This window comes from Capricornis sumatraensis, chromosome 2, assembly GCF_032405125.1.
Source record: "Capricornis sumatraensis isolate serow.1 chromosome 2, serow.2, whole genome shotgun sequence".
Lineage (NCBI taxonomy): Eukaryota > Metazoa > Chordata > Mammalia > Artiodactyla > Bovidae > Capricornis > Capricornis sumatraensis.
Window position 1 is genome coordinate 133,232,646 of NC_091070.1, and position 144,179 is coordinate 133,376,824.

Genomic DNA, 144,179 nt, shown 5'->3' on the forward strand with positions numbered 1-144,179 from the left:
ATTGGACATGGGGTTGCTCCTCCCGGCTGCCGCCCCTGGCTCGGACATAGGGCAGCTCCTCTCAGCTGCTCCTGTTTTGTCCTAGCCTGGCACTTCTTGGCCGCCGCCCTTGACCTTCGATGCAGGGTAGCTCCTCTCGGCCGTTGCCCCTGACCTCAGACAGGGGTAGCTCCTCTTGGCCGTTCCCGTACTGTTGCAGCTTGGCACTCTCAGCGGCTGCCCCTGATCTTGGACGTGGGGTAACTCCTCTTGGCTGCTGCCACTCGAGCATGGGGTCCTCCCGGCTTCTGCCCCTAACATCAGATGTGGGGTAGCTCCTCTCCGCCATGCTAAGTGAGCCAGTCATAGCCGCCGGTGCTAAGCTCTATACAATGAGCAAAAACAAGACTGGGAGCTGACAGTGATTCAGATCATGGACTCATTATTAAATTCAGACTTAAATAGAAGAAAGCAGGGAAAACCATTAGACCATTCAGGTATGATCTAAATCAAATTCCCTACAATTATATGGTGAAACTGACAAATAGATTCAAGGGATTAGATCTGATAGAGTGCCTGAAGAACTATGGACAGAGGTTCATGACATTGTTCAGGAGGCAATGATCAAGACCACTCCCAAGAAAAAGAAATGAAAAAAGCAAAATGGTTTTCTGAGGAGGCCTTGCAAATAACTGAGAAAAGAAGAGAAGCTAAAGGCAAAGGAGAAAAGGAAAGGTATACCCATTTGAATGCAGAATTCCAAAGAATAACAGGGAAAGATAAGAAAGCCTTTCTAAGTGGTCAATGCAAAGAAATAGAGGAAAACAATAGAATGGGAAAGACTAGAGATCTCTTCAAGAAAACTAGAGATATCAAAGGAACATCTCATGCAAAGATGGGCACAATAAAGGACAGAAATGGTATGGACCTAAGAGAAGCAGAAGATATTAAGAAGAGGTGGCAAGAATACACAGAACTATACAAAAAAAGATCTTCATGACCCAGATAACCACAATGGTGTGATCACTCTCCTAGAGCCAGACATCCTGGAAAGCAAAGTCAAGTGGGCCTTAGGAAGCATCACTACGAACAAAGCTTAGTGGAGGTGATGGAATTCCAGTTGAGCTATTTCAGATCCTAAAAGATGAGGCTGTGAAAGTGCTGCACTCAATATGCCAGCAAATTTGGAAAACTCAACAGTGGCCCCAGGACTGGAAAAGGTCAGTTTTCATTCCAATCCCAAAGAAAGGCAATGCCAAAGAATGTTCAAACTATCACACAATTTCACTCATCTCACACACTAGCAAAGTAAGACTCAAAATTCTCCAAGCAAGTCTTCAACAGTACATGAACTGAGAAATCCAGATGGTCAAGCTGGATTTAGAAAAGGCAGAAGAACCAGAGATCAAATTGCCAACATCCACTAGATCATCAAAAAGGCAAGAGTGTTCCAGAAAAACATCTACTTTTGCTTTATTGACTATGCCAAAGCCTTTGAATGTGTAGATTACAACAAATTGTGAAAAATTCTGAAAGAGATGGGAATACCAGACCACCTGAATTGCCTCCAGAGAAATCTGTATGCAAGTCAAGAAGTAACAATAAGAACTGGACATGGAACAACAGACTCGTTCCAAATTGGGAAATGAGTACCTCAGGCTCTATATTGTCACCCTGATTATTTAACTTATATGCAGAGAACATCATGTGAAATGCCAGGCTGATAAGCACAAGCTGGAATCAAGATTGCTGTGAGAAATATCAATACCTCTGATATGCAAATAATACCACCCTTATGACAGAAAGTGAAGAAGAACTAAAGAGCCTCTTGATGAAAATGAAAAAGGAGAGTGAGCAGGCCAGCTTAAAATTCAACATTCAAAAACTAAGATCATGGCATCCGGTCCCATTACTTCATGGCAATAGATGAGGAAGCAATGGAAACAGTGAGAGACTTTATTTTTGGGGGCTCCAAAATCACGGCAGATGGTGACTGCAGCCATGAAATTAAAAGATGGTTGCTCCTAGGAAGAAAATCTATGACCAACCTAGATAGCATATTAAAAAGCAGAGACATTACTTTGTCAACAAAGGTCCATCTAGTCAAAGCTATGACTTTTCCAGTAGCCATGTATGGATGTGAGAGTTGGACTATAAAGAAAGCTGAGCACCAAAGAATTGATCCTTTTGAACTGTAGTGTTGGAGAAGACTCTTGAGAGTCCCTTGGACTGCAAGGAGATCCAACCAGTCAATCCTAAAGGAAATCAGTCCTGTATATTCATTGGAAGGACTGATGTTGAAGCTGAAACTCCAATACTTTGACCACCTGATGCGAAGAACTGAGTCATTGGAAAAGACCCTGATGCTGGGAAAGATTGAAGGCAGGAGGAGAAGGGGACAAGAGAATGAGATGGTTGTATGGCATCACCCACTCTATGGACATGAGTTTGAGCAAGCTTCAGGAGTTGGTGATGGACAGGGAAGCCTGGCATGCTGCAGTCCATGGGGTTGCAGAGTTGGATACAATTGAGAGACTGAACTGAGCTAAGTTTAAAAAATTGAGATTACTGATATAAAAGTCCTAAAGCTAAAACTGACTAGTTAGTGGCCTTAAAAATAAATGTTAATATGTACATATTACTATATATATAATAGATAAATAACAAGGATCTACTGTATAGCATAGGGAACTATAGGGAACTATGTTCAGTATCTTGTAATACACGTAATGGAAAAGAATCTGAAAAAGAACATGTGTAAATATAAAAGTTTATATATATAAAACTGAATCAGTTTGCTGTCCATATGAAACTAATTCAACTGTGTAAACCAATTATACTTCAATTAAAAATGATTAAATATAAAAATAAAATTGCAAAAAATATAAAAAACAATAAAAAGTAAGATGGCAGGGCTCTTACATGGTGTCTTCTGCCTTGTTAAGCATTTTAAAATCTGTCATCTTACTGAGTCTTTAAAACAACTTTTCTCTGAGAGGTGAACAGGAAAGGTATTACCACACCATCTCACAGATCACTTAACTAAGACAGAGATGTGTCTGGTAACTTGACCCTGGAAATACAGGGACTTCATGAAGATCATGGCAAAATCTAAACCTGAAGCCAGGATTCTTGACTCCTCCTGGATGGTTCATTTCCCCTTGGGTGAAATTACTAATCAGGGAAACAACTCCAAGTGTTTAGCACTCTTTAATAGTCATATAATAGTATGTTAAATAGACATATACTACTATCTTTTCTGTTTCAGTCTCCAAATGAGTAAAATGGTAGTAATGATAGTACTGAATACATAGGGTTATAGTGAGAGATAATGAGTGAACTTAACTGTTTAAGAATCACTCAGAGCAGTGCTTGGAACACGACAAGTGCTGAGTAAGCATTGTGTGCATGCCTGCTAATTCTCTTCAGTTGTGTCTGGCTCTTTGTGACCCTATGAACTTATAGTCCATCAGGCTACTCTGTTCATGGAATTCTCCAGGTAAGCATATTGGTTGGGTTGCCATTCCCTTCTCCGGGTGATCTTCCCTACCCAGGAATCGAACCCACGTCTCTTATGTCTCCTACATTCCAGGCAGATTCTAGGCAAGATTCTATAGCCTAGGCAACAGGGAAGTGTTCATTTATATCAGAGTTTTCCAGCTTTAAGTTTTCATTTTAGCAAAAAGCACAGAAATGGAACACCAGACTGCTTCCAAGTAGGAAAAGGAGTATCTCAAGCCTGTATATTGTCACCCTGCTTATTTAACTTATATCTAGAGTACATCATGAGAAATGCTGAGCTGGAGGAAGCACAAGCTGGAATCAAGATTGCTGTGAGAAATATCAATAACCTCAGATACGCAGATGACACCACTCTTACGGCAGAAAGTGAAGAAGAACTAAAGAGCCTCATGATGAAAGTGAAAGAGGAGAGTGAAAAAGTTGGCTTAAAGCTCAACATTCAGAAAACTAAGATCATGGCAACCAGTCCCATCACTTCATGGCAAATAGATGGGGAAACAGTGGGAACAGTGGCTGACTTTATTTTCCGAGGCTCCAAAACCACTGCAGATGGTAACTGTAGCTATGAAATTAAAAGATGCTTACTCCTTGGAAGGAAAACTATGACCAACCTAGGCAGCATATTAAAAAGCAGAGACATTACTTTGTCAACAAAGGTCCATCTAGTCAAGGCTATGGTTTTTCCAGTAGTCATGTATGGATGTGAGAGTTGAACTATAAAGAAAGCTGAGCACTGAAGAATTGATGCTTTTGAACTGTGGTGTTGGAGAAGACTCTTGAGAGTCCCTTGGACTGCAAAGAGATCCAACCAGTCCATCATAAAGGACATCAGTCCTGGGTGTTCATTGGAAGGACTGATGTTGAAGCTGAAACTCCAATACTTTGGCCACCTGACGTGAAGAGCTGACTCATTTGAAAAGACCCTGATACTGGGAAAGATTGAGGGCAGGAGGAGAAGGGGACGACAGAGGATGAGATGGTTAGATGGCATCACTGACTTAATGGATATGGGTTTGGGTAGACTCTGGCAGTTGGTGATAGACAGGGAGGCCTGGTGTGCTGTGGTTCATGGGGTCACAAAGAGTCGGACACAACTAAGAGACTGAACTGAACTGAACTAATTTATAAGGCTTTTAATTATCTCTTGGAAGAACAGAGGTACCTCTAAGAGATACCATCAGCCCTGAATTGCCTGTAAATTAGAGGTTTGCTGTAATACATAAGGATCTCATGCAGATCCTCCCCTTCCCTCTTCAGATTTAAACAGAAAAGTTATTTGGAAATCTGTGGTTTCTTAAGCAATATGAAACTCCCCAGGGAGCTTTCTCTGTGAGAGTTTCTCACACTCTTCCTCTGGGTAATAGGTTCTGCCCACTACCTGACCTACTACTTCATGAATTAGGCCAAGTACCAGCCAGGTCTGGGGCACTTCAAGCCTGGCCTCACCTCTGCCTTCATACTCATCTGATATATGCCTTTGCTGGAACGTGGGAAGTGAGATCACACCATCGAAAGAAAAGATGAGACTCTCTACCAAGCTCTCATTGGCCTGAAAGACACGTAAATGATGAAAGGACTGTGAATCAAAATCTTTTTACCTTCAAGAACAGGTTGAACAAAACCTTCCACAGCAGCCTGCAAGCAGAAATTCCAAACAGGCCAACAAGAAAGAAGCACACAAATTTTTAATAATTCCAGTACTGTGATGACTCTAACATAAGGGAAATTGCTGCCTCACAGGAAGAGGTTGTCAATTGAAACACAGCTCCATAACCAAGGGAAATTCGGGAAAGTCCATGTTCCTGTGGACTCAGAAGGAAACAATCTTCCACTCAGAATCCATCCAAAGCTGGCATTGATGAAGCACTCAGTGTCTTCACTCAAGAACTTCACTCCAAGTGGAGTAATTTGAACAGTAGAGACATTGAAACACAGCGAGTTGAGGTCACCTACTCCAACCACTCTCATAATTTAGGAAATAAGGATGAGAATAAAGAAAATCAGCATGAGAGGCTGTGTGAGACTCCTGGTTTCCCAGTCCCTCCAACAGATGGTGTTGAAATGATCAGTCAATCTTTCTTTCCATTTGTTCTGATGCAACTCTTTGCTTCTTTTCCATCAGAAATAGACAAATGGAAACTCTCCTGGCTCTTGGCAACTGGGACTTTGGAGCTGCTCCATTAATTTTTCAAGGTTAATGTCATCTTTTCAAGATGACTTTCTACATTGGTTTTACTACAGGTATTGAGATCACTAGAGTCTTACCATGCCTTCTTTGGGTCTCTCTTAATTTTTCTGCCATGGGCCCACTCCTGAGAATCACCTGACTTTTCTATTGCCTTGGTCACCAGATTCCTGTGCCAGTATGGGTCTGATGGGCTGGACTTTGGAAGCACCTGGCTCTTGTGGGAGTGCTCCTTAGAATAATCATCTCTTCACTATCCTGATGCAGGCAAACTATATTCCATATTATTTTAACTGGAAAGCACACAATCAGTTACCTGTGAAAGATCTCTGAGACCATATAGAAAGCCTAAATCCCTGCAATCTCAATTGGAGATGAAGGATCTGGAGACTCCATCCCAGTGGGGATGAAGAATGAAGGATAGTAATGCAAGTAAGCTTAGAGTTAACATTTGTAGAATTTCTTCTACTCATGTATAGGGAATGTATGAAACTTTTGAACAGAAGGCCAAGCAGATCAACAAGCCCTAGGTGATGGTAGTTGCTGACATCCCCAACATCCAGTCTGGCTATGAGATTCCCTGACCTGTCCCAGTGAGTGATAACATGTGCTGTAATTCCTTTGTGTGCCACTTGTGTAAGAGACATTCATCCTGATACAAAGAGCTGACTCACTGGAAAATACCCTGGTGCTGGAAATGATTGAGGGTGGGAGGAGAAGGGGGCAACAGAGGATGACATGGTTGGATGGCATCACCAACTCGATGGCCATGTGTTTAAGCAAACTTGGGGAGATAGTGAAGGACAGGGAAACCTGGGGTGCTGCAGTCCATGGGGTTGCAAAGAGTAGAACATGACTTAATGACTGGACAACAACAGGCATGGGAAATGACAATCAGAAATGTTTTAAATCCTTTACCCCTCTTCAGGTACCTTCAGGACTATATCCATGTCATGACTTATGACCTTTAGGATTTTGGAAGGGCTACATTAGAGAGATCAGCTCTTTTCAAATACCAACAGCAATACCAACAGCAATGCCAACCTCAGTGGGTGAGTCCCTGCATAGACCAAACTGTAGACCAGAGATGTTGTAAATTACATGGAGATTCAGGGACAAAAGAGATCATAAATTTAATAATTTTCTTAAAGGAAAATTAAATTATTATAATTAATTAACTAGTTCCTATTTACTAAAAATTCACCAAGTAATTAATATTGTACTAACAATTTTATCAGATAGGCGACAAGATTAACAACCAGTGCTTTTTTTTAAATAGAAGAAAATGAAGTACCATTACTCATTAAATCATAAATTATAAAATGTTTCTCCCACCTTTCCCCTTTCTGTTCCCTTTCTTCATTGCCTATTTTCTACTATTCTAATTCTTATACATGTATGCCATACAGAATTTCAGCCATTCACCAGTGAATCATACAAGAAAAATCATGAAAAAAAGCCTTAGTTCTTATGTTGGAGAAGAGTCTTGAGAGTCCCTTGGACTGCAAGGAGATCCAATCAGTCCATTCTGAAGGAAATCAACCCTGGGATTTCTTTGGAAGGAATGATGCTAAAGCTGAAGCTCCAGTACTTTGGCCACCTCATGCGAAGAGTTGACTCATTGTAAAAGACTCTGATGCTGGGAGGGATTGAGGGCAGGAGGAGAAGGGGACCACTGAGGATGAGATGGCTGGATGGCATCACGGACTTCATGGACATGAGTCTGAGTGAACTCCGGGAGATGGTGATGGATAGGGAGGCCTGGTGTGCTGTGATTCATGGGGTTGCAAAGAGTCGGACATGACTGAGTGACTGAACTGAACTGAACTGAACTGAATATATTTTTGATGGGAAGGGTATATCTAAAGCCTATATATTGGTATGCTATTAAAATAAGCTTGTTGAGATAGAGACATACTATTTCAAATAAGGGTGTATCAGTGATGCTGTAAAATACATTGCAATTACTTTGTACCACAGGAACAACCATATGATAAAGTTTACTTAATATCTAATTACTGGGCCATCAACTGAGTGGAGCCTCTAGCTAAACTGCCTGCCTTTGTAGGATTATGCCAAGAACCTCTAGAAGGACAACGAGGCCACAGCTAAGAAGCTCATAGTTGGATTCCCAGCCCATCATCCTGAGGAACACTTGCAACCATGAAATTCATGCTCCTCTGGCCCTGGCTCTCCTGGGACCTACACCAGGTAGTCTGGATTCATACAATGAGGTATGCCCCTGGAGACTCTAGAGAGAAAGGGGTAGGTGGCTTTTCCTTAGTCCACAGATTTAACAATATAAACAACATTCAACACTTCTTGGTTCATTTAGCTAGTGGTTGAAGCTACTAATGGATACTTATGGTTATTTTGAAGGGAGGCTAGATAAGCACTCATATTGGCTACTTTAGTTGGACCTCTGCTCTTTTAGGCTGGATTCCAAACACAGAGAAAGCAGGGGGGAAAAGATATCATCAGTAAGAATATATCAGTTTATAGATATTTCTAAGTGACTGCCAAGGTTTTCTTTGATTGAGAGCTTTTCCTCAAAGAGGAAAAAAAAAGTAACCCAAATGTGAGAAAGAATCAAAATCCTGAATTAACTTTACTATTTTTTCCTATTTCCTCAAAAAGAAAAAACACCATTGAGATTTTGATAGTAATTGCATCGAATATATAGGTTGCTTTAGGTAGTGTAGACGTTTTAATACTACTAATTCTTTCAGTTCATGGACACAGATGTCTGTTTATGTCTTCTTTAATTTCCTTCAGCCATGTTTTGTAATTTGCCAAGTATGAGTCTTTAGTCTTCTTAAGTTTATTCTAAAAAATTTTATTCTTTTTGGTGCTATTGTAATTGAGATATGTTTCTTAATTTACTTTTCATGTTTATAGTTCATGTATAGAAATGTAGCTGATTTTTTGTATATTGATTTTATATCCTGCTACATTGCTGAATTGGTTTATTAGTGCTCTTTGTGTGTGTGTGTGTGTGTGTGTGTGTGTGTGTGTGTGTGTGTAATATATTGGGTTCCCTTGTATAAACTGTCATCTGCAAGCAAATACTTTAAATTCCTTCTTTCTAATTTGAATGCCTTTTATTCATTTTTCTTTTTTTTAATTGAGAGATCATCAACACGTAACACTGTGTAAGTTTAGGGACCAAAGAAGGAGAGACGTGTGCAGTAGTGCCCTAAGAGAGTCAGGTGTCTGGAAAACCAAGGAAGCAACGGTTTCTGGAGGAGAAGGTGATCAACTGTGTTAAATACTACTGATAAGTCAAGTAAGATGAGGTCTGAGAACTGACCATTAGGTTTACCAATATGTAACTCGTCAACAAGAGTCAGTTTATTATATGGCTTTGTGGCAAAAGCCTGACTAGGTTTAAGAGAGAATGAAAGGAAAAGATTAGAAAACAGAAAACACAAGCCTATCTAAGTGTGCCTTAAAGAGAAGAAGTTAGGAGGAAAAGATTATGCAGACTAGAAGCTGGACTTATGATTTACCTCAACTTTAGACATATGAAGTACAAAAACATAACATTCTTTCAATATCTCTCACCTCCTGATTTTTATATTATTTTCATTCTGTCAAAATTTTTATATTATGTTTTTATAGTAGAGCTAAAGTCATATTTGTTAATGTGATCTTCATCACCAGTACTTATACTACAGCTTCTCTGATACTGAATTCTTTCTTTGGTTTGTTAGACAAGAAGGGCTTATGTTTTTATGGCCTTTTTCTTGCATGTATGAAAAAGTCTGACTTTTGGTCATTAGCCTGACATTTGTCATTAGCTTGCTGAACATAAAAGTCATGGCTCACTTTTATTCCAGTTCTTTTCCACAGATTTTGTATTTCTTGGTTTTTCCCCCACTGGTATTACATATTGAACAATCTCTTTGCCCATGGTTTTTTTCATTTACTTTTTGTTATTGTTGGCTGGTTTTGCAGTTGAATAGTTTTTTTTAAGTAGTGCTGTGGCTACTACAGTCCTTGAATTCTTTCATATTTGAGAACATCTGTTTGTTCCCTTTATATTTAAAAACTTTCTGGCATCCAATAGGACAGAATAATACTTTCTTTTCCTCAGAATTATTCTCTCTGCTTTACCCTTTAACTTCAGCAACTGGGGCAACAACCAGTTCTTCATAAGCTCAGTTACCTTCATGAAGTTGTAGACCCATGTGTTGCACTTCTTTCTTCCCATCCTGGGGCTTCTCAGATACAGACTTATACTGAAACATGGACAACCTAGACTTCAGAGGAGTTAGTGTCATCCCTGGGGATCAGAGGACCATGTTGTCTCCACCTTTCTTCCCTGGATAGTCTAAAAACACATTCCATAGGACTTTTAAGAGAGTCCCAAGGGATTTAACATCCAGCTGTCCCTATTAGTGGCCAACTTGAACATATATTTTTGTACTGACTCTCTTTCTTCCTGTAACATTCCTCTATCTTTTCCTCCTGCTCATTAAATGCCACTTCAAAATAATTTATTCTCATATGAGCTGCTTCCAGATAAGCTTAGTTTTAGACAGTACATATTGCTCCATTGTGTTCTGGCACTGAATATAGTTGTGAGGATGTTTGAGGCCAATGGGTACTCACTATGCCTTTATTAATCCATATCTTTTAAATTATTTAATACCCTTTTCCTTTTGGTGCCTGAGGAGTTAATTATTATTCCTCGAAGTTCCATAACTTAACTAGAATACGCTCTGATTATGATGGTTGTCAATTCCTCCTAGAAGACAGTTGAAAGGAAAGGGTTAATTTAACCAATACCCTGCAGGCTGGCTTCCTGGAAAGAAATTTGGCCTCCTGCCTCTGAAAACCAGATGTAGCCTAGGGTTTGACACTATCTGTCCTGGCAAAGAAGTGACATGGTAGAGAAGGAATTCAGCCAAGTTTCCACCAAGTAACAATGCTGTAATCCTAACAGTTGTATCACACCAAGGGAAGTCCAAGCATTCTCGCAATCAATCAATGCTGAGATAGCGGGTAGAGCTGAAAGCCCAGGTTTTGCAACACCAGTGTGCTATTAGGTCCTATACCCTAATCTCGCTAGGAAGATTTTGGTTTTTAAAAACTAAGTTTAAAAACCCCAGCATCCAAGATCCAGGGTCTCCCTCTTAGACCTAGATTTGCTCTCTACTAGATTGTTTTGTGCTGCCTGAGAACAAGATGGTCACAGGAGGATCAGTCACCTGCTATTGCTTTAATATCTGGGTTTTCTGCCAAAAAAAACTGCTGCTTGATCAATCACCCTTAATTGCTTGACAGCTGGTGCAGAGATCTGGGTTTCTGCCTTGTGGCATCTGGCATGGCCTTCTAGAAGTGAACCAAGGGACTTGGGACTGAAAACATCTGCCTGGAGTATTGTGACCCATCACAGTCAAAGTTGTGGCAGTCATGAATGAAGTCTAGTGTCCCAAAATCCTGAGAATCCAGAAAAATGAAAAGAGACTGGGTGGTTAAGATCACTCAGCCTAATATCTGATGGCTGTTATTAGTGATCTTGGAGGAAGTTGCTCAAAAGAGGACTGAGGGAACCTTAAATTAGCATCTCTGATGAAACCACAACTTGAAAACTCTGATTGGTTAAATATGAAGTGATTTCTTATATGGCCATATGCCATATAAGGTAGGTGCAAACATATAGGCGACTCCTCTGACTCTTTTCCTGTGACTAGTAAGGTCAATTCAAAATGGCATGGATAACTAGCATACCAGGGTGCTACACACCCCAGTTAAGTTGGGGCGAAAGAGGGGACAGAACTGCAGTATGTGACGTAATTAGTTTCTCACAGCAATTTAAGAAAATAATCACAAGTAGACTGACTGAAACAACAGAACTTCTGGGTAGATTCCTGCTGATGTCACATCTCAGAAGTCTTTGTGACTATAGCTGTTAAATAAAGGGCTCAAACATGACAAAATTGATAATGGTACTTATCTTTGTTTATGGGAAAAAATAGCAACATGTTGCCAAAGGGATGAGTGCAACTGGACTAATCACTTAGTGAGTAAAGTGGAAGTCACTCAGTCATGTCCAACTCTTTGCAATGCCATGGATTGTAGCCGGCAGGCTCCTCTGACTGTGGAATTCTCCAGGCAAGAATACTGGAATGGGTAGCCATTCCCTTATCTAAGGGATCTTCCCAACCCAGGGATTGAACCTGGGTCTCCTGCATTGCAGGCAGATTCTTTACCATCTAAACCACCAAGAAAGCCCCTTAGGGAGTTAGGTGGAGAGAAAATAAGGGACAGCAAATCCAGAATACAGTAGTCCCTGCTTGTCTGTGTTTCTCTTTCCATTTCCATGATGGTCAAGCTTGGTCTAAAGTAATTAAGTGGGAAATTCCGGAAATAAACAATTCATATGTTGTAAATTATGCACCATTCCTCTTTGAGGAATGAACTCTCATGTCATACCTCTTTGTCCTACTCAGGATCCCCAATATCGACACTGTCTTCTGCTGACATCCAAACATGGACATTGTCACAGCTTTGGACTTAGGATCACCCCAAGTGCATGATCCTCCCTCTGACCTACCATCGGAAGGTCAAGAGTGGTCTAATGTTATTTCATTCACCACAGATTACCTCATCATGTAGACATTTTGTCATCTCACACCATCACAAGAAGCATGAATACAATATGATGTTTTTAGAAAGAGACACTATTTGCATAACTTTATTTTTTTTATTTTTTAATTTTTACTTTACAATATTGTATTGGTTTTGCCATACATCAACATGAATCTGCCATGGGTGTACATGTGTTCCCAATCCTGAACCCCCCTCCCACGTTCCTCCCCATACCATCCCTCTGGGTCATCCCAGTGCACCAGGCCCAAGCATCCTGTATCCTTCATCAAACCTGGACTGGTGATTCATATCTTATATGATATTATACGTGACTTTCTAATGCTAGTGACTAATAAAGTACTCATTTATATTTTTCTTTTTGCATCATTGTAAATCTTATGTATGGTTGTATGCCCTACTTTGTGTATATGAAGATAAGATTACTTGTGATGTGTTACTTTAGTAGATGTTTTTATTGTTGTTAAAGTTACATAACTTTTATTACAGTATATTGCTATAATTTTATCTATTTTCTTATTGTTAGTGTTGTAAATCTCTTATTGTGCCTAATATAAATTAAACTTTATCACAGGTATGTAAGCATAGGAAAAAACATATTATATATAGGATTATACTCATTTCACATGCTAGCAAGGGTATGCTCAAAATCCTTCAATCTAGGCTGCAGCAGTACAAAAACTGAGAACTTCCAGATGTACAAGTTGGGTTTTAAAGAGGCAAAGGATTTGTCATATATAGCTTTTATTATGTTGAGGTATGTTCCTTCTATTCCTGCTTTCTGGAGAGTTTTTATCATAAATGGATGTTGAATTTTGTCAAAGGCCTTCTCTGCATCTATTGAGATAATCATATGGTTTTTATTTTTCAATGTGTTAATGTGGTGAATTACATTGATTGATTTGCGGATATTGAAGAATCCTTGCATCCCTGGGATAAAGCCCACTTGGTCATGGTGTATGATCTTTTTAATGTGTTGTTGGATTCTGATTGCTAGAATTTTGTTGAGGATTTTTGCATCTATGTCCATCAGTGATATTGGCCTGTAGTTTTCTTTTTTTGTGACATCTTTGTCAGGTTTTGGTATTAGGGTGACGGTGGCCTCATAGAATGAGTTTGGAAGTTTACCTTCCTCTGCAATTTTCTGGAAGAGTTTGTGTAGGGTAGGTGTTAGCTCTTCTCGAAATTTTTGGTAGAATTCAGCTGTGAAGCTGTCTGGATCTGGGCTTTTGTTTCCTGGAAGATTTCTGATTACAGTTTCAATTTCCATGCTTGTGATGGGTCTGTTAAGATTTTCTATTTCTTCCTGGTTCAGTTTTGGAAAATTGTACTTTTCTAAGAATTTGTCCATTTCTTCCACGTTGTCCATTTTATTGGCATACAACTGCTGATAGTAGTCTCTTATGATCCTTTGTATTTCTGTGTTGTCTGTTGTGATCTCAATGATGAAAAATTGAAAGCATTTCCCCTAAAGTCAGGAACAAGACAAGGGTGCCTACTTTCACTGCTACTATTCAACATATTTCTGGAAGTTTTGGACACAGCAATCAGAGCAGAAAAAGAAATAAAAGGAATCCAAATTGGAAAAGAAGAAGTAAAACTCTCACTGTTTGCAGATGACATGATCCTCTACATGGAAAACCCTAAAGACTCCACCAGAAAATTACTAGAGCTCATCAATGAATACAGTAAAGGTGCAGGATATAAAATCAACACACAGAAATCCCTTGCATTCCTATACACTAATAATGAGAAAGTCGAAAAAGAAATTAAGGAAACAATTCCATTCACCATTGCAATGAAAAGAATAAAATACTTAGGAATGTATCTACCTAAAGAAACTAAAGACCTATATATAGAAAACTATAAAACACTGATGAAAGAAATCAAAGAGGACACTAATAAATGGAGAAATATACCATGTTCATGGATCGGAAGAGTCAATATAGTGAAAATGAGTATACTACCCAAAGCAATTTACAAATTCAATGCAATCCCTATCAAGCTACCAGCCATATTTTTCACAGAACTAGAACAAATAATTTCAAGATTTGTATGGAAATACAAAAAACCTCGAATTGCCAAAGCAATCTTGAGAAAGAAGAATGGAACTGGAGGAATCAACTTGCCTGACTTCAGGCTCTACTACAAAGCCACAGTCATCAAAACAGTATGGTACTGGCACAAAGACAGACATATAGATCAATGGAACAAAATAGAAAGCCCAGAGGTAAATCCACACACCTATGGACACCTTATCTTTGACAAAGGAGGCAAGAATATACAATGGGGTAAAGACAATCTCTTTAACAAGTGGTGCTGGGAAAACTGGTCAACCACTTGTAAAAGAATGAAACTAGATCACTTTCTAACACCACACACAAAAATAAACTCAAAATGGATTAAAGATCTAAATGTAAGACCAGAAACTATAAAACTCCTAGAGGAGAACACAGGCAAAACACTCTCAGACATAAATCACAGCAGGATCCTCTATGATCCACCTCCCAGAATCCTGGAAATAAAAGCAAAAATAAACAAATGGGATCTAATCAAAATTAAAAGCTTTTGCACAACAAAGGAAACTATAAGCAAGGTGAAAAGACAGCCTTCTGAATGGGAGAAAATAATAGCAAATGAAGCAACTGACAAACAACTAATCTCAAAAATATACAAGCAACTTATGCAGCTCAATTCCAGAAAAATAAACGACCCAATCAAAAAATGGGCCAAAGAACTAAATAGACATTTATCCAAAGAAGACATGCGGATGGCTAACAAACACATGAAAAGATGCTCTACATCACTCATTATTAGAGAAATGCAAATCAAAACCACAATGAGGTACCACTTCACACCAGTCAGAATGGCTGCGATCCAAAAATCTGCAAGCAATAAATGCTGGAGAGGGTGTGGAGAAAAGGGAACCCTCCTACACTGTTGGTGGGAATGCAAACTAGTACAGCCACTATGGAGAACAGTGTGGAGATTCCTTTAAAAATTGCAAATAGAACTGCCTTATGACCCAGCAATCCCACTGCTGGGCATACACACCGAGGAAACCAGAATTGCAAGAGACACATGTACCCCAATGTTCATCGCAGCACTGTTTATAATAGCCAGGACATGGAAACAACCTAGATGTCCATCAGCAGATGAATGGATAAGAAAGCTTTGGTACATATACACAATGGAGTATTACTCAGCCGTTAAAAAGAATTAATTTGAATCAGTTCTGATGAGATGGATGAAACTGGAGCCAATTCTACAGAGTGAAGTAAGCCAGAAAGAAAAACACCAATACAGTATACTAACACATATATATGGAATTTAGAAAGATGGCAATGACGACCCTGTATACAAGACAGCAAAAAAGACACAGCTGTGTATAACGGACTTTTGGACTCAGAGGGAGAGGGAGAGGGTGGGATGATTTGGGAGAACGGCATTCTAACATGTATACTATCATGTAAGAATAGAATTGCCAATCTATGTCTGACCCAGGATACAGCATGCTTGGGGCTGGTGCATGGGGATGACCCAGAGAGATGTTATGGGGAGGGAGGTGGGAGGGGGGTTTAAGTTTGGGAACGCATGTACGCATTAAAGATTTTAAAATTAAAAAAAATTAAAAAAAATAAATAAAATAAAATTTAAAAAAATAAAAAAAATAAAGAGGCAAAGGAGCCAGAGATCAAATTTTGTTTGACGTTGGAGTAAGAAAGGGGGTTCCAGAAAAACATCTATGTCTGCTTCATTGACTATGCTAAAGCCTTTGACCATGTGGATCACAAAACTGTTGAAAATTCTTCAAGAGATAAGAGTATCAAACTACCTTACCTGTCTCCTGAGAAAACTGTATGCAGATCAAGAATCCACAGTTACAACCAGACATGGAACAATGGACGAATTTAAAGCTGGGAAAAGAGTACATCAATGCTATATACTGTTACCCTGTTTATTTAATATATATGTAGAGTACATCATGCAAAATGCCAGTCTGGATGAATTGTAAGTTGCAATCAAGATTGCTGGGAGAAATAACAAAACCCTCTGATATGCAGATGATACCACACTTGGCAAAAAGTAAAGAAAATCTAAAGAGGCGCTTGATGAGGGTGAAAGGGGAGAGTGAAAAGGCTGGCTTGAAACTCAGTATTAAAAAAACTAAGATCAAGGCATCCAGTCCCATCACTTCATGGCAAATAGAGGGGGAAAAGTGGAAGCAGTAACAGATTTACTTTCTTGGGCTTCAAAATCACTGTGGATTGTGACTGTAGCCATGAAATTAAAAGACACTCCTTAGAAGGAAAACTATGACAAATCTAGACAGAGTATTACAAAGCAAAGACATCCCTTTGCTGGACCAAGGTCCATATAGTCAAAGCCATGTTTTTTCCAGTAGTCATGTATGGACATAAGAGTTGGACCATAAAAAGGCTGAGCACTGGAGAATTGATGCTTTCTAATTGTGGTGCTGGAGAAGACTCTTGAGAGTCCTTTGGACTGCATGGAGATCAAACCAGGCCATCCTAAAGGAAGTCAACCCTGAATATTCTTAGGAAGGACTGTTGCTGAACTCAAAACTCCAGTATTTTGGCCACCTAATGCCAAGAGCTAACTGACTGGAAAAGATCCAGATATTGAGAAAGTTTGAAGACAAAAGCAGAATGGGTGGGATAGGATGACATTGTTAGAGATTATCACTGACTCAATGAACATGACTTTGATCAAATTCTGGGAGATAGTGGAGGACAGAGGAGACTGGTATACTACAGTTCATGGGGTCATAAAGAGTCAGACATGACTTAGCTACTGAACAACAACAATGCTTAGGATTTGGTGCTATCTGAAGTTTCAGACATCCACTGGGGGTCTTGGATCATATCCCCTGTGGACAAGGGGGTTTACTAGACAGAATGGTGAAGTATTCAAAATAATGCCACATTTCTATAAGTGTGGCTGTAAAATGTTTGATCCAATGAGATAGCATGGGAGAGCTCTCACAGTCAACAATTCCCTGGTACCTCCTGACTTGATGAGTTGGAGGCATTTTGCTTTCTGAGCAGAATTAGTATCCACATGTATCAACATTAAAGGGGTAATTCTATTATTGCAATCTCTACTATAAGCACAATTGTGTCCCCCAAAGTTTATATGTTGAAATTCTAAGCCTCTGTGATTGTATAGGAGCTAGGGCCTTTAAGAAGATAATTAATGTTAAATGAGGTCACAAGGGTGGAACCCTGATTCAATAGAACTCGAAGAAGAAGAGACACCAGAGAGTTCTCATTCTCTTCACCACTGAAAGAAGCAACCAGAGGTGGCTATCTGCAAGCCAAGAAGAGACCTCTAACCAGAATGGGTGGGATAGAATGGGATATCCCACCCATTTTGCTGCTGCTGCTAAGTCGCTTCCGTCGTGTCCGACTCTGTGTGACCCCATAGATGGCAGCCCACCAGGCTACACCATCCCTGGGATTCCCCAGGCAAGAACACTGGAGTGGGTTACCATTTCCTTCTCCAGTGCATGAAAGTGAAGAGGAAAAGTGAAGTCGCTCAGTCGTGTCCGACTCTTCACGACCCCTACGGCTGCAGTCCTGGAGTGGGATGCCATTGCCTTCTCCGAATCAGAACCTGAGGCTTCTCAGAAACTTGAATTTTCCAGCTTCAGGAATTGTGAGAAAATAAATTTCTGCTGTTTTAAGCTTCCCAGTCTATGGTATTTTGTTATGGCGACCCAATCAGACTAAGACAACGTCCAAACATTATCTGATGGCTATTTCATGTCTTATTACCCACAGAAGATGGGATCAGGGAATGTGAAAAAGTCAGCCTGAAGACAAAGAGCTTAAGCCTGCTGTTTACTTACAAGTGGTGGGGTAGCTGAATTTCTTGCTCATTGCTATAAATGTCCTGAATAGAGCCATCCCAGAAACAGTCCATCTGTTCTCAGCCATCTGTTAGAAACCTAGGGATCTGAGGAGAGAAAGCTTTCTGGAGTTGAATAATTGAAATTTGGGGACCAAATGCAGGTCTCCCTTCCCACACATTCTCTTTTTATTTCCCCAAATCTGACTATAGGCAACTGTAAAATCAGGACTGCACTCAGTGCTAAAGGGTGGGTGGAGACCTACCTAGGTTACTGCTATCTCTACCTGGACATTGAGGGTCTACCCAACTGCAGCTGTGTCCATTACCTTTACCCTGCTCTGGGTCCAAAAATTCACTGTGAGGTACTGAGTAGCCATTCTTACCTGGCGCTGGCACAAATGAAACCCTTCAACTATCCCATGACCCATGGGAATGGGCAAGTGCTGATGCAGGATTCCCACCTTGGTGATAGCTCCAGTTCAGTTCAGTTGCTCAGTCCTGTCCGACTCCTTGCAACCCCATGAACTGCAGCACATCAGGCCTCTCTGTCCATCACCAACTGCCAGATTCTATCCAAACCCATGTCCATTGAGTCAGTGATGCCATCTAACCATCTCATCCTCGGTCGTCCCCTTCTCCTCCTGCCCTCAATCTTTCCCAGCATCAGGGTCTTTTCAAATGAGTCAGCTCTTCGCATCAGGTGGCCAAAGTATTGGAGTTTCAGCTTCAACATCAGTCCTTCCAATGAACACCCAGAACTGATCTCCTTTAGAATGGACTGGTTGGATCTCCTTGCAGTCCAAGGGATTCTCAAGAGTCTTCTCCAACACCAAAGTTCAAAAGCATCAGTTCTTCAGCAGTCAGCTTTCTTTATAGTTCAACTCTCACATCCATATGTGACTACTGGAAAAACCATAGCCTTGACTAGACAGACTTTTGTTGACAAAGTACTATCTCTGCTTTTGAATATGCTGTCTAGGTTGGTCATAACTTTCCTTCCAAAGAGTAAACGTCTTTTAATTTCATGGCTGCAGTAACCATCTGCAGTGATTTTCGAACCTCCCAAAATAAATTCTGACACTGTTTCCATTGTTTCCCCATGTATTTGCCATGAAGTGATGGGACCAGATGCCATGATCTTAATTTTCTGAATGTTGAGCTTTCACTCTCCTCTTTCACTTTCATCAAGAGGGTCTTTATTTCTTCTTCAGTTTCTGCCATAAGGGTGGTGTCATCTGCATATCTGAGGTTATTGATATTTCTCCCAGCAATCTTGATTGCAGCTTGCGCTTTCTCCAGCCCAGCATTTCTCATGATGTACTCTTCTTATTTGGAAGCAGTCTGTTGTTCCATGTCCAGTTCTAACTGTTGCTTCCTGACCTGCATACAGGTTTCTCAAGAAGTAGGTCAGGTGGTCTGGTAGGTATGGGTAAAATGACATAAATATTTATAGAAGAAGAAAACCCCTTGCTAGTTGGAAGGAAGCATCTGAAACTAGAGCAGCTGGATGAGATGCATTTTCACTTTCACTGCATCCTCTCAGGACAATTATCACTTAGGTTGTCATCAGTTCTTTGATGCAACTCTTATAGGTTGTGGACTCCTCTGCTAATCTTTATGATACTACATCTACCATCTAGAATAAATGCAATCAGGGAGAGCCAGTGGCCATTCTAGTCTCCAAATGTCACTGCTGCTGCTACTGCTGCTGCTGCTGCTAAGTCGCTTCAGTCGTGTCCGACTCTGTGTGACCCCAGAGATGGCAGCCCACCAGGCTCCCCCGTCCCAGGGATTCTCCAGGCAGGAACACTGGAGTGGGTTGCTATTTCCTTCTCCAATGCATGAAAGTGAAAAGCAAAAGTGAAGTCACTCAATCGTGTCCAACTCTTAGCGACCCCATGGACTGCAGCCTACCAGGGTCCTCCTAGTCTTGTAAAATATTCTACTGAGTTACACCACCTACACCCTTACAGTTTAACTGAGTGTCACTTAAGGATCCTGGGTCCTAAGGCCTAATAGTCCATGGAGGAGAAATGTTCTTCCTTCTGGGATAGTACTGGCCACCTGGTCATTGGAACTGACATGGGACCAATGTTATAGTCATTAGTGAGTTATTTCCTGAGCTTTGTACTGCATCCCCTGATGATGGCTTTATTCAGCTCCCTATAATTCATTTATGCCATCAGTAAGGAAAATAGTCATTGATGGGTTGATTCTGGATATACATGACAATTTCTGCTCTAGGTAATGAGCCCACCAGGGGTTCTTCCTTGTGAATGAACATCTTCCTCTATTGGCCTCAGGCAAATGAGACTTGCACCCTGCAGAAGATTCACCCAATCATCCTTAGGTATCCAGGACTCTGTGGCCATTATTTGTCCTGATTCAGAAAAGTCACCTTTCTGTGGAGTCGGCATCATAACGCTCCTCACCTTTATGTGTAGTCTCGTCTTTGGATGATAAAATGCAGAAGAGTTAACTTAATGTGATGTATGGCGGTAGTATCTTCTAGTAGAAGTAATATCTTCTAGTAGTTATCTAGAAGATATTAATAAGATGGAACAATGGTCCAAGAGATGAGACAAAATTAAATAGATAATCATCCGCTCCTGTATTTCACTTACATTAAATTGAAGTCACTATACATTAGTTGATTAATACCTTGAAAGACCAAGGACTGTGCTAGAGATATAGAGATGGATAAAATAGTATCTGCCTCCAAGGGACTTACCTATTAGCAGGAGATATGGACTATAAGCAAATGACACAAAACACAGTGCTGTATCTAATAAAATTTTGCATAGGGTTACAAAAAATCAATTTTCCAGGTACACAGGAGAAAGTTGTTACTTGAGTCCATTTCATATGTAGGCTCAATATGAAGCAAAACTGTGGTAAATTTGCTGCAAGAGATAATAGTCTTAGGCTGCATTAGTAAAAATATTGAATTCAGCAAAGTGATAAACGAACAAGTAAATAAAAACACAGAACTAGGAGTCAGAAGCTCCGAGCTTGAGTTCTGGCTATGTATTTTACTGTGTGACTTCAGTAAATTCTCATTCTCAGTTTCCCCTTCTGTTTATAGGAACAATAAAGAAACAATGAAGTCTGACTCGCCTCCCTAATTGCTGTTGATAGAGCAAACTGATACAACTGCTTTGGAAAAGAAGTGCTTCAGTTCAGTTCAGTTGAGTCACTCAGTTGTGTCTGACTCTTTGCGACCCCATGAATCGCAGCACGCCAGGCCTCCCTGTCCATCACCAACTCCAGGAGTTCACTCAGACTCACGTCCATCGAGTCGGTGATGCCATCCGGCCATCTCATCCTCGGTTGTCCCCTTCTCCTCCTGCCCCCAATCCCTCCCAGCATCAGAGTCTTTTCCAATGAGTCAACTCTTCACATGAGGTGGCCAAAGTACCGGAGTTTCAGCTTTAGCATCATTCCTTCCAAAGAACACCCAGGGCTGATCTCCTTCAGAATGGACTGGTTGGATCTCCTTGCAGTCCAAGGGACTCTCAAGAGTCTTCTCCAATACCGCAGTTCAAAAGTGCTTAGCTAAGCAGTAAAGTTTAAGATGTGTGTGCTGTTTCACTCAGCAATCCCACTCCCAGGCGGACACACAAGAAATCTGAAAATGCACCCAGAGTTGGGTAGAGGAATGCTTACAGCAACATGTAAGGAGGGAACCTGGAAAAAAAAAAAACACACATGTTTTTCTAGACAGAAAGGATAAAAAAATCACAGCATATTCATATAATGAAATAGCATACAGCTGTGAAAAGTAAATAGTTTCTACTTGTAATGACTTGAATGAATCTCAAAAACATGAATGAATCTCTTAATACTGAGCTAAAAACAAGAAAAAGAAGAATATATATTGTATTATTTCACTTATACAAAAATGAATGAATATATTATAACTAAATAAGAAACACATTTTAATAATTTATTATAAACTATTTAATGTATTGTTTATGGATACATATGCATATGTGATAAAATTATAAGTAAAGCAAAGAAATGGTTGGCACAAACTTCAGGATAGTTGCTTACTCCAGGGAAGTGAGAAGCATCTAATTGGGGAAGGACATTATAAGATAATTTTCAAAGATAATATTATCTCCTTCAAACTGGGTTTTGGCAGAGTTCCCTCATGGTCCAGTGGTAAAGAATTTGCCTTCCAATGGAGGGGATGCAGGTTCGATCCCTGGTCAGGGAACTGAGATTCCACATGCCATGAGGCAACTAAGCCCCCTTGCACCACAACTACAAACTCGCACTCCACAGGAAAGACCCAGCACAACCAAAAAGAAACAAAAAAAAAAATCCCTGAAAAAAAAGCCTGGGTGCTGGGACAGGGGTTTCACTTAATTATTTTTCTTTGAAATGTATACCTAAACTCAGGTATTATAAAATTGAGATAGACTAAAAATAGTATGGGTTTATTGAAAAAAGTTGGACAGTATGAGAAAATAGACAATGCCAACATTCTCAATATTTATTATTCTCAAATCTTATGATGATAGTAATTCATTTTAGCATGGAAGTGCTCAGATGGAAGGCAAGTTTGACAGGGACTCAGTGGATATCCTAGGTAGTTATTAAGAAGGGATGTTTTATGCGCAGGTCTTTATACAGGGCCAGGAGAACCAAATTCAGCAGAAAATATCTCACTAAGTTAGGTCCAAATATTAATAGGATAAATCTGGGACTAGTGGTCTTACTGCTTGTTTTTGCATATCTTTGACTTAACTTTGATTTGGCACAGTTTTGGCTCTTTGTCCCAACAGTATTCTCCTGGGCATTGCATAGAAATGCCTTTCCCAGTTCAACCTGGGACCACTTAATATGAGGAAGCAATGCAGTGTAAATATTAGGATATTTCTGTTGTGGACACCTCTAACCTTGGCACTGAATCCCGGATCTGGTGCTTAAGATTTGTTTGATCAACTTCCTCGTCTACAAAGTTGAAGTGACAGTAATAATCCCTTTTATAGGCTAAAAAATAATGAAGTAGAGCCCTCTGATTGTTTTTCAGTCATTCAGTATTTACCCTCCATTCTTTAAGAATTTCATTTTGTGGCCAATCTGGATGGAAATTTAAATCCAAGTGCCCTGTCCTTTCCCTAAGTGAGGGACTGGTTCAGACTCAGAGCTTCACAATCAGACTATTTCTTCCAGGACTTGGATTCTTGTGTGGACTGATGCATGAATGAAAAGTAAAACTGGAGCTTATTGGTCCTCAGTTCTCCTCATACATTGCTTCCCTAAGAAATGTGATTTCTGTCACATCAGGGGCAGGTTCTACGTTCTTATCTTTGATTCTGTGAGCTTCTTCATATTCTCCCAATATACTCTTTTGTGCTTGTTAGAGTTGTATTTTTGTTTTTGTTGTTTATTTGTTTTAGTAGCTAAGTCACATCTTACTCTTTTGCGACCCCATGGACTGTAGCCCTTCAGGCTCCTATGTCCATGGGAATTCCAAGGCAAATACACTGGATTTCCTTCTCCAGGGGATCTTCACAACCCAGGGATCAAACCTGCATCTCCTGCACTGGCAGGTGGATTCTTTATCACTGGGCCACCTGGGAAGGTCAGAGCTGGTTTTAGTCATTTGTAAAAAATACATTCTTTAATTATATAAACACCAGAATGATCTCTGGTGTATAGTAGGTGCTTATAGTGTTTGCTGATATTACTATTTTTACAAATGAAATCCTCCCTGGCAGCACTTCTACCAGACTTTCTCTGGCCCTATTAGTCAGAACCAGATATCCAGGACCTAATCATCACTGGGAGGATGGATACAATTATTTAGTTTCTAAATGTGATAAAAATAAAAATCAGTCTATATCTACAGTAAGTCTGCTAAGGTGCCGACATCCCATGACGGGCACTCATATGTCCACCAACTGCTTTCCAGGTACTGTCACAAGACAGCATCTTGGAAGCAAGTACAGTATGTACTTGAGGACATACTTGAGGCAGTATGTACTTGAGGACATAAGTGTTTCAGAGGAAGGAGAGGTCATTGAGCTTCCAAGAGAGGATCCGAGCTGGGCCTTGAAGAACTGTAATACTGGGGTAGGCGGTGAGGAGAAGGAGAAGACATTACAGGCAAAGTATGGAGAGACAGTGTGAGCAAAGGCATGCAAAACATGTTGGGGACAATGAACAGGCCATTTTGGCTGAGGCAGAGATTTTTAATAGGATAATAGTAGTGCATAATGTTTAGGAAGCTGAACTGGAATAAATTTTAAACAAAAAGTCCCATCAATGGTCAAGTTGCCAATATTTCTATTAAAAGAGACCTCAGTAGCATCACCATCGTCTCTATCTGTCTGCAGCACAAAATATTTTTAAACTTTTTCTAGATATAATTTGGAACTGTGGATTAGAGAGTTCTTACCGACCTTCAGAGGGTACATTTTGGGAACCATATGTTTTTAGATAAAATTACTGTATAATCATGACTAAGATTGTCTCACATTGAGTGGCTCAGTGGTAAAGAATCTGCCTGCTAGTGCAGGAGACACGGAGATGTGGGTTCATTCCTTGGGTTTCCTCCCTGAAGGAGGAAATGGCAATCCACTCCAGTACTCCAGCGTTCTCGCCAGGGAAATCCCACAGACAGAGGGCTACAGTCCATGGGGTCACAAAGAGTAGGACATGACTGAGCAACTGCGCACATACATTCCAAAGAACAGGTGTAGAAGGTTCATCAAGTAGCACCTAAAGATGGACTTTTCTTAGGCACTGATTGCGTAAGTTACATAAGACTAATTCTACAAAGAATAAAGGTCTAAGAACAGCTAATACCTTCCAAGGATTTTTAGTGTTTACTTTTCAATAAATACATGCTTTGATGCCAGGCACTAAATGTCCACAGCATAAGAATCTAATCATAATGTTTAAATGGATGCCTATCAGCCCTGAGAACGGCCAAAAAAAAAAAAAAAAAAAAAACCAACCCTATTAAGCTGGTACTTTTCATGGTGATGGTCTCTGCTACCTCGTTAGGAGATGTTTTGTCCTTATTAAGCAGAGGAGGTGGTAGAGTGCGGGTTGGAGGTCCATAAGTGGTGCTTTAGGGGAGGTGATCTGTTGACTTACTGATTAGCTATATACACATCTGGGTTAGATGCTCTCCGCTGGGAAGATATCCTTTATGATGACCTGGTAGTCAGATGGCATAAAAGGCAAATCCAAGCTCTGCAAGACCAATACTGACAGCAACCATGGCAAAGCTTATTCTCCTCACAGGTGAGTCTGTAATTGGTGTGTGTGTGTTAGTTGCTCAGTCGTGTCCAACTCTTTGCAACCCCATGGACTGTAGCCCACCAGGCTCCCCTGTCCATGGAATTCTCCAGGCAAGAATAATGAAGTGGGTTGCCATTTCCTTCTCCAGGGAATCTTCCCTACCCAGGGATCAAACCTGGATCTCCTACATTATAGGTGGATGCTTTACCATCTTAGCTACTAGGGAAGCACGAAGTGAAGGTCACTCAGTCATGTCGGACTCTCTGTGACCCCATGGACTATACAGCTCATGGAATTCTCTAGGCCAGAATACTGGAGTGGGTAGCTGTTCCCTTCTCCAGGGGATCTTCCCAAACCAGGGATCAAACCCAGGTCTCCCACACTGCAGGTGAATTCTTTACCAGTTGAGCCACAAGGGGAGCCCAAGAATATTGGAGTGGGTAGCCTATTCCTTCTCCAGCGGATCTTCCCAACCCAGGAATCGAACTGGGGTCCCCTGCATTGCAGGTGGATTCTTTTTCAACTGAGCTATCAGAGATGTCCCTCTATAACTGGAGATGGAGCCTTATTCTTACCTGATTTCTTTTCTCTCTGGATCTGATAGGCATGAAGTAGTCTTTACACAGAGCTCTACGCTTTTCTATTCCTCTTTCATCATTTCAAATTTCCAAGGGAATCCTGACATGCACGCATATGTCTTCTTCTAATTCTCTTATCTCAATTGACTATGGCAGCACTTCTATCTTCACTGATGCTAGAAGCATGGTCCTGAAAGAAAGGCTAGTTTTCTTCCAGTGCTTGTCTTACTCTCCCATCTCTTGTTGGGTTCTCTTTTCTCTGTTCATCTTCCTGCACCACCTCTTTTTAATTGGCATTATTTTTATTTACATGCTTGTGTTTTTGGTTTTTTTCAGAGATGAAAATCGCTAGGAACTGAGATAAAGTTATGCTAGCTACATTTGTTCTACTCTTTTCAGGATTATTCCATTTTTTATCCCTTACTGTCCTACTATGCTTTTGATATATTATAAAAATATCAGTTAGAAAGTCAATCATTTAAATGGGTTGATTCAGTACATTGTTTAGACACCAGTTGTATCCACGGCTTTTTAGTTGTTCTAGAGTTGAGATTTACAAACTTTTTATAGCTTCGGCTATAAATTTATAAAGCAATCAGATCAAAAATGTTCCTTACACCCTGATGCCACCATCCCGCCCAGAATGAGGACAAGGGGGCAGAGATACAAGATTCATGTTTATCTGACAGCTGATGCCCTCTCCCCATCCCAGTATGGGAGGAAAGCTGGCACCTGCAGCATCCTCTGTCTGCCTCTATCCTTCCCCCCAGAACTGTGGCTGTAAAATCCCCCGGAGACAAGGGGGAGAAGATGAGGCTGATCCTGCCCCTTCCCTTCAGGTTCATTCCAGGATCCTGGCCATTGGCCTTAAGATAAGGGCTGGTCCTGTAGGAGGAAAATTACATTCTTTAAGTGAAAGCTGCTCAATATCACAACTAACCCCCATGGTTTTTTCTGGCTTGGGACCCTGACTTCAGAACCGTGCCCTTCATTCCTTCCCTGGGTTTTCATAGATTTGGCTTCAGTGCTGAGCTAAGTCCTCCAACTGTAAGCAGTTCTGTCAGAATAGCCAGGCCTGGGCTGGCGAGGGAATAGTCCTGGGACTCTCTCCCCCTTACATTTCTATGAATCTGAGATGGGTGGAGGTATGAATGTGACAACCTTGGGCACCTGTGCCAGGAGGTGGCAGCTGTGCTTTTCCTGCAGTGATAAAAGTCTTATATAAGACCGAGCCCAGAGGCTGCCCAGATGGCCAGTGTGTAGGCACGATGGGGAGGATGCTGCTCTGGGCCTGTGAGTCTCCCACTCTTTCTGCTCTTCTTCCTTCCCACATGTCATGGGGTGTCCCTGGGAATGCAGAGAAGGGTGGGCTTCTGTTTTAGTCAAGCTTCTACATGAGTTATTCCCCCATGCCTTGGCCTCTGTGTAGAGGAACTTGGGATCCAGGCCTGAGAATGATGAAATGGGGTCCTGGAAAATACCAGTGATAAATCCAAAAACTCAGAATGACTTTCAGAGATTCTGAAAGTCTCCTGGGTAGCACCAGGTCCTAACTGGGAAGCCCATCTAAGGATGCCTTGTTTCTGAGTTTTGTTTCTTTGTTTGTTTCAGGCTTGGCTGTTCTGCTGCAGGTACAACTAGGTGAGGAGTAACACAACCTCCTAGCCACACTCCAATTTTCCTGATAGTTACTCTTCTTTCCTTCCTTGCTTCTGACTCTGAATTTCCTCCTCCTTTCATGATGTCAGGGCTAGGACCTGTTTCGTGACGTTGGGACTTGAGCTAGCTCCCAGCCTGTTTTGGTTGATCTCAGAAAGCCAGCAATGGGAGGGGGCCTATAGCTCACCTAATCCAGAATAATTCACTTTATAGATGGGAAAACTAAAGCAGAGAGGGCAGAAGTGATTTGTTCTTGATTGTTCAGAATCAGGACTTAAACCTATATTCTGATGCCAAGACTGGTAAGTATTTGTTACCTTTGTAGTTTACACTCTTCTTTGTTTTGTCTTTTTTCCTCTCAAATATCTTCACATTATTTCTAATAACTAGGCACTGGCTGTGGATGTGAACATGACTAAAATCCAGATATGCGGACTCAGGAGACTGGGAAGAGCATGAGCTTTGGAGCAAGACTGCCTGGAAGTAGTGTAGGCACAATCAGTATTTGTGGAATAAATGGATGAATGAATTGGAATTCATCTTAAACTTTCAGCCTTGAGTAGTCCTGAGTCTCACCTGAAAACGAGAATGTTTCCCCCATTAGGCTGTATTGGAATTAAAATTTAAGCAAACCAATTTGCATAAAGCCTCTCAATAAAATATCAGTCACATCATATGCCATCTACAAAAGATATTTGTTTTATTGGTAATGAACTTGAGTAATCTTTGAAATTATGAATTATGCAAGGATCATCATTAACCTTACCACTTGCTGCTATGATCGCAAATTTATTTTATTTTATGTGTAGACTTGAAATGATTTCAAACTTTCTGGGTCAAGAAATAAGCTTAGACCTGTTGACAAAAGTGTCATGACTGCTTAGCTAGGTCTTCCATAAGCAAGGGAAAAGGGTACTGCAGTATCTACCAGGTATCTGCCATGTGACCTCTTAGGGACCCCTTCCCCTTGAGGAGCTCATCAGCAAGTGACACAGACAGTGGAGCCCTGCACCACAATGACCGCCGCTTTCTCTTGCAGGTTCAGCCTACAAGCTAGTGTGCTACTTTACCAACTGGTCTCAGTATCGACCAGAACCAGCCAAGTTCTTCCCCAAGGATGTGGACCCATGTCTGTGCACACATCTGATATACGCTTTTGCCACTATGAATGACAACAAGATTGCTCCCTATGAATGGAATGACATTGATGTCCTGTATCCTGAGTTCCAAGCCCTGAAAGAACAGTCAGTAGGAATTGAATCCAAAGTGAATGGGAATCAGTGAGGGAGAGTGGAGAGCCCAAGTTCTGTCCCTAGTTCATCCCCAAATTTCATAAGATTCTGAAAGGCAATCCTTTGCAGATTTCTGATGGATATGTGATAACCTATGATGTAAAGACTTATGTGGGCAGATGGGAGGAGCACTTGCCATGGGAACTTTAGAGCTTGTACTTGGCTGTTGCCCATTTCTCAGAGACTCAAGAATGGGGATAGAAGAGTTGTTTTCTGTAATATATGTATCCTAAAGCTCACAGAGCTTTCACTTAAATATGTCTCTTGGTTTCTTTCTGCAGCAACAAAGACCTGGTCACTTTACTGGCAGTTGGTGGCTGGAACTTTGGCACTCAGAAGTAAGTCTTTCCATGGCCAGAAAATGAGAGTGGAGGCAAAAGAAAGAAACCCTCAAGCTGGAGTGGGAAAATAAGATCCCAGTGGGGAGGTGAAAATGAATGTTCCAGGGGGAAAGAGGCCAGCTCTTAAGAAGAAACTGCCATGGATGGGAAGGGCTGACTGCAGCAGACCTGGAGAAATAGCAGTAGAATGGGGGAAATGATGGGGAAACACTCAAAAGACAGTAGAGAATGGTGAGTGAGACAGACTGGCTTGGTGACAGAGAAGCACCTGGGCTGCCATAAGACCATGAGCCCTGGGCTGAGTCATAGGCTCTTCTCTGGGGAAGTAGCAAGAAAGGATTGGTAACCTCACAGGGTTTTTGACTCTGAGTTAGAAAAAAGAGACGATGAGGTTAGACTTGACTTGTATGTTGAAAGTTGTCCAAGTCAGTGGTAAACAACTTTTTAAATTATGAAGTTGATGTCTTCCCATGTGCTGTGTGTGCTAAGTCAGTTCAGTCATGTCCCACTCTTTGTGACCTTATGAACTGCAGCCTGCCAGGCTCTTCTGTCCATAGGATTCTCCAGGCAAGAATACTGGAGTGGGTTGCCATGCCGTTTTTCAGGGCATCTTCCTGACCCAGGATCAAACACATGCCTCATGTCTCCTGCACTGGTAGGCGGATTCTTTACAACTAGCACCACCTGGGAAGCCCAATGTCTTCCCATAATTATTTTAAAATTAGACAGCACAAAGTTATTCGACATGAAAAGTAACTTACCCCTCTCTTCTTCCCTCCACAATTTTCCCAAGGTAGCCAGTCATGCTTAAAATGTTGGAGCAAAATGTAATGAGTGTTTTTATTCTCACTCTAATAGCCAAGTGAAACTTCTGGCAGTTACCTATGAGGTAACAAGTTAATTCTCGCATATAGCATTTGACCAATATTTCTTTTCTTTTTTTTTTTTTTAACCTCAAGTCCACTCTGCCAGTAGAATTTTTTCTTATCTTCCTCACAAATCACTTAAATAAGAATATCTTTGCAGGTCAATTCCCCCAAACTCCAGACAATATCTCTACCCTTCACTTTTTAGATTACCCAGTTTGTGCTAGTCAATTTATTTTGATTTAAAAAAAGTATAGCCATTGAATACCAGAACTAAAAACAAAAAGAAAAGCAAAAAGGAGATGAATTAAGGAGGTTGTGATCCAGTTTACAAAGGGTTTACCACAGGCTTTTTATAATCAGGAACTAACCAAGAGGGTTTGAATATGTGTTAATAGACTATAAAATTGCTGACTATGGCAGAGGCACTAATTTTTCTAGATATTAAGTCACCTTCAAATGCAAGACTCACAATATATTCATATATTGGGGGTCAGAAGTGCTTCATTAAATGTATTCACATTTTATAAGTCACATCTTAATTTTGGAAACAGTAAATAGAAAAATAAACATCTTAGGATCAAAGAACTGTGGTGGCTAAACCACTGCCCCTGAAAGATCTCACTAATAAGTAAAATGCACATATACCACTGATCCTATAAACAGAAAAATATTATTCATTGGGTATACTGAATAAAATAAAAATTTAATTATAAAATTTTCTACCAATTATCATTAACAATTTGAATTCACTTAGCTGTAAAAATCCAACAGAAGTTATTATAAAATGCATAATAAAATTGATATTCAAGGGTGTAAGGATGATTTAGGGATCAGTGATGTTAATATAGACAAACTCTCTGCCTAGATTCACCACCATGGTCTCCTCAGCTGCCAACCGAAAAATCTTCATCTGTTCTGTCATCGACTTCCTTCGTCAACATGAATTTGACGGCATTGACTTGGATATTGAATATCCGGGGTCCAGGGGAAGCCCAGCTGAGGACAAACAGCGATTTACCCTCCTGATTAAGGTGGGAATGAAGCACTAGTTCCCTGTCTTTTCGTAGAAAGGCTAGTGCCTTCATGGACTGTCTGTGAGAGTTGCATTTCCCAGGGATAGCAAAGGCTGCTGTCCTCAGAAGCACACTTATGAAAGTGTTTGGGAGTTGTAAGCAATAGAAACAGACTCTTTGGGTAGCTTAAGTCAAAAGAGAATTTACTGGGAGGATATAGGTAACTGAAGGAATCCAATGAAGAAATTCTTTTTTTATTATATGTTTCTGGTAACACAGCATTATAGTTCAACATCTGTGTACATTGCCGAGTGATCACAACCACAATCCAGTTATTAGCCATCATCATGAAGCTGATGTCTTTTATCTGTTTGTCCACCCCCCACTCCCTTCCTCTCTGGTAACCACCAATTCACTCTCTGTATCTATGAATTTGCTTTTGTTTTATTTTATTTGTTTGCTGGGTTTTTTTTTCTCCTCAGATTCCACATATGATTAATGTAATATGGTATTTGTTTTTCTCCCTCTCACTCATTCCACTTACCAAAATACCCTTACCTCTATCCATGTGGTTGCAAATGGCAGGATTTCATTGTTTATTAAGGCTGAGTAGAATTCCTATAACATCTTATGGAAAGATCCAAATGAACTTATAGGACAAACATATATGTATATATATATGTGTGTGTGTGTGTGTGTATGCTAAGTCACTTCAGTTGTGTCTGACTCTGAGACCCTATGGACTGCTGCTTGCCAGGCTCTTCTGTCCATGGGATTCTCCAGGCAAGAATACTGGAGTAGGTTACTATTTCCTTCTCCAGGGGATCTTCCTGACCCAGGGGTTGAACTCGTGTCTGTTGTGTCTTCTCCATTGGCAGGCTTTTTTTTTTTTTTTAACACTAGCGCCACCTGGGAAGCCCTGTCATCTCATATATAGGAAGAGAAACTAATACCCTCCTCCCAGAACTTAGTGCTCATCCCTTCTTTCTTTGTAGCCTAAGAATATGTAAGTATACGTTATGCCTCTTCCTACTGGCCTGTAAGGTTTCTGCAGAAAAATCTAATGATAGCCTTAAGGGATTTCACTTTTAAGTAACAAAATTATTTTTCCCTTTCTGCTTTCCTTAAAGCAGCAGATTCTTTCTTTTTTCATTAAATTTTACCATTTGTATTACGATGTGTCTTGGAGCATGTCTCTTTGGGTTCATTTTATTTTGAACTCTTAGCATCTTGGACTTGGATGTCTATTTCCTTCCCCAGATTAGGAAGTCTTCAGTTGCTATTTCTTCAAATAATTTTATGTACCTTTCTCTTCTACTTCTGGGACTGTATAATGGGAATGCTGTTCTACTTGATATTGTACCAAAGGTTCCTTAAAGTATCTTCACTTTTTAAAATTCTTTGTTCAACCTGCTGCTCTGTGTCAGTGAGTTCCATTACTTTGTCTTTTGGCTCACTGATTTTTATACCTATTCCAATCTGTTGTTGAACACATATAGGGTATTTTGCAGTTCAATTATAACTTCTGTTTAGTTTTTGTGTTTTTAAAAAATATTTTCTAGCTATTTGTTGATGATGTCATTGTGTTCTTCCCTTCTCCTCCCAGGTTCAGTATCTTTATGATCATTTTGTTGAACTCTTTCTCAGGTAGATTGGTTATCTCCATTTCATTTCATTCTTTTTCTGAGATTTTGTCTTCTTCTCTTGACTAGAACATGTCTCCTCATTTTTCCCCTAATTTTCTGTGTTTGTTTTGATGCATTAGATAAAGCAGCTACATCTCCCAGTATTGATGAGTGGCTTTATGTGGGAGATATCCTGTGGGGTTCAGGCGCACTATCCTACCTGGCCACCTGAGCAATGAGCACAAGTCATGTGCCCTCTGTGGGCTGTGTATGTTCTCCTGTTTTGGCAGGGTCACAGCTACGATGACAGCACACCGGTATGCAAGGCTGGCCCTGCAGGATGCCTCTGGGGTCTCACCACAGTGGCTGCTGAATGCTGGTGGTCAGCACTAGGTCTTGAAATGCCATGGTGGCTGCCAGTAACTAGTGGGTGAGCTGGCCCCAAAATGGCTGTGAGACTCATCCACGGTGGCTTCTGGGGGCTTGTGGGCAGGGCAGCCCCTCTAATGGCTGCAAGGTCTGTTTTCAGTGGATGCCAGGTGCTGGGAGATAGGGCTGCACCTCAGAACTGCAGGGGGCCCCTACCCACCAGCGCCCAGCAAGGTTATTTCCTGGCTAACTGTGAGGCACTGCTGAGGCACAGGGGTAGGCAGGACTCTTGGCCATGTGCACCCACAGATTAGATGGAGATTTCCAATGTGATGCCACCAGTGCCATTATTAGTAAGGTGGCTTGAGATGGCAAAAATGGCTCCTACCAGGGTCACAGTTCCTAGGGATCATCCCACTGTTCCTTACTCTCTAGCAGCTGCATCAGGATTACTGAGTGGGGCTCTTTCATCTATCTTCCATATACTTTTCAATCTGGTGATTTTATGTAGGTTTTTGATCAAGTGAAACTGGGCCCTTTAAAAATGAGCTTTCTTTCCCCTGTAGTTCTACAGTTTTCCTGAGAGTATTTCATACTGGTTTTCAAACTTCTTTTTTGGGGGGGAGGGGGAAGGGAGATGCTTTTATCTCCTGAGAAGCAGCTTTGGGATGGTTTGCATGATGTGGAACTTGAAACTTTCATTCCTTAGGGAAAATAAGTATCTTTCTTTTTAAATAAAGATTTATTGGAGTATAGTTGATTTACAATGTCATGTTAATTTCAGGTAACTGTACCTTTGTCACACTTTCAACTGTGGATCACTGTGGCTGGAGTGTGGTTTTTCCTTGGAATGACTATGTATCTGTTTCTTCTACCCATCTCAATGCTGTCTTTTTACCCTTTGTTGAGAATACTATTCATCTGGTTTTCAGGTCCTTTTCAGGGGAATTTTTTTTTATATAGTTGTAGATTTGCTGTGTCCATGAAAGGAGTCAGTTCAGAGTCTTCCTATACTTCCATCTTGAATCTTCTTTTCAAATAAAGTTTTGAATCAGGAAGAAGGAATTTCACTATGTCATTCATTCAACAAGTGTTGTGTGCTTTCCGTGATCGAGACACACTGGATACAGAGCAGTGAGCAAGGTAAACCTGATTCCTGCTCTTGGGATTACAGCATAGTGGAGAATATGGAGCTAAATAAATAAATAAATGTCAATCGTGGTAAGAGCAATGTGATAGCAGCAAAATTAGATGCTCAGGGGAGTCTTCCCAGGGAAGTGACATTTGAGCAGCAATATGAAGTAAAAGGAACCAGGAATACAAAGGATGGGAAGAATTTTCTAAGGATGTGGTAACAGCATTTGCAAAGGCCTAGAGGCAGGAAAGACATTAGCCTTGCTATACACAAATGCTGAGAATAGAGCTTTAAGAGGGATGGTGAATTCACAATAGAGAGGACAGCTCCTAGACCCTCTGCTAGGAATTCCTGATCTTTTCCTGTAGAACTGTCATTAAATGAGACTTAGATTCAAGGACTCCATGTTTGCATCAATTTATTCCAAGTTATACCTTACCAGACTCTATCCCTAAATTTCAGGAGCTATTTTCAGAAATAGGAAATTGGTACAGGCTGGAAACCATCTCAAGAGGTATTCACCATAGGGAATAGATAATGAAGACAACCACTAAAATCCACCCTCTTTTCTCTCTCCAGGAAATGATACAGGCTTTTGAAGAAGAGGCTGAAGAAACAGGAAAACCCAGACTGCTGATCACAGCAGCTGTGTCGGCTGGCAAAGAGACCACTGATACAGGATATGAAATTGCAGAGATTGGAAAGTGAGTGTGATGAGCCTCCCAGGGCCTCCACATCCCAGAGCAGAGATTCCTTAAACATTTTAGTAGAAAGCATTCCCAGTAGTTATGTAAACATAATGTTGAGAAGGTTGGTACCATCAATTGCCAAAAATGTTTGAATATTTAGTGGTTCTGGGATAAGGTGCTGACCCCTTTATATTGTCACTATGGTAGGCTTTAGGGGAAAGAGAAATAAGATTTAAGATCTTGGAAAATCTTTATATGTAACAGCAGTTCTCACTGACAGTTTCTTTTGAAAAGCTGTAAAAGCGAGAAAGCTATTACTGACGAAACAATAGGAGAGCTTTCCACCTGCAGTTCCCATAATCCTAGAGACATGTGTTTCTGAGACACATACTTATATTTCCTTATCTTCTGCTCTGGGTTTGCCCTTAATCTTTCAAGGAAGTAAAGGAGACTTTCTGTCTAGCCTCATGGGAGTCGCAGAAGATAACCAGAGACACCTAGGAAGCCACATTAATGGGATCATATGGATATCTACTTGACATCATGAATTTCCACAGCTATCATTTCTTGCTCTTAAATTTTCTATTAAAAAATGCTCGTGTGTCATGATGCTCAAATTCTCTTGTTCTAGGCTTCTTGATTTCATAAGTGTGATGACCTATGACTTCCATGGTGGCTGGGACCCATGTACAGGACACAATAGTCCTCTGCACGTAGGATCCAAGGATCAAGGCAACATGCGTTATTTCAACTGTGTAAGAAAGAAAACCCCCCAGTCATATGCAGAAGAAAGACAGGGACGAGATTAGGAGTGTTGGTTGTTGGAAGGCTTTCTCTTTGTGGGACAATCAGCTAGACGTTTTTCATCATGTGGGACAAACACTGGTGAGGAATAATGTCTGTGTTGCTTCTGCAGGAATATGCCATGAAGTACTGGAGAGACAATGGGGTCCCTTCAGAGAAGCTCATCATGGGGTTCCCCACCTATGGGAGAACCTTCCGGCTCAGCACTTCTGACACCTCAGTCTGTGCCCCAGTATCTGGAGCAGGGTCATCTGGTCCTTACACACTTGAGGCTGGCTTCTGGGCTTACTATGAGGTAACCACCATGGCTAATTCAGGCTAAAATGCCCTGGGGAAAATTCTTCCACTCTCCAGGTCATCTTGCTATCCTTATGTTCTTGAGATCCTATACCCTGGCAGCTCATAGCTCTGAGCATATAGCCTGTGGAAAGGCAGGTTGATGGCTGAAGAACACTTTTTACTTAAAAAAAAAAAAAATCAATGTGAATTTCCTTTTGGGTTTAGAAGTATATAGGACCATCTTTTCTATAGTTCAAAACTATACTGAATTCTATTACATCCATGTAAATAGATGGAGAAGGATTTCAATAATTTAGTTCAGGGATGGCAAATAATTGGATCTTCTTTCAAATCTGATTTGATTGCATTTACTCAAATCTGAAGCTCTAATACTTGGGCCACCTGATGTGAAGAGCCGACTTATTGGAAAAGACCCTGATGATGGGTAAGATTGAAGACAAAATGAGAAGAGGGCTGGAGAGGATGTGATGGTTAGACAGCCTCACTGACTAAATGGATATGAATTTGAGCAGACTCCAGGAGATAGTGGAGGACAGAGGAGGCTCGCATGCTGCAAGCCATGGGGTTGCGAAAAGTCAGACATGACTAAGTGACTAAACAACAACTACTCAAATCTTGTGTTAAAAATTCAGACTAATAGAATAGTTAGCAGTTTTTGCCAGAGACTCAAAGTGTTTTCAGAAGAATGACCTTAGCACTCATGGTCATTCTTACCATTTCTCAACTAAACTGTGGTTATAGAATCGGAATTTCACTTCTTTGAACCTGGTTTCATAGAAATTGTATCTTTGCTTTATGATACAAAGTCACTTTCTAAAGAAACATGTGAAATTAATGTAGGTATTTCACAATGCCACTTTTCCCATCGCTCTTCCATTTCTTACTATTTTTCCCATCCTTCCTCGTGCAATACATGACATAATCTGTGACATGCTCAACATTGCCTTCTTCCTTCGCTTCATAGATCTGCACATTCCTAAGTGAAGCCACAAATGCCTGGATTGAAGACCAAAAAGTTCCATATGCTTATAAAGACACTGAGTGGGTTGGCTATGACAATATTAAGAGCTACAAATATAAGGTATGAGCAGTGTAAAAAAATGCAATTCTAGCTTCAAATCCTAAGTTCATCATGAGCCCATTTTACTAAGATCTGTGGCTTCAAAGTTATAAATATGTACAAAGTGGAATAAATCAACCTCATTGTGATTTACCTTTCCCTCAAGAGAGAGCAAATGATATGATTAAATATAGATTTAATGATCCAGTGTATAGCATATACTACTATACACTAACATATAGTATAATATTCTAATGTGGTTAAAATTTATTTTCCCAATTTTTGTTCAGAATTAATCTATACTAACTTCCATGAGATGATTATATAAGCCAGGCTTAAGACCAACATTTTCATGGACAGTAATGAAAATTTCCTTTACATTTTTACCTAAATGCTTTACAACCATTACTTAACTTGATTCTACACAATCCAATGAAGTAACAAATAGCCTCTCCAGTTTACAAATGTGTACACTGAGGTTCATAGATGCTGCGACTAATCCAAGGTTTCATAGCTGGAAAATGCAAAGGCAGTAACTGAACATGTTGTCTGGCTCAGAGTCTAGGCTCTTTCCATAACACTGCTCTGTGTGTGCCTCTTTATTGAATCCTGGTCAGGAGAAGGTGGTCAAAATGGAGGAGAAAAAGAGCTATATGGTGCAATGGTTAAGAATCTAGACTTTGGTGTCAGATATACCTGGTCCTCAAGCCCCAAAGGACAGGATGAGTTCCCATAAACCTGTGAAAGAAAAAAATCGACCTAGTAGTTCCTGTAAAGATTAAGCAAGTAATGAACACTAAGATGAAATGTAGCTTAGCCTAGAATACTAGTATCAGTTTAACAGTATATTAAATTAGCTATTTTATATATCTATATAGCTAATTTAATATACTATTAATATACTATAATATACAATTATATTAATTAATACTATTAATATACTATATGTGTATATATATACCTAAGAATTTATACAGAGAAGGCAATGACACTCCATTCCAGTACTCTTGCCTGGAAAATCCCATGGACAGAGGAACCTGGTAGGCTGCAGTCCATGGGGTTGCTAAGAGTCAGACATGACTGAGCAACTTCACTTTCACTTTTCACTTTCATGCATTGGAGAAGGAAATGGCAACCCACTCCAGTGTTCTTTCCTGGAGAATCCCAGGGACGGGGGAGCCTGGTGGGCTGCCGTCTGTGGGGTCGTACAGAGTCAGACATGACTGAAGTGACTTAGCAGCAGCAGCAGGAAGAATTTATTAACTGGAGAAAGAAAACAAGAATGGAGCTGAGATAGCCCATCAAACCTTGAATTCAAAAAGTGCATATCACATTCTTTCATAAAAGAAATATCGACAGGGTTCCAACCCACTTGCATTTTTCTCCCTAATAACACCTTGTCGCCCTGTACTCCAGTTTGTTGTGTAAATGCCATTTGATTTTGGTTGCCAAGTGCTCTCTTCATCCACAGGTTGACTTTCTTAAGGAGAACAATTTTGGTGGGGCCATGGTTTGGGCCATCGACCTGGATGACTTCTTAGGCTCCTTCTGCAATGAGGGCAAATATCCACTCATACGCAAGCTGCAGTCACTGCTGGGCCTGTCCTCAGGTGGGTCACTACTGAGTTCGCCACATTGTTCTAAAGATGATGCAGGTCAAGCTGCAACAATGGCAACTGCTGAGGGACAAGAGTGCATGAGGCAGCCACAGAGCATCTAGACCCGCACATGTGAAAAAGGGACAGGTTCATAGGAAGAAGCTTTTTAGAAATGCATTCTTCAGTCAAAGAGGCCAGTCTAAGTTCAGTAGCTATGTGGGTAAGGTTTTGAATATACCTTATACTTCAGAGATGGGCTTTTCTTCTCAGGAAAACTTTGTCTGGGAGGAAGAATCAGATACCTTCAAAGTGAGTCTGATGTATGTGCTAACATTTTATCTAAAGTAAACTGCATCTCTCAGTTCTGTGCACCATTATCCTAACTTAGAAATAGGCAGGCTGGCTTAGCCACTTCCCACCTGCCTTAAAGGCAAATATTGTCTTTGGCTGCTAGTGTTGAGGGTTGGAAGTAGGTCTTGAAAAAGAATAGGGATAAAGGCTCACATTGCTGACTCAGTAGTGTGTGACTTTTATGTTCCTTGGCTAAGCATCTCTGGAGAAGGCCTAAAGGTGGTGGTAGAGATAAAGAAGTGGAAGATATAGGGTTCCCTATGTCTCTGCTTTCAGGAAATTCACAGAATCATTGTTTGTTTGTTTTCACTGTAAAACCTGTTAAAAGATAATTACAAAAAGATGGGTTCAGGACTTCCCTGGTTGTCCAGTGGTTAAGAATCTGCTTGCCAATCCAGGGAACTCAGGTTTAATCCCTGGTCTGGGAAGATCCCACATACTGCAGGGTGACTAAGCCCATGTGCCACAACTACTGAAACGCACGCACTCTACACGCTGTGCCCTGCAACAGGAGAAGCCCGCTGCAATGAGAAGACAGAGCAGCACAACTAGAGAAAACCCACACGCAACAACAAAGACTCATACAGCCTAAAGAAACAGATATATACAATTACTTTTTTTAAAAGATGGGCTCAAACTATAGAGTGAGGGAGTAAGAGGCAGCAAATTGTGGTGGTGGAGTGTGTTCTAGCAATAGAGTAAAATGAAAAATAAAATGTCTGAATTGCCAGAGGGAGGAAAAAAACAGCAAAAGGGCCATGCTGAAAGGAAGCAAGCAAAAACTAAAGCCTAAGAAACAAAACATAACAAGATGACAAAAATCAAAATACAGCACTTAAGGTTAACAAGATGACAAAAATGCAGGTGTATTACTTATGACAGGAAAATGGGCAGATAAGCCTCCCCTGCTAACACAAGTGTTAATTAGCCTCCCACATAAAATCCTTGATCCAGTCACTACAGGGCTGTGTTCATTCCCCCTGAGTGGAGACAGTAGAAGCCAAGGACTGCCTGGATCACTGCGAGGACTCCAGTGGCCCTGTTTTCCGCTCCTCGTTTCTTGGACATCTGTCCGCTTGTAACATTCTTCCCAGCCACAGCTTGGAACTCTCATGGGGCTCAAGTTCTTGGAGAACAAAGCCAAAATAGGAGGAAGTCTAGAGTTGTTGCTTCTAGGCTCAAAGATAGCTTATGCTGATGCTCTGAAGTGATCTTCTTGTTCTTTCAGAATGCGCTCCATCAGCCACCAAGACTTGGTATCATCAACAAGTGATACCCAGAAGTGAAGGTTTCTGTGCCAACATTGGTGGAGACAGCAGCAGTGGTGGAGAAGGTGGCAGTGAAGGAGATGAAGGTTTCTGCACTGGAAAAGCAGATGGCATTTATAGCGATCCTGAGGACAACACCAAGTTCTACCAGTGCGCAGGAGGCCGGACCTTCTACTTCCAGTGTAACCAAGGTCTGGTGTTTGACCAAACCTGCACATGTTGTAACTGGCCTTCAATTTAAAATGTTGGGAAAACTACTTTGTCTCAGGTTTTCTCATGCTGCATGTCAAATTCCATCTTCCAATACTCCATGTTGTGTATGTATTATATCAGTCTATCTGTCAGTTTGGAAGCCCTACCTTACTAAAGCAGCATTGTGATTAGGTTTCACTCCATTATAACCTAAAAAACCTATAAACACCTTGAACCAAATCCATATGTAAAATAAATATGACACTGCATGTTTTATTTTTTATAATCGTCTGTATTTTTTCTTACGTACTTGTATATATAGCTCAGCATTTCAAGTGACTCGGAAGGTTAATAGAAGCTATTTTTATTGAAATCAAAATTTTATTTTTTATCAAATCAGACTACTGTTTTAGAAAAGGGAGTTTCCTTCCCTGGCAAAAGCCTTGAGAGTGTGAACCAAACAACAGTGTGAAAAAATTCTCTCACTCTTGTCAACACCTCCAAAGAAGGGGCCCAAGACCCTGTGTCAGAAAAATAACAAATGCTAAATTACCACCTCTGAAAAAAGCTGCATTTATATAGATCCAAAGGAGAAAAGAAAGGAATGTGTGTGAGAGAGGTGAGAAAGGTTAATCTTGACTAATTTCAAGTCATAAAAATACTTTTAACATGATAATAAAAATCTTTAAATCATCAGATTAAATGGAGTAAAAGTTTTTAGATTGAGGTGTCTAGGATTATCTTAATATTTTAAGTTGATTTCCAGTGAACTTTCACTATTTTCTTCAGAAGATCTTGTCCCCTAAAGAATGAGGCCTCTCAGCATAGTTTAGTAGGTTTCATCTTCCATTGCCTCGTTCACCAGCTAACGCTTACCATGCGATGGCCTTGAAGAGTACAGCAGGCTATAGTTTTTTGAGGCACTAGCAGCATCTCACTATTTGTTATCCAGACACATGAAGTCTTGCCATCAGGCTAAGTAGGGGACTACCTTGGTAGTCTGGTGATGAAGAATCCACCTTGCAATGCAGGGCACATGGGTTCAATCCCTGGTAGGGGAACTAAGATCCATGTGAGTAACTCACGTTATCCTGTGAGTAACATGCTGTGAGTAACTAAGCCTGTGTGCCGCAACCACTGAGCCTGCATACTCTGGAGCCCATGTGCCACAACTAGAGGGGTCAAGTTCCACAACTACTGAATCCTACATTCTCTGGAGCCCACACGCTACAACTACTGGGTCCACATGCCACAATTAGAGCATCCATGCACCACAAAGAAAGATCCTGCATGACACAATGAAGACCCTCTGTGCCACAACCAGGACCCAACACAGCCAAATAAATAAATAAATAAGAAGGCTGAGCAGGCATAGAAGGACCTTCCCAATACAAGAAGCTAGACTACACTTAATGCCCATTCTGAAGAAACCATACTTGAGTTATTAAGGTTTGTGTTGGAAGTAAAAGGCCTGTATTCCAGGCAATGTCTGGGCTTCCCAGGTGGCTCAGTGGTAAAGAATCCACCTGCCAGCATAGGAGATGCAGGTTCGATCCCTGGATGGGGAAGGTCACCTGGAGAAGGAAATGGCAACCCATTCCAGTACTCTTGCCTGGAAAATTCCATGGACAGAGGATCCCAGTGGGCTACAGTCCATGAGACTGCAAAGAGTGGGAGTGCAACTGAGCAAATGAACACACACCAGGCAATGTCTAGATGAGTACTTTGAACATGGCTCTCATGACTTCTGACCTTGGCACACCTAGAGGAACTTGTGAGGCTTTCAGGTATGATTCGAACTGGAAGACAGGGGCAGATCCAATCTACTAGCCTCCCTGGGAAGTCCTTCTCATATTGCAGTCCAGGGCCATGGAGTCAGTGGATGAGTCTATTCTGATTCCTGCTGCATCCCCAGTGCTTGCCACTCTGCCTGAGGCATGTTTGGAATTCAGTATGATGATGACTGACAGACTAAATAGATGATGTAATAGGAAAGGGGGAGGGGGTTATTGGTTCTTTGAGTTTTACACGAACCTGAGAAAGGCAATCAAATCAACAACCCACTCCAGTATTCTTGCCTGGGAAATCCCATGAACAGAGGAGCCTGGCTGGCTACAGTCCACAGAGTCACAAATAGTCAGACTCGACTCAGCACAGCACAGAGAAAGCAAGTCAAATCAGGACCTTCCCACTCCATGCTGGGAAACTCGGACACTTTGAAGCACTCCTAAAACATTTACTCTGCCTTTAAGTGTCCTCTGCATCCAAAAAGCCCCCAAACAAGGCCCAGCAAGCCATTCAAAGCCTTGACATGTATAGAACAATAAACTGTCTCCTATCACCAGGGCTAGTGGTGTGGTGGTTTAGTTGCTGAGTCGTGTCCGACTCTTGCAACCCCATGGACTGTAGCCTGCCAGGCTTCACTTTCCATGGGATTTCCCAGGCAAGAATACTAGAATGGGTTGCCATTTCCTTCTCCAGAGGAGAGGATCTCCCAGCTCAGAGACTGAACCCATAACTACTTCATCACAAGCAGATTCTTCACTGATGAGCCACCCGGGAAGTCCCGGGCTAGTGGTAGAAAACATAAAACTTGTGGCTGGGAATTAGAGGGCAAGGACCCACAAGTATAATATTTCAGTCATGAAGCCACCCCGCTGAACACTCAGGAGGAACCCCTCTAGCCCTTCTACATGAATACACAACAAACCAGCGCAAGGAGAAAGAGCCTTCTAAACTAGTCTTTACACTGTCGTGTAGTACTTATGAGGCCCTTGCCCTCCCTGTGCCCCATGCTGGCAGACAGGAGGGTCAGAGTGATGCAGAAAGGCAAGAGCACCTCTGGGCTCTGCATTGCACTATCCTGGAGGATTGGTGGTCAGGAGGCGCACGTGAAGGGGATCACAGCTTTTCAGTCATAGTACAGGCTTAGGTAGGCCAGACGGTTCTGACGCTTTCTAAAGTCTTTGTCTGTGGGCAGCTGCAATGAAAGAATATTATCTAGGTCAATATTCAAATGAGAACCCACTGCCTCTGGTCTTCCTGGCTCTGTGAAATAGGCATGTATGTTATACCTGTTGTGGCCTAGCTGAACCTCAACCCCATAGTAACCTAGCCTCACTGAGTGTCTCAGGACTGCTCTGGACATCTACTCTTTGTCGTCTTACTCTGGAAATGTCATACTAGGAATTATTTTCTACTTGGGAAGTTGTCAAGTATAGCTGGTAGGACTTCCCTGGTAGTAGAGTGGATAAGAATTCACCATGCCAATGCAGGGGACATGGGTTCCATCCCTAGTCCAGAAAGATTCTACATGACATGAGCATCTAAGCCTGTGCACCACAACTACTGAGCCCACACCCTAGAGCCTGCAAGTCACAACTGCTGAGCCCACACCCTAGAGCCCGCAAGTCACAACTGCTGAGCCCATGTGCTGCAACTATGGCAGCCTGTGTGTCTAGAGCTTGTGCTCTGAAACAAGAGAAGCCATTACATTAAGAAGCCTGAGCACTGCAAGGAAGTAGCCCCTGCTGCCGCAACCAAAGAAAGCCTGCCCATGCGCAGCAATGAAAACCTAGCACAATGAAACATAAATAAATAAATAATTATTTTAAAACTATAGCTGGTAAGCTTCTTGAAAAGAAAAATCATATGTTTAATTCTTGAATGTTACCCATAGGCTCTAGCATAATCATGTTAATACATTTGGCATTTAATACATACTTGCAGAATTAATCCCACGTTCCACTGGAGAATAAAGGGCACCTCAGGAATTATGATAGCTGACATGGACTGAGCATTTATTATGCTCAGTATGGCACTAAATACTTTTCTACAATATCTCAATGTTTACATCTTTATCAGATAGAGTCTATTATTATATGCATTTTAACACTAAGCACACTGAAGCTTAGAAAAGTAAGATTATTAGACAAAATCACACAGCAAGCAAATATGGAACTAGAATTGGGACCCAGGTAGTCTGTTCTAAAAATCCATGTTCTTGGCAGAATGATCCACAGCCCTTGATGATCTAACACTAAGTAGTGTGATGGGAAGAGCACTGGCTTAGAAGTCACCAGATCTAGGCTCTATTTGAGCAACTTCAACAAGCCACTTAATCCATCTGAGCCTCAGTTTCCTCCTCAGTTGCAGAGAATAATTATTTTGGACTAACCACAGAAGACTATTTAAGGACTAAATAAGAAAATGTGACTTCTGTTCCATCACACGCACTTTAAAAATCTAGTGAAATCGAGTAACTCTCCAAAAAAATTCCCATATGTATATACACGAAATTGTGCAAGTAATTTCAGGGGAACAAGGACTTAACTGAAGCTTATTCACAGACTCCCGGTTAAGAATCACTGATACACATAGAAGAATTAGGTAAAGGGCTCCAGAGAAGTCCAATAATATTACCTCAGCTCTCAGGGTTCTTTTCTGTAGACATGGAACCTGAGCCCAGTCTGGAGATCCAAATTTCATTGGCCATCTGACTCTCTTGGGTGACTTTATCTCTGGGTTGTATGTGGTAGGGCTAGAAAACATACAGAACATCATGTGTAATGAGTTAGCGATCATATATAACCTTCCACCCCTAATCTAGAGTCCTAACCCTTTGGGAAAAGGCAGTCAACTGATTCACATAGGAGTCCTTTGCCTGTCAAAGTATCTCTAACTAAGTTTCAGTGTTCAAAGTATCTAGTCTTGACAAAGTAAAAACTCAATTTCAGTTTAAAATATTTCTGGAAGTTCAGTCTCCTTAGCTGAGAGATCAAAAGATCCCAGAAATGGTGGATGATAAAGTTAACACAGTGATGCGTAAGTACTGCTCATGATGTAAAATTGAGGAGGAAAGAAAAGTGCTAATTTAAAGTATCAACGATCTGGGGTCAGTAAAGTAGAACCATGTAAAATTCCTTGACAATGGGATTATTTAATTATAGCCTTTGTTCATAACATTCTTTTGGTGTAGACTCTTTGCTGTGGAAATAACATGTAGAGTGGACATAGGAATCAAGATTCAATATCTCTATTCCTTACTACAACCTTGAAAAAGTTACACTCACTCTCTGATCTTTGAAATTCTCACCAGTGGAAAAAAAAAAAAAGACCTTGACCCCATGCCCTACCATTCCACACATTCTCAATGGCTTCCTAAAGCACAGAGACTGCCGCCCTTGGTCTACTGGCCTATCTATGTGCTATAGCCACCCCCACCCCTACCTTCCCCACCCCATTCTCACTTCCTCTTTGCCCACAATACTGTAGCTACATTAACCTTCTTTCTTTTTTTCTGCACACCAATTTCCTTCCCAATAACAGCCTTTGTACTTGAAGTTCCTTCTGCCTGGAAAACTCCGGGCCTAGATTTTCACAGGGCCAGCTCATTCTTGTCATAATGATTTCAGACCAAGTGTCATTTCCCTAAAAGATCTATCTTGACAATATTTGCCAAAATATATAGATTTTAGTCCACCACTCTGTATCATATCATCATCTTGTTTGGTTTCATTCAGCATAACACCAGGTCACCTTACTTCCTAGTGTGTCTATGACAGCCCCAGCTAATGGCTACTGTCTTGGTATAATTATTAATAAGACCCCATTTCAAGTCTCAGAAGTGTCATGTGCTGACTAATAAATTATATAGTCACTCTCTTTGTTACTATTGATATTTTCTTGTTTGTTTGCTTCTCATCTGTCTGGACTCTAGAATGTAAGCTCCAAGAAATCAGGAATCTTGTATGATGGGTTTAATGCAAAATATTTGGAATCCATAAAACTGCTTGGTCTTTTATAAATATTCATTGAATGAACCACTACACTCTACCACTGTATAATTTCTAGAGATCTAGAAGGCAAGAGGTTGAATCTTTAAAGCTAGATGGTTTCTTATTTAGAGGGCATGGTTGGGATGAAACCCCTTTTTGTACTTCCTTTCCTATTGCTCTTTGTTGAAGTGCAGCAGAAAAAGGGGCACATACCCAGGATAATAAGAGTCCTTTGAGTGTGTTCGAAAGCGAGGCAACAAGGCATTAAATGGAGCAAAATTTGGTTTGTGTGTTTGCTCTTGAACATTCACTGTCTGGTACATGCCTGGGTAAGGTGTCATATCCTATTTCCAAGAAAAAGATCAATATGTTAGAGGGTGATATATACATGTAAAGCCTTTTAATTAGAAAAAACAAAGTTATCCTCTCCCTGTCATGTATCATCTATGGTTTAACTACCTCAATCTATAAAAATGGCCTACCGTAGGTAGAAAACCAAGATAAGTGTATGGTTCAGCTACGTAAAGGTACCTAATGCTTAGGCTGTAGAAACAAATCTATGAGGGTAGAGAACCATGGTAACTTATTACAGTTACTACCACCACCATCCCACCATCCCACTCAGATTCTTCTGGAGCCAGTATCCCTCTTCCTGAGCTTAAGCGTCAAGAAAAAGTCCAACAAGAGATTAACAGAAGATAATTAAGACTTGAAATCCAGTTGCACAAAAGAGTGCAGAAGTTGGAGTTGGTTTTTTAACTGAGAAGATATTATATATTTCATATAATTATATGATGTGTATAAACAAATCTTCCAGTATTTTACAAGCAAGTGTCTCAGGGCTAAAACCTTGCTTTGGTGTTATTTCTTCTTAGAATCATTTTATACTCTCCCAGGACACTCACACACACATTTGCCATGTTAACATCCATGCTTTTAAGATAGGTTTTTTAGTGGCTTTTGCCCAAAAGATTTTTTGTCTTGAATTTTGGGCATATTCTTTAGGTAGCCTCCAGCTATGCTCCCCAATGCAAATACATTCAGCAACATGGATCACAGTGAAATCTAAGCACATTCAGTCATGTCTAACCTTGCTAACTGGCTTAAACCTCATGGCTGTTCTGGCGCCAAGAGTGTATCCTTTTTTACTGGTCGGGATCTTGGAGAGATTGTATGCCAAGCCATACTTCTTCAGGTGTTATGTAGAAAACAAAGGAAAAACACATATAGAGAACACTATAGTTATTAAAACAGTCTGAACTTAAAGTATTCCTGAATATTCTCTGCCAAAGTTGCTCTTTCTTTCCTGATTCTTCTGAATCATGACCATGCAATTACATAAGTAACACAAACAGTTGCATTCCTACAAAGGAATGTGGCTAGATAGGTAGAGAGAATGCCATTTCTATACATTCCAGTGAATGTATAGAAATTTTTTTACACATTTTTCTGGGTCCCACAGAGCTGAATCTGTTCTAATTCAACTATCAGTATGATTATACAATTTCATAAACTACCTATCAGCACAACCACAGTCCAGGTTTGGACTAAGAGGAGATACTGAGTCACTGGTCCTTGTGACTGTGAATAGTGAAGGAACAATACTGGGAACTGCATGAGGCCCAGGCTTGCATTTGGTGGGGAAGGCAAAGGGGAACAGTGGCTCTTTACTCTCTGGTTGTAGAGGACCAGGGCACTTTCTCATGTTGGGACCCTGATGGTCACAAATCCCACAGGGCTTTTATTCGGGAAAACTTGGGTTTCCTTAGATAATGGTCTGGGAACTGAGACCCATCTAAGGGAAGGTGAATACTCACATCTTCTGCTATGTAACACCCAGGCCCTCTGTTGGGGGCTCCCCTAATAGGGGGAAATGTGTTTCCCAACAAGCTTGGGGGATGGATGTGAGGAAAGATCTTCCTATGTTGACGTGTTCCAAAGGAGTAGTTAAGCAGCGGCTCTGCAGATAGAGAAAGAAGAGAAACTTCACATGAGGAAAGGCCCCTTGATTTAAGTGAGAGCTTCAGGGCTAGTGAGGGGTGGGCCGCGGGACAGAGCTCTTAAGGGCAGACCCTTAAGAAAAATCCACGTAAAGGGTAGCTCAAATCTATGTAAAGAGATGAACTGCATTTTCCCTCCCTTTGCCCTTCTTCTTTCCCAGCCTCCCTACTCTTCCTCCTGCCTCTACTGTAGACTCCCCTACTACAGCCCTCCTCACCTGCTTTAACGAAGCACATCTCAGCAGCTCCACCAGGCCCGGGGTTTGTGTACTGCGTTGCCCAAGAAACAGAGGCGGGGCTGGGCAGCCCCAGCTGCCCAGCTCCCACAGAGGAGCGGCTCTGAGCTAGCCTACTCAGCAGTGGGGATTCCTGCAGAGCCCGCTTTGGGGCAGGAACTGCGCCTCCCAGGCCAGGAATCCAGGGGAGTGAGAACTCTGAAGCTGGGCAGGAGGTAGGGGGTTTGCTAGATCCAAGCTGTAGGCTGAAGAGCTTTGAAAGCTGGGCCACTGGAAATGCACTACTGAGGAAGGACGGACTCCTCCACGTGCAGGATACCCTGAAATCCAGGCTGCCAGGATCAGGAATGTAGAAAAACACAGCCTCTGCAGTGATGATCTATGGAGGTGGGCTTCCTGGGCAATGCCCAGAAGAGGGAAGTTGGGAACCTAATGGAGCCTAGATAGTTCCGTATTAGGCCTATTTTAGACCCATTGTTCCTTTTCTTCAAGGCACTCCCATCCGGTTACCCCGTTATACCCTTAAGAGGGGCTCAAGTCTATAAAAGGTCTCTTTAAGCAGAACAGTAAGAGCATAATGGAATAAAAGAAGTGCTTACATTTGGAGGCAGTTACTTAATGTTTAGACTTCCCTGGTGGCTCAGAGAGTAAAGCGTATGTCTACAATGCAGGAGACCTGGGTTCGATCCCTGGGTCGGGAAGATCCCCTGGAGAAGGAAATGGCAACCCACTCCAGTACTCTTGCCTGGAAAGTCCCATGGATGGCAGAGCTTGGTGCAGGCCGCTGTCCATAGGGTTGCAAAGAGTCAGGCACGACTGAGTGACTTCACTTTCACTTTTCACTTTCACTTAATGTTTAAGTCCCAGGTTCCTCATCTCTAAGTTAGGAACAGTAATTCCTTTTTATAGGGTTGTTGAGAGGGTTAAGATAACAGGATTAAAGAGGGCCATTGCCTAGTGCTTGGTAGGTCACAATAGGAGAGGTTTTTATTACTGCAACAGTATCTAGCCAGCCTAGGAGTACTCCCACCCTAACCTAAGAAGAAATATCAGGGTGTATGATGACTTCTTTACCTTTGTCCTAGATATTAACCCTAACTTGTTCTCACTTGATTTTAGGATAACTTTCAGAGTTGGCAAGTGTGGCAGGCAACAGAAAGCACGGTGTGATAGTGTTATTGATATATTCTGTCTTTGGCTTCTAAGAATGATCTTGGGATCCACACATACCCAGGGTTAGCAGTGTCTACAGGCATGATTTTATAGCTCTAATGCAGGTTCCAAGAGAAGTGATCCTGAGTCCTAGAGGATATTTTGGAAACTTAGAGAAGTCTTCTGGGCTTCCCAGGTGATACTAGTGGTAAAGACCCCGCCTGCCAATGCAGGAGACATAAGAGACATGGGTTTGATCCCTGGGTTGAGAAGATCCCCTGGAGGAGGGCATGGCAACTCACTCCAGTATTCTTGCCTAGAGAATCCCACGGACAGAGGAGCCTGGTGGACTACAGTCCATAGAGTTTGCCAAGAGTCAGACATGACTGAAATGACAGCACAGAAGCCTTTTGCTTGTTAAAAATTATTGAGGCGATGCTCCTGGTCAGTGAACCAGGAAGGCTGGATACCTGTAGCTCATTGTGCAATTGCACAGTGAATTGTGTCAAGTCCTATATAACAAACACTCCAATGTCTTCCTGGCCTCTATGAAAAAAAAATTATATTTGACATGTATACAAAAAAGACAGTGTTTTGTTCTTTTTTTTCAAGAAGTAATGCAGAAAGCCCAGTAATATAGGAGAACGTCTTAAGAGAAACAAAACTTAATTGGAATAACAATATGGTCTCAACATTATTGAACAATTTGCTTCAAGTCTCCTTTCTACTCAAAATATAATTGTAGTAACAATGATGGTAAACAAAATGTAAAGAGACATAGTATTAATTTGATTATTTTCACTGTCTTTAGGGATATTAATATTTGTAGTACCCACAGTGTTTTTTGGAAATTAGTGTTTACATTATTAGTAACATGAAACAAGTCTCACAAAGTATTTTGAAATTATGACAACATATTCTTCACTGGTATGTTGGTTTGCTTCAGACTAATTCTCCAGCTGAGAAGAGATAGAAATACCAGATAAAACATACATATTTCAAGATATCAGAGATATAGCAAAGAAAAAAGAATCTGAAGGCCAAAACCCTGGAGAGAGGGTGAGGCCAAAACCCAAAATGGTGAGCCCAACAGTTGGTGCTGTCGTTCCCTTTGAACATTCGCTAATTAAAAATCTCACTGAGAAGCAGAGAATTTGAGCAGAACTTTGATCAAACAGTCTCTAAAAACGGACTTTTAGTTAGGAGGCTAAAGAGATAAAACTCAGCTATAAAAGTAAATAAATAGAGTAGCTCTCAAAAAAAAAAAATCCTGAAGTTTAGTTTTGTATCAACTCTAGTCCCCAGCTCCATTAAGATAATCTATTTCTACCCTTATTGCATACCCAAAACAAAAGTAAATCATCTTGTACAATAGCATGATTTGAGCCCCAAATAAGTTGTATAATTTTTAAGCAAAATGTTCAGCATTCAATATAAATCAACCTCTTATATCAAACAAAACACCTAAGTAGACATAAACCCAAAAGGAATCCAGCGATTGGAGTATCAAGAGTGGACTTTAACTGTACTTGGCTTCAGGTTTTACAAGAAGGCTGAAGACTGCAGCGTGAACATAGGAAGCAAAAGAAAGCAAGGAAATTTGTGATCATGAAGCAGATTCTTGGCTTCTCAGGTACGAGGCTAAAAGAAAAATATAGATTACACTCTAAAAACAAAGTCAATAAAGACCTCAGTGTACTTAGGGAAAGAGAAAATTTCCCCCATCAATCTTTATGTTTATGTTACTAATATAACACACAAGAGTGTCCACATACATCCAGATTGATGCAAATTTATCAACTTTTCATTAAAGTCAATCCAGACATAGTACAAAGATAGACTGTATTTTATGTATATTTCCTGTATTATTAATTGTGTGATGGTAAAATTCAGAAGTTAAACAGAATTTCAGGTAGCTCTAAGGATTGTCAAGAATCACTGAATCTTTAAGTGATGGATTTTTTGAATGATGATCATGTGTAAATGAAACTTTGCAGGTGACTACTTGGAACAGAATAATAAACAAAATTTCATATGTAGCCACTTTTGATGAAGAATTTTTAAAGAATTCAGCAGGTCCTGTCATGTACATTTCTAACTATGATGATAGCATCAAGGGATGTCTGATGCTTATGGAGACTGTTATGGACTTAAGAGTTAGTTATCTGCTTTCCTCATTTGACTGTGTATGAGGCCATTGTATTAATAAGAATTACAATTCTAGGAAACTACTTCCCCTGGTGAAGTGGTCTAATTGAATGGGGATAAGTAATTCAACATTTATATAATGTTTTAAATATATTTTATCTCATTTTAAAACAATGGATTTAATGGTATTATATCAATTCAGCAAATGGTAAAGGTGATAATTATATTTAAGAAACTAAATGAAAAGATGGAGAATTTTAGAAACAGTAAGAAAAAAGCAAATGAAAAATGTGGAAATAAAAAGTGCCATCACCAAAAGTAAGATATGAATTCATGGGGAACAGAAGATTATAAAAGTTGAAAAGAAATTAATGAAATGAGAAATGAATCAGAAGAAAGTATACAGACCAAAGCTTGAGGAGGCAAGGATAGAAAATACAGAGGCAGAGGAGAAACAGTGAAGAGTTCTAACACACATGTATTTGAAGTTCCACAAGGAATGGAGAGAAAGAGAATGTGGCAGATGCTAGAGCTGAAGAGATAATGGCTGAGAATATTTCAGAACTGACGAAAAACATTTAACCAGAATTTAACAACTGCTATAGTCTAAAGCTTACTCCTTGGAAGAAAAGTTATGACCAACCTAGATAGCATATTCAAAAGCAGAGACATTACTTTGCCGACTAAGGTCCGTCTAGTCAAGGCTATGGTTTTTCCTGTGGTCATGTATGGATGTGAGAGTTGGACTGTGAAGAAAGCTGAGTGCCGAAGAATTGATGCTTTTGAACTGTGGTGTTGGAGAAGACTCTTGAGAGTCCCTTGGACTGCAAGGAGATCCAACCAGTCCATTCTGAAGGAGATCAGCCCTGGAATTTCTTTGCAAGGACTGATGCTGAAGCTGATACTCCAGTACTTTGGCCACCTCATGCGAAGAGTTGACTCATTGGAAAAGACTCTGATGCAGGGAGGGATTGGGGGCAGGAGGAGAAGGGGATGACAGAGGATGAGATGGCTGGATGGCATCAAGTACTCAAAAGACGTGAGTCTGAGTGAACTCCCGGAGTTGGTGATGGACAGGGAGGCCTGGCGTGCTGCGATTCAGGGGGTCACAAAGAGTCGGACACGACTGAGCGACTGAACTGAACTGAACCGAAAGCAAGATAAATACAAAGAAATTTTCATTTGGTCATATGATAGTGAAACATATGAAAAATAGAGAAAAATTTGAGATTGGCTAGATAGAAAAGGCAGGTTACTTTTAAGGAAGCAACAATAAGCCTAGAGGATGAACTCTTAAGAGAAACAAGAGAAACTAGAAAGCAATGGAATAGTGTCTTTAAGTGCTAAAGAAATAACAGTAAAAAGGATGGGATACATATTCCATATGAAGACTAACAAAAACAAAGTTAATGTATGTGTACCAAGATATGAGGGACATAGAAAAACTGAGCAATTACTTCAGATTGAGGTATACTGATGAACACAATGTAATACAACATTTAATCCTGGATAGGATCCTGGATGAGATAGGAAAGATATGTTGTTGGGACAACAAATTTGAATAGGGTGTGTGGATTTTCATGTTGATGTGTGGCAAAACCAATACAATATTGTAAAGTAAAATAATAATAATAATAAAAGAGGGAAAAAATAAAATAAAAACAAACAAAAAAAGAATAGTGTATCAATCTGATTTTCAAATTGAAAGAGCTGTTCTGATCATGGTTTTTGAGAATCTCAGGGAGGGTAACAGTAGAGTTTTTAGAAGAGATGGGGAATCATTGCAGAAAAAAAAAGTATATCTATATCTCTCTCTCTCTCTATATATATGGAAAGAAATAGAAGCAAAATTTAACAACTGAGGAATTTGGGTGAATGGAGCTGAGGGAATTCTTTGTACTGTTTTGAAGCTTTTCTTTAGATTTGAAACTTTCAAAATAATAATAAAAAATATGTATGTATAATTATGGGTGAGAAAGGAAGCCAAGATATGAGAGAAAATATAAGCAAGTGAAAGTGTTAGCCGCTCAGTTGTGTCTGACGCTTTGCGACCCCATGGACTCTACCCCACCAGGTTACTGTCTATGGAATTCTTCAGGCAAGAATATCAAAGTGGGTTGCCAATCTGCAATGTACAATAAAATATCCACTACCCATATTTAACTACTGAGCACTTGAAATGTGGTTAGTCCAAACTGAGATGTATGTAAGTATAAAATGCACACTAGATTTTAAAAGCTTAGAATGAAAACAAAGTGTACAAACCATGATTTAAGTGTTATATTGGTTACATGTTGAAATGATAATAGTTAGATTTATTTGGTTAAATAAACATATATTTAAGTTAACTTCAATTCTACTTTTTGCTCTTTTAAATGTAACTGTTAGAAAATTTAAACACATTGTTTGAATTGTATTTCCATTGGATAATGCTGATCTCTAGAAATAAAAGCACTTACAGATCAATAAGGAAAAACAACCTATTTTTTTTAATTGGTAAAATGCTTGAATGCACACTATAGACAAAAAGAATATCCAAATGACTAGTAAATATATTAAAAACTGCTCAATATCAACAGTCAAAAAGGAAATGCAAATTAAAACCACAATGACATACCCACCTGATGGGTAAAATTATAAAGATGGAGAAGAGTGCTAAGGATGTGAAATAGCTAAAAACCTTTAATACACTTTTAGTATAAGTGTAAATTGATACATTCACTTTGAAAAATAGATAGTATTTACTGAAGCTGAACATAGACATCTCTGCGATCTAATAATTTCTACTCCTTATATGTTCTCAGCAGGAATGCATACAGTTGTGTTCCAAAGACATTACAAGAACATTAAAAGCAATATTACTCCCCAATAATACTCCCCAAACTAGAACAACTGAGTGTCCATTAACATTAGAATGGAAAAATATGTTGTGCTATACTCATGTAAATTAACACTATACAGGAATGAAAATGAATAAAATCCTGCACATTTAATAATGTAGATTAATCTCACAGAGTTGAATGAAATAATTCAGACATGAATATTTACACACTGTACGAGCAAATTTACATGATGTTCAAAAATAGGCAAAGCTAATCTATATGTTAGAAGTCGGGATAGCTTTGTAAAAGAGAGTGGAAGGAATAACTAACAGGGAACTTGAGGAACACTTGGAGTGAAAGCAATGTTCCATTTCTTTTTAAATTGAGGTATAGTAGATTTATAATATTATATTGGCTTAATGTGTGCAACATAGATTCAAAGTTTTATTGATTATACACCATTTATAGCTATTATAAAATATTGACTGTATGACATATATTTGTATCTTATTTATTTTATACATAGTAATTTGTATCTCCCAATCCCCTGCCCCTACTTTACCCCACCCTCTTCCCTCTCCCCACTAGTAACCACTAGTTTGTTCTCTGTATCTCAGTCTTTCTTTTTTTGTTATTTCATTATTTTATGTTTTAGATTCCACATCTAAGTGATGTCATACAGTATTTGTCTTTCTCTATCTGACTTATTTCACTTAATATAATACCCCGTCATCTCCATCCATGTTGTTGCAAATAGCAAAATTTTGTTATTTTTCATGGCTGCTTAGTATTTCTTCCATACCTTGGCTATTATAAATAATGCTGCTATGAACATTGGGGTGCATGTATCTTTTCAAATTAGTGTTTTTGTTTTCTTTGACTGTATACCCAGAAGTGGACTTGCTGGATCATATGGCAGCAAGTGACTAACCTAAAATTAGCATTTAATAAATATTAATGTATTTTCAACCTACCACCCCCATGCCAGGGCTATATCTAACTCCAAGGGTACCTTTGTGCAAATTTTTTAATGGTGCCCTTTCATCTGGATGGGTGTCACCCCTAGTCAAGGTTCATAACTTGTAGAGTGGAGCACTGACCCCATCCCCACTGGGATCAAGGTTCCTACCCCATGGCTTTCCAATTAGACTCCAATACTGAAGGAATGAATTTACATATATGTGCTAGAGTTCAAGAATATGATTACCATGATCAAAGTCCCAAAGGAATGGCTGGGTGATCTGTAGCATAATGTTGTTTTCCTTCAAGCTCCTGGATAGGACAGATGGCATGAGCTTTGAAAATCTCCGAGAAGCTCTGGACCATAACTCTTCCTTATAGGGACTTTCAAAAACCCTGGCTCTCTCATGTATTGATTCCATTAGTGACAAATTTTATAAGTGGACTTTAACCAAGACTTTGGACAGTGTAACTCAGACTGGCTGCTAAGCAACAGCCCCACCCTTGAAGTCACCTCTTCAAGTCATTGTGACAGTGCTTTCTACAAGGCAACATTATGGTGTAGAGGAAGCCAGAAAGGCCCAATTTTGAAAATAAACTCTGCCATTTATTATAACTTCATCATCTTGGACAAGTTTTCCCTCAATTTCTTTACCTGTAACACCAGGACAATATTCACCATGCAGGAGATAACCTATATAAAGTACCCAGTCCAGTGCTTGGCTTACTTAACTTGTTTACCATCTCCCTTCCTGCCCTCATTGATTTATTCATTCAACAGGTACTTACTAAACTCTTATAATATGCTCTAGGCATTGGGAATATAGCCATGATCAGAGGCTCACAGAAGTTAATCCTCATTGACCTTAATTCTAGCAGGGCAGGCAATAAAAATGATAAACACATAAAATGCATGTGATATCAGGTATTGATAGGAAAAACAGAGGAAGAAGGAAAAGGGAGTTTCTTGGCCAGGAATGGTGAAAGGTAGCTTTGAGGAAAGGCCTACAGGAAGTGAGGTAGAAAGTCAAATGGAAATCTCAGGAAAGAATATTTCAGCTTGTGCAAAAACCCTGAAGGAGTAACAAGCCTGGACTATTGGAGAAACAGCACAGATGTCAACATAGTTGAAGTAGAGGGAATAAGAAGAATCAAAGGAGGTGAGATTAGAGTGGTCATGGGTGCTGGGTTCTGCCTGTCCTCTTCTTGCACATATTAGGTATACAGTAAACATTAATTTGAATGACTAATAGGTAAATGTAGCACAAAAATAGGGGGCAAACCAATTTTTTAGGTTGCCATGATTTTTGCATTCTAGAAATGGTGACAGGATTAATCTTTGCAGGAAAATAGTGGCGGAAAAAGCATTAGTCTAGGAAACCACTTTGATCTAGCCAGTAGCCATTGTACTGTTCAAAAATGCTTTTCCTCAAATTCAGCAGTATTTTTCATGCTTTTCATGAAAAAGGTCAGTTTTCATTCCAAACCTAAAGAAAGGCAATGCCAAAAAATGTTCAAACTACTACACAATTGCACTCATCTCACACACTGGCAAAGTAATTCTCAAAATTCTCCAAGCGAGGCTTCAATAGTATGTGAACTGTGAACTTCCAGGTGTTCAAGCTGGATTTAGAAAAGGCAGAGGAACCAGAGATCAAATTGCCAGCATTCATTGGATCATCAAAAAAGCGAGAGAATTCCAGAAGAACATCTACTTCTGCTTTATTGATTACCCTAAAGCCTTTGACTGTGTAGATCACAACAAACTGTGGAAAATTCTTAAAAAGATGGGAATACCAGACCACCTTACCTGCCTCCTGAGAAATCCGTATGCAGGCCAAGAGGCAACAGTTAGAACCAGACATGGAACAACAGACGAGTTCCAAATTGGGAAAGGAGTACGTCAAGGATGTATATTGTCACCTTGCTTATTTAACTTATATGCAGGGTGCATCATGCAAAATGCTGGGCTGAATGAAGCACAAGCTGGAATCAAGATTGCTGGGAGAAATAACAACCTCAGATATGCAGATGACACTGCCCTTATGACAGAAAGTGAAGAGGAATGAAAGAGCCTCTTGATGAAAGTGAAAGAGGAGAGTGAAAAAGCTGGCTTAAAACTCAACATTCAAAAAATGAGGATCATGGCTTCCAGTCCCATCACTTCATGGAAAACAGATGGGGAAGTAATGGAAACAGTGACAGGCTTTATTTTCTTGCACTCCAAAATCACTGCAGATGGTGCCTGCAGCCATGAAATTAAAAGATGCTTGCTCCTTGGGAGAAAAGCTATAATCAACCTAGACTGCACATTAAAAAGTAGAGACATTACTTTGCTGACAAAGGTCCATAGAGTCAAAGCTATGGTTTTTCCTGTAGTCATGTATGGATGTGAGAGTTAGACTTTAAAGAAAGCTGAGCACTGACGAATTGATGTTCTAGAACTGTGGTGTTGGAGAAGACTCTTGAGAGTCCCTTGGACTACAAGGAGATCAAACCAGTCAATCCTAAAGGAAATCAGTCCTGAATATTCATTGGAAGGACTGATGCTGAAGCTGAAAGTCCAATACTCTAGCCACCTGATGCGAAGAGCTGACTCATTGGGAAAAACCCTGATGCTGGGAAAGATTGAAGGCAGGAGGAGAAGGGGATGACAGAGGATGAGACAGTGGGATGGCATCACTGACTCAATGGACATGAGCTTGAGCAAGCTTGGGGAGTTGGTGATGGACAGGGAAGCCTAGCGTGCTGCAGTTCATGGGGTCACAAAGAGTCAGACACAACTGAGCAACTAAACTGAACTGAGTTGCATGCTCTTCACCAAGTCTAGTGCTCCACATCTTCACATCCCCTCCTCAGTATTATAGGAAACTCCTTGCAAAAAGACTCCCCCAAATTCCTGTGTTCTCTTTTGCTGTTGTGTTGCTAAGTTGTGTCTGATTCTTTGGAGGCCCATGGAGTGCATGCTCTTCTGTCCTCCGCTATCTCCCAGAGTTTGCTCAATTTCATGTCCATTGAGTGAGTGATGCTATCTAACCATCTCATCCTCTGCTGCCTCTGTCTCCTTTTGCCTTCAGTCTTTAGCATCAGGGTCTTTTCCAACGAGTCAGCTCTTCTCATCAGGTGGAGAATGTATTGGAGACTCAGCTTCAGCATCAATCCTTCCAATGAATATTCAGAGTTGATTTCCTTTAGAATTGATTGGTTTGATTTCCTTGCAGTCCAAGTGGCTCACAAAAGTCTTCTCCAACACACCACACTTTGAAAGCATCTGTTCTTCTGCGCGCAGCCTTCTTTGTGGTCCATCTCTCACATCTGTACATGACTACTGGAAAAACCATAGCTTTGACTATACAGACTATTGTCGACAAAGTGATGTCTCTGCTTTTGAATATGCTGTCTAGGTTTATCATAGCTTTCCTTCCCAGGAGGAAGCATCTTTTAATTTCATGGCTGTAGTCACCATCTAAAGTGATTTTGGAGCCCAAGAAAAGAAAATCCGTGACTATGTCCACTTTTTCCCTTTTTATTTGCCATTACATGATGGGACTGGGTGCCATGGTCTTAGTGTTTTGAATGTTGAGTTTTAAGTCATCTGTTTCACTCTCCTCTGTCAGTATCATCAAGAGGCTCTTCACTTTCTGCCATTAGCATGGTATCATCTGCATATCTGAGGTTGTTGATATTTTTCCTGGCAATCTTGATTTCAGCTTGTGATTCATCCAGTCCAGCATTTTGCATGATGTACTCTGCATATAAGTTAAATAAGTAGAGTGACAATGCCTAGCCTTTTTGTACTCCTCTCAGAATTTTGAACCAGTCTGTTATTCCATATCAGGTTCTATTTTACTCCAGGCTTTATCATTCTTTGGCTGGAAATGTAATTACATTAATAATCCAATTTAACTGGCTCTTGCCTTTACCTGCTCATTGAGGACACTAATCCCTCATATCAATGTCTTTAATCTCCATGGTATGTCATGCAAATATTCCGCTAAGATCATCATGAGTGCTGGTTTTCCATGTTCTACAATCCTATCTCAGCTCCATTTAGATTATGATATAAGCTTCAAATTACTTTACAGTTCACTTACAATAAAATCCAAACTTTTAACCAAGTTTCAACACCTCGCATGATCTGACCCTTCCCTAGTTGTTCCCTGGCAACACTGGTCTCCTTTATTTTTTTTTTTTTTTACTGAAGTGACATTGGTTTATAACATTATGTAAGTTTCATGTGTATGACTTTATTGTTTGACATCTGTGTATACTTCTGCATCCCCCCCACCAAAAGTCTTGTTTCCATTCATCATCTCACACTTGACCCTTTCTACCCATTTTTTCCTCCCTTTCCTGCTCTTCCCTTCTGGTAGCCACCAATTTGCTCTCTGTGTGTATGTGTTTTGATGTTTATATCCGTGATGAGTGAAATCATACAACGTTTGTCTTTCTCCATCTTATTTATTTCACATGGGATAATATCTTTAGGTTTCATTCATATTGTCACAAATGGCAAGATTTCATTTTTGCTTAATGGCTGAGTACAATTTCATTGCATACACATACCATACCTTCTTTATCTATTCATCTGTCAGTGGTCACTCAGATTGTTTCCATATCTTGGCTATTGTAAATAGTGCTGCAGTGAACATATGGGTGCATGTATCTTTTCAAATTATGTTTTCATATTCTTCACATAACTACCCCAAAGTGGAACAGCTGAGTCTCCCAGAAGCAGCATATAATTGGATCTTGTTTTTAATACATCCAGCCACTCTGTGTCTTAATTGGTGAACTTAATTCACTTGTATTTAAGGTGATCACTGCCAAGTGAAGGCTTAGTACTGCCATTTAATCTTTTGTTTACTGGTTGCTCAGTATCTCCATTGTTTCTTTTCCTTGTGTTTCTGTCTGCCATTTTAGTTTGATAGTTTTCTATGATGTTTCTCTGTTTCCTCTTTTGTTACATTTTGTTTTTCTGCTCTAGTTTTATGGTTATCATGAACAAAACATAGTATAGCATAGTTCTATACCAGGTAAAATAGTCCTTTTTCTGCTATTAGCAACTTATTTGCCTGTATGGATTCCGTCCTTTTCCTCTTCCCCTCTTATGCTTTTGTTGTCTCAAATTAACCCTTTTTAAATTGTGAATTCATTACCAAATTAAAATAGGTATAGTAATTTTACTGCTTTTTCCCTTTAAATTAACCCTTTTTAAGTTGCGAGTTCATTACCAAATTAAAGTAGGTATAGTAATTTTACTGCTTTTCCCCTTTAACTTTTACTCTATAACTGTTTAACAATCTGTTCTGAAGTTGAAATTTTCTGATTCCATTTACCACTTTTTGTTTGAGTTAGAAGAGTTGTTTTCAACATCTCTTGTAAGGCAGGTGTAGTGATGATGAACTGGACTGTCTCATATCACCATGATATTGACATCATCCCTGATCCTTTTTCTAACATTCATCTCCATTTACACCTGAAGGACTTTGTACTTGGTGCATCTCTGTCCGAAATGCACTTTTCCCAGATCTCAAAACAATTGGTTCTCCTGTAATATCAAGGCTCATCTCATATGGGATCTCTCCAGAGAGGCCTTCCTGGACTGCTCAGACTAAAGTTGGCTCTTCCCTTGGTCACTTTTTATTACTGTTTCATTTTCCTCTTTTCTATTTTTATTTTTTGACTAATTTATTGCTTAAGATTCCTATCAGCAAAGTGTAATCCCCATAAAGGTGAGCTCTTTATCTTATTTACCACTGTGTCTTTAGTACCTAGAACATTATCTGGTACATAATAATAAAGAATCATTGTAGACTCATAAATGAATACTCATTACCAGAAAGCTGCAGGCACCTCATCATTAACACCAGTACTGCCTTATGCCTTGAGAACACTGAGGTCTGTGTCAAAGGAAGCAGTGAAACATAATAGTTAGGACTGTGACTTCTTTTGAATCTGGCTCTGCAATTAATGAGAACTGAGATGTTGGGTGGGTTATTCAGTTTTGGATTAATGTTACCTTGTCTTCCTCACTAAGTTGTTGGGAGAATTAAATAATAAAATACATGTAAAACACTTAGAACAGAGTTTGACTTTCAGCAAGTATGCCAGAAAATAGGAACCATTATATTCTTATTTTACTAGTTCAGTTCAATTGCTCAGTCGTGTCCGACTCTTTGTGACCCCATGAATCACAGCACGCCAGGCCTCCCTGTCCATCACCAACTCCCGGAGTTCACTCAGACTCACGTCCATCAAGTCAGTGATGCCATCCAGCCATCTTATCTTCTGTCATCCCCTTTTCCTCCTGCCCCCAATCCCTCCCAGCATCAGAGAGTTTTCCAATGAGTCAGCTCGTCGCATGAGGTGGCCAAAGTACTGGAGTTTCAGCTTTAGCACCATTCCTTCCAAAAGACACCCAGGAATGATCTCCTTTAGAATGGACTGATTGGATCTCCTTGCAGTCCAAGGGACTCTCAAGAGTCTTCTCCAACACCACAGTTGAAAAGCATCAATTCTTCAGCGCTCAGCTTTCTTCACAGTCCAACTCTCACATCCATACATGACTACTGGAAAAACCATAGCCTTGATTAGACGGACCTTTGTTGGCAAAGTCAAGTCTCTGCTTTTTAATATGCTGTCTAGGTTGGTCATAACTTTCCTTTCAAGGAGTAAGATTCTTTTAATTTCATCGCTGCAATCATCACCTGAAGTAATTTTGGAGCCCCCCAAAATAAAGTCTGACACTGTTTCTACTGTTTCCCCATCTATTTCCCATGAAGTGATGGGACCAGATGCCATGATCTCAGTTTACTGAATGCTGAGCTTTACGCCAACTTTTTCACTCTCCTCTTTCACTTTCATCAAGAGGCTTTTTAGTTCCTCTTCACTTTCTGCCATAAATTAGGATCCTTTTAGTTGCAAATAAAGAAACAAACAAGTCAGCATGTGTAGCAAAGAGAAATTTATTATATAGTTATAGAGGTGTTTCACAGAACCCAAAGGCAGAAATCTCTGTAGGCCTCAGGAACGTTTAGAATCAAGAGTTGGAAAGCCATCAATAAATGTTCTCTCCCTCTCTCATCGTGGCTTTTCTCCATAACCACCTCCACCCTCCCCCCCTCTCCCCTTAATCTTCTTGGTCTGCATCCACAGCAACTTTCCCTTCTCCTTAGCTTCTCTCTGCAGAGCCTGAACTTACATATCATAGGGCAAAGCCACTCTCAGACCCTGGCAGCCTTGTTCTCTGTTGTAGATTCCAAGGGGTAATAATCTGATTAGCCCTTGTGAGTCTGATGTCTATCCCATCAATCAGCCAAGCCAGGGGAGGATGTGACGCCGTACAATTATAGCCTCAAGTGACCACTATATATGGTTTCAGGGAAGGGACCTCTTCTTTCACTCCTGAGAAAAGCAGACATCCCCAGAGGAGTCCACTGCACAGACCTTCCCAATGCTGACAATTCAGAGGGTTGGACCAGCTCCAGGACTTCAGCAGGCATAGAGAGAATGCCCTGGCCTTCTGCTCCTTGAGCAAGTCAAGAGGCCTGTGCCCCTAAGACTCCCAGAATCACTTTGGCTCCCTACCAAGGACACTCGCCAAACTAGAGACCTATCTTCTTCATGACTTCACCCCCTGCCAACACCAAACATGCATAAATTTCCTTCTGACAGCTTTCAACCTTCATAAAGATCAACCTAAGCAAATAAAAGACTTGTGAGGTTGTTGGTGTGCCATGACTTCCTCACACACACTCTTCTGCCACTCCAAGCCCATGCACAGCCTATATTTTCACATCTAGAAAGGTCTCCAGCCAAATCACTGAAAGCCAAGGACACTCATGTTTTAATTGATGCATTTTATTGCAGAACTTTAGGTAGGAACAAGGTGTGCTAGGCAAAGGAGACTTGTACCCTAGGAAATAGAGACACAGCTCAGTTTTATGCCCAGTTGCAGCAGTGACAGCTGGTGTCAAAGACAAGCCCGGTCGGGCAATTCTGCTCATATGTGATTCCATTTGCGCAGTTCCGGAAGGCATTTCTGTTATCTGCCACTGGGTAGAGGCCATCGGCTTTGCCAGCACAGTACTCTCTACTCTCAGAGCTGCTGCTCTCATTTCCACTCCCACTTCCATTTCCAGGACTGCTGTTGGGCTCACTGGGCTGAGTGGAGGCGTTACAGGCTGAAACAGCACAAAGAGCAGACCTGGCAGAGGCTCCCAGATTCACCTAGAGGTGAAGAACTAGCAGGCCTGAGGTGAGGTCTGGAGATGGGTTGCTGTTCACTCTGGGTCCTGTCACCTGAGAAGCTCACAAGGTAACTCCATACTTAGGAATTAAGAGCAGGTCTAATTTCAAGCCAGCCTGGTTTTAAATTTTAAAAGTTCTCTCTTATAATGCTAAAATTATTTCTAAAAAATTTTACTGAGCATCCAGTATATGCAAAATGCTTTTCTAGGATTTGGGTTTAAGTGACGAGCAGATAATCTCTAAGAGAAAATCTGGACAAAATTTAGAGAATTGGTACTTCCCCTGAATTATAGATTTAGAAATATGTCAATATGAGCTTCCCTCTTAGCTCAGTCATTAAAGAATCTGCCTGCAGTGCAGGAGACCTGGGTTCTATTCCTAGATCAGGATAATCCTCTGGAGAAGGAAATGACAACTCACTCCAATATTCTTGCCTGGAGAATTCCATGGACAGAAGAGCCTGGCAGGCTACACTCAGTCCATGGGGTCACAAGAATTGGACACAACTTAATGTCTAAACCCTAAACCCAACCAGGTACTGCTTAGGGTTTGTTATTCAGTCTCCTCAGGCAGGCTGAAGGAGACTTTTAATAAGGGGTTCACAGAAAAGTAAATGCTAATATTGAAGGTCAGCCTAATTTCTCGAGGTTTTTCCACACCTTTAAATCTTAGCAGACCTGGAAAACCCTCCCAGCAGAAAACTGGGAAAACCCTGGTTTCTCATTAGAGCATACAATTGCTAACGAGGAAAGAATGTAAGTGCCTCTCTCAGCCAGGCAACAGCAATGAGGAGACGCCTGGGGGCAAAGGGTGTGGGAAGATGTTAGGTTGTCTTGAGTTGGAAAAGGAGCATCTATACACCCTGGGCATTCCCCTACTGTCACTTACCTGCACTCTTCAGGCTAAGAGCATCCTTCAAGGTGTTTATCAGGGGGAATTTGCCCTGGTTGCAGAAAGTGCCTGTGAAATCATCCAGGTCAATGGCCCAGACCATGGCACCTCCAAAGTTGTTCTCCTTAAGCCACTGAGCCTATTTAAGGATCGAGGACACCAGGAGTCATTTTATTTCTTGAGACTCTGGGCTGAGCTGAAAGCACATTGGAGGGGCTGACCTTACCTTGATTCTGAAGCTGTTAACATTGTCATAACCAACCCACTCAGTGCCCTTGTAGGCATAGGGCACGTTCTGAGAGTCATCCCATGCCACAGTGGCTCCTTCTTTCAGGAAGGTGCAGATCTTTAAAAAGTCAAGAGATTCAAATCCTTTAAATATGATTCCCATGAAAAATAAAACATACACCTTCCTCTTTGATTTTTTTTTTCTGTCATGTCTCCAATTGGGGTTTTCCACAGGTTTCTAATTATGACCTTTTATCTGCAGTAAATAGCAACAAGTTGTTTTTGAAATACTCAGATGTTAGCCTTATTCTTAGTGCTTGATTTTGGGAACCCACATCAGTATGGGAGATAGTTACTTAATTCCCTTATGTGTTAATATAAATGACCTTAAGTATGCAGTCTGTTGTTTGAATGGACTTCCCTGGTGGTTCAGCAATAAAGAATTCACTTGCAATGCAGGAGATGTGGGTTCAACCCCTGAGTTGAGAAGATCCCCTGGAGAAGGAAATGGCAACCCACTCCACTTTTCTTGCCTGGAGAATCCCATGGACAGAGGAGCCTTGCAGGCTACAGTCCATGGAGGTGCAAAAGAGTCAGACATGACTTAGTGACTAAACAACAAAGAACAACAATTGTAGTTGGAAGGGATATTGCACACTATTAATCTTCATCCTGGATTAGGTAAATGAATAGGTTACTTATACATCTGAAGCATTTGGAGTAATATTTGTGTTAAAATAGGTAAATAGTGGACAGAATGAACATTCAAGCTTCTTGCAGGTTCTAGCCCTAAGACTATTGTGCAGCACAAGACACGGCATTCCTAGAATTCCAATTGTACAGCCCAGCCTACCTACCTCGTAGTAGGCCCAGAACCCAGCCTCCCTGGTGTAGGGCCCAGCAGGACCAGCGCCAGAAGTTGGGGCACCAATGCCATTGTTGGAAGCGTCTCTTAGGATGAAATTGTGTCCGTAGGCAGGGAATCCAACGATGAGCTTCTCTGCCGGGGCCCCATTGCTCTTCCAGTAGTGCATGGCATATTCCTAAAAAGGTAGCACATGAGTTAGAGGCCTACCCAGCTGAAGACCCCACGTTTAGTTATGCTAGTCCACTGACCTAACAGGTAAAATTTAATGATGCTCATGACATAGATTAGTTTGTTACTTTTTCAAAAATATTTTGGTGAGGTTACAGTGAAAGTGAAGTTGCTCAGTCGTGTCCGACTCTTTGCGACCCCATGGACTGTAGCCTATCAGGATTTTCGAGGCAAGAGTGCAGGAGTGGATTGCCATTTCCTTCTCCAGGGGATCTTCCCAACCCAGGAATCGAACCCGGGTCTCCCACATCGTAGGCAGACGCTTTACCTTCTGAGCCTACAGTAAATGAGATAAAATCGGTCACTTAGGAGAGTTATCCAAATGAGACTTTTGCAGAATTTATGTTTGTTTTGTTCCTGAATCTGCATGTAATTTACAACATCTCTGGTCTGCATCTGTGTGGAGACTCACCACATTGAGGTAAGCATTACTTCCAGTGTCAGTTGGGTATTTGTAGAGAGGGCTGTTCTCTCCGGTGTAGCCTTCCCAGGAGCCATGGAAGTCATAGGTCATGACATGGATGAAGTCCAGGTACCTGAGGTAGAATAAAGGGTTGTAAAGCATTTCTCCTGGCTATTTCCCACACTTACATGGGCATTCCTGGTAGCTCAACAGTAAAGAATCAGTGATTAAGAATCCACCTGCCAATGCAGGAGACAAAGGTTCTGAACCTGGGTAGGAAAGATCCCCTAGAGATGGAAATGGAAACTCACTCCAGTATTCTTGCCTGGGAATTCCCATGGACCTAGGAGCCTGGTGGGCTACAGTCCATAGGGTCCCAAGAGAGTTGGACATGACCTAGTGACTAAATAACAACAGTAGTTATGTCCACACTTAAACGAGCAAAAGATACCACTTCCAAAACACCTTGAACAAAGTCCCTGGGTAGCAAGACAAAGCACAAGTCTACCTTGCAAGAGTGATGCCTACAGGTTTGAGGATAAGGTGAGTCACTCACTGGGATAGCTGGGGAATCTCATAGCCAGCCTGGATATTGGAGATGCCAGCAGCTACTGCAGCGGTGACCAGCAGCCTGGGCTTTTTGGTTTGCTTGGCTTCCTGTTCAAAAGCTTCACGTGTTTCCTATAGAATAATCAAGTATAGTAAAGCATCTATGAAACTGATTTCAACTCCTTAACTATTAATAAATTTATATTTATATAATGCTTTACTTTTTCAAAATGCTTTCACATATTTTATCTTACTTTTGTTTCTCAGTCAGTCAGTTCAGTTCAGTTGCTCAGTCATGTCCGATTCTTTGTGACCCCATGAATCACAGCAGGCCAGGCCTCCCTGTCTGTCACCAACTCCCAGAGTTCACTCAGACTCACGTCCATCAAGTCAGTGATGCCATCCAGCCATCTCATCCTCTCTCGTCCCCTTCTCCTCCTGCCCCCAATCCCTCCCAGCATCAGAGTCTTTTCCAATGAGTCAACTCTTCACATAAGGTGGCCAAAGTACTGGAGTTTCAGCTTTAGCATCATTCCTTCCAAAGAACACCCAGGGCTGATCTCCTTCAGAATGGACTGATTGGATCTCCTTGCAGTCCAAGGGACTCTCAAGAGTCTTCTCCAACACCACAGTTCAAAAGCATCAATTCTTCAGCGCTCAGCTTTCTTCACAGTCCAACTCTCACATCCATACATGACTACTGGAAAAACCATAGCCTTGACTAGACGGACCTTTGTTTGCAAAGTAAAGTCTCTGCTTTTTAATATGCTGTCTAGGTTGGTCATAACTTTTCTTCCAAGGAGTAAGCGTCTTTTAATTTCATGGCTGCAATCATCATCTGCAGTGATTTTGGAGCCCTCCAAAATAAAGTCTGACACTGTTTCTACTGTTTCCCCACCTATTTCCCATGAAGTGATGGGACCAGATGCCATGATCTTAGTTTACTGAATGTTGAGCTTTATGCCAACTTTTTCACTCTCCTCTTTCACTTTCATCAAGAGGCTTTTTAGTTCCTCTTCACTTTCTGCCATAAGGGTGGTGTCATCTGCATATCTGAGGTTATTGATATTTCTCCCGGCAATCTTGATTCCAGCTTGTGTTTCTTCCAGTCCAGCGTTTTTTTCTCAATACTCCTATAAAGTAGACAGGATTGATGGTATTAATTGTATAACTAATATGTGTATAAGTTAGATAATTTCACAAAAGTCTCACAGCAAGTTGGTAGCCAGGTCATGACTAAAACCCAGGTCCCAGATGATGATTCAGAGCTCTACTCATATCACTGCACTATGAAGTTATAGTTGCTGTAATAATTTATATCCAGGTTTTAGCAGTACATAAATTTGCTTCCCTTTGTCCAGTAAATGAGCTACTTTATTGGACTGACATCCCAACAAGTGAAATGTTCAATTGGTCAATGAGGAAGCTGTTAACAGCCAGGTGATAGGTTCCCATTCAATGCTAGAGGTTAATCCACCTTTATTTTGTGTGACTCTAATCTCATCCTGAGTGCTGAATTCAGTTTTCATAACTGCATTATTAGGGTGTACCACAGTGTGTTCTAGTGAAGAATGTGTCTAAAAATTGTCATATGTATACTTGTTAAATGAACTAGGTTATTTAACTAGAAGAAGAAAAATTATTAACAAGATATTATAGCTGTCTTCAAATATTGGACCAACCAATATATTGCCAAAGGGAGAAGCTTTATTCTTTGTTAGTTCAGTGAATAGACTAGAATCAATGATTAGAAGTTATTAATTGTGACTGGAAGTATGTCTTGACTAAGAATATAGATCTTCTTTTTGATCACTAGAGCTGCTCAACAAGTAAGTGGATTGATTTTTCAACCAATGAATTACTTAATATTGAAATTTTGGATACTGGCAGAAAATATGGTATAACAGATGGTATAGGAAAAATCTCTATCTTGGGGAAGGGTAAATCTATGAAAGCCTTCCTCAGTGATCAATGCACAGAAATAGAGGAAAACAATAGAATAGGAAAGACTAGAGATCTCTTCAAGAAAATTAGAGATACCAAGGGAACATTTCATGCAAAGATGGGCTCAATAAAAGACAGAAATGGTAGGGACCTAAGAAAAGCGGAAGATATTAAGAAGAGGTGGAAAGAATACCCAGAACTGTACAAAAAAAGATCTTCATGACCCAGATAATCACGATGGTGTGATCACTCACACTCACCTAGAGCCAGACATCCTGGAAAGCAAAGTCAAGTGGGCCTTAGGAAACACCAGTACGAACAAAGTTAGTGGAGGTGATGGAATTCCAGTGGAGCTATTTCAAATCCTGAAAGATGATGCTATGAAAGTGCTACACTCAATATGTCAGCAAGTTTGGAAAACTCAGCAGTGGCCACAGGACTGGAAAAGGTCAGTTTTAATTCCAATCCCAAAGAAAGGCAATGTCAAAGAATGCTCAAACTACCACACAATTGCACTCATCTCACACGCTAGTAAAATAATGCTCAAAATTCTCCAAGCCAGGCTCCAGTAATATGTGAACCGTGAAATTCCAGATGTTCAAGCTGGTTTTAGAAAAGGCAGAGGAACCAGAGATCAAATTGCCAACATCTGCTGGATCATCAAAAAAGCAAGCGAGTTTAAGAGAAACATCTATTTCTGCTTTATTGACTATGCCAAAGCCTTTGACTGTGTGGATCACAATAAACCGAGGAAAATTCTGAAGGAGATGGGAATACCAGAACACTTGACCTGCCTCTTGAGAAACCTGTATGCAGGCCAGGAAGCAACAGTCAGAACTGGACATGGAACAACAGACTGGTTCCAAATAGGAAAAGGAGTATGTCAAGGTTGTATATTGTCACCCTACTTATTTAACTTATATGCAGAGTACATCACGAGAAACGCTGGGCTGGAGGAAGCACAAGCTGGAATCAAGATTGCTGGGAGAAATATCAACAACCTCAGATATGCAGATGACACCACCCTTATGGCAGAAAGTGAAGAAGAACTAAAAAGCCTCTTGATGAAAGTGAAAGAGGAGAGTGAAAAAGTTGGCTTAAAGCTCAACATTCAGAAAACGAAGATCATGGCATCTGGTCCCATCACTTCATGGCAAATAGATGGGGAAACAGTGTCAGACTTTATTTTGGGGGGCTCCAAAATCACTGCAGATGGTGACTGCAGCCATGAAATTAAAAGATGCTTACTCCTTGGAAGGAGAGTTATGACCAACCTAGACAGCATATTAAAAAGCAGAGACATTTCTTTGTCAACAAAGGTCCGTCTAGTCAAGGCTATGGTTTTTCCAGTAGTTATGTATGGATGTGAGAGATAAACTATAAAGAAAGCTGAGCACCAAAGAATTGATGCTTTTGAACTGTGGTGTTGGAGAAGACTCTTGAGAGTCCCTTGGACTGCAAGGAGATCCAACCAGTCCATCCTAAAGGAGATAAGTCCTGAGTTTTTATTGGAAGGACTGATGCTGAAGCTGAAACTCCAATACTTTGGCTGCCTGATGTGAAGAACTGATTCATTGGAAAAGACTCTGATGCTGGGAGGGATTGGGGGCAGGAGGAGAAGGGGACGACAGAGGATGAGATGGTTGGATGGCATCACCGACTCAATGGACATGGGTTTGGGTAGACTCTGGTGGTTGGTGATGGACAGGGAGGCCTGGTGTGCTGTGGTTCATGGGGTCACAAAGAGTCAGACACAACTGAGCTACTGAACTGAACTGAAATCTAAAAGCCATCCTTGCTTTTCTTACTCCATTCATTTTTCCTCGGTGATCTCTTAATTATTTAACTTTGTTGATGATGTCAATACGATATATCAAATCAAGTTCTTGACCTGAACACCAGTTTCTTATTCATCCAATATCTATTCATCCAGTGTCTATTGGACATTCTTATGACGCCCTACAAATTCCTCTCACTCATCATTTTCAAAGACTAATTCATGAGTTTTTCTTCTTGTTTCAGATCTACCTTCTTTCTGTATTTACCATCTTAGTTAAGAGGACCACAGTCAAATCAATTCTTAAGGACAGAAAACTGGAAGTTCTCTCTTTTCCCACTTCCAATTGGTCTCCAAATCCTATTGATTCTACCCTCCTACTATCTCTTATATACTTCTTCTTTCTGTCCTCACTGTTAGGATTTTTGTTCAGATCCTCAGCATTTCTGGCTTGAGTTATTGTAATGGCCTCCTAACTCTCTCTCTCTGCCTCCGTACCTCCTTCTAATTCATTCTCCATGGTTAAAGTCAGAGTTATCCTTCTAAAATATGAGTTTTGCCATATGTCTAGATTCCTTAAAAATCCTTCAAAAAATTAGTACTCATTAGTATCCATGTAGTACCCAGACTACATGGGTAGTTATGATACCTATTAGTTGTTTGATGTTAGGTTACCTAAACTTTTTATATTTTAGCTTTCATTTAGCTTTATATTTTAGCTTTCTCAAGGCTATGATACTTATAGTATCTTTATCATAGGGTACATATGAAGATGAAATGGGTTATGACTTTAAAAACAGCTTATAAAATTGTGCCTGGCACATAACACATGTAATGTTGTTATCAAATGCTGTTGAATATAAGCATGATATCCAAGAATCTTTGTGATGCAAAGATCCAATAAGTTGAAACTTCAGTTTACTTCATTCTGGAACCACCAGATTCTCCTTACAAAGATTTCTCTTTGAATTTTCTTGGGCTCAACGGTGCCACCTTCCTCCTCACCTGCACCAAGACAGTGAAGAGATGCTTGTCCTGAGATGGGCTTCCACGAGAGCCAGGGTACTCCCAATCAAAATCCAGCCCATCAAATCCATACTGGTGCAGGAATTTGATGACTGAAGAAATGAAAGTTTTGCGGTTCTCTGGAGTGGCAACCATAGCAGTGAAACTGAGGGAGATTCAAAGAAGGCAGAGTGAGGCCTTGGTGGCCACAATGTCTTGTTGTAAAGTCAAACTCCTATATTTTTGCCTCAAAGCTTTTCACTAGGCCCCAAAGCCCAGATAAAAGTATATTGCTGGTTTTCTCCTGTACTTCTTTATATAATTACTCTGCCAGCCATGGTACCTCAACGTTCTCTTTACTTTGTTATCCACCCAACTCTGATTTTTCTCCCAAATTGGACCTGTTGCTTTGAACACCTGTTTACCTTGGCTCACTGTGTTGTCTCTCTAAATAGTCTCTGAAGTTCGTATGCCCTTAAAAGAGTCTCTTTATTTATTTTCATGACTTTCTCTTCCTTTCTTCCAGAAGGTAATTGGAGAAAAGTGCTATAACACTCTTCTCAGGCATTGTACTTCTGAAATACTTTAAGAAGAGATTGTTTTGAAGTCTCAGTCACTGAATCTCTGTGAATGGAGTCCTGGAATATCCATCTAAATGTAAACATATACAATAAATTGTGTTCTATTTAGTACTGAGATTCTGGTATAGTAATTTATTTAAGTAGCATATTTGTTTAATGTACATCCTTAATACTCCATCTTAGGTTATGAAATCTGGATAAGGAAATGGCAACCCACTACAATATTCTTGCCTAGAGAATCCTGTGGACAGAGGAGCCTGGTGGGCTGCTGTCCATAGGGTTGCACAGAGTCAGACACGACTGAAGTGACTTAGCCTGCATGCATGGATTGGAGAAGGAAATGGCAACCCACTCCAGTATTCTTGCCTGGAGAATCCCAGGAACAGAGGAGCCTGGTGGGCTGCTGTTTATGGGGTCACACAGAATCGGACACGACTGAAACAACTTAGCAGCAGCAGCAGGTTATGAAATCTGAAGGGACATGGGTCACACTGGGCTAACCTGTTATCCATAGCAAATTAAATGAACATCTAACTCTCTCATAGAGGACTTACGGGGCAGTTCCAAAGTTCCAGCCTCCAATGGCCAGGAGAATTTTCAGCTGGCTGTTCCTGCAAAACAAGGTAGAGAAAAGAAAAACTTCAAAATCCATGAATCCCTCAATTTAAAATAACAATGCTTTGTATCAGGCTTGATTATAAACGTTAATGTTGTCTTGATAAGATATTCTGTAGAACAATTTCCCATCACTATAGAACACTTTCTTTATAAAAATTATTTGTGTTATCATTATGAATGCACAGAGTTCTTTAGTGAAATCTAAATTAGAGAACTGCTTTTTTCCCCTTTAGAATAAAAGAACAGTTCATCCATGAGTTAAAAGGAACATGGGCTTCCCAGGTGGCACTAGTGGTAAAGTATCTTTCTGCCAATTCAGGAGACATAAGAGAAGCAGGTCTGATCCCTGGGTAGAGAAGATCTCCTGGAAAAGAGAATGGCAACCCACTCCTGTATTCTTGCCTGGAGCATCCAATGGACAGAGGAGCCTGGCAGGCTACAGTCCAGATGGTCGCAAAGAGCTGGGCATGACTGAAGCAACTTAGCATATAAAAGAGACATATAAGCATACTATAGTTTAAAATATTATAGTAAAAAACTGAGAAAAAAAAATAGGTTGATACTTATGAAACTACAGAGCTTCCCTGGTGGCTCAGCAGGTAAAGAATCTGCCTGCAATGTGGGGGACCTGGGTTCGATCTCTGAGTTGGGAAGATCCACTAGAGGAGGAAATGGCAACATACTCCAGTATTTTTGCAAGGAGAATCCCATGGACAGAAGAGCCTGGAAGGCTACAGTCCAGGGCGGGTCACAAAGAGTCAGACACGATTGAGTGACTAACACTATTAGGGCAAAGCCTTCATGTGGGATTGAGGGCAGCACTTGATGGGTGAGCAGGGTCCTCCTGGATCTTGTCCTGGAAGTTCTTTTCTGCAGCTATCCCTGCTTCAAACTCTCAAAGTTCCTCTTCCTTCTTTGTTTCTCGGGCCTAAAGTTGGAAGCCCATTTTCATCTGAAGTTGCTTCCAGTACTCCTGGGCTAAACTGCAGCAAGTAAGTGTCTTGTAAAATTCTCCCTCACTTCATGGTTAAGCTCTTTAAGACCTTCATTTGTGAGTTCTTGTTCTACAGGACTAGGTTTTTAAAAAATAGGATTGTACTGGCAATTCTTACATTCTATCCTATCAGCTGAAATGGTAAATGTTGCTTGGACATAATTACTTTCTCAGACTCTGTGATAATGAATATGAATCAGTTGGCTTAGAATCATGAACATTTTCTGGACTAGTGGTTCTTAAGCATCAGCTTAGATAAGAATAGAGTACAAGGGCCAGAGTTGAAGGATAACATTGAAATTTCAGGTGTTTAGCCCCTTTCTCAAAGACTGATTCAGTTGCATAAGGGACTGAGATTTTTATCAACTGCCTCATATGTGATTTTGATGCAAGATCAATAATAAATCACAGTTTAAGAAATACCACTCTGAAAGGTCTTGGGCTTCCCAAGCAGCGCTAGTGGTAAAAAAAATCTGCCTGCCTATGCAGGAGATGTAAGGACTGTGGGTTTAGTCCCTGGGTGGGAAAGATTCCCTGGAGGAGAGCATAGCAGCCCACTCCAGTATTCTTGCCTGGAGAATCCCATGGACAGAGGAGCCTGGTGGGCTATAGTCCATATGGTTTCAAAGAGTGGGACATGACTGAATTGGCTTAGCATGCACACACACATCACAACTCAAATTCTAGTAGATACATTCTAGATACTGCCACTACTGATGTTTGCAATAGCCCATAGCCTTACTTCTCCTAGATGTAACTAACCAAACAAATTAGAAATTTAAAGATACCAAGATTTTCTTGATTGTTTTGTTTCATTTTCCCCCAAAGTAGAACTCTATTAAAATACAGTAAACTCTTCTGATTTCCTGACCTCTGCTATGTCTAATCTTCAGTGTCCTCTGCTTCCTGCTCTCTGATTCAAGTAATTAAGATGGTTTGCAGTTCCCTAGGTCATAAAAAAGATATTGAGAAGATGGCAGAGGAATAGGATGGGGAGACACTTTCTTCCCCACAAATTCATCAAAAGATCATTTGAACACGGAGCAAATACCACAAAACAACTTCTGACGCTGGCAGAGGACTCCAGGCACCCAGAAAGGCAGCCCATTGTCTTCAAAAGGAGGTAGGACAAATATAAAAAATAAAAAGAGAGACAAAAGAGTTAGGGATGGAGAGCCGTCCTGGAAAGGGAGTCTTAAAAGAGGAGAAGTTTCCAAACACCAGGAAACCCTCTCACAGGCAGGTCTGTGGGGAGTTTTGGAATCTCAGAGGGCAACATAACTGGGAGGAAAAAACAAATAAACAAAACCCACAGGTTACATGCCTAACTACAACTCCCAGCAGAGAAGTAGCCCAGATGCTAGCATCCACCACCAGCAAGCAGGGGCTGAGCAGGGAGGTGCAGGCTGCATTGCTTAGGGTAAGGACCAGGCTTGAATGCCCTGAGGGCAATCTGAGGGAGCTAACGTGAGATAGCAATCCAAACTGTGGGCTAGCCAGAAAGAGGGGAAAAAAAAGGAGGAAAGAGAACTTTCTGGTGAAAGGCTCTAACCTAAAGCTCTGCAGGTCCACTCACAGAACAAAGGACTGAACGAATACCAGAGGAGAGCCAGCTGGCAGTGCACCGGCTCATCCCCCGCTGGAGGCAGGGAGGCAGGTGGGTGACAGCCAGAGCTGGAAAGGGGCAATCTCCACCCCAGAGATGGCATCCTCTACCAAACTGAGAGCAGGCTTCCAGTTGTTAACCAAGTCTTCCTGGGATCCTGGATGGTTGACATCCACCAGGAGGGTCACAGCCAGAGATCAGCTCCCCAGAGGAGACACATGACACACCTGGGACAGCGCTCCCGCTGCACACCCAGGAAACTGAGTGACTGGGACAGAGGAGGTGATAAGACGCCTGGCCCCACCTGGGGAGACTGAGCTCGCCAAGCACCTGGTCCCCTGAGCTGCTCGGACCTGGGAAGGGCACAAAACGCAGGCCCAACCAAGTCTGTATCTTTGTGGAGTACCTGAGAACCTGAACCTGAGTGGCTTAGACCTGGGAAGTGCACAGAACCCAGGGCCTGCCTTTGACAGTTCCCTTACAGAGCAACTTGGAGGCTGAGCAGTGTAGACCGGGAAAGCACACACTCACGGTGGGCAGGGAAAAACTCAGTGTAACCCAGACACTGCGAACACTCCCCACACATGCCAATGATATTTGTTTATGGTGCTCCTCCCTCCTGCAGCACAATGAAAAAGTGAGCCTAATAAATGACCACCTTCGCCACCTTGTGTCAGGGCGGAAGTTAGATACTGAAGAGACTTGCAGAGGAAGCCAAAATAAACAAAGAAGGAACCACTTTGGAAGTGACAGGTGCAACAGATTAAAACCCTGTAGTTAGCACTGGCTACATTGGAAGGGACCTATAGACATTGAGGAGAAGTATAAGCTGGATCAAGGAACTATCTGAAACTGAACTGACCCCATACTGCCCTCAACAGCTCCAGAGAAATTCCTAGATATATTTTACTATTCTCATATTTTAATTTAAATTTTTTTAAAAATTTTAATTTCTTTATCACTCCTTTAATTCTTATTTTTAAAACTTACTATTACCTTGCAAAAAAACCCTCTATTTTAAAAGCAAATTTCATATTTTTTAAATAACTTTTGTGATTTTTTTTTGATATTGTATTTTTGAGAGTCTAACCTCTACTCTAGATTTTTAAGCTTTGCCTTTGAGTATTTGTTATCAACTCTGTACCTTTAAGAGTCCAGTTTTCAGTACCCATTTTTACTTAGGAGTGTGATTACTGGCTTGATTGCTCTCTCCCCTTTTGACTCTCCTTTTTCTCCCCCAGGTCACCTCTATCTCCTCCCTCCCTCTTCTAATCTCTACTTAACTCTGTGAATCTCTTTGGGTGATCCAGGCTGTGGAGAACACTTAGGGAACTGATCACAGGCTAGATTGGTCTCTCTCCTTTTGACTCCCTCTCCTCTCCTCCTGGTCACCTCTATCTCCTTCCTCTCTCTTCTCTTCTCTATGGAACTCTGTGAAACTCAGAGTGTTCCAGTTTGTGGAGAGCAAATAGGGAATTGATTACTGGCTAGATTTCTTTCTCCCCTTTTGATTCCCCCTCTTCTCCTTCTGGTCACCTCCTCCCTCTTCTTTTCTCCATGTAACTCTGTGAACCTCGTGGGGTGTCCCTCACTGTGGAGAATCTTTTCACCAAAAACCTAGATGTTTTATCATCAGTGCTGTGTGGATGGAGAAGTCTTGAGACTGCTGTAAGAATAAGCTAGAGGTAAATCCAAAACGTGAGAACACCAGAAAACTCCTGACTCCAGGGAACATTATTCAATAAGAGCTCATCCAAAAACCTCCATACCTACACTGAAATCAAGCACCAACCAAGAGCCAACAAGTTCCAGAGCAAGACATTTAAAGCTAATTCTCCAACAACGCAGGAAGATAAACCTGAGCACAAAAATACGGGTGGCCAAAAGTCACACCAAACCCATAGACAACTCAAAACTAACTACTGGACACTTCATTGCACTCCAGAGAGAAGAGATCCAACTCCACCCACCAGAACACCGACACAAGCTTCCCTAACCAGGAAACCTTGACAAGCCACTCGTCCAACTCCACCCACAGGGAGGACCCTCCACAATAAAGAGGAACCACAAACTCCCAGCATACAGAAATGCTACCCCAAACACAGCAACCTAAACAAGATGAAAAGGCAGAGAAATATTCAGCAGGTAAAGGAACATGATAAAAGCCCACCAAACCAAACAGAAGAGGAGGAGATAGGGAGTCTACCTGAAAAAGAATTCAGAATAGTGGTAGTAAAAATGACCTGAAATCTGGAAAACAAAATGGAGTTACACATAAACAGTCTGGAGACAAGAATTGAGAAGATGCAAGAATAGTTTAACAAGGACCTAGATGAAATAAAAAAAGAGTCAGTCTTAATGAATAATGCAATAACTGAAATCAAAAGCACTCTGGAGGGAACCCAACAGTAGAATAACTGAGGCAGAAGATGGGATAAGTGAGGTGGAAGATAAAATGGTGGAAATAAATGAAGCAGAGAAGAAAAAAGAATTAAAAGAAATGAGGACAACCTCAGAGACTTGTGGGACAATGTTAAAAGCCCCAACATTCGAATCATAGGAGTCCCATAAGAAGACAAAAAGAAAGACCTTGAGAAAATACTTGAGGAGATAATAGTTGAAAACTTCCGTAAGATGGGGAAGGAAATAGCCACCCAAGTCCAAGAAACTCAGAGATTCCCAAAGAGGATAAAACCAAATTGCAACACCCCAAGACACATATTAATCAAATTAACAAAGATCAAACACAAAGAACAAATATTAACAACAGCAAGGGAAAAACAACAAATAACACACAAGGGGATTCCCATAAGGATAACAGCTGATCTTTCAATAGAAACTCTTCAGGCCAGAAGGGAGTGGCAGGACATACTTAGAGTGATGAAAGAAAAAAACCTACAACCCAGATTACTGTACCCAGCAAGGATCTTATTCAAATATGAAGGAGAAATCAAAAGATTTACAGACAAGAAAAAGTTCAGAGAATTCAGCACCACCAAACCAGCTCTTCAACAAATGCTAAAGGATCTTCTCTAGACAGGAAACACAGAAAGGGGGTATAAACTCAAACCCCAAACAACAAAGTAAATGGCAATGGGATCATATTTATCAATAATTACCTAAAATGTAAAAGGGTTGAATGCCCCAACCAAAAGACAAAGACTGGCTGAATGGATACAAAAGCAAGACCACTATATATTCTGTCTGGGGCTTCCCTGGTGGCTCAGATGGTAAAGTGTCTGTCTGCAATGCTGGAGACCCAGGTTTGATACCTGGGTCGGGAAGATCCCTTGAAGAAGGAAATGGCAACCCACTACAGTACTCTTGCCTGGAGAATCCCATGGACAGAGGAACCTGGTAGGCTACAATCCATGGGGTCACAAAGAGTCGGACATGACTGAGAAACTTTACTTATATATGCTGTCTCCAAGAGACCCACCTCAAACCTAGGGATACATATAGACTGAAAGTGAAGGGCTGGAAAAAGATATTTCATGAAAATGGAAACCAAAAGAAAGCAGGAGCAGCAATACTTATACCAGATAAAATAGACTTTGAAATAAAGGCCATGGTAAGAGACAAAGAAGGACACTACATAATGAGCAAAGGATCAAGCCAAGAAGAAGATATAACAATTATAAATATATATGCACCCAACATAGGAGCACTGCAATATGTAAGGCAAATGCTAGTAAGTATGAAAGGGGAAATTAACAGTAACACAATAATAGTGGGAGACTTTAATACCTCACTCACACCTATGGATAAATCAATTAAACAGAAAATTAGCAAGGAAACAAACTTTAAATTATACAATGGACCAGTTAGACCTAATTGATATCTATAGGACATTTCACCCTAAAACAACGAATTTCACCTTTTTCTTAAGTGTACATGGAACCTTCTCCAGGATAGATCACATCCTGGGCCATAGATCCAGCCTTGGTAAATTCAAAAAAAATGAAATCATCTCAAGCATCTTTTCCAATCACAATGCAGTAAGACTAGATGTCAACAGGAAACAAGCTGTTAAAAATACAAACACATGGAAGCTAAACAACACACTTCTGAATAACCAACAAATCACAGAAGAAATAAAAAAAAATATATATGCATAGAAAAGAATGAAAATGAAGACACAACAACCCCAAACCGATGGGATTCAGTAAAAGCAATGCTAAGGGGAAGTTTCATAGCAGTACAAATGTACCTCAAGAAACAGGAGAGAAATCAAATAAACAACCTAACTCTACACCTAAAGCAACTAGAAAAAGAGGAAATGAAGCGCCCCAGGGTTAGTAGAAGGAAAGAAATCATAAAAATAAGGGCAGAAATAAATGCAAAAGAAGCAAAGGAGACTATAGCCAAAATCAACAAAGCTAAAAGCTGGTTATTTGAGAAGATAAATAAAATAGACAGACCATTAGCCAGACTCAACAAGAAACAAAGGGAGAAGAATCAAATCAACAAAATTAGAAATGAAAATGGAGAAATCACAACAGACAACACAGAAATACAAAGGATCATAAGAGACTACTATCAGCAACTATATGTCAATAAAATGGACAACTTGGAAGAAATGGACAAATTCTTAGAAAAGTATAACTTTCCAAAACGGAACTAGGAAGAAATAGAAAATCTTGACAGGCCCATCACAAGCACGGAAATCAAAACTATAATCAGAAACCTTCCAGCAAACAAAACCCCAGGACCAGATGGCTTCACAGCTGAATTCTACCAAAAATTTAGAGAAGAGCTAAATTTCCAGCGGTCATGTAAGGATGTGAGAGTTGGACTGTGAAGAAAGCTGAGTGCCGAAGAATTGATGCTCTTGAACTGTGGTGTTGGAGAAGACTCTTGAGAGTCCCTTGGACTGCAAGGAGATCCAACCAGTCCATTCTGAAGGAGATCAGCCCTGGGATTTCTTTGGAAGGAATGATGCTGAAGCTGAAACTCCAGTACTCTGGCCACCTCATGCAAAGAGTTGACTCATTGGAAAAGACTCTGATGCTGGGAGGGATTGAGGGCAGGAGGAAAAAGGGACGGCCAAGGATGAGATGGCTGGATGGCATCACGGACTCGATGGACATGAGTCTGAGTGAACTCCGGGAGTTGGTGATGGACAGGGAGGCCTGGCGTGCTGTGATTCATGGGGTCGCAAAGAGTCGGACATGACTGAGTGACTGAACTGAACTGAGCACCTATCCTACTCAAACTTTTCCAGAAAATTGCAGAGGAAGGTAAATTTCCAAACTCATTCTATGAGGCCACCATCACCCTAATATCAAAACCAGACAAAGATGCCACAAAACAGAAAACTACAGACCAATATCACTGACGAACATAGATGCAAAAGTCCTTAACAAAATTCTAGCAAACAGAATCCAGCAACATCATAAAAAGATCATCCATCATGACCAAGTGGGCTTTATCCCAGAGATGCAAGGATTCTTCAATATTTGCAAATCAATCAATGTGATACACCATATTAACAAATTGAAAGATAAAATCTCTATGATTATCTCAATGGATGCTAATAAAATGGACAACTTGGAAGAAATGGACAAATTCTTAGAAAAGTATAACTTTATAAAACAGAACTAGAGAAAGTTCCAAAATGGAAATAGAAAAAGCCTTTGACAAAATTTAACATCCATTTATGATAAAAAAAAAAAAAAACCCTCCAGAAAGCAGGCATAGAAGGGACATACCTCAACATAATAAAAGCCATATATGATAAACCTATAGCAAACATTATCCTCAATGGTGAAAAATTGAAAGCATTTCCCCTAAAGTCAGGAACAAAACAAGGATGCCCACTCTCACCACTACTATTCAACATAGTTTTGGAAGTATTAGCCACAGCAATCAGAGACAAAAAAGAAATAAAAGGAATCCATGTTGGAAAAGAAGATATAAAACTCTCGCTGTTTGCAGATGACATCATCCTTTACATAGAAAACCCTGAAGACACCACCAGAAAATTACTAGAGCTAATCAATGAATGTAGTAAAGTTGCAGGATGTAAAACTAACACACAGAAATCCCTTGCATTCCTATACACTAACAATGAGAAAAGAGAAAGAGAAATTAAAGAAACAATTCCATTCACCATTGCAACGAAAAGAATAAAATACTTAGGAATGAATCTACCTAAAGAAACAAAAGACCTATATATAGAAAACTATAAAACACTCATGAAAGAAATCAAAGATGACACTAATAGATGGAGAAATATACCGTGTTCATGGATCAGAAAAATCAATATAGTGAAAATGAGTATACTACCCAAAGCAATCTATAGATTCAATGCAATCCCTATCAAGTTACCAACAGTATTTTTCAGAGAACTAGAACAAATAATTTCACAATTTGTATGGAAACACAAAAAACCTCAAATAATCAAACCAATCTTGACGAAGAATGGAACTGGAGAAATCAACCTACCTGACTTCAGGCTATACTACAAAGCAACCGGTCATCAAAACAGTATGGTACTGGCACAAAGTCAGAAATATAGATCAGTGGAACAAAATAGAAAGCCCAGAGATAAATCCACACACCTATGGACAATTTATCTTTGACAAAGGAGACCAGAATATACAATGGAGAAAAGACAGTCTCTTTAACAAGTGGTGCTGGGAAAACTGCTCAACCACTTGTAAAAGAATGAAACTGGAATGCTTTTAAACACTATACACAAAAATAAACTCAAAATGGATTAAGAATCTAAATGTAAGACCAGAAACTATGAAACTCCTAGAGGAAAACATAGGCAAAACACTCTTTGACATAAATCATAGCAGGATCCTCTATGACCCACCTCCAAAAGTAATGGAAATAAAAGTAAAAATAAACAAATGGGACCTAATTAAACTTAAAAGCTTTTGCACAACGAAGGAAAGTATAAGCAAGGTGAAAAGACAGCCTTCAACGTGGGAAAAAATAATAGCAAATGAAGCAACTGACAATTAATCTCCAAAATATACAAGCAACTCCTGCAGCTCAATTCCAGAAAAATAAGCGACCCAATCAAAAAATGGGCCAAAGAACTAAATAGACATTTCTCCGAAGAAGACACACAGATGGCTAACAAACACATGAAAAGATGCTCGACATCACTCATTATCAGAGAAATGCAAATCAAAACCACAATGAGGTACCATCTCATGCTGGTCAGAATAGCTGCTATAAAAAAGTCTACAAACAATAAATGCTGGAGAGGCTGCAGAGAAAAAGGAACCCTCTTACACGGTGGAAATGCAAATTAGTACAGTCACTATAGAAAACAGTGTGGAGATTCCTTAAAAAACTGGAAATGGAGCTCCCATATGACCCAGCCATCCCACTGCTAGGCATATACACTGAGGAAAACAGAATTGAAAGAGACATGTACCCCAGTGTTCATCACAGCACTGTTTACAATAGCCAGGATATGAAAGCAACATAGATGTTCATCGGCAGATGAACGGATAAGAAAGCTGTGATACATATACACAATGGAATATTACTCAGCTATTAAAAATGCATTTGAATCAGTTCTAATGAGGTGGATGAAACTGGAGCCTGTTATACAGAGTGAAGTAAGTCAGAAAGAAAAACACCAATACAGCATATTAATACATATATATGGAATTTAGAAAGATGGTAATGATGACCCTATATGCAAGACAGCAAAAGAGACACAGATGTAAAGAACAGACTTTTGGACTCTGTGGGAGAAGGTGAGGGTGGGATGATTTGAAAGAATAGCATTGAAACATGTATATTATCATATGTGAAATAGATTGCCAGTCCAGGTTCAATGCATGAGACAGGGTGCTCAGGGCTGATGCACTGGAATGACCCAGAAGGATGGGATGGGGAGAGAGGTGGGAGGGAGGGTAAGGATGGGGAACAAATGTACATCCATGGCTGGTTCATGTGAATGTCAGGCAAAAACCACCACAATATTGTAAAGTAATTATCTTCCAATTAAAAAAGAAAAAAAAACCTGCCTTGAAAGGAACAATTAAAAAAGACATTGATAGAGAAAGGAAGGAAGAAACAGAACTAATTTTTAAATACTAGCTAAAGCAGGCAATGTTTTATGTTATGTATAGCCTCAATACTTGAAGTTCAATTCCTGGACAAGAAGCATCGACATTACTGGGAAGCTTGTTATAAATACAGTGTCCTAGTTTCCACCTGAGACTCACTGAACCTGAACTGCATTTTAAGAATGACTTGTTTGCACATTAATTAATGTCTGGGAAATATTGGCTTGGGAGATAGTAACTCAGATATCTCCCCTTTCTCTTACTTTTTTTTCAGGTCATTGAAAGAACTGTAGAGAGCCACATCATTCCATTCAGTGGTGGTGATCTCACTGTTACTCATCCCAGCGAAGGCATAGATCAGGTGAGTGCAGAGGCAGGGGTCGATGTTGTCAGGCTTGAAGCTTCCCAGGCCTGGACGGTACTGGGCCCAGTTAGAGAAGTAGCATACTAGCTGGTAGGCAGAACCTGAGGATAGTGAGAAGTAAGAACAATGGGCTGAGTTAGGTACTACTGCAATGTGCTAAAAGTGTTAGCTTTGCCTCTGTTTGCCTCCATTTCCCTCAGATGCCTGTTCTCTGTGCAGGGTTGGTTAGGAACGCCTTCACAAATGAGTTCAAAGCTTCTAATGTGGGAACCAGTCACTGACTTGAGGCTGGTTATTTTGAACTTTGACAGATTCACTTTGTGATCTCGGCTAAGCTGGAGAACCACTTAAGAAAAGATGCCCGGGAGTCCTCCTATGAAGCCCAGTGAATACCAATGTATAACTCTCAGGTGATCATGCTGAAGAGGATAGCAGTAGCAGCCAATACATCAAACCCATCTGTTTGTGAAGAAGACAGTAGCTTTCTTTCCCTAGTACAGCTTATCTCTTGGTATATATATTTTTTAAAAGTTAATATTGGGATATGAAAAAATCGCATTTAATACATTAAGCAGACAAAAACCGCATTTTGTATAATTTACAGAGTTTGGAGGTTTATGGTAGAGAAAACATTATGTCAAGGATACAGAGTCCATGACTTACCTAGCTGAGCATTCAGCAGAAAGGCCAGACCTAGAGAGAAAGAAACAACATGAAGTTTCAACCAGTTGTCTATATCTTGCCAAATATAATTCTGAGGCCTTAGGTACCATGCTATGGGTCATAGATGTTTACAACCCAAGTGGCACTCAGGGGTTATGCCAAATAGTAGGCTTTTCAAGGAAGGCAAAGGGATTCCCTGGTGGCTCAATAGTAAAGAATTTGCCTGCCAGTGCATGTGACACAGGTTTGATCCCTGGGTTGGAAAGATCCCCTAGAGGAAAGCATAGCAACCCTCTCCAGTATTTTTGCCTGGGAAATCCCAAGAACCGAGCAGTGTGGTGGGCTACAGTCCATGGAGTTGCAAAAGGGTAGGATAAAACTTAGCAACTAAACAACAATAAACAATAAAGCTTCGCTTCCTTTCTCTTAGTCAAAAATGAGCATGGCTCCCTATTCTTCCATTTCCATGTCAGTAATAAATGTTATTGAATGCGGAGTTGGAAGTCTACTATCTATGGAAGATCTACTTACTGAAACTATCCAAAATTTACTCTACTTAGTGACTACACACCCATCCATGCTTCACTGTCCTTAAGTCGGATGAATACAGCCTTCACACACAAAGCATCCTCTAAATCAGTGAACTCAGTATCTCTGAGAGCCTTGGAATTTATTTAAACCAACTTTAAGAACACTTATAGCAGAAGAGAAGAACTAGAAACTGTGAGGCAAGACTCCAGATGGCACTCCCTGGCTTCTACCAGAGCACTTTTGATCTGATTGTTTTATAAATTGAGTTGGAGATATCATCTGGAAAAGCTGAAGCTATAAAAAGTTTGTAAATCTCAGCTCTAGAGCAACTAATAAGCTGTGGATACTACGTGGCTCTAAACAATGTACTGAATCTACCCATTTAAATGATCGAATTTCTGATATTTTTATAATATATCAGCAGCATAGTAGAACAGTAAGGGATAAAAGAGGAATAATCCTGAAAACAGTAGAAAAAAAGACAACTTGCATAACTGTATCTCAGTCCCTACTGATTTCCTTCTCTGAAAAAGATAGACCGAAAACACAAGCATGTAAATAAAAATAATACCAATTAAAATGAGTTGGCATAGGAAGATGGATAGAGGAAAGGAAACAACCCAACAAGAGATGGGAGAGTAAGACAAGCACTGGAAGAAAACTAGCCTTTCTTTCAGGACTGTACTCATGGCATCAAAGAAGACATAAATGGCTGCCATAGACTACTGAGAAGAGAATTAGAAGCAGATATATTTGTGCATGTCAGGATTCCCTTGGAAATTTGAAATGATGAAAGAAGAATAGAAAAATGTAGAGCTATGTGTGAAGACTACTTCATGCCTTTCAGATCCAGAGAGGGAAAGAAATCAGGGAAGAATAAGGCTCCATCTCCAGTTACGGACTCACCTGTGAGGAGAATAAGTTTTGCCATGGTTGCTGTCAGTACTGGTCTTGCAGAGCCTGGATTTGCCTTTTATACCATCTGACAAGCAGGTCATCACAAAGGATATCTTCCAAGCAGAGAGCATGTAATCCAGATGTGTATATAGCTAATCAGTAAGTCAACAGATCACCTCCCCTACAAACAACCACTCATGAACCTCTAACTTGCACTTCCCCCTCACCACCTCCTCTTGCTTAATAAGGACAAACATCATGTTTCCTAACAGGGTGGTAGAGACCATCACCATGAAAGGTACAAGCTTGATAGGTTTTTAGGCAGTTCTCAGGGCTGATAAGCATCCATTTAAACATTATGATTAGGTTTTTATGCTGTGGACATTTCATGCCTGGCATCAAAGCATGTATTTATTGGAAAGTGAGCTCAACATTCAGAAAATGAAGATCATGGCATCTGGTCCCATCACTTCATGGGAAATAGATGGGGAAGAGTGGAAACAGCGTCAGACTTTATTTTGGGGGGCTCCAAAATCACTGCAGATGGTGACTGCAGCCATGAGATTAAAAGACACTTACTCCTTGGAAGAAAAGTCATGACCAACCTAGATAGCATATTCAGAAGCAGAGACATTACTTTGCCGACTAAGGTCCGTCTAGTCAAGGCTATGGTTTTTCCTGTGGTCATGTATGGATGTGAGAGTTGGACTGTGAAGAAGGCTGAATGCCAAAGAATTGATGCTTTTGAACTGTGGTGTTGGAGAAGACTCTTGAGAGTCCCTTGGACTGCAAGGAGATCCAACCAATCCTTTCTGAAGGAGATCAACCCTGGGATTTCTTTGGAAGGAATGATGCTAAAGCTGAAGCTCCAGTACTTTTGCCACCTCATGTGAAGAGTTGACTCATTGGAAAAGATTCTGATTCTAGGAGGGATTGGGGGCAGGAGGAGAAGGGGACGACCAAGGATGCGATGGTTGGATGGCATCACTGACTCGATGGATGTGAATCTGAGTGAACTCTGGGAGTTGGTGATGGACAGGGAGGCCTGGCATGCTGCGATTCATGGGGTCGCAAAGAGTTGGACATGACTGAGCGACTGAACTGAACTGAACTGAGCTGAAACACTAAAAATCCTTGGAAGGTATTAGTTGTTCTTAAATATTTTTCCTTTGTAGAATTAGTCTTGTGTAATTTGTACAATCAGTCCCTAAGGAACTTTCATCTTATTAGATGCTACTTTATGAACATTCTACCCACACCTGTTCTTTGAAATGATCTTAGTCATGTGTGCTCAATCACTCAGTCATGTTTGACACTTTTTGAGCCCATGGACTGTAGCCCACCACACTCTTTTGTCCATGGGATTTCCCAGGCAAGAATCCTGGAGTGAGTTTCCAGAAGGAAGTAGGTTCCTTCTCCAGGGGATCTTCCCTACCCAGGTTTGGAACCCCTGTCTCTTGTACTGGCAGGCAGATTCTTTACCTCTGAGCCACCCAATGTGAGACAACTTTAGCCATGATTATACAGTAATTTTATCTAAGAACATATGGTTCCCAAAATGTACTCTCTGGAGGTCAGTGAGAACTCCCTAATCCGCAGGTCCAAATTACATCTAGAAAATGTTCAAAAATATTTTGTACTGTGGAGAGATGATAGTGATGATATTGAAGAGTTTTTTTGATAGAAATATTTGCATCGTCACCTTGTATAGAATTTTTTTGATTTAAAATTAATTCCAATCCACCCTCCCAAACATTATGCACTATTATTATCCTATAAAAAAACTTCTGCTTCAGCCAGAATGGCCTATTCTTTGTCCCCAACATGTTTTGCATGCCTTTGCTCACACTGTCTCTCCATACTTTGCAGGTAATATCTTCTTCTCTTCACTGCCTACCGCGCTATTACAGTTCTTCGAAGCCCAGGTCGGATCCTCTCTTTGAAGCTCAATGATCTCGCCTTCCTCTGAAATACTAATGTCCTCTAGTGCATATTGCCTGTGCTTGCTTCCATGATGCTGTCTTATGACAGTACCTGGAAAGCAGTTGGTGGACATATGAGTGCCCATCATGGGATGCCGGCAGCTTAGCAGACTTATTGTAGATATAGACTAATTTTTATTTTTATCACATTTAAAAACTATATTGTATCCATTCACCCAGTGATAATTAGGTCCTGAGTATTTGATTCCCACTCATAGGACCAAAGAAAGTTTGGTAGAAGTGCTGCCAGGGATTTCAGTTATAAAAATGATGTCAACAAACACTACAAGCACCTATGTATGCCAGAGATCATGCTTGATGTTTATATTATTAAGAATTTATTTTTTGCAAGTGAATAAAACCAACTTTGGGCTTCCCAGGTGGCTCAGTGGTAAAGAATCCACCTGCCAATGCAGGAGACATAAGAGATGTGGGTTTGATCCCTGGGTCAAGAAGATCCCTTAGAGAAGAAAATGGCAACCCATTCCGGTGTTCTTGCCTGGGAAATCCCATGGACAAAGAAACTGGAGGGCTACAGTCCATGGAGTCGCAAAAGAGTCAAACAAGACTTAGTGACTAAAATAAACAAACAAACAACAACCAAAAACCCAACTCTAACAAGCACAAAACATTATATTAAAAGAATATAAGGAAGCTCACAAAATCAAAGATAAGAACATGGGATGTACCACTGATAACAACAAAAATCACATTTCTTAGGTTAGCAAAGTAGGAGGTGGGCCTAGGACCAATAAGCTCCAATTTTATTTTTTTATTCATGCGTCAATCCACACAAGAATCAAGTCCTGGCAGAAATAGTCTGATTGTGTAGCTTTGAACTTGAGCCACTCTTTTGCTTAAGGAAAGAACAGGGCACTTGGATTTAAAGTTCCATCTGGATTGGCCACAAAATGAAGTTCTAAAAGAATGGAGAGTGAATACTGCAAGACTAAAAAACAATTAATGTTTGTCAGAGGGCTCCATATCATTATTTTATTTAGCCTATGAAAGGATTATTACTGTCACCTCAATTTTGTAGATGAGAAAATTGATCAAACAAATCTTAAGCACCAGGTCCTGGATTCAGTGCCAAGGCTAGGGGTGTCCTTAATGGAAATCTCTTAATATTTACTCTGCATTGTTTCCTTATATAAAGTGGTCTAGTTGGTGTCCTAGGTTGAACTGGGAGAGGAGATTCTATAAGGTTCAGTTCAGTTTAGCTGCACAGTTGTGTCTGACTCTTTGTGACCCCATGGACTGCAGCACATCAGGATTTCCTGTCCATCATCAACTGCCGGAGCTTGCTCAAACTGATGTCCATCGAGTCGGTGACCCCCATCCAACCATCTCATCCTCTGTCTTCCCCTTCTCCTCCTGCCTTCAATCATTCCCAGCATCAAGGTCTTTTTCCAGTGAGTCAGGTGGCCAAGTATTGGAGTTTCAGCTCCAGTATCAGTCATTTAAAAGAATACTCAAGACTCATTTCTTTTAGGATGGACTGGTTGGATCTCCTTGCAGTCCAAGGGACTCTGAAGAGTCTTCTCCAACACCACAGTTCAAAAGCATCAATTCTTCAATGCTCAGCTTTCTTTAAGTCCAACTTTCACGTCTATACATGACTACTGGAAAAACAATAGCCTTGACTAGATGGACCTTTGTTGGCAAAGTAATGTCTCTGCTTTTTAACATGATGTCTAGGTTGGTCATAGCTTTTCTTCCAAGCAGCAAGTGTCTTTTAATTTCATGGTCCAAATCACCATCTGTAGTGATTTTGGAGCCCCCCAAAATAAAGCCTGTCACTGTTTCCAGTGTTTCTCATTCTATTTCCCATGAAGTGATGGGACCAGATGCCATGATATTAGTTTTCTGAATGTTGAGTTTTAAGCCAAGTTTTTCACTCTCCTCTTTCACTTTCACCTTCACCAAGAGGCTCTTTAGTTCTTCACTTTCTGCCATATGTATGGTGTCATCTGAAAATCTGAGGTTGTTGATATTTCTCCTGGCAATCATGATTCCAGCCTGTGCTTCATCCAGCCAGACATTTCACATGATGCACACTGCAAATAAGTTAAATAAGCAGGGTGCCAATATACATCCTTGACGTACTCCTTTCCCGATTTGGAACAAGTCTGTTGTTCCATGTCTGATTCTGTTGCTTCTTGACCTGCATACAGATTTCTCAGGAGGCATGTCAGGTGGTCTGGTATTCCCATCTCTTTAAGAATTTTCCACAGTTTGTTGTGATCCACACAATCAAAGGTTTTGGTCTAGTTAATAAAGCAGAAATAGATGTTTTCTCTGGAACTCGCTTGTTTTTACAATGATCCAACGAATGTTAGCAGTTTGATCTCTGGTTCCCCTGCCTTTTCTAAAACCAGCTTGAACATATGGAAATTCTTGGTTCACATACTGCTGAAGCCTCGCTTGGAGAATTTTGAGCATTACTTTGCTAGTGTGTGAGATGAGTGCAATTGTGCGGTAGTTTGAGCATTCTTTGGCATTATCTTTCTTTGAGATTGGAATGAAAACTGACCTTTGCCAGTGCTATGGCCACTGCTGAGTTTTCCAAATTTGCTGGCATATTGAGTGCAGCACTTTCACAGAATCATCTTTTAGGATTTGAAATAGCTCAACTGGAATTCCATCACCTCCACTAGCTTTGTTCATAGTGATGCTTCTTAAGGCCCACTTGATTTTGCATTCCAGGATGTCTGCCTCTAGGTGAGTGATCACATCATCGTGATTATCTGGGTCATGAAGATGTTTTTTGTGTAGTTCTTCCGTGTATTCTTGCCATCTCTTCTAAATATCTTCTGCTTCTCTTAGGTCCATACCATTTCTGTCCTTTATTGTGCCCATCTTTGCATGAAATGTTCCTTTGGTATCTCTAATTTTCTTGAAGAGATCTCTAGTCTTTCCCATTCTATTGTTTTCTCTTTCTTTGCACTGATCACTTGAAAGGCTTTTTTTTTATCTCTCCTTGCTATTCTTTGGAACTCTGAATTCAAATGAGAATATCCTTCCTTTTCTCCTTTGCCTTTATTTATTATTTTTTTTAATTTTAAAATCTTTAATTCTTACATGTGTTCCCAAACATAAACCCCCCTCCCACCTCCCTCCCCATAACATCTCTGTGGGTCATCCCCATGCCCCAGCCCCAAGCATGCTGTATCCTGCGTCAGACATAGACTGGCGATTCAATTCTTACATGATAGTATACATGATAGAATGCCATTCTCCCAAATCATCCCACCCTCTCCCTCTCCCTCTGAGTCCAAAAGTCCGTAATACACCGCTGTGTCTTTTTTCCTGTCTTGCATACAGGGTCGTCATTGCTATCTTTCTAAATTCCATATATATGTGTTAGTATACTGTATTGGTGTTTTTCTTTCTGGCTTACTTCACTCTGTATAATCGGCTCCAGTTTCATCCATCTCATCAGAACTGATTCAAATGAATTCTTTTTAACGGCTGAGTAATACTCCATTGTGTACATGTACCAAAGCTTTCTTATCCATTCATCTGCTGATGGACATCTAGGTTGTTTCCATGTCCTGGCTATTATAAACAGTGCTGCGATGAACACTGGGGTACATGTGTCTCTTTCAATTCTGGTTTCCTCAGTGTGTATGCCCAGCAGTGGGATTGCTGGGTCATAAGGTAGTTCTATTTGCAATTTTTAAAGGAATCTCCACACTGTTCTCCATAGTGGCTGTACTAGTTTGCATTCCCACCAACAGTGTAGGAGGGTTCCCTTTTCTCCACACCCTCTCCAGCATTTATTGCTTGCAGATTTTTGGATCGCAGCCATTCTGACTGGTGTGAAGTGGTACCTCATTGTGGTTTTGATTTGCATTTCTCTGATAATGAGTGATGTTGAGCATCTTTTCATGTGTTTGTTAGCCATCCGTATGTCTTTGGAGAAATGTCTATTTAGTTCTTTGGCCCATTTTTTGATTGGGTCGTTTATTTTTCTGGAATTGAGCTGCATAAGTTGCTTGTATATTTTTGAGATTAGTTGTTTGTCAGTTGCTTCATTTGCTATTATTTTCTCCCATTCAGAAGGCTGTCTTTTCACCTTGCTTATATTTTCCTTTGTTGTGCAGAAGCTTTTAATTTTGATTAGATCCCATTTGTTTATTTTTGCTTTTATTTCCAGAATTCTGGGAGGTGGATCATAGAGGATCCTGCTGTGATTTATGTCTGAGAGTGTTTTGCCTATGTTCTCCTCTAGGAGTTTTATAGTTTCTGGTCTTACATTTAGATCTTTAATCCATTTTGAGTTTATTTTTGTGTGTGGTGTTAGAAAGTGATCTAGTTTCATTCTTTTACAAGTGGTTGACCAGTTTTCCCAGCACCACTTGTTAAAGAGATTGTCTTTACCCCATTGTATATTCTTGCCTCCTTTGTCAAAGATAAGGTGTCCATATGTGTGTGGATTTATCTCTGGGCTTTCTATTTTGTTCCATTGATCTATATGTCTGTCTTTGTGCCAGTACCATACTGTTTTGATGACTGTGGCTTTGTAGTAGAGCCTGAAGTCAGGCAAGTTGATTCCTCCAGTTCCATTCTTCTTTCTCAAGATTGCTTTGGCAATTCGAGGTTTTTTGTATTTCCATACAAATCTTGAAATTATTTGTTCTAGTTCTGTGAAAAATATGGCTGGTAGCTTGATAGGGATTGCATTGAATTTGTAAATTGCTTTGGGTAGTATACTCATTTTCACTATATTGATTCTTCCGACCCATGAACATGGTATATTTCTCCATCTATTAGTGTCCTCTTTGATTTCTTTCATCAGTGTTTTATAGTTTTCTATATATAGGTCTTTAGTTTCTTTGGGTAGATATATTCCTAAGTATTTTATTCTTTTCATTGCAATGGTGAATGGAATTGTTTCCTTAATTTCTTTTTCTACTTTCTCATTATTAGTGTATAGGAATGCAAGGGATTTCTGTGTGTTGATTTTATATCCTGCAACTTTACTATATTCATTGATGAGCTCTAGTAATTTTCTGGTGGAGTCTTTAGGGTTTTCCATGTAGAGGATCATGTCATCTGCAAACAGTGAGAGTTTTACTTCTTCTTTTCCAATTTGGATTCCTTTTATTTCTTTTTCTGCTCTGATTGCTGTGGCCAAAACTTCCAGAACTATGTTGAATAGTAGCGGTGAAAGTGGGCACCCTTGTCTTGTTCCTGACTTTAGGGGAAATGCTTTCAATTTTTCACCATTGAGGATAATGTTTGCTGTGGGTTTGTCATATATAGCTTTTATTATGTTGAGGTATGTTCCTTCTATTCCTGCTTTCTGGAGAGTTTTTATCATAAATGGATGTTGAATTTTGTCAAAGGCCTTCTCTGCATCTATTGAGGTAATCATATGGTTTTTATTTTTCAATTTGTTAATGTGGTGAATTACATTGATTGATTTGTGGATATTGAAGAATCCTTGCTTCCCTGGGATAAAGCCCACTTGGTCATGGTGTATGATCTTTTTAATGTGTTGTTGGATTCTGATTGCTAGAATTTTGTTGAGGATTTTTGCATCTATGTCCATCAGTGATATTGGCCTGTAGTTTTCTTTTTTTGTGACATCTTTGTCAGGTTTTGGTATTAGGGTGATGGTGGCCTCATAGAATGAGTTTGGAAGTTTACCTTCCTCTGCAATTTTCTGGAAGAGTTTGAGTAGGATAGGTGTTAGCTCTTCTCGAAATTTTGGTAGAATTCAGCTGTGAAGCCGTCTGGACCTGGGCTTTTGTTTGCTGGAAGATTTCTGATTACAGTTTCAATTTCCGTGCTTGTGATGGGTCTGTTAAGATTTTCTATTTCTTCCTGGTTCAGTTTTGGAAAATTGTACTTTTCTAAGAATTTGTCCATTTCTTCCACGTTGTCCATTTTATTGGCATACAACTGCTGATAGTAGTCTCTTATGATCCTTTGTATTTCTGTGTTGTCTGTTGTGATCTCTCCCTTTTCATTTCTAATTTTATTGATTTGATTTTTCTCTCTTTGCTTCTTGATGAGTCTGGCTAGTGGTTTGTCAATTTTATTTATCCTTTCAAAGAACCAGCTTTTGGCCTTGTTGATTTTTGCTATGGTCTCTTTTGTTTCTTTAGCATTTATTTCTGCCCTAATTTTTAAGATTTCTTTCCTTCTACTAACTCTGGGGTTCTCCAATTCTTCCTTTTCTAGTTGCTTTAGTTGTAGAGTTAGGTTATTTATTTGACTTTTTTCTTGTTTCTTGAGGTATGCCTGTATTGCTATGAACTTTCCTCTTAGCACTGCTTTTATAGTGTCCCACAGGTTTTGGGTTGTTGTGTTTTCATTTTCATTAGTTTCTATGCATATTTTGATTTCTTTTTTGATTTCTTCTGTGATTTGTTGGTTATTCAGAAGTGTGTTGTTCAACCTCCATATGTTGGAATTTTTAGTAGTTTTTCTCCTGTAATTGAGATCTAATCTTAATGCATTATGGTCAGAAAAGATGCTTGGAATGATTTTGATTTTTTTGAATTTATCAAGTTTAGATTTATGGCCCAGGATGTGATCTATCCTGGAGAAGGTTCCATGAGCACTTGAAAAAAAGGTGAAATTCATTGTTTTGGGGTGAAATGTCCTATAGATATTAATTAGGTCTAATTGATCTAATGTATCATTTAAAGTTTGCGTTTCTTTGTTAATTTTCTGTTTAGTTGATCTGTCCATAGGTGTGAGTGGGGTATTAAAGTCTCCCACTATTATTGTGTTATTGTTGATTTCCCCTTTCATACTTGTTAGCATTTGTCTTACATATTGCGGTGCTCCTATATTGGGTGCATATATACTTTTAATTGTTATATCTTCTTCTTGGATTGATCCTTTGATCATTATGTAATGGCCTTCTTTGTCTCTTTTCACAGCCTTTGTTTTAAAGTCTATTTTATCAGATATGAGTATTGCCACCCCTGCTTTCTTTCGGTCTCTATTTGCGTGGTATATCTTTTTCCAGCCCTTCACTTTCAGTCTGTATGTGTCCCTTGTTTTGAGGTGGGTCTCTTGTAAGCAGCATATAGAGGTGTCTTGTTTTTGTATCCATTCGGCCAGTCTTTGCCTTTTGGTTGGGGCGTTCAACCCATTTACGTTTAAGGCAATTATTGATAAGTATGATCCAGTTACCATTTACTTTATTGTTTTGGGTTTGGGTTTATACACCCTTTTCGTGTTTCCTGTCTAGAGAAGATCCTTTAGAATTTGTTGGAGAGCTGGTTTGGTGGTGCTGAATTCTCTCAGCTTTTGCTTGTCTGTAAAGCTTTTGATTTCTCCTTCGTATTTGAATGAGATCCTTGCTGGGTACAGTAGTCTGGGCTGTAGGTTATTGTCTTTCATCACTTTAAGTATGTCTTGCCATTCCCTCCTGGCCTGAAGAGTTTCTATTGAAAGATCAGCTGTTATCCTTATGGGAATCTCCTTGTGTGTTATTTGTTGTTTTTCCCTTGCTGTTGTTAATATTTGTTCTTTGTGTTTGATCTTTGTTAATTTAATTAATATGTGTCTTGGGGTGTTTCGCCTTGGGTTTATCCTATTTGGAACTCTCTGTGTTTCTTGGGCTTGGGTGATTATTTCCTTCCCCATTTTAGGGAAGTTTTCAACTATTATCTCCTCAAGGATTTTCTCATGATCTTTCTTTCTGTCTTCTTCTTCTGGGACTCCTATAATTCGAATGTTGGAGCGTTTCATATTGTCCTGGAGGTCTCTGAGATTGTTCTCATTTCTTTTAATTCATTTTTCTTGTTTCCTCTCTGATTCATTTATTTCTACCATTCTATCTTCTATTTCACTAATCCTATCTTCTGCCTCCATTATTCTACTATTTGTTGCCTCCAGAGTGTTTCTGATCTCATTTATTGCGTTATTCATTATATTTTGACTCTTTTTTATTTCTTCTAGGTCCTTGTTAAACCTTTCCTGCATCTTCTCAATCCTTGTCTCTAGGCTATTTATCTGTGATTCCATTTTGATTTCAAGATTTTGGATCATTTTCACTATCAATATTCGGAATTCCTTCTCAGGTAGATTCCCTACTTCTTCCTCTTTTGTTTGGTTTGGTGGGCATCTCTCCTGTTCCTTTACCTGCTGAGTATTCCTCTGTCTCTTCATCTTGGTTATATTGCTGCGTTTGGGGTGGTCTTTTTATATTCTGGTAATTTGTGGAGTTCTCTTTATTATGGGGCTTCCTCACTGTGGGTGGGGTTCTATCAGTGGCTTGTCAAGGTTTCCTGGTTAGGGAGGCTTGTGTTGGAGTTCTGGTGGGTGGAGCTGGGTTTCTTCTCTCTGGAGTGCAGTGGAGTGACCAGTGATGGGTTATGAGACATCAAAGGTTTTAGAATAATTTTGAGCTGCCTGTATATTGAAGCTCAGGGGAGTGTTCCTGTGTTGCTGGAGAATTTGAGTGATATGTCTTGCTTTGGAACTTGTTGGCCCTTGGGTGGAGCTTGGTTTCAGTGTAGGTATGAAGGCATTTGATGAGCTCCTATTGCTTAATGTTCCCTGAATTCAAGAGTTCTCTAATGTTTTCAGGCTTTGGATTTAAGCCTCCTGCTTCTGGTCTTCAGTTTTGTTTTTACAGTAGCCTCTAGACTTCTCCATCTATACAGCACCGATGATAAAACATCTAGGTTAAAGATGAAAAGTTTCTCCACATTGAGGGACACTCAGAGAGGTTCACTGAGTTACAAGGAGAAGAGAAGATGGAGGGGGTAGTTAGAGGTAACTGGAATGAGATGCGGTGAGATCAAAAGAGGAGAGAGCAAGCTAGCCAGTAGTCACTTCCTTATGTGCGCTCTATAGTCTGGCCCGCTCAGAGGTATTTACGGAGTTATACGGGGAAGAGGAGAGGGAGGAAGTAGACAGAGGTGACCAGGAGGATAAGAGAGAGGAATGAGAAGGAGAGAGACAAATTCTGCCAGTAACCAGTTCCTTAGGTGTTCTCCACCGTCTGGAACACACAGAGATTCAGAGTTGGATAGAGAAGAGATGGGGGAGAAAAGAGACAGAGGCCACCTGGTGGAGAAAAAGGAGAGTCCATAGGAGAAGAGAGTGGTCAAGCCAGTAATCTCGCTCTCAGGTAAACTTGGGTAGTGAAGTTTGGGTTTTTAAATGAACAAAATTGACAACAAAACCTAAGAGCAAAGGTTAAAAATCTAGAGTAGAGGTTGGATTTTCAAAAATACAATATTAAAGAAAAGAAGCAGAAGGAAAAAGGAGGAATGAAAGAAAGAAAAAAAAAACAAGAATTATTAAACAAACAAACAAACAAAAAAAACAAAACAAACAAAAAAAAACCCACCAACAACCATCCAAAGGCTATACATGGTGTTTGCCTTAAAAAAAAAAAGTCTTTTTTTTTAATAGTAATAATAGGTTATAGTAATAAAAATTAGAGGAGAAATAGAAGACTTAACAATTAAAAAAAAAGTTAGAAAAAAAAAGAAAAAAAAAGGAATGATTTTAAAAATAGTAAAAATATATCTAGCCCTTCTTTGATGTTTTGGGCCGTGTGGGATCACTTCCAAGGTGGTTCCCTCTGTTTAACTTCTTCCGTTTGCTGGTTTTTCAGGCTCACTAGTTCAGTCGCGCTGTGGGGAGGGGGGATGCTGCAAACAAATAGCACTGTCGTGTGCACACAGTGTCTCAGCCCCGCTTGACCTGTCCCTTCTCCCGGCGCACAAACCGCTCCGGCTCTACGATGCACAGCCGGGAACCGTCTGGGGCCGGCCCTAGGCTGCGTGCACTTCCTGGTCCAAGCCGCTCAGGTTCGGCGCTCAGGCATCCCTCAGAGGCACAGATTCGGCTGGGACTGCGCTTTGTGCCCTTCCCAGGTCCGAGTAGCTCAGGAGTTTAGCGAGCGTGATCGCCGCGGCTTGTCACCTTTTCTGCCGCTGCTGCTCAGCTTTCTGGGTGGACCACTGGCGTCCCCCGTGAGGCAGATTGTGACTGTCCAGCACCCCCAGAAGTCTTAGCAAAGAAGCCTGCTTGCGGTTAGGTAAGTAAAGTCTCTCCGGGTCTGCAATTGCCCCTTTCCAGTCCTTACGGCTCTGGCTGCCTGTCCCCGGCGGGGGATGGTCTGCAGCCGGCTTTTTCCGTTCCGTCCTTTGTTCTGTGCTTGGTCCTGGCGGTGTCTTATGTTCGAGCTTTTCGTGCGGTAGCTATCACACAGTCTGGTTTGCTAGCGCAAGTTAGATCGTTCTGGTTGCGCGTGGGGCGTTCCTGCCCGATTCTTACAAAGCACTGCAGCCCGCGCCTCCCGCAAGTCCCTGCCCTGCCCCCACTTCCCAATGGCGGATGCAGGCGTCTGTGCTGCTTCCGCTGGGGGAGTTACTGTTGGGCTTGTAATCTCTTGGTTTTAATTATTTCTTTATTTTTCCTTCCTGTTATGTTGCCCTCTGTGTTTCCAAGACTCGCCACAGACTCGGCAGGAAGAGTGTTTCCTGGTGTTTGGAAACCTCTCTTCTTAAAATTCCCTTCCCGGGACGGGCTTCCCTTCCTGGGACGGAGCTCCCTCCCCACCTCCTTTGTCTCCTTTTTCGTCTTTTATATTTTTTCCTACCTGTTTTTGAAGACAATGGTCTGCTTTTCTGGTTGCCTGATGTCCTCTGCCAGCCTACAGAAGTTGTTTTGTGGAGTTTGCTCAGCGTTGAAATGCTCTTTTGAGGAATTTGTGAGGGAGAAAGTGGTCTTCCCGTCCTATTCCTCCGCCATCTTTATGCTCCTCCCCCTCTCCTTTGCCTTAGCTTCTATTCTTTTCTCAGCTATTTTTAAAGCCTCCTCAGACAACCATTTTGCCTTTTTGCATTTTTCTTCTTGCTCATTCCCTCTGTACAATGTCATGAATCTCCGTCCATAGTTCTTCAGGCACTCTATCAAATCTAATCCCTTGAATCTATTTGTCACTTCCACTGTATAATCATAAGGGATTTGATTTAGGTCATACCTGAATGGTCTAGAGGTTTTCCATACTTTCTTCAATTTCAGTCTGAATTTTGCAATAAGGAGTTCATGATCTGAGCCACAGTCAGCTCCCAGTTTCGTTTTTGATGACTGCATAGAGCTTCTTTGGCTTCAAAGAATATAATCAATCTGATTTCGGTATTGACCATCTGGTGATGTCCATGTGTGGAGTTGTCTCTTGTGTTGTTGGAAGAAGGTGTTTGCTCTGACCAGTGCATTATCTTGGCAAAACTCTGTTAACCTTTGCCCTACTTCATTTTGTACTCCAAGGCCAAACTTGCCTATTACTCCAGGTATCTCTTGACTTCCTAGTTTTGCATTCCAGTCCCCTATGAGGTAATGGACATATTTTTTGAGTATTAATTTTAGAAGGTCTTGTAGGTCTTCATGCTGCTGCTGCTGCTGCTGCTAAGTCGCTTCAGTCGTGTATTACTCTGCGCGACCCCATAAACGGCAGCCCATCAGGCTCCCCTGTCCCTGGGATTCTTCAGGTAAGAACACTGGAGTGGGTTGCCATTTCCTTCTCCAATGCATGAAAGTGAAAAGTGACAGTGAAGTCGCACAGTCTTGTCCGACTCTTAGCGACCCCATGGACTGCAGCCTTCCAGGCTCATCCGTCCATGGGATTTTCCAGGCAAGAGTACTGGAGTGGGGTGCCATTGCCTTCTCCGAGGTCTTCATAGAACCGTTCAATTTCAGCTTCTTCAGTGTTACTGCTTTGGGCATAGTCTTGGATTGCTGTGGTATTGAATGGTTTGCCTTGGAAACGAACAGAGATCATTCTGTCGTTTTTGAGACTGCATCCAAGTACTGCATTTCAGACTCTTCTGTTGACTATGAGGGCTACTCCATTTCTTCTAAGGGATTCTTGCCCACAGTAGTAAATGTAACAGTCATCTGAGTTAAATTTGCCCTTTCCAGTCCTTTTTAGTTCACTGATTCCTCACTCTTGCCATCTCCTATTTGACCACTTCCAATTTATCTTGATTCATGGACCTAACATTCCAGGTTCCTATGCAATATTGTTCTTTACAGTATTGAACTTTACTTCCAGCTACAACTGGGTGTTGTTTTCACTTTGGCTCTGTCTCTTCATTTTTCCTCAAGTTGTTTCTCCACTGTTCTCCAGTAGCATATTGGGCACCTACTGACCTGGACAGTTAATTTTTCAGTGTCGTATCTTTTTGCCTTTTCATACTGTTCATGGGGTTTTCAAGGCAAGAATACTGAAGTGGTTTTCCATTCCCCTCTCCGGTGGACCACATTTTGTCAGAACTCTCCACCATGACCCATCTGTCTTTGGGGGCCTTACATGGCATAGCTCATAGTTTCATTGAGTTAGACAAAGCTGTGGTCCACTTTATCAGTTTGGTTAGTTCCCTGTGATTGTGGTTTTCTTTCTGTCTGCCCTCTGATAGATAAGGATAAGAGGCTTATGGACGAGGTACCCAGGAGAATATGGTTGGGATGAAGAGCAGGAATTGTATCAAATTAAGGTTATGTCAAAGATATGCAAAACAAAACAAAAAACCAGCAAAACCACTCAGTTCAGTTCAGTCACTCAGTCGTGTCCAACTCATTGCAACCCCATGAATCGCAGCATGCCAGGCCTCCCTGTCCATCACCAACTCCTGGAGTTCACTCAGAGTCATGTCCATCGAGTCAGTGATGCCATCCAGCCATCTCATCCTCTCTCGTCCCCTTCTCCTCCTGCCCCCAATCCCTCCCAGGATCAAAGTCTTCTCCAATGAGTCAACTCTTCGCATAAAGTGGCCAAAGTACTGGAGTTTCAGCTTTAGCATCATTCCTTCCAAAGAATTCCACGGGTTGATCTCCTTCAGAAAGGATTGGTTGGATCTCCTTGCAGTCCAAGGGACTCTCAAGAGTCTTCTCCAACACCACAGTTCAAAAGCATCAATTCTTCGGCATTCAGCCTTCTTCACAATCCAACTCTCACATCCATACATGATCACAGGAAAAACCATAGCCTTGACTAGACGGACCTTAGTCGGCAAAGTAATGTCTCTGCTTTTGAATATGCTATCTAGGTTGCTCATAACTTTTCTTCCAAAAAGTAAGCATCTTTTAATTTTGTGGCTGCAATTACCATCTGCAGTGATTTTGGAGCCCCAAAAAATAAAGTCTGACACTGTTTCCAATGTTTCCCCATCTGTTTCCCATGAAGTGATGGGACCGGATGCCATGATCTTTATTTTCTGAATGTTGAGCTTTAAGCCAACTTTTTCACTCTCATCTTTGACTTTCATCAAGAAGCTTTTTAGTTCCTCTTCACTTTCTGCCATAAGGGTGGTGTCATCTGCATATCTGAGATTATTGATATTTCTCCCAGCAATCTTGATTCCAGCTTGTGTTTCTTCCAGTCCAGCGTTTCTCATAATGTACTCTGTATAGAAGTTAAATAAGCAGGGGACAATATACAGCCTTGACGTACTCCTTTTCCTATTTGGAACCAGTCTATTGTTCCATGTCCAGTTCTAACTATTGCTTCCTGACCTGCATATAGGTTTCTCAAGAGGCAGGGCAGATGGTCTGGTTTTCCCATCTCTTTCAGAATTTTCCACAGTTTATTGTGGTCCACACAGTCAAAAGCTTTGGCATAGTCAATAAAGCAGAAGTAGATGTTTTTCTGGAACTCTCTTGCTTTTTCTATGATCCACCGGATGTTGGCAATTTGATCTCTGGTTCCTCTGCCTTTTCTAAAACCAGCTTGAACATCAGGAAGTTCATGGTTCACGTATTGCTGAAGACTAGCTTGGAGAATTTTGAGCATTACTTTACTAGCGTGTGAGATGAGTGCAATTGTGTGGTAGTTTGAGGCTTCCTTGGCATTGCCTTTCTTTGGGATTGGAATGAAAACTGACCTTTTCCAGTCCTGTGGCCACTGCTGAGTTTTCCAGATTTGCTGGCATATTGAGTGCAGCACTTTCATAGCATCAGCTTTCAGGCTTTGAAAGAGCTCCACTAGAATTCCATCACCTCTAGTAGCTTTGTTCATAGTGATGCTTTCTAAGGCCCACTTGACTTCACATTCCAGGATGTCTGGCTGTAGGTGAGTGATCATACCATCGTGATTATCTTGGTCATGAAACTCTTTTTTTGTACAGTTCTTCTGTATATTCTTGCTACCTCTTCTAAATATCTTCTGTTTCTTTTAGGTCCATACCATTTCTGTCCTTTATCGAGCCCATCTTTTTATGAAATATTCCCTTGGTATCTCCAATTTTCTTGAAGAGATCTCTAGTCTTTCCTATTCTGGTGTTTTCCTCTATTTCTTTTGCACTGATCGCTGAGGAAGGCTTTCTTATCTCTTCTTGCTCTTCTTTGGAACTCTGCATTCAGATGCTTATATCTTTCCTTTTCTCCTTTGCTTTTTGCTTCTCTTCTTTTCACAGCCATTTGTAAGGCTTCCTCAGCCAGCCATTTTGCTTTTTCATATTTCTTTTCCATGGGGATGGTCTTGATTCCTGTCTCCTGTACAATGTCACGAACCTCCGTCCATAGTTCATCAGGCTCTCTGTCTATCAGATATAGTCCCTTAAATCTATTTCTTACTTCCACTGTATAATCATAAGGGATTTGATTTAGGTCATACCTGAATAGTCTAGTGGTTTTCCCTACTTTCTTCAATTTCAGTCTGAATTTGGCAATAAAGAGTTCATGATCTGAGCCACAGTCAGCTCCCGGTCTTGTTTTTGCTGACTGTATAGAGCTTCTCCATCTTCGGCTGCAGAGAATAAAATCAATCTGATTTCGGCGTTGACCATCTGGTGATGTCCATGTGTAGAGTCTTCTCTTCTGTTGTTGGAAGAGGGTGGTGTTTGCTATGACCAGTGCATTCTCTTGCAAAACTCTATTAGTCTTTGCCCTGCTTCATTCTATATTCTAAGGCCACATTTGCCTGTTACTCCAGGTGTTTCTTGACTTTCTACTTTTGCATTCCAGTCCCCTATAACTAAAAGGATATCTTTTTGGGGTGTTAGTTCCAAAAGGTCTTGTTGGTTTTCATAGAACGGTTCAACTTCAGCTTATTCAGCGTTACTGGTTGGGGCATAAACTTGGATTACCGTGATTTTGAATGGTTTGCCTTGGAAACAAAAAGAGATCATTCTGTCATTTTTGAGATTGCATCCAAGTACTGCATTTCAGACTCTTTTGTTGACCAGATGGCTACTCCGTTTCTTCTAAGGGATTCCTGCCCACAGTAGTAGATATAATGGTCATCTGAGTTAAAGTCACCCATTCCAGTCCATTTTAGTTCAGTGATTCCTAGAATGTCGACATTCACTCTTGCCATCTCCTGTTTGAACACTTCCAATTTGCCTTGATTCATGGACCTAACATTCCAGGTTCTTATGCAATATTGCTCTTACAGCATTGGACCTTGCTTCTATCACCAGTCACATCCACAACTGGGTATTGTTTTTGCTTTGGCTCCATCCCTTCATTCTTTCTGGAGTTATTTCTCTCTCTGATCTCCTGTAGCATATTGGGCACCTACCGACCTGGGGAGTTCCTCTTTCAGTATCCTATCATTTTGCCTTTTCATACTGTTCATGGGGTTCTCAAGGCAAGAATACTGAAGTGGTTTGTCTTTCCCTTCTCCAGTGGACCACATTCTGTCAGACCTCTCCACCATGACCCTCCCGTCTTGGGTGGCCCCACATAGCATGGCTTAGTTTCATCGAGTTAGATAAGGCTGTGGTCCGTGTGATCAGATTGGCTAGTTTTCTATGATTATGGTTTCAGTGTGTCTGCCCTCTGATGCCCTCTCGCAACACCTACCTTCTTACTTGGGTTTTCTTACCTTGGACGTGGGGTATCTCTTCACGGCTGCTCTAGCAAAGCACAGCAGCTGCTCCTTACCTTGGACAAGGGGTATCTCCTCATGGCTGCCCCTCCTGACCTTGGACATGGAGTAGCTCCTCTCAGCCTTCCTACTTCCTTAGGATTATATAACAATGACATATCCTGCTTGAAGACAGTTTCTGGAAAAAACCTTCTGGCTAATCCTGTAATCTTAAAATGTAAATTATGGGAGTGGCTCTAGTAAGGTCTTTACAACCTCCAGACATTCTTTTGATTTACTGTAATAACTAATTAAAAGTGTATAACTCCATTGCTAATGCTAGTGAGGGGGCACTCTGTCTGCCGCCTTCTGATGTCTATGTCAGAAGCTTTCTCTATCTCTTTTATATTCTAATAAAACTCTATTACACAAAAGCTCTGAGCAATCAAGCCTTGTCTCTGGTCCCAGATTGAATTCTTCTCCTCCGGAGGGCAAGAATCCTGGCGTCTTTCATGGTTCAGCAGCAGCATTTCAGTACCATCGTAATAGTCACCATGTTTGAGCCCTTCACTTAAAAGCCATAATAGCACAGGCTTCTAAGATGTAACATATCAGGAAATTACCCAGAAGTTCTATTGGTTCAGTCTCCCCTACATGCGATTATTCTTCAATTGCTGTGGGAAACTAATGATATAGGTCACATACTGTAATTCTGTCCCCTCCTTTGTCCCCATTTAACTGGGGTGTGTAGCACCCTGGTATGCAAACTACCTAAGCCATTTTAAATTGACCTTACTAGTCACAAGAAAAGAGTCAGAGGAGTGGCCTATTTGTTTGATCCTATGTGCATATGGCCATATAAGAAATCATTTCACATTTAACTAATCAGAGCCTTCAAGTTGTGATTTCATCACAGATGCTAGTTTAGGGTTCCTTCAGGCCTCTTTTGAGCAACTTCCTCTAACATCATTAATAGCAACCATCAAATATTAGGGGTGATCTTAACTGTATAGCAGAGAAGGCAATGGCAACCCACTCCAGTACTCTTGCCTGGAAAATCCCATGGATGGAGTAGCCTGGAAGGCTGCAGTCCATGGGGTCACTGAGGGTTGGACACGACTGAGCGACTTCACTTTCACTTTTCACTTTCCTGCATTGGAGAAGGAAATGGCAACCCACTCCAGTGTTCTTGCCTGGAGAATCCCAGGGACGGGGAAGCCTGGTGGGCTGCTGTCTATGGGGTTGCACAGAGTGGGACACGACTAAAGTGACTTAGCAGTAGCAGTAACTACATAGTCTCTTTTCATCTCTCTGTATCCTCAAATCTGGGACACTAGACTCCATGACTGCCACAACAACTTTGACTGTGATGGGTCACAATACTCCAGGCAGATTTTTTTTAGTCCCAAGTCCCTTGGTTCACTTCTAGAAGGCCATTCTGGATGCCACAAGGCAGAAACCCAGATCTCTGCACCAGCTGTCAAGCAATTAAGGGTGATTGATCAAGCAGCATGTAAACTAGGCTTTCCAGAACTGATTTTTATTGGCAGAAAACCCAGATATTAAAGCAATAGCAAGTGACTGATCCTCCTGTGACCATCTTGTTCCCAGGCAGCACACAAAAGTCTAGTAGAGAGCAAATCTAGGTCTAAGAGGGAGACCCTGGATCTTGGATGCTGGAGTTTTTAAACTTCTTAGTTTTTAAAAACCAAAGTCTTCCTAGTGAGATTAGGGTATAGGATCTAATAGCACAATGGTGTTGCAAAACCTTGGCTTTCAGCTCTACCCACTGTCTCACTGTTGATTGATTGCAACAGTGTGATATAACTCTTAGGATTACAGCACTGCTACTTGGTGGAAACTTGGCTGAAGCCCTGGTCTAACATGTCAGCTTTTTGCCAGGATAGACTGTGTCAAACCCTAGGATACATCTGGTTTTCAGAGGCAACAGGCCAAATTTCTTTCCAGGAAACCAGTCTGCAGGGTATTGCTTAAATTAACCCTTTCCTTTCAACTGTCTTCTAGGAGCAAATGATAAAGAACCATTATAATCAAAGTGTATCCTAGTTGAATTATGGAACTTCAAGGATAAATAAGTCACTCCTCAGGCACTGGATAAGAAAGGTATTAATAATTTAGAAGATATGGGTTTATAAAGGCATAGTAAGTATCCATTGGCCTCAAACATCCTCACTACTACATTCAATGCCAGAACACAATGGACCAATACTTACTATCTAAAACCAAGTTTACCTGAAAGCAGCTCATGTGAGAATAAATTATTTAAAAGTGGAATTTGGAGCAGGAGGAATAGATAGAGGAGTGAAACAGGAAGAAGGAGGGCCAACATAAATGTATATTTTTTAGTTGCCCACTAATTCGGACAGCTGAATGCTCAATCCCTTGGGACTCTCTTTAGAAGTCCTATGAAATGTGTTTTAAGACTATCAGGGAAGAAAGATGGAGACAACATGGTGCCCTGATCCCCAGGGATGACATTAACTCCTCTGAAGTCTAGGTTGTCCATGTTCCAGTAGAAGTCTGTATCTGAGAAGCCCCAGGATGAGAAGCAAGAAGTGCAACACACAGGTCTACAACTCCAAAAGGTGACTGAGCTTATGCAGAACTGGTTGCTGCCTGAGTTGCTGAAGTAAAGGGTAAAGCCGAGAGAATAGTTTTGAGGAAAAGAAGGTATTAGCCTGTCTTATTGGACTTTGCCAGGAAGTTTTCAAGTATAAACTGTATGTTCTCAAATATGAATGAACTCAAGGACTGTTGCAGCCGCAGCACTATTTGAAAAAACTATTCCATGCGAAACCAGTAAACAACAACAATAAAAAAAAGTAAATGAAAAAAAACCATAGGCAAAAAACTAGTTCAATATGCAATGCTGGGGGTGGGGGAGTAATACTTACAAAACTTGTGAAAAAATTTTGGAAAAAAGTGAGCCACAACTTTTATGTTCAACAAGCTAATAATCAAGTATAAAGACAAAAGTCAGGTTTTTTCATACATGCAAAAAAAATGGAAGGCAGCATAAGCCCTTCTCAGCAAAGAAAGCCAAAACAAAGGAAGAATTCAGTATTAGAGAAGCTGTAGTATAAGTACTGGTGACGTGTGAAAGCTTAGTTGCTCAGTCACGTTTGACTCTTTGTGATCCCATGAACACAGGGATCCCACCAGGCTCCTCTGTTCATGGAGTTCTCAGGCAAGAATAGTGCAGTGAGTTGCCATGCCCTCCTCCAGGGGATCTTCCCAACCCAAGGACTGAACTGTATCTCCTGTTTTCTCCTGCATTGGTAGGTGTATTCTTTACCTGCTAAGCCCCTGGGGGACAACACATTAATTCAAATACGACTTTAGCTCTACTATAAAAAGGTGATGTTAAAATTTTTTCACTGAATGATAATAATAACATAAAAATTGGAAGGTGAGAGGTGAGAGCTATTGAAAAAGTTTTCAATTAAATTTTTATAAAAAATTTTATAAAAAATTTTAAAATTTTTATCTTTCATATATATAAAACTGAGTTAAATCAGTAAGCTCAGCTTCCAGTTTGCATTATCTTTTACTTCTAACCTCTTCCCTTTGAGAAACACTCAGACAGGTTTGTGTACCTGTCTACTATCTTTTTACTTTCATCCTCTCTTAAACCTAGTTTACTCAGGCTTTTGCCACCAAGCCATGTAATAAACCGACTCTTACTGATGACCTGTGTGTGTGTGTGTGTGTGTGTGTGTGTGCTGTGTGTATGTGTGTTAGTCGATCTATTCTGTCTGTTTGCTGCCCCATGGACTGTAGCCCGCCAGGCTCCTCTGTCCTTGGGATTCTTGAGGCAAGAATACTGGAGTCAGTTGCCATTTCTTCCTTTAGGGGATCTTCCCTACCCAGAGATAGAACACAGGTCTCCTGCATTGCAGCCAGATTCTTTACTATCTGAGCCACCAGGAAAGTGCCCTATTAATGACCTTCAGTTGAGTTCACTCACTCAGTCGTTTCTGACTCTTTGTGACCGCATGAATCGCAGCACTCCAGGCCTCCTTGTCCATCACCAACTCCCAGAGTTTACTCAAACTCATCTCCATTGAGTCAGTGATGCCATCCAACCATCGCATCCTCTGTTGTCCTCTTCTCCTCCTGCCTTCAATCTTTCCCAGCATCCGGGTCTTTTCAAATGAGTCAGCTCTTCACATCAGGTGGCCAAAGTATTGGAGTTTCAGCTTCAAAATCAGTCCTTCCAATGAACACTCAGGACTGATCTCCTTTAGGGTAGACTGGTTGGATCTCCTTGCAGTCCAAGGGACTCTCAAGAGTCTTCTCAAGCATCACAGTTCAAAAGCATCAATTCTTCAGCACTCAGCTTTCTTTATAATCCAACTCTCACATCCATACATGACCACTGGAAAAACCACAGCTTTGACTAGATGGACCTTTATTGGCAACATAATGTCTCTGCTTTTTAATATGCTGTCTAGCTTGTTCATAGCTTTTCTTCCAAGGAGTAAGCATCTTTTAATTTCATGGCTGCAGTCACCATCTGCAGTGATTTTGGAGCCCAAAAAGATAAAGTCTGACACTGTTTCCATTGTTTCCCCATCTATTTCCCATGAAGTGATGGGACCAGATGCCATGATCTTCGTTTTCTGAATGTTGAGTTTTAAGCCAGCTTTTTCACTCCCCTCTTTCACTTTCATCAAGAGCCTCTTTAGTTCCTCTTCACTTTGTACCATAAGGGTAGTGTCATCTGCATATCTGAGGTTATTGGTATTTCTCCTGGCAATCTTGATTCCAGCTTCAAGCTGCCTCCAGTCCAGCGTTTCTCATGATGTACTCTGCATAGACGTTAAATAAGCAGGGTGACAATATACAGCCTTGACGTACTCCTTTTCCTATTTGGAACAAGTCTGTTGTTCCATGTCCAGTTCTAACTGTTGCTTCCTGACCTGCATACAGATTTCTCAAGAGGAAAGTCAGGTGGTCTGGTATTTCCATCTCTTTCAGAATTTTCCACGGTTTATTGCGATGTTGTTAAATCTAACAGTCAGTGCTCAGACCTCATCTTACCTAAATATCACTTAAATATCTTACTTAAATATCAGTAGTATTTGACACAATTGATCACTTTCTTCTCCTGATACATTTATTTCCTTGGTTTTCCAGACACCTGACTCCACTGGTGTTCTACCACACACATCCCTCCTTCTTTGGCCTCTAAACCTACACACTGTTATGTGTCAATGATATCTCTAAAAAAAGAAGAAGTAATAAAAACATTCAAATTAAAAAGAAAGAGTTTGCAGATGCATAATCTCATATGTAGGAAACCCAATATTTCCATCCAAAATACTCCATGTGCATTCTGTGTGTGAAATCACTTCAGTCACGTCCAACTCTTGTGAGCCCATGAGACTGTAGCCGACTCTTACCATGGTCTGTAGTCTGAGAGGCTCCTCTGTTCTCGGAATTCTCCAGGCAAGAATACTGGGGTGGGTAGCTATTACCTTCGCCAGGGTTTGAACCTGGGTCTCCTGCATTACAGACAGATTCTTTACCATCTGAGCCACCAGGGAAGTCCGATAGCTTTTTGGTGCTTATCTGCTGGGAGTGCTTGCTAAGCAGCTTCAGTCATGTCTGACTCTTTGCGACCTTATGGACTGTAGCTCACCAGGCTCCTCTGTCCATGGGATTCTCTAGGCAAAAATACTGGAATGGGTTGCCGTGCCCTCCTCCAGGGGATCTTCTTGATCCAAGGATTGAACCTCAGTCTTTTGTCTCCTGCATTAGCAAGTGGATTCTTTACCACAAGCACCACCTGGGAAGCAAAAATATCCTCCTCCCCGCCACACACACAAATAGCGCTAATAAACCAGTTCAGCAGTGTTGCAGGATACAAATAAATGTACAAAAATCAGTTACATTTCTATACAGGAACAATAAACAAGATGAAGAGTAAATTAAGAAAACATATCCCATTTACAACAGCACCAAAAGAATAAAATATTGAGGAATAAACTTAATCCAGGAAGCTAAAGGCTTGTACACTGAAAATTATAAAACATTGCTGAAAGAAATTAAACACAAATAAACACATCTGTGTTCATGAATTGGAAGAATTAGTAGTATTAAAATGTCTACACTACCTAAAGCAACTTACAGACTCAATGTAATTCCTATTGAAATCTCAACAGCATTTTTTTTAGAAATAGGAAAAAATACCAAATCTAATTTAGGATTTTGGTTCTTTCTCATATTTAGATGTTTTTTTCACTTTGGGGAGAAGTTCTCAAATCAAAGAATACCTTGGCAATTCCTTAGAAGTATCTATAAATTGATATAATCTCATTGATGATATCTTTTTTTCTTACTTTCTCTTATTTGGAATCCAGCCTATGAGAGCCCTTAGTGGGGGGTCCAACTAGAGCAGCCAATATGAGTGCTTATCTAGCCTCCCTGCCAAATAACCATGAGTGTCCACTAGTAGCCCCAACCACCAGTTAAATGAACCAAGAAGTGTTGAATATTGTTTTTCATGTTAAACTTATGGACTAAGAGAAACCTACCTATCCCCTTCTTTCTATGGTTTCCAGGAGCATACCTCATAGTAGGCCCAGAACCTAGACTGGTAGAGGACCCAGGAGAGCCAGGGCCAGTAGAAGAAGAATGAATTTCGTGGTTGCAAGGGTTACTCAGGATGATGGTGTGTTCATAGACTGGGAATCCAACTATGAGCTTCTTAGCTGGGGCCCATTGTCCTTCCAGTAGTTCTTGGCATAATCCTGCAATCACAGGCAGCTTATTTTGAGGCCCCACCCAGTTGATGGCCTAATAATTAGATATTAAATAGACTTTTTGGTAGGGTGGCTATGTTATCAAAAGGAGTCTTTTGAGATAGAGACATAATATTTCAAAAGAACTATATCAGTGATGCTCTAAAATGCACTGCAAATATTTTATAGCAGGTAAATTTGTACAGTAAGTAAAACCATACCAAGAAGTTTGGTTAATATCTAATTACTAGGCCATCAACTGGATAGGGCCTCTAGCTAAGCTGCCTGCCATTGCTGGATTACCTCAAGAACTACTGGAAGGACAATAACATCCCAATATATAGGCTTTGGGGCTTCCCTGGTAACTCAAGACAGTAAAGAAACTGCCCACAATGCAGGATACCTGGGTTTGATCCCTGGATCAGAAAAATCCTGGAGAAGGGAATGGCTACCCACCTCAGCATTCTTGCCTGGAGAATTCCAAGGACAGAGGAAACTTGTGGGCCATAGTTCATGGGGTAGCAAAGAGTTGGACACAACTGAGCAATTCACACACACACGCACACACACACACACACACACACACACACAATTTTATATATACCCTTCACACTAAAAACATATGACAGAAGGACTTCGTTCATTTAACTAGTGGTTGAGGCTACTAGTGGACACTCAAGGTTATTTGGCAGGAAGGCTAGATAAGCACTCATATTGGCTGCTCTAGATGGACCCCCCCACTAAAGGTTTTTTGTTTGGTTGGTTTTTTTAGTAATTTTTCTGGTACTATTCATTGCTGAATGGTGAATGGCTAAAATTCTGTGCAAGAACTGGAATGGTACAAAATAAGCAAAGCAGAAAGGGAACAGAAAGAGGGGAAAGGTGGAAGAAACATTCTATAATTTATGAAAAAAATGAGTAATTGTTCTTCATTTTCTTTTATTAAAAAAGCGCTGGCTGTTTTCTTGTCTCTTATCTGATAAAACTGTCAGTACAGGGTGATTAATTGGTGAATTTTTAGTAAATAAGAACTAGTTAATTCATTATAACAGCTTAATTTCCCACTAAGGACTCCCCAGGTGGCACTAGTGGTAAAGAACACTCTTGCCAATGCAGGACACATAAGAGACGTGGGTTTAATCCCCAGATTGAGAAGATCCCCTGGAGGAGGGCATAGAAACCCACTCCAGTATTCCATGGACAGAGGAACCTGGTGAGCTACAGTCCATAAGGTCGCAAAGAGTCAGACATGACTGAAGCTACTTAACAAGCACTCCCAGCAAATAAGTGCCCAAAAGCTATTGGACTTCCCTAGTAGCTCAGATGGTAAAGAATCTGCCTGTAATACAGGAGACCCAGGTTCAAACCCTGGCAAAGGTAATGGCTACCCATCCCAGTATTCTTGCCTGGAGAATTCCAAGGACAGAGGAACCTCTCGGGCTACAGACCATGTAAACCAAGAGTCAGAAATGACTGAGCAATTGATACACACACACATACACACACAGACTTTAGATATACCTTACCCACCAGAAATAGGGGAAGTACTAAAGGTTTTTTTTTTTTTTTCATAATTTTTCTGGTATGATTCATTGGTGAATGACTGAAAGTCTGTACAGCATACATGTCCAAGAATTAAAATAGCAGAAAATAGGCAAAGCAAAAAGGGAACAGGAAGAGGGGAAAGGTGAGAGAAACATTTTATAATTTATGAAAAAATGAGTAATGGACTTCATTTTCTTTGATGAAAAATGTACTGGTTGTTAATCTTGCTCTAAATTTATGATCCCTTTGTCCCTGTATCTCCATGTAGTTGATAACATCCCTGGGCTGTATTTTGGTCTGTGCAGGGACTCATCACACTGAGGTTGGCGTTGCTTCCAGTTGGGTATTTGTAGAGACAGCTGATCTCTCCAGAGTAGCCCTCCCAAGATGAATGTCTCCTACATAAGCGATACCCAGAGAAGTTATGGGCCATGTTATTGCTCACTGGAACAGGTGGGGGAATCTCATAGGCTGACTGGCTGGTGAGGATGCCAGCAACTACAGAAGTGGTGACTATCAGCCTGGGCTTGTTGATCTACTTGGCCTTCCATTCAAAAGGTTCACACATTTCCTGTACATGAATAGAAGAAATTCTATAAATTTCAACTCTAAGCTGACTTGCATTACTAGTTTTTGAATTACATTAATCTCTCCCATCCTTCATTCTTCAGCATCCTCACCAGAATGGAGTCTCCAGATCCTTCATCTCCAGTTGAGATTGTAGGGATTTATGCTTTCTATATGGCCTCAGTGATCTTTCATAAGTGACTGATTGTGTGCTTTCCAGTCAAAATGATACGGGTCATAGTTCGCCTGCATCAGGACAGTGAAGAGGTGATTATTCTAAGGAATGCACCCACAAAAGCCAAGGTGCTTCCAAAGTCCAACCCATCACACTTGTAGTGGAGCCGGAATTTGGTGACCCAACCAAAAGTCTGAGTGGTTCTCAGGAGTGGATACCATGGCAACAAAACTAAGAGAAACCCAAAGAAGGCAGAGTAAGACCTTGGTGGTCCCAACACCTTGTAGTAAAATCAAAGTAGAAAGTCATCTTGAAAAATTAATGGAGCAGTTCCAAAGCCCCAGTTGCCAAGAGCCAGGAGAATGTTCATTTGTCTATTACTGAGGGAAAAGAAGCAAAGCGCTGCATCAGAACAAATGGAAAGAAAGATTGATCATTTCAACATCAGCTGTTGGAGTAACTGGGAAGCCAGGAGTCTCACACTGCCTCTCATGCTCATTTTCTTTATTCTCATCCTTATTTCCTAAATTGTGAGAGTGGTTGGAGTAGGTGACCTCAAGCTGCTATGTTTCAGTGTCTCTACTGTTCTAATTACTCCCCTTGGAGTGAAGTCCATGACTAAGGACACAGTGCTTCATCAACACCAGCTTTGGATGGATTCTAAGTGAAAGATTGTTTCCATCTGAGTCCATAGGAATGTGGACTTTTCCTAAATTTTCCTTGGTGGTGGAGCTGTGTTTCAATTGACAACCACTTCCTATGAGCCAATGATTTCCCTTATGTTAGAGTCATCACTGTACTGGAAACATTAAGAATCTGTGTGCTTCTTGTTGGCCTGTTTGGAATTTCTGCCTGGGGGCTGCTGTGGAAGGTTTTGTTCAACCTGTTCTTGAAGGTGAAAAGATTTTAACTCACAGTCCTTTCATCATTTACATGTCTTTCAGGTCAACGAGAGCTTGATAGCGATTCACATCATTTCTTCTGATGGTGTGATCTCACTTCCCACATTCCAGCAAAGGCATAGATCAGATGAGTATAAAGGTAGAGGTGAGGCCAGGCTTGAAGAGTCCCAGACCTGGCAGGTACTTGGCCTAGTTGGTGAAGTAGTAGGTCAGCTGGTGGGCAGAACCTACTTCCCAGAGGAATAGAGTGGGAAACTCTCACTGAGAAAGCTCCCTGGAGAGTTGCAGATTGCTTAAGAAATCACATATTTCCAAATAACTTTTCTGTTTAAATCTGAAGAGGGAAGGGGAGGATCTGAATGAGATTCTTGGGTATTACAGCAAACCTGTAATTTATAGGCAATTCAGGGCTGATGGTATCTCTTAGCGGTATCTCTATTTCACTAAGAGGGAACTTTAAACCTTATCAATCAATGCTTTTTGCTAAAATGAAATCTTAAAACTGGAAAACTCTGATTTAAATGTACTCTAGTTCCCTTACATGCTAATATTAACAATTACTAATGCTTACTCAACATGTGCTGTGTTCCAAGCAGTGCTCTGAGTAAATTATTAATGATTAAATTCACTCATTAACTCTCACTAAAACCCCACGTGGTCAGTACTATATTTACTCCATTACTCCCATTTTACTCATTTGGAAATGGAAACAGAAAGAATAATAGTGTATGTCTATTTAATACCTGTAGCTATCTCCCTGAGGAGTAATTTCACTAAGGGCAAAAATGAACCATCCAGTAGGAGTCGAGAGTCCTGGCTTCAGGTACAGATTCTGCCATGATTCCCTATACTTCCAGGGTCAAGTTATCTGACTCATCTTTGCCTTTTGTCGTTGTTGTTCAGTCACTCAGTCATGTCTGACTCTGCGACCCCCTGGACTGCAGCACACCAGGCTTCCCTGTCCTTCACCATCTCCCAGAGCTTGCTCAAACTCATGTCCGTTGAGTCAGTGATGCCATCCAACCAACTTGTTCTCTGTCATCCCCTTCTCCTCCTGCCTTCAACCTTTCTCAACATCAGAGTCTTTTCCAACAAGTTGGCTTTTTGCATCAGGTGGCCAAAGTATTGGAGCTTCAGCTTCAGCATCAGTCCTTCCAATGAATATTCAGGGTTGATTTCCTTTAGGGTTGATGAGTTTGATCTGCCTGCAATCCAAGAGACTCTCAAGAGTCTTCTCAAAACGCTGCAGTTCCAAAACATCAGTTCTTCAGCACTCAGCCTTCTTTATGTTTCAACTCTCACATCCATACATGACTACTGGAAAAAAACATAGCTTTGACTCTATGGACATTTATTGGCAAAGTAATGTCTCTACTTTTTAATATGTTATCTAGGTTTGTCATAGCTTTTCTTCCAAGGAACAAGTGTTTTTTTTTAATTAATTAATTTTAATTGGAGGCTAATTACTTTACAATATTGTGGTGGTTTTTGCCATACATTCACATGAATCACCCATGAATGGACATGTGTCCCCCATCCTGAACCCCCTTCCCATATCCCTCCCCATCCCATCCCATCCTTCAGGGTCATCCCAGTGCACCAGCCCTGAGCACCCTGTCTCATGCATCGAACCTGAACTGGCAATCTATTTCACATATGATAATATACATGTTTCAGTGCTATTCTCTCAAATCATCCCACCCTCGCCTTCTCCCACAGAGTCCAAAAGTTTGTTCTTTACATCTGTATCTCTTTTGCTCTCTCACATATAGGGTCATCGTTACCATCTTTCTAAATTCCATATATACATATTAATATACTGTATTGGTTTTTTCGTTCTGACTTACTTCGCTCTGTATAATAGGCTCCAGTTTCATCCACCTCATTAGAACTGATTCAAATGCATTCTTTTTAATAGCTGAGAAATATTCCATTGTGTATGTATACCACAGCTTTCTTATCCATTCATCTGCCAGTGAACATCTAGGTTGCTTCCATGTCCTGGTTATTATAAACAGTGCTGCAATGAACATTGGGGTACATGTGTCTCTTTCAATTCTGGTTTCCTCAGTGTGTATGCCCAGCAGTGGGATCGCTGGGTCATATGGCAATTCTATTTCCAGTTTTTAAGGAATCTCCACACTGTTCTCCATAGCGGCTGTACTAGTCTGCATTCCCACCAACAATGTAAGAGGGTTCCCTTTTCTCCACACCCTCTCCAGCATTTATTGTTTGTAGACTTTTGGATAGCAGCCATTCTGACCGGTGTGAAATGGTACCTTATTGTGGTTTTGATTTGCATTTCTCTGATAATGAGGGATGTTGAGCATCTTTTCATGTGTTTGTTAGCCATCTGTATGTCTTCTTTGAAGAAATGTCTGTTCAGTTCTTTGGCCCATTTTTTGATTGGGTCGTTTATTTTTCTGGAATTGAGCTGCATGAGCTGCTTGTATATTTTTTATTAATTCTTTGTCAGTTGCTTCATTTGCTATTATTTTCTCCCATTCTGAAGGCTGTCTTTTCACCTTGCTTATAGTTTCCTTCGTTGTGAAAGAACTTTTAATTTTAATTAGGTCCCATTTGTTTATTTTTGCTTTTATTTCCATTACTCTGGGAGGTGGGTCATAGAGGATCCTGTGATTTATGTCAGAGAGTGTTTTGCCTATGTTTTCCTCTAGGAGTTTTATAGTTTCTGGTCTTACATTTAGATCTTTAATTGATTTTAAGGTTTTTTTGTGTGTATGGTGTTAGAAAGTGTTCTAGTTTCATTCTTTTACAAGTGGTTGACCAGTTTTCCCAGCACTGCTTGTTAAAGAGATTGTCTTTTCTCCATTGTACATTCTTACCTCCTTTGTCAAAGATAAGGCACCCATAGCTGTGTGGATTTATCTCTGGGCTTTCTATTTTGTTCCATTGATCTATATTTCTGTCTTTGTGCCAGTACCATACTGTCTTGATGACTGTAGCTTTGTAGTATATTCTGAAGTCAGGCAGGTTGATTCCTCCAGGAGGAACAAGTGTCTTTTAATTGCATAGCTGCAGTCACTGTCCTCAGTGATTTTGGAACCCAAGAAATTAAAGTCTGCCATTGTTTCCATTGTTTCCCCATTTATTTGCCATGAAGTGATGGGACTGGATGCCATGATCTTCATTTTTTGAATGTTGAATTTTAAGCCAGCTTTTTCACTCTCCTCTTTCACCTTCATCAAGAAGCTCTTTATTTCCTTTTCACTTTCTGCCATTAGGGTGGTGTCATCTGCATATCTGAGGTGATTGATATTTCTCCTGGCAATCTTGATTCCAGCTTGTGCTTTGTTCAGCCTTGCATTTCACATGATGTACTCTGCAGAAAAGTTAAATTAGCAGGGTGACAATAAACAGCCTTGATGTACTCCTTTCCCAATTTTGAACCAGTTTGTTGTTCCATGCCCAGTACTAACTGTTGCTTCCTGACCTGCATACAGGTTTTTCAGGAGGCAGGTAAGGTGTTCTGGTATTCCCATCTGTTAAAAAATTTTTCAGTTTGTTGTGATCTACATAGTCAATTAAGCAAAGCTTGATATTTTTCTGGAATTTTCTTTATTTTTCTATGATTCTACAAATGTTGGCAATTTGATCTGGTTCCTCTGTCTTTTCTAAATCCAGCTTGTACATCTAGAAGTTCTCAGTTCACATACTGTTGAAGCCTAGCCTGGAGGATTTTGAGCATGACCTTGCTAGCATGTGAACTAATTGCAATTGTGTGGTAGTTTGAACATTGTTTGGCATTGCCCTTCTTTGCAAATGGAATGAAAACTGACCTTTTCCATTCCTGAAGCCACTGCTGAGTTTTCCATATTTGCTGGCATATCAAGTGCAGCACTTTCATAGCATCATCTTTTAGAATTTGAAATAGTTCAGCCGGAATTACATCACCTCCACCAGCTTTGTTTGTAGTTATGCTTTCTAAGCTCCACTTGACTTCACACTCTAGGATGTCTGGCTTTAGGTGAGTGATAACACCATCATGGTTATCTAGGTCATTAAGATCTTTTTTGTATAGTTCTTCTGTGTGTTCTTGCCACATCTTCTTAATATCTTCTGTTTCCCTTAGGTCCATACCATTTCTGTCCTTTATTGTGCCCATCTTTGCATGAAATGTTCCCTTGACATGTTTAATCTTCTTGAACAGATCTCTATTCTTTCCCATTCTATTGTTTTCCTCTATTTCCTTGCATTGATCAATTAGGAAGGTTTTCTTCTCTCTTCCTACTATTCTTTGGAACTCGGCATTCAGATGTCTATATCTTTCCTTTTCTCCTTTTCCTTTTACTTCTTCTTTTCTCAACTATTTGTAAGGCCTCCTCAGACAATTATTTTGCCTGTTGCATTTCTTTCTCATGGGGATGGTTTTGATCACCACTTCCCATACAATGTTATGAATCTCTGTCCATAATTTTTCACTCTGTCCATAATTCTTCACTCTATCAGAGCTAATCCTTTGGATCTATGTGCCATTTTCACCATGTAATCATAAGGGATTTGATTGAGGTCATATCTGAATGGCCTAGTGGTTTCCCCTACTTTCTTCAATTTAAGTCTGAATTTTGCAATAAGGAGAAAGCCCTTACAGGGCTATTAATGTTCTTTCATTCTGGTCTTTTGTCATCAGTAAAGCCAGCCTATGATTCTAAAGCAGGAGTATGATTCTACAGCAGGTACAGTCTCTCAAAGGACTGTAAGGACTAGACTACAGTGGAGATGAGGGTAGGGCAAGGGAGAAGGGCAAAATGTAGGTACAACCCTTAATCCAAGTACAGGGTATAATGGATGAAAACACATCCTGGACTTGGAATTTAGGAGAAGTCTGGTGCAGCCTCTACCACTAACACTGAGGGGCTTGAGAAAATCACTTAATCCTGCCGGCTTCCTAGCTCATGCATTTGTAGCAAACAATCTCACTGGTCCTTCTCAGAAGGAATGACAACCCACTCCAGTATTTTTGCCTGGAGAATCCCATGGACAGAGAGCATGGTGGGATAAAAGCCATGTGGTTGCAAGGAATGAACATGACTGAAGCAACTAATATTTCCAGAAGCAGATTAACATGCTTCACCCTGTCTCCCTTTCCCCTGTACCTTCACTCCTGATACTAGAATATCTAACAATGCTTTTGAATGGAACAAACGTCCAGATTCTTAAATTTCCTGTGTACCTGCCACTAGAATTCATCTGCCTGAAAATGAAGTTAATAATCTGAAAATTTTCCTTCTTTGCTTCCCCTTTTTCACAATTGTTGTTCTTCTCAAGGAGAAATAAAACAATATAAAGCATGTGGATCACAAAGATTGTAGGTTTAGCTCTTTCTCTTCAGTGAGGCAGCCAGTAAGAAGATGCAGAGATGCAAATCTTTGTGAGACACTGATGGGGTCTTTGGTCTTGAGGTTGAGCCCAGTGACCGTGTCAAATGTGTCAAAGGAATGTCAAAGGCAAAATTCAAGACAAAGAGGGCATCCCACCTATCCAGCAGCTTCCAATTTTCATGGGCAAACAGCTGGAGGGTTTCAATACTCACTCATTTCAATACTCACAATATCCAGAAAAATTTCATTCTGAACTTGTTCCTTCACCTACCAGGTGACATTATTTCCACTAGTTAGACCAGAACTATCACTTTGACAAGGTAATATGTCCCAAGGGTTTCCCTCATCTGCACCCCTACACTGCCAAATGTTACAAGCTGTACCAACAACCTGCCCCTCGAAAAGAAGGTCCATTACAGCCCCTCCTGCTCTGTAGGGTGGTATTCCCTTAGGCTTGGGTCTCAATAAAGTTTCCTTTAAGTTGAATGGAGCAGCCAAAAAAAGGATTTCAGATTTAAACTTAACTATAACTTAACTAAAATCAGCTTGAACATCTGGAAGTTCACAGTTCACGTATTGCTGAAGCCTGGCTTGGAGAATTTTGAGCATTCCTTTACTAGCATGTGAGATGAGTGCAATTGTGTGGTAGTTTGACCATTCTTTGGCATTGCCTTTCTTTGGGATTAGAATGTAAACTGACCTTTTCCAGTCCTGTGGCCACTGCTGAGTTTCCCAAATTTACTGGCATATTGAGTGCAGCACTTTCACAGCATCATCTTTCAGAATTTGAAATAGCTCCACTGGAATTCCATCACCTCCACTAGCTTTGTTTGTAGCGATATTTCCTAAGGCCCACTTGACTTCACATTCCAGGATGTCTGGCTCTAGGTGAATGATCACACCATCATGATTATCTTGGTCTTGAAGATCTTTTTTGTACAGTTCTTCTGTGTATTCTTGCCACTTCTTCTAAATATCTTCTGCTTCTGTTAGGTCCATACCATTTCTGTCCTTTATCGAGCCCATCTTTGCAGGAAATATTCCCTTGGTATCTTTAATTTTCTTGAAGAGATCTCTAGTCTTTCCCATTCTGTTGTTTTCCTCTATTTCTTTGCATGGATCACTGAGGAAGGCTTTCTTATCTCTTCTTGCTATTCTTTGGAACTCTGCATTCAGATGCTTATATCTTGAGAAACCTATATGCAGGTCAGGAAGCAACAGTTAGAATCAGACGTGGAACAACAGACTGGTTCCAAATAGGAAAAGGAGTATGTCAAGGCTGTATATTGTCACCCTGCTTATTTAACTTATATGCAGAGTACATCATGAGAAACGCTGGGCTGGAAGAAGCACAGGCTGGAATCAAGATTGCCGAGAGAAATATCAATAACCTCAGATATGCAGATGACACCACCCTTATGGCAGAAAGTGAAGAGGAACTAAAAAGCCTCTTGATGAAAGTGAAAGAGGAGAGTGAAAAAGTTGGCTTAAAGCTCAACATTCAGAAAACGAAGATCATGGCATCCTGTCCCGTCACTTCATGGGAAATAGATGGGGAAACAGTGGAAACAGTGAGAAACTTTATTTGGGGGGGGTTCCAAAATCACTGCAGATGGTGATTGCAGCCATGAAATTAAAAGACGCTTACTCCTTGGAAGAAAATTTATGAGTTATGATCAACCTAGATAGCATATTGAAAAACAGAGACTTTACTTTGACAACAAAGGTCTGTCTAGTCAAGGCTATGGTTCTTCCAGTGGTCATGTATGGATGTGAGAGTTGGACTGTGAAGAAAGCTGAGTGCCAAAGAATTGATGCTTTTGAACTGTAGTGAAGACTCTTGAGAGTCCCTTGGACTGCAAGGAGATCCAACCAGTCCATTCTGAAGGAGATCAGCCCTGGGATTTCTTTGGAAGGAATGATGCTAAAGCTGAAGCTTCAGTACTTTGGCCACCTCATGCAAAGAGTTGACTCATTGGAAAAGACTCTGATGCTGGGAGGGATTGGGGACAGGAGGAGAAGGGGATGACAGAGGATGAGATGGCTGGATGGCATCACTGACTCGATGGACGTGAGTCTGAGTGAACTCTGGGAGTTGGTGATGGACAGGGAGGCCTGGCATGCTGCGATTCATGGGGTCGCAAAGAGTCAGACACGACTGAGTGACTCAACTGATAACTTAACTATGGGGCTTCCCTGGTGGTGCTAGTGGTAAAGAACCCACCTGCCAGTTCAGGACACCTAAGACAAATGTGTTTGATCCCTGTGTGGGGAAGATCCCCTGGAGGAGGGCATGGCAACCCATGAAATTAAAGGGAAGCAACTCCGGTATTCTTGCATGGAGAATCCCATGGACAGAGGATCCTGGCAGGCTACAGTCCATAGGGTTCCAAAGAGTTGGACATGACTGAAGCGACATAGCAAGCTACACGCAAACCTTAACTATACCAGTAATCACAGTGAATGTAAATGGGCTAAATACTCTAGGCATAAGTCAAAGATTGCTCATTTATTTTCTTGTTTTAAAACTGCTTAAAAGTATGCTGCTTATGAGACACATACCACAAATAAATAGCAAGACTGAAGTATAAGGATGAGAAAAATATACAACATAAACACTAGCCAAAGGAAGTTGGTGTAGCTATACTGATATCAGAAAGAGTAGACTTAAAGATAATAAGTAGTCTTTGAGAATAAAGGACATTTTATAATAATTATGAATTATTATATAATATTAATTAGTATAATAATAAATATTAGATCAATTATTATAATGATCAACAAAAGATATCAAAATTGTAAATCTCTATCATATATAAATTGACAAAACTGAAAGGAGAAATTGACAGTTCAAAATCACACTGTGAGCTGTCAAAGTATCTCTCCACTTTAACAGAACATAGAAAAGTCAGTAATGTCTAGATCTAGTGGATTATTAATAAATTTGACCTAATTTGCATATATAAATCACTGTATCCACAGTTGCACAATCTTGCTTTTCAAGTGTACAAGAAGGAATAAGGAGTGTAAGGGTACTTGTTTCCAGAGAGTTCCCATCACTTAAAGTACATCCAAAGAAGAAATACTCTGATAGAGAGACAGAATCTAACAGGTGGTACTCATAGACATGTACACAGAAATCTGAGTGTTGCCATAGGAATGAGCATATGGGAAGCCAGGTAATAGGTATTAAAAGAAGGCATTCTTCCAGGAAAAGGTTAGTCACAGGTTGGAAGAAATAAAGGGAGGAGGTACAGTTCCCAGCCCTTATAACCTTGTAGACAGATACTGTATGAAAATCATCGGCCTGTACCTGTATCAAACTATTCATTAATGTTCATTTATTTATTTAATAATGACCTAATGAATGCCTACATTGTGCCAGGTACCATGAGGATGCTCGGTTATATAAGTAAACAAGACATAGGGCTCACTGTCACTGGTACAGATAGGTAAATAAGTGGGAAATTATGATCTGGTGAATTAAGTTCTATAACACAAATTGGTCTGGATTTAATTGGGTCCAACTATTAGAGCCAAATAAAGGGAGCCCAGCTTGAGGAGTGGGCAGCGCTGCATCTGGAGTTAAGGATTCCAAAGGGAAGGGACAGAGGTAGATAGAGGGAATCAATAGAATGTATTTGGATAAGATCATCTTGAGAATATCCTGCATTTAGTACTGAGATTATGGAAAGATGGGGGCAAGGGAAGCTTAACAAAGTGATAATGCAAAAATTCACCACTAAAAAAATTAAATAGCTCTCATCTACAGATGATATGTCTGAGAAAACAAAAAAAGTGAAATACAAAATAATGTGCTTCTGTACATATAAACCATAAGAAACAGATAATAATGGATTATTCTGGAAAATGGGGCTACAGAACAAGTGTGGACCATTGTAAAAGTAGCCATGCTGGTTTATAGCTCTTTGCATCAGGATTTGATTTGGCCTTGCTATTTGCTTTGATTGATAGAGAGCAGTTGGAGGGATAATACTGTGTGAGTTCCTGGTCTAGTTTTGAAGAGGCCATGTGGTTTTTGCTCTCACAGTCTTAGAATGCTGGGACTGCCATGTGAGCAGGGCTAGCCTGAGGGAAGACAAGAAACATGTGGCCTGTCACTTTACTGGCCCTTGCTGGTAGCCAGGCAGCCCTAACAACGGGCCAGGCTGCTGACTGTCAGCTGACCATAGAGGCATATGTCAGCCCAGCCAAGACCAGGAGAAGGAATACCCAGCCCATCCTAGCCCAAATAGTTGATTCATAGAATTGAGCACTAAATTCATTGTTGCTGGGTTTTTTTTTAATTTAAAGTTTTTGAATTGTAGTAGAAAACATGTGTTGTAATATTCACCCTCTTAACCATTTTTAAGTGTACAGTTCAGCAGTGTTTACTATAATCACATTGTTGTACAACAGCTTTCTAGAGCATGTTCATCTTCCCAAGTTGAAACTCCATACCAACTGAACAAAACTGCCCATTTCCCCCTCCCCACGGTCCCCTCTAACCACAGTCTACTTTCTGTGCCCATGCTTTTGTTTAATCTAGATACCTCCTGAAAGGGAAATCATACAGTGTTTGTCTTTTTATGATGGGTTGATTTCACTCTGCAAAGTTCATCCATGGTGTGGCATGTAAAATGGTCACTATTATAAGCCACTATATTTGAGGGAGGTTTATCATGCAGTAAAAGTTAACTGATATAAAAAGAATAGTCTCAAAGGGTTTGATTCATTAAGTCTGGGATAAAGACTTGAAATCTGATGAAAATATTGGTTTAGATATTAGTTGGAGGAAATAGCAATAGAAGAGACTTCAGAGTTAAACTACAAGCCACACAACAGACTTGAGGACCAGGGTAGTCCTGTGAGACATATTGTTTAGGTCAGTGTTCCCTCAACTGCCCTTCAAAGTTGTGTCAATGAGTGTTGTGTTCAGGATGAAAAAAGTTCTTTGGTTGAATATGTTGGGGAAATGCTGCATATATATTATATGTAATTATATCATATTATATATTTATTATATATAGAATATAGTCTAAGTAATATTGCTTCTGTTCAGTAGAAATATATTGGGAGCCCCCATATAACTCTAAAATTTGTAACAGCCACATTTAGAAAAGTAAAAAGAAACAGGTAAAGTTAATTTAATAATATTTTAACTAATCTAATTGATCTATAATATCATTTTATCATGGGACTACTCATTTATATCAATTATGTAAAAGTTACTTGGATATTTTACTTTTTTTTTTTCCTTTATGAGTCTTCCAAACCTGGTGTGTATTTCAGCTTAAATATATATCTCAGTTTGGATGAGCCACGTTTCAAGTGCTGAGTAGTCACCTGTGACTCATGGCTACTATTTTGGACAGCCCATCTCCAGAGAGCCCAGCAGAGAGGCCAGGTTTGGCTCTTACGTTATAGGCTTGCTATTGGTTGGCTCTGTTTGATTGCATTTTCGACTTAGGCCCTCCCCTTCTTTTGAGGGATGCTATAGGAGGCAACTGTCTATAAAATAGGCCTTGTGTTTACTGGGAGGATGCTTATCTTCCCGTTATAACGGGAAGTGTTCTCTTTATGAAAATCCTGGGGAGAAGTCTGTTTTTGTTCTTAGAATCTAAAATAGTTGGGCTTGTCTTCTTGGTTTGTTCTGCTCTTTCAGACATTATATATTGTGTAACTAATTTATTTTTCTATTTTTTACTGGCTACTAGAAATGTAGAATCAAATCCGTGACACGTAGTATGAATATAGGATTCATTTCCCCAAATGTGTTCTGTTTGTTATCAGTTTGCAAACCACTGCTGTTCTTCAGAGCATGTTTTGTGAGACACTGCAGCTGATTGGAACAGTCACTTGTCAGATCCAAATGATAACACTGATACTGATTTTAAAAAAAAACCAAAAACTGGTGATGGAGTGAGCAACTAGAGACAGCAGAACAAGAGTGGGGCAGGTGAGCATCCATGAGTAGGAATAATGTGCAAGGTCTGAGCACCTGGTCCAATGGACTTCCTGCCTTCCATCTGGGTTCTCAGAGCTTCTACCCAGGAGGGTTTTAAGGAACACCTTCCCTGGTGGCTCAGATGGTAAAGTGTCTGCCTACAATGCAGGAGACCTGGGTTTGATCCCTGGGTCGGGAAGACACCCGGAGAAGGAAATGGCAACCCACTTTAGTACTCTTGCCTGGAAAATTCCATGGACAGAAGAGCCTGGTAGGCTACAGTCCATGGGGTTGCGAAGAGTTGGACACGACTGAGCAACTTCACTTTTTTTTCTTTCTAGCCAGGGCGTGGCCACCTGTTTCTTGTTGCTGGAAATGGTGGGAGCTGCCTCCAGCTAGATGGACTGGTTAGAAGGGAACTCAGGCAGCCAGCACCAAGCAGCCTTAGGAGTCCAGGGTCCCTGCAGGTGAGAGGGTCCTCACTTCCCTGGTGATTTTCCCAGGGCAGGACCCAGGACAGACCGCTCCCTCCAGCCAAGAATCCACCTTTGGATTCTGACCTTGACAGCTCAAGCCAACATAGGACGCCTCTACCAAGGTTTTGGGGGGTGGGGTGGGGGTGGGAACTGCCAGTCTTTAGCACTGGTTCACCCAGTCTGTGGGTGTGGATAAAGAGTGCAGGTAGCTGGGAGAATTGTGAAGAGCAGGAGATGTGAATCACTGGCACCTCCAACACGCTGTCACTTGTCTCCTTCTGGGAACAGGGATGGGGATTTCCTCACTGGGCTCCCCCACCCTTCCCGTCTAGTCCAGGCCGGGAAGGCAAGCAGGCTTTCTTCTTCAACTTGTCAACTACAAATTGGCACTTACCAAGAGCATTGCCAATGACTGGACAACAAAGGCATTTGCCATCTGGCTCTATGAAGATTGAACCCTATGCTACTAGGGCTGTTGAGCTTCAACAATCCCTGAGGGAGTTCAGGGTGGAGTGCGGCACTCTGTGCTCCAGTGCGGCACTCTGTGCTCCAGGCAATCTGGTGGGACAGGTCTTTAGATAGTTGGATGTTTTTAAGAACAGATTTTATGATCTCAGTGCTTCCATCTCTTCATATCTCAGTGAAAGTGAAGTCGCTCAGTCGTGTTCGACTCTTTGTGACCCCGTGGACTGTAGCCCACCAAGCTCCTCCGTCCATGGGATTCTACAGGCAAAAATACTGGAGTGGGTTGCCATTTCCTTCTCCAAGGGATCTTCCTGACCCAGGGATCAAACCCAGGTCTCCTGCATTGCGGGCAGAGGCTTTAACCTCTGAGCCACCAGGGAAGCCCAAGTATCTAGAGAAGCACTAAATCCCTTCATGGTGACATCAGACCCTCATGACCAGAAAAAAAACCTTTTGTAAACTGAATGTTCCATGGTATTGAACTCCCCCTTCACCAAAACCTTATATATTGACTTTCCTCCACTGTCGCTTTAGAGCAGTCTTTCAGCTATCTGAGTTGCTGCCACCCGGGCTGCAGTCCTCATTTTGCCCCAAATAAAACTTAACTCAACTCTCAAGTTGTACATCTTTCTTTAGTCGACAAACCTAAGAGATTTTGGGCCCTCTGCCCTTTACCTCTGCTCTGCGCGCCTCCACCTCCACACCCCTCGGCCTGCGAAAGGGGATTGATGGAAGATGTGGGGTGGGACACCGGTAGAAGAAAGGAGAGAGCGCCCAGGTGCCTGCAAGTGCGCTCGCCAGGGCAGCCACCTGGGGCCGCTCCGTCTGGGCTCCAGCGCCCAGGGGCCGGGATGGGGAAGGGAGGGCGGGGGTGAGGGGGAAGAGGGGCAGCCGCTGTCACATCCCGGCGCGCGGGGTGGATCTTTCCTTGCAGGAGCGGGTGCTGGTGGTTCTCCGCAACACAGCTCTGGGCAACCGACTGCTCCGCCCGGACGCCTGGGGCAGCGCGGTTGGGTCACCCCGGCTCCCGCTTGGAGGTCCCTTCCCCGCCCCGAGGGCGATCAGACAGTCAGGCGCAGCGTGATGACTTCAGATTCCTGAAAGGGGGTGTGCTGCAGTCAGGGGACCAGGTCCTAAAACACCGAGTGCTGACCCCCTGACCGCTCCACTCGCTTTCCCCCTCAGGTCTGAGTGTGATCCAAAGATTGGAGCCTGGACTGGGATGAAGAGTGGCCTCAGGGTGTGGTTTGGCCAAAGGGCAGCAGAGTGTGGGCTAAGATCATGAACACCTGAGCCATGCCGGCAGCTTTGAAAAGCATTTTCCAGCCGTTTGACCTTAGGCAAGTCTCCCAGCCTCTCTGCGCCGGTTTCCTGTAAAGTGGGAATAATCACCATGACTACCGCAGGGGGTCCTCACGGAAATCCAGCGACCCGATGTTTATTAGAGTGCTGAGGACCGGGCCTGTTCATAGAGAGCCATGTAAATGTTGGTTAAATAAATAAAGCAGCAGGAAGGGACTTGGAGAGAGTTCTGGGGGGAATACCGAAGGTGACTTCCTTCCTGGCAGAGCCGGAGCAATGCGATAAGGAGCCGTGTGGTGTGTGGACTCTCCAGATGAAGACAGCAATCCAGACACATTACAGAAGGCTAAAGTGCAAGCCACGGATCACAGAGGGATGCAGATCTCTGGGCCAGAGGTGCTGTAATGCCTGCGAAATACGTCAGATCCACAAAAAATCAAGTTCAAGTTTTCCCTTTTTAGTTCGTTTACAGAATGACTGGGTCCCCACTCTGTGTACATCTGGGATCTTCTTTTCTGCAAACTTATAAGGACATTCAGTTTACAGTGGAATATCTGATCAACAGTTCTGAGTCCTTTCACATAATTTATCATCCAAACCCAGACACGCTTGAGAGTGAAAGGGGCATTAGAAATACAAAATTTTTAAAAGCAACTATACTCCAGTAAAAATTAATAAAATTCTAATGCCTATTTTAAAAAGAAATATGTAATTTTTGAAACGTTTACTTTTGCTTAGTGTTTTGCTATACCAATGAACTTAAATAGTTCTGTTAAAACTATTTGCAAAGATTTTTTTTCTAAAAAGTGAATATATATGCACAGTAAATAAATATTTAAAGTTTCAAATAATTATTCTTGCTATATATTCACAAACATCAATCAATTTCTTAGCCATATTTCTAAGTAAGGTGTTACTGGCATTTTTCTGAAGAATAAAGATTTTTCAGTATGGTTTTATTATTTTTCATAATGTTGCTTGAAATCTTTAAAATTGCTTTTCATGGTTAATCATTTCAAAGATGTTGATACCTTTGATGTTAGATTGCCAGGGCTGCCACAACAAAATGCCACTCTAGATGGCTTATCCAATGGAAATTTATTTCCTCATAGTTCTAGAGGCTAGAAGTCCGAGCTCAAGGTATCTGCCGGGTTGGCTTCTTCTGCGGCCTCTCTCTTTGGTTGATAGATGCCCGTCTTCTCCACGTCTTCACGTGGTCCTCCCTCTTTGTCTGTGTGTGTGTCCCAATCTTTCATAAGGAAACCAGTCATGTTGGATTAGGGGTCACCCTAATGACCTTGTTTTACCTCAGTTACCTCTTTAAGGGCCTTATCTCCAAGTACAGTCACAGTCTGAGGTACTTAGGGTTAGCACTTCAACATATGCATTTTGGAGTGATAGAATTCAGTCCATAATAACTCCTGGTTTTTCTTTCTAGGCCAGAAAATTTTTAATTGAGGAAAACTCTCCTTACAGATGCTCAGAGGAAATTCTGCTAAATGGGTATGTTGGTACTCAGTCAGTCAGTTGTGTCCAATTCTGTGATCCCATGGACTATAGCCCACCAGGTGCCTCTGTCCATGGAATTTTCCAGTCAAAAATATTGGAGCGGGTTTCCATTTCCAGGGATCCTCCCTACCCAGGGATTAAACCTGTGTCTCTTGCACCTCCTGCTTTGGCAGTGTATTCTTTACCACTGAGCCACCTCGGAAGCCTGCTAAATGGGGGATATTCTAAGTGGGGGAGATTCTCAATTCTGTTTTTTTCTATTAAAATGTTTTAATATTATAACGCTAATATTTTCACAGATGCTATCTTTTTGCTTCCATCCATAGAAGATTTCTTCAACAACTATCTTCATACTCTTTCGAATGTTTCCCCAAACTTAGATGCAAGATTGTACACCCCTTCAGTACACCTCTAATCTAATTAGCAATAAATATATCCAATTAAAAATCATACTAAAAATAGTAGCTCTATCAAAACGGTCTTCTTTACAAATTGAAATGTTTCAAAATTTTAAAATTTCAAATTTGTATGTTATATACATTTGAGCACTTCCTGTTTAATTTGTTCAGTGCCTCTTTCAGAGTCTTCTTATTTGCAAAATTATTTTTTGATAATATTAGCTTATGAAAACTTCAAACATTAAGATGTTTTAGAGCTTCTCCATTAAATATTTTAATAAAACATTTATAACCAGTTGGGAATAAAATGCAACCAAAATGCAGAAGACATACAAATTTTTTTTAAGTTCAGTTCCACTGTGGAACACTTTGAATTAATTAAGAAATAATTCTTTAATGGTCCAAACATTTCTAAAATCAAACAGAATATAGGCAGCAAAGAGAAGAAGCTTGTACTGTCACATTGATGTATATTTTCTTGATTCAACACCAGCATTGTCTAAAAAGTTATAGATCAGTTGCTCTTTACATTTAAAAATATTTGAAAATTTTATAACTTTTATCTTGAATGATAGAATGTCACATTTTAAAACACATTAGTGAGTGATTTGTGACTTCAGCTAACTCCCAGGACATTTCTGCTCTGTAGGGTTTTTTAAATTTAGAAAGAATATTCTTTTTTTACATAATGTTGTTTTCCACTGATATTTAAATTCATCACCACAAAAATAATTTTTAATGTTTAACTTTTAAACTGAATTTACAGTAGCATTTACAATAATGTCAGATGTTTCACCTTTGACAAAATGAACCACAAAAAGCTTTACTTTGATTTCATGAACTAGGTGAAAAAATTCAACTATTATTAGAATTAACTTATCTGATTTTCTATATAATGCATCAGATTACATCAATATAAATTTGGTATTGTGTAAAAGCTTGTGAACTTATTCTGCAAACAGAGTTTGACTTTAATAATTGTGTGCACACATACATGATAGAAAAAGAAATGAATTTGGTACTTCTGTTCTTATAGGAAAAGTGTTCTTATATTTACCTAAATTGACATATTATGCTTCACCAAGTGATATAAAATACCTTTAGTAACTACCTCTGTTAAGTAATCAAATTTAAGTAAAATCCTCTTAAACTAATTAGTAATTTAGAAATAGATGGTGATGCTTATTCAGCAGATTTGTGTCCTCTGGTTTTCATGCAATACTCAACAACCCTATGGTAGACAGTTAATGTCAACTAACATCTTACACAAGTTATACATTCATCTCAACTTTCTTGGAGTATGAAAATTCAGTACTTAATTTTTCATTATATAGTCACTTTAATTGTATATAGCTTATGGCTAATGAAAGCAGTTGCTTGAAAAATAGAAAGTGTTGTCAGAGAATAAAATAAGTGGTTGTAGATTTATGCCACACAACAAATGACAAACCCTGTAGCAAGAGCATTCGGATTACTCTCTACAAGTTCAGTGGTGTGACTGCTTGATTTCTCCTGTTCATAGTTCACATAATTCTAACCTGTATTTTCCCAAACTTCCCACTGATCCCATGTTGGCGACCTGATGATTTTATGCACTTTGCAGGCCATGGCACAGGGCATAGCACAGTAGGTGGCCCACCAAAGAGCAGCAGTATCAAGACCTCCCCCTCTAGCTGGGCTGCTGCTGCTGCTGCTAAGTTGCTTCAGTCGTGTCTGACTCTGTGCGATCTCATAGACAGCAGCCCACCAGGCTCCACCATCCCTGGGATTCTCCAGGCAAGAAAACTGGAGTGGGTTGCCATTTTCTTCTTCAATGCATGAGAGTAAAAAGTGAAAGTGAAGTTGCTCAGTCGTGTCTGACTCTTCATGTCCTCATGGACTGCAGCCTACCAGGCTCCTCTGTCCATGGGATTTTCCAGGCAAGAGTTACTGGAGTGGGTTGCCATTGCCTTCTCCACTCTAGCTGGGCAAACCAGAGGAAATAGCTGTCCTTAGCCACTTCCATCCAAGCACACACTCATTGGTCAGTGAGCATCTGCAAGTGGTCATTGTAAGAGGCAATAATTTAAGCTTTGTCAGAGAAGAACAGGGCTTCCCTGGTGGCTCAGATGGTAAAGAATCTGCCTGCAATGTGGGAGACCTGGGTTTAATCCCTGGATTTGGAAGATCCCCTGGAAGAGGGCATGGCAACACACTCTAGTATTTTTGCCTGGAGAATCCCCATGGACAGAGGAGCCTGAGAGGCTATCGTCCATAGGCTCGCAAAGAGCTGGACACAATGGAGCTTAGTTGCTCCACAGAACCACCCAGAAAAGAACCAGGAAAAGAGAGATGGGTTATCACCAATGAACATTTAGATTTAACCATGTGTACAGACCATGGCAGAAATTGGAAGTAGTATAAAGTGGAGGTGTGTCAAATCCATTCCAGATAACTTTGCTATGGCTAGTAAAAAAAAAAAAAAATTAAGTAAAATTTTAAAACCAGTAAAACTTATTAAATCAACAGGAGGCAAGGACAATAGTTAACAACCAGGACTATCCCAGACAAACAGAGATGGATAGAAACCCTGCTCATAATCAGCTGATGAGATGGGAAGGAAAGAAATTAACTTCCAGGGGTTCTGCTTGTTGTTTACACTGGTTTTGTCCAAAGAGCACGATGCCCAGAACCACCCTTCCCTGACCCAAAAAATGAGCTGGTTAGTGTGGAAGCTCTTCCTGGCTTGGTGAGCTGCTCTCTTCCTCAGCTCCTTGGAGCAGGGGCCATGCCACCCTGGAGATATCAGGAGCGAGATCTCCCACCCCTGCTGTAATGTGCATTTTCATTTTCTTTGTGCTTTCCCTTAGGGAATTGAAGGTACATTCAGGTGTGTTGTGGCAATGAAAATGATGAACTAATTTTGTTTAAGTGAGCTAATTTTGAAATCATGCTGATGAACTTTATTCCTAGGCTCACAGGTGTGGAAGTGGAGTGTGTGGTCTGTCCTGCAGTTGGCTGTCATGCTCTGTCCTCAAACAAGTATGGTTTGGTTGGGTTGTATAGCCCTGGAGTCTGGAGATGAGTAACCCTGGTGAAAGAAGAGCTTCCTGAAGGAGGAGATATAGAAAATTAAGTGTTCTGAGTTCAGCCATTTGGAGGTCCATTTGGAACATACGTATGAGAAAGAATATGGATCTGATCTCTCTTTCCTCTGAGACCTTCCCATTTCCACACCTCTTCTGCCTCAGGAGGAGCCCAGAGCTCCAGAACTTCCCACAGAGGTGCTCAGAGAGGTCCCAGTCACTACCCCTCCTCTCCCAGCCCCAACCTCTTCAGCCGTCTAGGGAGCAGGAAGGCGGGACTTCTCTTTTACAAGCAGGAGAGTATCACACAGACTTATAAATCAAAGTAGACTGTTGGCATTCTGAGGCAAAACTTCCATTTAATCATCATTCTGTTCCTAGAGTCCCCAGTAGACCCCACAAGGGGATAGCTTAAGCCCAGTTACAGCAAGAGCAGCTTGTGTCAAAGACCAGGCCTGTCTGACAAGCTTCCTCATAGGTATGTCTATCCACACAGTTGTAGAAGGCATGCTTGCTGGTGGGGCTGGGATACACTGTCAGACTTTTTGGCACAGAATCCACTGTCATCAGCGCTGCCAGTCTTGGGAGCTTCAGTGTTTGTGGAGGAGCCCACAGTAGAGGTGGGCACTCTGCAACCTGAGAGAGTTAGTAAAGGAACCCATAGGCTCTAGAGTGGTCTCCTTTCCCAGCACAAGTGTCGTGTCTGTAGTGTCACTGGGGGTTCCTCATGTTATCTGAACCAGCGGTTACATGCTCCGGGCCTGAATCAGTGATACCCAAGTTCATAGCCCAGCTCTGCCATGAGCTCGGTGACCACAAACAAGTCATTAGCTTCTCTGAGCCTCCATTTCCTCCCTTTACTTGTATTAGAGATACTGATCTTAGAATTACTCTGTGAAGCACTTTCCAGTGTGTATGGTATATAAAATAGTAAGTGCTGCACAATTATTAGTTTTGTTTTTAGTTTATGTTTAAGGAGAAAATAATGCTTATTTGTCACCTCCATCACTTAAATGCTTACCCAAATACTATGTTCCATGTGTGCTAAGTTGCTTCAGTCATATCTGACTCTTTTGCGACCCTTTAGACTGTAGTCTGCCTGGTTCCTCTGTTCATGGAGATTCTCCAGGCAAGAATACTGGAGTGGCTTGCCATGATCTCCTGCAGGAGATCTTCCTGACTCAAGGATCTAACGTGAGTCTCTTATATCTCCTACATTGGCAGATAGGTTCTTTACCACTAGCGCCACCTGGGAAGTCCATACCTCCTCACCAAAATCCTACAGAGTAGAGGAATTTTAAAAATCATTTTATTCATGTCAGCTAAGATGAGAACTGAGATTCCAAACCGGTTCTGTCTTGAGTACAGAGCCTGTGCAATGCTACCTACATTAATATCTTTCTTTTTAAACTACTTTATTAGGAATGACTGACATATAAAAAACTGCTAATGCATACAACTTGATGAGATGGAGATAAGTACACATCATGGTTACCACAATCAATGCCATAAGCATGTTCATCCTCTCCAGAAGTCTCCTCTCGCCCTCTTTATTATTAACTTTTGCAATAAGAGCACGTACCATAGGATCTTCCCTTTTAGCAAATTGTAAAGTATACAATAAAGCTTTGTTAACTATAGTTGCTGTGTTCTACAATTGATCTCCAGGATTTATCCATATTGTATAACTAAAACATGAACGCTTTGACTAGTACCTCCCTAGTTTTTAAGTAGATTAATTACGCCTGGTCTCCAAGAGCACGTATGAGGATAACTTGAAATTTGAAAGAACCAGCAAACGTGACATGGTCCATCAGTCAGCACTGGCTGTCCCCATGGTTTCCTGGCCCCTCCCTTCTGTTTTCTGCATGTGCCCTGGACCTTATGTTAGGGGCAAAATTGTATCCTGAGACCAATCGTAACTCTGCTCCTCACTTCAGAAAAAGGGCCAGTTGGACCCCTTCAGAGTTGTCTTTTTTCCATCCCTTTCCTCATCATCTAACTTTGGCATCCCTTCCTTGGTTTGTCTTCTTTACTCCACATAGTTCCTAGGGCTGGAGCTGGACAGATGAGAACAGAAACAAGGTGTTTGTGGTCCCCTCCTTACCCAGGCTCCCGATGTTCTCCAGGGGCTCCCAGAACAGCTCTACGAGAAGAACTCTTGGGAACAGTGATGGACTTTTCATGAAGGCAGCCACCCAAGGGCTGCTGCATAGCAGCCATCTGAGTCTTTCTTTCTGAGTCACAAATCCCAGTGCCCATGAACATGCTAGGACAGGTGGAAGATCTGAAGGAGGCTTCCTTTGAGGCCAGGCTGAGGGAGCACTGGATAGTCTTTTGTTCCTCCTTAACCATGTCCGGTTTGTCATCTTGTGGACGGTGAGAGGTGCATCACTACTCACCAGGAGTGGAGACACCAAGTGCAGACTTGAGGGCGTGCATGAGACGGTATTTATCTTGTCCACAGAAAGTGCTTGTAAGTTATCCAAGCCAATGTTCCAGACCATGCCCCCCCCCACCCCAACCTGTTCTTCAGCAGCCACTTGGCCTGTGGGAGAGAATAAGGGGGTCTGTAGGGTGGCCTTTGCACAAGCGCAGGGAGTGACTCCAGCAGAATGACGGGGAAGGCCGTGATCCAGCCATGGAGAGGAGGGAATGGAAAATGGCTTTCCACAGGCACGTTGAAGGACTCGTGGACATAGCTGTGGACAGGGAGGGATTTTAGGACTACCAAGTCAGGGAGAATGAGTCTCACCCCTGCTCTCTGTGTCACCAGCCACCTTCTGAGAAGGCCTGTCTGAGCTGGAGCTTGAGTGGGTTGCAGTGGCAAAAGATACACAGGACCCTTCACGTGGCAAGTGTCTAGGCAGAGAGACAGAGCTGGTGATTATGAGGTATAGAGTGAAGGGCTTTGGAGCTGATAAACAGTAGCCAGCTAGATGTGAGTATGTAAAGGCCAGTGGGCAGATGCCTAATAGCCCCATGGATCTCTCCTCTCCAGTTTTGGGGTTCTGCCTGCATGAAGTTACTGTAAGCAGGAACAGAGGAGAGGGAGGAACTCAGATCTACACCGTGGTCCTGGGGCAGGAAGTGTCAGAGAGCTGGATCAGGAGCAGAGCCGTAGAGTTGAGGAGGCCAGGGGGTCAAAGGGGAGAGTCCAGGAAGGGGCAGGGGGGCCAGGCATGGGAAGCGGGAAGGGCTGAGGGAAGGGAGGAACCTGCTGCAACTGCTGAGGGGCAGAGGGGCTGTTCCAACTGCCAGGCTCTGCAGCTGGGTTACTGGCTCCCTTGAGACCTTGGGGCCACCTTGGGTTTTGCTTTTCCTCTCTTCAGTATTTTCTTGTACTAATTCCAATGTTCTTGGAGGGGAGGTTCCCTGTCTCTCTCAGGTGTACAGAAGGTAGGGTTTGGAGGGACTTACCTTGATCATGAAGCTCTTGGGGCTGGCATATCCAATCTACTGATTCCCTTGTAGGCATAGGGCACCTCCTGAGGGGCATTCCACACTTCAGTGGCTCCTGAAGGAGGGAGCAAACCTGGGGCAAGAGGAGCAATCACGGCTCAGATGGACCTGGCTCTGCCTGGCTCATGCCTCCCCCTCCCTCTCTTTCTTTTCTGGAATACACTCCCACCCCACCCCTCTTTACTGGAAATAAGAGCGCATGACTCCCATTTCACCCAGGCTCCTTGCTCTTCCTCCTGTGGGTGGCACAGTGGAAAGGGCACTGGCTGGGAAGATAACACCTGAATTCCTGCCATTCCTGGGTGTGCCAATACCCATCTGTGCATAAAGAACAAGGCAGATTATTTGTGCCTTGTGCCCCAGTTTCCCTTTGGAACTAGCTTGTTTATTCCTTTATTTGAAATAATGTTTGTCACAAAAAAGCCAACAAAGGGGTGCTAATGCATAATGGTTAGGGTCTGAGATGCTGGAGCTGGACAACCTTAGTTTGAATCTTATCCTGGCCACTTAGTAGTTCTGTGACCTTGAGCAGGTTTCTTAAGCCCTCTGTGCCTCCCTGTCTACTGTGTAAGATGATTAAATTTTAATCATCTCACCATTGCGAGTGTTAAATAGGATAATATATAAAAATCACTGACAACAGAGCTGGCTATCCATTTGGACTTGGTAAATGTTAACCATTACTAGTATTCAGTTCAGTTCAGTTCAGTCACTCAGTCGTATCCAACTCTTTGCGACCCCATGAATCACAGCACGCCAAGCCTCCCTGTCCATCACCAACTTCTGGAGTTCACTTAGACTCACGTCCATCGAGTCAGTGACGCCATCCAGCCATCTCATCCTCTGTCATCCCCTTCTCCTCCTGCCCCCAATCCCTCCCAGCATAAGAGTCTTTTCCACTGGGTCAGCTCTTCGCATGAGGTGGCCAAAGTACTGGAGTTTCAGCTTCAGCATCATTCCCTCCAAAGAAATCCCAGGGCTGATCTCCTTCAGAATGGACTGGTTGGATCTCCTTGCAGTCCAAGGGACTCTCAAGAGTCTTCTCCAACACCACAGTTCAAAAGCATCAATTCTTCGGCGCTCAGCCTTCTTCACAGTCCAACTCTAACATCCATGCATGACCGCAGGAAAAACCATAGCCTTGACTAGATGGACCTTAGTCGGCAAAGTAAAGTCTCTGCTTTTCAATATGCTATCTAGGTTGGTCATAACTTTTCTTCCAAGGAGTAAGCGTCTTTTAATTTCATGGCTGCAGTCACTATCTGGAGTGATTTTGGAGTCCAGAAAAATAAAGTCTGACACTGTTTCCCCATTTTACTAATATTAATCATGCATATTTACTCTAAAAGATTAAAATTTAAGATATTTTATTAATAGTTTACCCTTCCCTCCCCACCACATACACTCAGAGCAGGCAACATGGGGTACGCTGATTAGAAGTCAAAGAATAAATTCTCTCTTTTTTTTGGAAGTATTTTTGACCCTTTAGGACAGAGAGTCAATCTCCTTGGTCCTCCCAGCCCTCTGGGACATTACCTCTAAGTAGCCAAGACTCCCTGCCTCCTGAGTGTAGGCTCTGGCAGCCCCCAGGCCAGAGGTGGGAGCATCCAGGCCACAGTTGGCAGGGTTGGTGAGAGGGAAGGTACTGGCATAAGCCCCAAAGCCCACCATCAGTTTCTCAGCAGGGCATCTTGGTTTTTCCAGTAGTTCACTGCATAATCCTAGAAGAAAGGTAAGGAAGATGTTTACTAAGAAGCAGCTGAGCTTGTGCCCATAGGCCTGTGAAATAGTCAACATTTTCTACCTAGTTTCCCAGCCACTTTAGACAGAGCCTGCAGTCAAGACTTCCATAACCTAGACTCATAGAAAGGAAAGTCGTACCCTCCCTTCTGGAACTGGGTGTTATAGGCACCCTCATTATGTAGGTATCAGGGCTCAGTGTCAATTAGGAATGAAATGTTCCATTATCCTTCTTCTCCTCATACTAGACTTGGCATTTGGGATGTAACTGGAGTTCAGTCATGCATCCTCTCATTTCCCCAACTGGCAATATATGGCATCTCAGAATTGTTTAAGCATAGGGTTTTCTCCTGGGAGACTTTCCCAAGCCAATTTTAAAGTCTCTGGTTGAATTCTGCACTGAAATCACATCTAATCAATTTATGCATCTACTAATCATTAAGAAGGTTTATTATATAGCTGCCTATGCCATACAAGTTAGGAAGATCATCTTATAGAATAGGGAGAAAGTGGATGAAAAGTGAGGAAGATTAAGGGCAAGATAGATCATTAAATGTGTTCCTAACATCAATGAAAATGATAGTTTTTTTTTTTCCCCCCAATGTTTAGGATTATCCCAAACCACAATTCTGCTTCCTTTGGTGTAAAAGATAATCATAGGCACAAGGAAGTAGGCAACATGAACTGAGTTAAGAAAGCTCATCATCTTCATCTTGTCCATCAAACTTCCTCAGCCTTCCTTTTACTCTTTGTCCAGAGATCTCAAGACTTGGTTGAAAATATCTATCAGAGCTGGCTGGCCCAAATCCTCACTTACCACACTAAAGTATTTGTTGTCTCCCTTGTTGTTGGGTCCTGAAAACAAGGGGCTGTCCTCTCCTGTGAAACCATCCCAGGAGCCCCTAAAGTCATAGGGCATTACACTGATGAGGTCCATGTACACTGGGTAGTGGGGGGTAGGATACAAGAGAAGTAAAATGACCCAAGGAAAATAATACTCTCCATCCCACTTCCCCTAAAGGTCCTGCTGCTGCTGCTAAGTCACTTCAGTCGTGTCTGACTCTGTGTGACCCCATAGATGGCAGCTCACCAGGCTCCCCCGTCCCTGGGATTCTCCAGGCAAGAAAACTGGTTGCCATTTCCTTCTCCAATGCATGAAAAGGAAAAGTGAAACTGAAGTCGCTCAGTCTTGTCTGACCCTCAGCAACCGCATGGACTGCAGCCTTCCAGGCTCCTCCATCCATGGGATTTTCCAGGCAAGAGTACTGGAGTGGGGTGCCATTGCCTTCTCCGCTGAAAGGTCCTAGTCCCAGCTGAATACGGTTTGTAATCATGTCATGAAGGATTGTGCTTTAGCATTCTTTACTCCATTCTGTCTCACCTTTATTTGAAAAGTTGATATATAGAAGGCACACAATCTATAACCAATAACTCATTGCACTCAGACCTTCAGGTCTTATAGAAGTTTGAAATTCAACTAACTTTTCCAAGTAGCCTTTTGTCATTAAGAATTTTGACAGGCTTCCCATGTCTCTCTCAGGCTTTGAGATCATCTTATTCTTTTAGGGCAGAGCCCTCTCTCTCCAGGGTATCTGAGCATTAGCCAATCTATGGGGGAGGTCTCAGGATTAATTAGCTCTGAACTTGGGCCCACAGGCCTCGGGGTTAATTACTTTGACATTTCAGGGATCTGGTAGGCAGTCTCAAGGGTACCTTTGCCAGGTGACACAGCAGCAGAAATCAGCAACCTTGGCTTGTTGCTCTGGGTGACTTCATGCTCAAAAGCCTTATACATTTCCTATGAGACAGAGGACACTGGACTGAAGCTGCAAGGACCAATTAGCATCTTACAAGGTCATGATTCTCATAAGGGAAGCTGAAAAGTATTCAGCTTAGAGTTCTTTGCTTCAGAAAGTGTTGTTGGTCTTTGGGAACAACAATGAGTTTTCCTTAAAAAAAAAAAAATTTGTATTGAGAGAAAATTGGTGACCTTCTAAGAGTCCTTCTATATAAAAGAGACCTTTTAAATATTAAAACAAACAGGGCTTCCCTGGTGGCTCAAAGGTAAAGAATCTGCCTGCCAATGCAGGAGACACAGGTTCAATCCCTAGTCTGGGAAGATGTCACACACCGTGAAGCAACAAAGCCCGTGTGCAACAACTACTGAGCCTGTGCTCTAGAGCGCAGGAACCACAACTGCTGGAGCCCCAGCCCTAGAGCCTGTGCTCAACAACAAGCGAAGCCACCACAGTGAGAAGGCCATGCACTGCAACTAGAGAGTCGCTCCTGATCACTGCAACTAGAGAAAAGCCCGTGCAGCAGAAATCAGCAACCTGGGACTGGCTGGGAAGACCCAGCACAACCAAGAAATAAATAAAACTACTAAAAAATAAATAACTAAAATGAACAAATAATGTCCAGGGCATAAAAACAAAACAAAAAAGCTTCTACAGGACAAAAAATGGCTCCTACCTCTACAAACTACATGTAATTAAATGTAGCAATTGGAAAAATCAATATGAAAGATGAGGAAGTAAGAGTATCAAAGCAATCATTGGTGCTCAAACAAGCTGCCCAGGGGAGAAAACACCGTGGCCCAACAACTTTATGTCTGTTCCTGGTGGCAGAAGTATTCCCTGGAGGCATCTGCCTCCACTTACTAAAGCGAGGGGCTATTGAGCATCTCAGTCTGTAACCAGCTCATCTTGTCCTATACACTGCCCCTTAGGGAAGGACCTATTGGAGGACTATTTGACTTCCAATAGTGGCACCTAGAACATGAATGTTTCAGACTCTTTGGCAGGTTTCTTACTGTAAATAAATTACTTTTCATTGTGTTGCCTCGCACTGGTCTCTATAACTTGGCTCTATGAGTTTTCCCTGAAAGCATGATCTGATCTTGCACTAAAGAAATTAGGCTTTGAGCCAGGCAGGCTGAGAGTCACACTTTCAGCTGTATTCAGAACTCCTCATGCAGAGGTTTTCTCCCCCACCGAGATACAATATTCTTCGGACACAGAGAAGGTAAGTCACCTTCAACAGGACACTGAAGAGTTGCTTGGTGTCAGCTGGGCTGCCACGGTTGCCAGGATACTCGCCGTCAATATCCAGCCCATCAAAGTTGTTCTTCCTCAAAAGCTGTATGGCTGACTGGAAGAAGGTCTGGCGGTTCTCAGCAGTGGCCACCGTGTCAGAGAATCTGGAGTCAACAAGTCATTATGATCTTAGTGGCAGTGAGGGCCTTCGACATGGACTTGCTCAAGTGCAGGGTTCTCCCATGGAGCCCTTGGGGCCAGGGGGTGGGGCACGTGGAGCACAGGAAGAAGCAGTAGTGATCTCAGCTCTTGGATCCTGTCTCGTCACTTAGCCTCTTACTTGTCCAGATGCATATTCAATTATTCATTTGACATTTGGTAGTGCTGGGGTATCAGAGAAGGCGATGGCACCCCACTCCAGTACTCTTGCCTGGAAAATCCCATGGACGGAGGAGCCTCGTAGGCTGCAGTCCGTGGGGTCACTAAGAGTCAGATACAATTGAGCGACTTCACTTTCACTTTTCACTTTCATGCATTGGAGAAGGAAATGGCAACCCACTCCAGTGTTCTCGCCTGGAGAATCCCAGGGATGGGGGAGCCTGGTGGGCTGCCGTCTATGGGGTCACACAGAGTCGGACATGACTCAAGTGACTTAGCAGCAGCAGCAGCAGTGCTGAGGTATAGTGGTGAATAAAAGTTTCTGCCCTGGAGGAGCTTCTTCGGAGGAAGGTATAGATAAGTACACAGTCAGTTAAAATACAGGCTGGTAAGAGCTATGATCAAGGAAGGAAAGACTTCAAAGAGAACTCTAATGAGAAGGTTAAGGGATATCTAAACTGATACCTGAAATCTAAAGACAACCCATGTCAGAGAATCTTAGAGCACTTGAAGTCTGGATGAGACTGAGTAATCTGGGAGTAATTCTGCCTTGAATACAAAGTCTTACCCCTGAGTCCCGAAGTTCCAGCCTCCAACAGATATCAGGGTTTTCAGTTCTGTATTGCTGGAGATAGGAAGATTCCAGTCTAAATGAAATTCTCCAGGGAAAGTGATGTCATCTGCTGACCACCCTCTTATCCCACACCTGAGCAGCCTCAGGTCTACCCTATTACCAGTCTATGCTCTTGTGCTAGGAGCAAAGCTCTCTGTAAAAGCAAAGTACTCTCTTACTGGGACTTCCCCAGTGGCTGAGCGGTAAAGAATCCACCTGCAATGCAGAAGACACAGGAGTTGTGGGTTCGATCCCTGGACTGGGAAGATCCCCTGCAGGAAGGCATAGCTACCCACTCTCACATTCTTGCCTGGAGAATTCTTGCCTGGACAGAGGAGCCTGATGAGTTAGAGTCCACAGGATGGCAAAGAGTTGCTGCTGCTGCCGCTAAGTCACTTCAGTCACAGCTGACTCTGTGCGACCCCACAGACGGCAGCCCACCAGGCTTCCCTGTCCCTGGGATTCTCCAGGCAAGAACACTGGAGTGGGTTGCCATTTCCTTCTCCAATGCATGAGAGTGAAAAGTGAAAGTGAAGTCACTTAGTCGTGTCCGACTCGACTGCAGCCCACCAGGCTCCTCCGTCCATGGGATTTTCCAGGCAAGAGTACTGGAGTGGGGTGCCATCGCCTTCTCCAGCAAAGAGTTGGACACAGCTAAAGTGACTTAGCACACAGGCACTCTCTTACTATAGGTACCTCCAGGACACAGTATTAATACTCATTGAACAGGTTCCTGTTCCTGGCCCTGAGAGTGGGCTGATGGATTCTGCTTTGACAGGAAGCTTCAGGGGAAGACAAGGCAGGCCATCCTAGGAAGGATGAAAGAATCTAAAAGCAGTCCCTTAACACAGATGGTAGGTGGGCTGGAGCTGTCAGGACATACAAGACCAGAAAGCTGAAAGTCTGAGTCTTTTAAAGGAAAGAGCAAGGAATAGGGGCAGTAGAAGTGTCCACAATTTACTAAATGCTTACCAAATGCCAGGCACATCACATGCACTGCTCCTGTCATTCTTACAATCAGGCAGGAACTGTTCGTTTCACATCGCCCTCTAAGTAACATTCAGAAAAGTTAGGCAATTTGTTTCACATCACCCAGCTACCAAGGCTGGCAGAGCAAACCTAACTCCTCTATTCCATGGTGACTCCCAGCAGGCACCAGGTCCTTTGAGCTTGATCTTAAAACCTACCCACTGATTCCCAACTGGACCAAAGTGTCAATTAACCTATCTGATTAACTGGTCGGGCATTCCTGGATTCTGCCACTTACTAATTGTATGGTCTAAGGAAAACCTCTCCATGATACAGTGTCCTCAATTTAAAATATCTGTTAAAACTTTGCATCTGTTGTGAGGGTTACATTAAAAAAAATAAATGAAAAGCACTTAGCATAAGGCCTGGCTCACCCAATTCATTGGTAGTCACCCAATAAATATGCCAAGTGTTTAATTGGCATGAGAGCCATCTTAAGTTAAACTGGTAGCTAGCTCATAGGGTGGTGTAGGACTTTACTGCAATACAGCAAACTCCAGGGGACTGTATTCACAATGAATCCCTTGTAGGTAGTACCTCGTGGGACTATAGAATACGATGCAGAGGGTCTGCTAAGAAAATAATCTAGGCAAATGACAGTAACCTGCCTCCCTGGGGAGAGTGATATTAACAACTCTGCCAATGAGGCATGAGGGTGATTGCAAACAGGACTCAAAGACTAGGCATTCTGATACTGGTATCTCTAAGGACTTCTGAAAGGCTTCCAACTCAGCCCAGAGCCCAAACACAGAACTCACTAGTGCTTGAGTCCATTAATGCTGGCATAGAGGGTCTCGTCATTCCACTCGCTGGTTGTAATCTGGCAGTTAGTCATGCCAGCAGAAGCATAGATGGTACGTGTGCAGAGGCAAGGGTCCACATTCTCGGGCATGTAGCAGGCAAACCCAGAGCAGTACTGGCTCCAGTTAGTGAAGTAACAGACAATTTTGGTGGCTGTGCCTGGAATGGCAGGGAAATAAGAGATGGTCCCTGCCCTGACTAATGTCCCTTGTACCCAGGGACCCCTGACACTCTGCATCCATGGGGCACTTACCCAGCTGCAGCAGGAGGGCCAGCCCAAAAAAGAAGACAAGAGATCTTGGTCAGAGGGTAGCAGGGTCATTATATCCCTGGCTGGCCTGGGACAGCACAGAGCAGTAAAGTGAGAAGGGGAGTTGGGACCTCCTGAAAGTCCTTTCCCATGGACTCCTGCATGATGCTTTCAAGGAAAGAGGCTAAGGTAGGCATTTGGTGAGCTACCCGAAAGCTCAGAAGATAGTGAGCAGTTCTGGAACTAGGGCTGTTATTTACCTGCTATTTATTCAGCAAACTCATATTAAGTACTGGTTTGTTGTTCAGTCTCCAAGTCATGCCTGACACTTTCGTGATCCCATGAACTGTAGCCCACCAGGCTCCTCTGTCCATGGAATTTCCCAGGCAAGAATACTGGAGTCAGTTGCCATTTCCTTCTCCAGGGGTTCTTGCCAACCCAGGGATTAAGCTGGCATCTCCTGAGTCTCCAGCATTGGCAGGCAGATTCTTTAGCACTGAGCCACCAGGGAAGCACAAGTATTG

General features: G+C 41.3%; 3 protein-coding genes across 4 annotated transcripts; 1 reads left to right on the forward strand and 2 right to left on the reverse strand.

Moving 5' to 3' along the window:
* The first annotated feature begins 25,413 nt into the window (after positions 1-25,413).
* Positions 25,414-40,627, forward strand: LOC138069386 (acidic mammalian chitinase-like). Its single transcript, XM_068960672.1, has 11 exons — positions 25,414-25,438; positions 27,625-27,654; positions 28,712-28,916; positions 29,246-29,302; positions 31,040-31,205; positions 34,896-35,020; positions 35,637-35,760; positions 35,922-36,104; positions 37,074-37,190; positions 38,641-38,779; positions 40,347-40,627. The coding sequence occupies exons 1-11, from the start codon at positions 25,414-25,416 to the stop codon at positions 40,625-40,627; spliced, it is 1,452 nt and encodes a 483-aa protein (XP_068816773.1).
* Positions 40,628-43,489: 2,862 nt separating this feature from the next.
* On the reverse strand, positions 43,490-48,592 carry LOC138074184 (ciliary microtubule-associated protein 3-like). The gene is made up of 6 exons (XM_068966250.1): positions 48,574-48,592; positions 48,173-48,315; positions 47,446-47,544; positions 46,569-46,699; positions 45,001-45,118; positions 43,490-43,558 (listed from the first exon to the last, which is right to left on the reverse strand). The coding sequence occupies exons 1-6, from the start codon at positions 48,590-48,592 to the stop codon at positions 43,490-43,492; spliced, it is 579 nt and encodes a 192-aa protein (XP_068822351.1).
* Positions 48,593-62,853: 14,261 nt separating this feature from the next.
* Positions 62,854-98,784, reverse strand: CHIA (chitinase acidic). Of its 2 annotated transcripts, none has more exons than XM_068966122.1 (11): positions 98,680-98,784; positions 84,685-84,714; positions 83,921-84,122; positions 72,955-73,011; positions 71,820-71,985; positions 67,101-67,225; positions 66,554-66,677; positions 65,903-66,088; positions 65,044-65,163; positions 64,815-64,956; positions 62,854-63,859 (listed from the first exon to the last, which is right to left on the reverse strand). In XM_068966122.1, exons 3-11 carry the CDS (start codon positions 83,995-83,997, stop codon positions 63,618-63,620), a joined length of 1,239 nt encoding a protein of 412 aa, XP_068822223.1. In that variant the 5' UTR covers positions 83,998-84,122; positions 84,685-84,714; positions 98,680-98,784; the 3' UTR covers positions 62,854-63,617. The 2 variants fall into 2 exon arrangements, with proteins under 2 accessions (XP_068822223.1, XP_068822222.1); XM_068966121.1 differs by lacking the exon at positions 98,680-98,784 and adding an exon at positions 86,122-86,214.
* Positions 98,785-144,179: the final 45,395 nt, after the last annotated feature.

Bases quoted from the DNA above. Each gene is read 5' to 3' on its own strand.
- LOC138069386 (XM_068960672.1), top strand. From the start codon at position 25,414: ATGGCAAAGCTTATTCTCCTCACAG. The intron at 27,655-28,711 runs GTGAGGAGTAAC...TTTCTCTTGCAG, and splicing joins TCTGCTGCAGGTACAACTAG to GTTCAGCCTACAAGCTAGTG. The intron at 35,021-35,636 runs GTGAGTGTGATG...CTCTTGTTCTAG, and splicing joins GAAATTGCAGAGATTGGAAA to GCTTCTTGATTTCATAAGTG.
- LOC138074184 (XM_068966250.1), bottom strand. The intron at 45,119-46,568 runs GTATGTGCCCCT...TATGTTTTCTAG, and splicing joins AAGGACTCTTATTATCCTGG to CCCTACCACATACAACCCAG. The intron at 43,559-45,000 runs GTAATATTATTG...CTTTCATTGCAG, and splicing joins AAAGAACCCTGAGAGCTGAG to CTGCCCACAGACAAAGACTT.
- CHIA (XM_068966121.1), bottom strand. From the start codon at position 86,146: ATGGCAAAACTTATTCTCCTCACAG. The intron at 84,123-84,684 runs GTAAGTCATGGA...CACTATCCTCAG, and splicing joins TCTGCTGAATGCTCAGCTAG to GTTCTGCCTACCAGCTAGTA. The intron at 73,012-83,920 runs GTAAGAGAAAGG...CTTGTTTTGCAG, and splicing joins TTCAATGACCTGAAAAAAAA to GAACAGCCAGCTGAAAATTC.